Source organism: Pristis pectinata, chromosome 9 (genome assembly GCF_009764475.1).
Source record: "Pristis pectinata isolate sPriPec2 chromosome 9, sPriPec2.1.pri, whole genome shotgun sequence".
Lineage (NCBI taxonomy): Eukaryota > Metazoa > Chordata > Chondrichthyes > Rhinopristiformes > Pristidae > Pristis > Pristis pectinata.
The window spans coordinates 42,715,205-42,859,383 of NC_067413.1; the positions used below are offsets into that span (position 1 = coordinate 42,715,205).

Sequence of the window (144,179 nt, forward strand, 5' to 3'; positions counted from 1 at the left end):
GGAACTGTGCTTAGCCACATAGTCATGTGTGTATCAGGAGTAGAGCAGGGGGCTAAGCACGTAGCCTTGAGGTGCACCTGTGTTGTTGATCAGCGAGGAGGAGATGTTGTTACCAACCTTCACTGTTTGAGGTCTGCCGATGAGGAAGTCGAGTATCCAGTTGCAGAGGGAGGTACAGAGGCCCAGGTCTTGAAGCTTGATGATGAGTTTTGATGGGATGATTGTGTTGAATGCCGAGCTGTAGTCAATGAACAGCAGCCCGACGTATTGTCCAGATAGTCTAGAGCAGAGTAAAGAGCCAGAGAACTCGCATCTGCTGTTGACCTGTTGTGGCAGTAGGCAAATTGAAGCGGATCCAGGTCATTTCTGAGGCAGGAGTTGATTTGCGCCATAACCATCCTCTCAAAGCACTCAGTTACAGTTGTTGTAAGCGCTACTGGACTGCAGTCATTGAGGCAGGTCACCGTACTCTTCTTGGGCACCAGTATAATAGCTGTCTTTTTGCAGCAGATGGAGCATTTTAACATACTTTAACATGAACCGGAGCACCCAGAGGCAACCCACATGGTCACAGGGAGAACATGCAAGCTCCACACAGACAGCACCCAAGATCAGGATTGAACCTGGACCTCTGGTGTTGTGAGGCAGCAGCACTGCTAATTGTGCCACTGTGCTGCCCTAAGAACATTCCAAAAGAACTTTCTATGTCACACATTTACGGTACAATTGTGGATGAGTAAGGCCTATTTCATTCATTCATTTGGGGACATTCTACCACATCCAATTGTTTTGTTAATTATTCTGGTCTTTTAATCTCAACATGTTTGTCGGGGAAAAAACCTTGAGATTTGCCTTCAATTTGTATCTGTGTCCCCAAGTTCTAGTTCTGACCTATAATTTAAAATGATACCCCAATTTAAATCTCTCTCTCTGTTACCCTCACCATTCTTAAGTGCTTCAATAAGGCAGCCTTTCTGATTCCTTTTTTTCCAGAATGGAAAGTTTCTTCAGTCTTTTGTCAGCATTCACACCTGTGACATTGGAGTTCAGATTTCTCTGCTCCACTGCCTGAATGCTTCATTTATTTCTTGGTTGTTTTTCACAATCACATGCCTTGTTCATGGTGCTGTCTAACAAGAACCTCTGAGGTTTGATCATTGCCCCTACAACAATTTTGCCCAATTTCAGTTTAGTAATTCAACAAGCAGATGACTTTATCAATTGCATTGGATGGATATACCAAACGTCAAACCAATTAAGACTGCTTTCCCAGCAATTTCAATACCATTCATGCTTTATATCCATTGTCTATTTTTTCTTCCTGTGTGCACCTGCCCAGATTAAATTTCTTCTGCCATTGTTCTGCACACTTACAAATCTTGCTTACCTCTGGAGCTGTCTGTATTGCATTGCTTGTTTGCCTGGATACAGAATAAAATTTTATTTTGTGTCTGTATTTAGGTTTAGTCCAGCAACTCCTGGGGTCTTGCTTATTTTGAATCTGGTGCCAGTAGTTTGCAAAGCAGGCACCAGGATGGCTGTATTAGTACTTTGTATGAGCTAATTTTTTCTGTATTGGCAATATTGGAGATACAGAATAAAATTTGCTCTTACAGAATTTATGCAAAGAAATAGATAAATAAACACAAAATGTATACAAAGAACTGAACTAATTCACCAAGGACAATGATCGCAGGCTGCTGGTTCACAGCAGGAGGCCACTTAAAGGATGTGCAGAGTGCAAGTCTAGAGGTTCAGCATTTGTTTACATAGGGGATTCTCAGGGCAATATCTGTGGTCTGACATTTTCTGTGGTTTGGCACTGTTCATGTCCCAAGGGTGTCAGACTGGAGTGTTAACCTGTCTAATGTGGAAAAGTGGGAGGTCATCCAGACTGGTAAATAGGAAGTAAGAAGACGGAGTGGTTTTTAAATGGCGAGGTGTTGGTTTTCAAAGTGACCTGGTGTCCTTGTATACAAATCACTGTAAGTTAATAAGCAGGTTTAGCATGTAATTAAGAAGGCAACCAGTATATTGGCCTATACTTCAAGAGGATTTGAGTGTGAGTAAAGACTTGCTTCAACTATATGGGGTTCTCATGGGACTATATTTGCATTATTGTATACATGTCTGGTCTCCTAACCTAAGGATTTACCTGGGACAGCAGGAGTGCAGCCATGGTTCACCAGATTGATTCCTGGTGGGGGAATTTGTTCTGTGAGGAGAGGTTCAGCACACTGTTCCTGTACTTCCTTGAGTTTAGAAGAATAGGAAGTGATGTCAATTTTTACAGAGCTTCAAGGGGTGACGTGGAATTGACATTTCCATTGGCTGGCGTATCTAGAGTCAGGGCTCACAGTTTCAAAACCAAGAGTTGACCATTTAGGATTGAGATGGGAAAAAATTTCTTCATCCAGAGGGTGGCGAATCTTTGAACTTTATCCAAGAGAACAGTGGGGGCTCAGTTATTCAGGAGAGAGAGCGATAGATTTTTGGATATGAGGTTAGGGCAAGAAAGAGACACTGAGGTAAAAGAGCAATTATGAACTTATTGAAGGGTGAAGCAGGAATAAGAGGGTGAATGGTGTACTCCTGCTTCTATTTCTAATATTCTTGTGTAGTCTAGAGGTTCTGAAGCACCCAAAAAGGTGTGCTGAGAACAAATGACCAATCTAGTCCTGGAGTACCCACTGAAGCATAAAGTGCTTTGCTTATTTTCAGGAACAAAAGTATGCCCCCCATCAGCTGAACTCAAGTCTGGGTTTGTCCTGGGGTGTTGGTGTAATCCAAGTGGAGGATGCGGGTGGGGAAAAAAGGATCGGGTCTATTGGTGTGTTTAGAGGGTGAGGTGAAATGGGATCAGGCCTTGTGCTGTGTTCAGGGAGGGAGGGCATTGAAGAGAACTTGGGCCTTGGGTTATGTCCGAAGGGTGGGTGAACAATTTTGGGCCTTGTGCTATGTTTGAGGGATGGGGCGTGGGCGAAGAGGGACCGGCGGGAACAGGATGTGAAAGGCTGCAGCCCCAATGCTGCAAAAGTGTAGGAATTCTACAATGGGTGGTGATCCTGGTCAAACTGGTCCAACATGCCACTGACGCCAGCCACCAAATGTGCACTGGAGTCCCCACGTTACACATGACGCACACAGGCTTGTGTCATATCCAAAAGCCTTGTAGTTATGGGGGAGTGGCGATGGACAAGTGTTGAAGGCTCCAGTGAAATATCTGCTCACAGATGATGGACATGGGCTCCGCTGTCATGGTAGGCATGACCTCCAGAAGCTGAACCCATGACTGAGCAGCTCTAGAGTCATATAGAGAGAGAATTTGGCCTACCCAAGTCCACACCGACCATCAAGCACCCATTTTTCCACTCATCCTACCCACAGAACATAGAACACAGAATATTTCAGCACAGTACAAGCCCTTCGGCCCACAATGTTGTGCTGACACTTTATCCTGCTCTAAGATTTATCTAACCCTTCCCTCCCACATAGCCCTCCATTTCTCTATCATTCATGTGTCTATCTAAGAGTCTCTTAAATGTCCCTAATGCATCTGCCTCCACAACCTCTGCTGACAGTGCGTTCCATGCACCCACCACTCTCTGTGTAAAAAGCTTAGCCCTGACATCCTCCTTATATCTTCCTCCAATCACCTTAAAATTATGTCCCCTCGTGTTAGCCATCGTTGCCCTGGGAAAAAGTCTCTGACTGTCCACTCGATTTATGCCTCTTATCATCTTGTACACCTCTATCAAGTCACCTCTCATCCTCCTTCTCTCCAAAGAAAAAAGCCTAACCCATGCTCCCTGCAAATGGGGAGAGGTCTTGCAAAGGTGGCTCAAACATAGGCTGTCCTACCTCTCTTGGCTGGGAAGTCACACCCCATGGGAACACCATTTCTGTAGTCAAAATGTGAAAAACACTCAATGAAAACATAAAGCAACACCATTTGGAAAGCCCATAAGAAAGGGGATAATACTGACTTTTGGAATCACAAGGGGATTTTCCCATCACAGATAAGATCCTGGCTCTCATCTTCCTGAACCAGCTTCATCCCATCACTGAAAAGATCCTCCTGAAAACCCAGTGCAAATTCTGTCCATCCCAGCGCACTCTACACATAGTCTTTGTTGCTGGGTAGATCCAAGAAAAACATCTTGGATACCCTGCTCGGGGGTGAAGGGAGTTTGAAAGAGGTGCGACCAGAAGTGTCCTGCTCAGGATGAAGAGACCAGCCCTGCAACATGGCCTGACTCCTCCTCATTAAAACCTTGCATGTGAGGAAGAAGCTCTGATAGATAGGCCACCATTTGCAGATGGGCAAGAACTGACAGCCTTCACTTGGTTCTCATTTCCTATATCTCCATTGGCCAACACTCAAAATGTGGCCAAAAGAAACATTACAAAGATAGGTTAAAGGTCACCCTCAAGCAGAGAGGCATCAACACCAAAAATTGGGAGGTGTAAGCAGCTAACTGCTCAGCAAGAAACATCACCTGGTCCATCAAGTCATACACTATTTTGAGGTCTACTGACTCAATGCTGAGGTGAAATGGCTTCAGTAGAGGAAGGAGAAGGGACCAATCTGGGGCTGCATTTCCCCCTCGCCAACCAATCTGGAGCTAAATATCCCACTACCCAACTTACCAAAGCTGCAAATCGGACTGCTTGCCAGAATTGGGCTTCTCAATGACTTGAGAGCCACCAAGCTCAATGGACGTCATTGTCAATTATGAGACACTACTGCTATAGCCAATGAAAGATCCAAGCCTCCACTGAGATCTTGACAGATTGTAGGGTTGGGATATTGGATGATTGGGGTTATGGACTGGGCCTTAGGGAATTACAGGGGTAAGTACCCAGGGCATTGGGTGTTTAGGAGGATTGGGAGCATCTGTGTGTTGGAGGGTTCAATCTTGAACCTTAGAGTTTTGGCAGTGGCATCAGTGGTATTGGTATTGGTATTGGTTTATTATTGTCACTTGTACCGAGGTACAGTGAAAAGCTTGTCTTACAAACCGATCGTACAGGTCAGTTCATTACACAGTGCAGTTACATTGAGTTAGTACAGAGTGCATTGATGTAGTACAGGTAAAAAACAATAACAGTATAGAATAAAGTGTCACAGCTACAGAGAAAGTGCAGTGCAATAAGGTGCAAGGTCACAACAAGGTAGATCGTGAGGTCATAGTCCATCTCATTGTATAAGGGAACTGTCTTGGTGAGTGTCTTGGAAGTGTCTTGGTGAGATCAATGGAGCTCAATGGTAGGAGAGGTGAGGGGTGGATGCAAGATGAAAAGTAACAAAGGGGCTTACCTAATAGGGGTCCTATAATTACCCCAAGAATGCCAAAAGTTCAGCGCTCCCAGGACAATGCAGTTCGAGTCTTTCCATGTGTCACCCATATTGTCCCTGATCTGGTCAAATTTCCAGAGTGTATTGACACAACCCAGCAATGGCCATTGTCATGTTCCATTCTAGGGCAATCAAGTTTTAATTATATAACAATGAAAAAAGCAGGAGGCACAATTGCAAGTGCACATAGAACACAAAAATAGTTCTGTTTTCACTCAACCAACATCACAACCAGTAGATAAAATCCATTCAGACCTTCTCAACTCGTCATTTCCTGGTTACCATCCCATTCCCCACACTACAAAATCATGAAACACTCACAATCAAAATTCTTCTGCCAATGTCCTAAATCACTCCATGTCCTGCACACCCTTTATCTCAATCTCCACCATCCCACATTGTCTCCAAGTCATTATGAAAATGAACATATCAAATTCTCTTTTTCATTATCAAAATTTAAACTAATTGGTGAAAGAACTAAAGGGAAGATGTGGAGAGATTTTTTTTTCATCTGTTAAGATCTTTAATGGATTGGTTGAAAGGACAGCAGAATGAAATTTCAAAGCAACTTTTAAAAACTAACTAGCCATAGAACGAATAGAATGGATTTGCAGAATCATGTGGAAAAGGCTGACGAGTGGGACCAAATTGGACAAACTCAAACAGCTGGACAGGAACAATGGGCCAAAGATTCCATCGCAAGGAAATTATCACAGTAATGTGGGTGGGAGTGAATGGGGTAACACTGACTCAATCCTTTCAAGTTGGTGGATTTGATGGACATTGAGTAGGGGCTGGGCAGGAGGTGGGCTGGCTATTTAGATATGCAAGATCAGTCTGTGATATAACTTTCTCAGCTGGATTTACAACAGACGGATGGGTTTCTCTGGTAGTTGAGACAAGGCAAAGACAACTTTTGGGAGGATGTGAGTGCCTTGGCAGCAGTGACTGTGAAATCAAAGGTGATAAAGTTCTTCTTCTTGGCTCTCCAACCTCCCATAACTCATCACACCACATCCCTGGTGGGTCACCGAATGGATCTTTCCCAGGGTCAGGGATCAAGGACTGCCCCACCTCCCCCCACCCCAACCCTCATGGGTCAGGGACTGGGTTAGACCCCTTTCCCTAGGAATAGACCAACCCCCAGAGCTGAGGATCACGCCACCCTGCTGGGGTTGTGAGTCAGTCTGACCAGAACTATGGCTCTCTCTGGTGTGCAACCTGCCCAGCCTATCAGGATGACTGCAGAGACCTTAAATCATATGCTCTGGGATTAAGATCCAATAGTGTATAGGGAAACCAGAATATGCAAAAATGCTTTACAACAAATAAAGCACATTTTACCTGTATTCATATCTCAACCAGAAAATGTCAGGAACACCTGTCCCTCAATGTCAACAAAACAAAAGAGCTGGTCATTGACTTCAGGAAAGGAGGCGGTGTACATGCACCTGTCTACATCAATGGTGCTGAGGTCGAGAGGGTTGAGAGCTTCAAGTTCCTGGGAGTAAACATCACCAACAGCCTGTCCTGGTCAAGTCATGTAGATGCCACGGCCAAGACAACTCACCAGCACCTCTACTTCCTCAGGAGGCTAAAGAAACTTGGTTTGTCCCCTTTGACTCTCACCAACTTTTACCGGTGCACCATAGAAAGCATCCTATCTGGATGTATCATGGCTTGGTACGGCAACTGCTCTGCCCAGGACCACAAGGAACTGCAGAGAGTTGCGGACACAGCCCAGTGCATCACGGACACCAGCCTCCCCTCCTTGGACTCTGACTTTACTGCTCGTTGTCTTGGTGAAGCAGCCAGCATAATCAAAGACCCCACCCACCCAGGACATTCTCTCTTCTCTCCTCTTCCATCGGGTAGAAGATACAGGAGCCTGAGGGCACGTACCACCAGACTTAAGGACAGCTTCTACCCCACTGTGATAAGACTATTGAACAGTTCTCTTATACAATGAGATGGACTATGACCTCACGATCTACCTTGTTGTGACCTTGCACCTTATTACACTGCACTTTCTCTGTAGCTGTGACACTTTACTCTGTACTGTTATTGTTTTTACCTGTACTACATCAATGCACCCTGTACTAACTCAATGTAACTGCACTGTGTAATGAACTGATCTGTACGATCGGTTTGCAAGACAAGTTTTTCACTGTACCCCTGTACAAGTGACAATAATAAACCAATACCAATACCAATGATTGATTTATTCCCATAAATTCTTCAGGGACTCATTAATTGTGTTCCCAAGGGGAGGGCATCAGAACATTTGAATACTACCGGAGATCACCATACACTACTGGGAAACCTGGCAAACATTTCTTCTTCTCTCTGGGCATAGCTCAAGGCTATTTGGTGCTTTGTAGCTTCAAAATACCTCACTGCTATCAACCAACTCAATGCAGACTGGACCTAGAACCTAGAGTTCTCTCATCTTTATGGACACCAGCATTCACTGCATAAAATATACAGATCATGGCGGTGCGTGGGGCAGTGCTGTGGACAGGTATTGAAGGATTTTTAAATAAATGATGTTTTTAAATTGTTTTCACATTTACAAGTTTGCTTCAGACTGTCAATTTTGCTTTTCATTTATTTTAGTTCTTTCTTTACAATGCATCTAGTCTGAATTTGGGAATGCTATGTCTCAGTGGCAATTATTTTGAAAATCAACTAAAACTTTTATTCTGAATTCCATCGTTGTAATTGGAACAGGTTTTACTAGAACTCAACATCTTAAATATTTCAGTGAGACTTCCAGAGTTTGGCAGCTCTGTAACTTTTAATGAGCAAATCGTACAATCTAGTGCACAATGTCAGATATGTTGCAATGAGTGACTCTGGGCTATATAAAGCCATAGTAATAACACTTTTGCTGACTACTGTAGAATTATTTAAAAATGAGGAACAACTGACTTTACTGCAAATGTTGCAGAATTCACAAGTAATCCTCTCTGTCACTTTACTGAATTGAGCACTCGTTATTTTATTTGGCAAGTATGCAAACAAGTTAAATTATGAAGCACAACCAAATAAAGCGAAATGAGAAGACCTTTACAGTGTTACCTTTGGATGTGGTCTTGCATGGAACAAAATATATAGGTTCAGGTTCAATTTATCAGCGTATTCCATGTTGCCCAAGATCCAATAGACATCCTATGTTGAGTCAAGTCCTCTACTATGAGAAAGGTTACATTAATATTCTTATATTATTTTCTCCTGTCCTCATTTATATTTCTCTGTTTCTTTTCAGTTTCTAATCTTGGTGCTCTTAATATACCTTCATTTATTCACCTGCTATCTTTTATTTAATTTCAGATATGTATCAACAGATTACAAAAGTATAGAATGATACAGCAACAAAGGAGGACCTTCAGCCCATTCTTCCTCTCCTGAATTCCTCTCCTCTATTGAATTCGTCCCAATCCTCTGTCCTTTACACTTAGCTCTGCAAATATTTCCCATTCAGTATTTATCCAGTTCCTTTTAAAAGTTATTGTTGAATCTGCCTCCGCCTTCTGCATAGGCAGGGTATTCGAGATCATCCCAATTTGCTGCATAAGTAAAATTCTCATCTCAACTTTATTCTTTTGCCGATCATCTTAAATTTGGTTAATGGCGCCACCATTGGAAGTTGTTTTTCCTCATTAACTTTACCAAAAGTCTTCATGATTTTGTAAGCTCCATTAACTCTCCTTTTAACTTTACCTGCTCCATAGACGTTAGCTTCTCCAGTCCCTCCACATTACAGGGTGCTCTATTTGTGAGGATAAAATCTGCGTGGATAAGCATCTGTGAGTGTGTCCATGAATGTGTACACGTTAAGTCCATGCCTCAGTCATCTTGGGCTCTCTGACCATTGGACCTCCATCAACTTCATCCGTGTGAAGTTAGAGACATAATCGGATGCATGACAGCTGTGGCAGGGTTTGCATGCAATTACTTCCTATAAGGCAAAACCTAACAGCATAAATGGCAGTGATGCTTCACTCCCTGATGAGCTCAATGCCTTTTATGCATGCTTTGAAAGGGAGAATAACACAATACCTGTGTGAATCCCCACAGCATCTGGTGACCCTGTGATCTCTGTCTTGGAGGTGAATGTCAGAACATCCTTCAAGAGGGTGAAGGATGCAAGGCGTCAGGCCCCCACGGTGTACCTGGCCGGGTACTGAAACTCTGTGGCGACCAACTGGCTGGAGTGTTCAAGGACATCTTCAACCTCTCACTGCTGCAGTCTGAGGTTCCCACCTGCTTCAAAAGGGCAGCAAAAGGGTTGCCCAAGAAGAGTAGAGTGAGCTGCCTCAACGACTATCACCCGGTAGGACTCACATCTACCATAATGAAGTACTTCGAGAGGTTGGATATGGTTTGAATTAACTCCTGCCTGAGCAAGGACCTAGATCCGCTGCAATTCGCCTACTGCCACAACAGGTCTACAGCAGACACAATCTCACTGGCTCTCCACTCAGCTTTGGAGAAACTACACAACAGCAAAACATACGTCAGGCTGCTGTTTATCAATTACAGCTCAACGTTCAATACCATCAGCCCCTCAGTATTAATCACCAAGCTTCAAAACCTTAACCTCTGTACCTCCCTCTGCAACTGGATCCTCGATTTCCTCATCAGGAGACCGCAGTCAATACGGATCAGTAAAAACATCTCCTCCCCGCTGACAATCAACACAGGATGCATGCTTAGTCCACTGCTCTAGCCTCCCTACGCTCATGACAGTGTGGCTAAGCACGGCTCAAACACCATCTATAAATTAGCCAATGACACCACTGTTGTTGGTAGAATCTCAGATGGTGACGAGGAAGCATACAGGAGTGAAATAGATCAGCTGGTTGAGTGGTGTTGCAACAATAACCTCACACTCAACATCAGCAAGACCAAGGAATTGATTGTGGACTTCAGGAAGAGGATGTCGAGAGAACACACACCAGTCTTCATTGAGGGGTCAGTGGTGAAAAGGGTGAGCAGTTCCAAGTTCCTGGTGTCAACATCTTGGAGGAACAATCCTGGGCCCAACACATTGATGTAATTATGAAGAAGGCACGCCAGTGGCTCTACTTCTTTAGGAGTTTGATGAGATTTGGTATGTCACCAAAGACTATTACAAATTTCTATACATGTACGGTAGAGAGCATTCTGACTGATTACATCACAGCCTGGTATGGAGGCTCCAATGCACAGGATCGCAAGAGGCTGCAGAGGATTGTGGACTCAGCCAGCTCCATCAAGGGCACAACCCTCCCCACCATTGAGGACATCTTCAAGAGGCGGTGCCTCAAGAAGACAGCATCCATCACTAAGGATCCTCACCACCCGGGACATGCCCTCTTTTCATTACTACCATCAGGTAGGAGGTACAGAAGCCCGAAGACCCACACTCAATCATTCAGGAACAACTTCTTCCCCTCCGCCATCAGATTTCTGAACAGTCCATGAACACTATCTCGTTAGTTCTTTCTTTGCACAATTTATTTATTTTTTAATTTATAGTAATTTTATGTCTTTGCACTGTACTGCTACTGTGAAACAACAAATTCAACATCACATAAGACAGTGATAATAAACCTGATTCTGATTCTGAAGTCCTTGTGGCAGCTGGTGTTGAATGCAACCCTATATTAAACAAATTCCCACACAGGCATCTTCCAGTCTGTGTAAGCAAGCCATCCTCGACCCCAAGGAGCTCCCTAAGGAGAAAAACAGTGACAGCGGCATTTATTTCATCAAACCCAACAAGGTTATGGAGAGGGTGCTGTATGAGCCGTTAATGTTAGGAAACCTGCAGAAACAGAAGCCGAGCACAGAACTTGCTGCACTATCAGAACCTGCTGAATTATTTAATATGAGAACATATCTCTGAGAAATATAAGAGCCTTAAGCAAATGACAGTGGTTGAACTTTACACCTTGTCTTTTCAAGGGGGCAGTGCAGATGCTCAAAGTCAAAGTACTACTGTCACTCCTGACTTACATACTCATCAATCTGTGTCCTCTGGTTCCACCTCCAAACTTTGCATTACATTATACCTCAACTTCCCCTCAACCTTCAACAGTTATAGCATCTCCACGTGATTATAGGGGTAAATTAAGACTACCTGAGCACTGAACTGCCGAGGAGCTTCTGCAATATGTTACCTTCTGGAGGAGCCTGTCTACTAACCTGTGTAGAGTTCTCTTGTGTTTTATTGATACGGTGTGGAGCAGCTTATAGCAGTAATCGCATCTCTCAGAGAAGGTGTATAGTTTTGCATCAGGGCTTTACTCAACTTGGATGGAATGGAAAGTGGCCCTGTGAATTTACAAATAAACTGAACAAGCATTTACCAAAAATAGTTTCGAGGAGGCAGTTTCATTTAAGTAAAGGCAGGCTTGGAAGACCAAAGCTGGTAAATGGGAGAAATATTCATGGTAACTTCCATATGTATGCAGTACAGATGTGATCAATCTACAGCGACTTCCGTGGCTCTTGGACTTTTCTCCTTGCTCCTCTGCAGACCTTTTCCAGTATTTCTGATCCTCTGACTGATTCTGATCTTTTGCCCATCTCCCTCGCTGTCCTTCTCTCCAGCCCCGCTGCTCAGCTCATAACATGTCCTTCAATCCATCTTTTCCCCAGCCATCTTAATCAGCCCACACTGATTTTCTTTCAACACTCCCATCAAACACTTTCTCCCTGATCAACTTCTACCATCTCAGCAAACCTTTCTCCAGCCCTCCCATCCAATCTCACCCATCCATCCCATTCATCAACCATCTCCTTACCACCAGTTACCTCCCTTCCCATTGCAACCTACCCATCAGCACAATCCTCTGGGATCTCCACTCTCCTCCAGGGTGGGAGATCACAAAGGAACTTTGCATTTGATTGCATCAGACATTGTGCGCAGTAAGCTGGGATCTCATACCCAATTGGTACAGACCTATTGTGCAGAGCCTTAGTACATGTTGAAGAATTTCTAGCATGGAGTTGTCATTATTAATTCAAACAATCTCTTGGATCAGATATTAAAACATATCCATGTTTCTTCTCAGTTTTATGCAAAAAATCCCATTGCATTACTGAAATAAGAGCATGGGTGTTATCCCAGTGTCTTGATCAAAATATATCTCTCAATCTGCAGGAGGTGGAACCTTGCCACACACAAAATGGTTGCTGGGTTTCCAACATTACAATCATGGCTACACTTCAACACAAAGTACATCATTGGCGATGAGCTGCTCTGGGACAGCTGGAGCTGCTTTACAAATGTCAACAGAGATCCTGTTCTGTTGAGAGTGTGAAGGCTGGAAGTGACCATTAGGTGGTGGTATACATACATGACATGAGTACAAGATATGGTGGCCATGATATGCACCCAGCATATCAAAACATTAATCTCTTGTGGTGAGTATCGACAGAAACTAGTTTAGGATTGTGGTCTGCCAAGTCTGCTCCCACACAACTGAACGGAGAATGCCCATGAACTTTGCCAGCTCCAGAGAGGAAGGATGTGAGTGATGTCGTGATCTCCCGTCTTCCTGGCTTTTCACATGTCACTGGCCCACAGCCTTTGAAGATTTGAGCCCAGTTCTCAAACGATCCAATGTGTTCTTGTTTGGACAATGTTTATTACTGAGAATTATCTTCTTCTCCTTCTTCTCCTTTTTCTTAGATACTCTCCTGAGATTGAGGACGACTTGCTTCCACTCTGGTCCTGTGGGTTCTGAGGTGGCTGAAGAAGCCAGTGTGGGAACTGTAGACTCTTCTACAGATGAGTGGGAGGTGACTGACAGGGCGGGCAGGTGAGTAGTTTGTGAGATGTTGCTCTGCTTCTGCCATTTATATTGGGATTCTGTAGCTCCCAGAATACATGCATGAAATACGTTTACATATTTTCTTGTGACATAGGAGGCCATTTGACTTATTAAGCCTCTGCCATCTTTTAGAGCAATCCCATCAGTTAGACACTCCCACTTGTTGCCCATTCTTTCTCATATACCTAGCAACTCCATCCTGACTCTCCTATTACCCACCGATACTTGGGGCAATTTTCAGCAGCCAATTAACATGGATGGGAACTGGAGCACTTGGGTGAAGCCCATGCAGTCACAGGGAGAATATGCAAATTCCACACAGATAGCACCTATGGTCAGGATTGATTCCAACTCACTGGAGCTGTGAGGCAGAAGCACTACCTGCTGCGCCACTGTGCCACCCTCGAGGTTTTCAATAGCCTCCCCAATGTTACCTCTACACTTTGGGTGCTCATGGGATTCCCAGGAATCTGTTGGGATATTGCATTCTTTCTTCAAGGAGGCTTCATGTCCTTGAATCTTTTTCTCTATCCTGTTAATCTTTTCTCATGGCGGGGAGTCTGTTTCAGGTGTGCAAATGTTGTGGTTTGTCCAGTGGGATTGACTAAGTATAATTAGGACCTCATTGTTGGGGATATTGGCCCAGCAGAGGAGGCATGGTGATGACTGGTGAATATATTCAGTTTCTGTGCTCTTGGCTTTACAGCTTAAGAGTACATTTTCCTCAAACCTACTTGTTTGAATAGGGACTTGCGCCAATGTAGAGGGTCCCAATGTCCTTAGACAGGGAATTCCCTTTGGAAACCCAATGATGTTACGTCTGGACATTCCCTTTGTCTTACTTGCTGATGGTGATGAGGAGCAAAGGAACCAAGAGGATCTGAATGTGTTGGAGGAAGATGAAGAGGGTGACGAGTTTCCCCACCAACCCATTACTCAGAGTAACCAAATTTAACTTCCAGTTTTTTAATAGTTATTCCTAACAAAACCTTGAATTCCCATAAATTATGCATGATTCAGAAACTAGAGCTAAAACCACCAATGTGGAATGCAACAATGCGAAAGTGAAGATATTCAAGTTGACATTCAATGCATTGGGATGCAGTTAGTCACTGTGCTGTGTGGCCATCAGAGAGCCAGCTAATGCACCATTCACCAGATAGGCCTGGATCATTCCTTTCTATGGCTACCACTGGGTAAGTGTCAGGATGGCAAAATGATTTTAGGTTCAAGGGGTGTGAGATGCACTTCCTGAACACATTTCCATCCACAAATCACCATGCCTTCATTTGCAATGGTATCTGTTTCATGTCAGGTTGAAGTCACCTCCTCTCTGCTGCACCATCACTGCAAGGTGGGTGTAATTGTAAAATAACAAGATTATATAGGCTCAAAAATATGTAACAGAACTATTTAAAAGGGGCACAATCTACGATTTTATTATTGGGCTTTAATGACATTTGCAGGGCCTGGTCCAGATAACCTTGTTGTTTGACCCCTTTTCTGCTGAAAAGTACCCTTGACCTTGACTCCTCATTGCATCATGGGAGCTTAACTAGCAGCAAGTATATTCTTAAGATATTTCAAGCTCTGTCAAGGGTAGAAATTAATAGGTCGACTGAGGATTTGCTCAAAGCCTCCTTGAAGAAATGCAACCATTGAGTCCCGGGAATCTCTGACACATGACTGGTCAGTGTAGAAGGAGCCCCTGGGATGGTACTGAGAATCTTGAGTCAATGCAATGGATACACACAGAAACCTTGTGTAAGTGGTGGAAGGAGTGCACACCTCACAAACTAACCATCCATTTACCCTGACAGGCACCACCTGCCTCATCTGCGGAAGTGTTTTGGTTCCAACACTGGTTTCTGCAGTTTCCACTGAAACCAGTGCGGAAACAAGTCATCCTTGATCCTGAGGGACTGCCTAAGAAGAAGATATATTATCAATTAAAAGTGTATAAAGAACGGCTATATTGTTGATTTTCAGTGAAGCCAAGTGGATATGTTCATTTGACTTCACTTGTGGAAATTGAGCATTAAGTGGTTTATATTGAATGACAGCTTTTCTCATTTGCATGCTATAAATGAGAAGTGTTTTACATTGTGAAGGGTGTTGTCAAGCACCATTTCCATGATTTAATCGAGTGGCTTGGTATGATTACTGCTTTCTTTTAATGAAAAAGCACGTTTAATTGAAATTTGTTCTCACTGAGTGGACAGTGCTAACTGAACTATGTTTACTTACCATCCCTCACTGCTCTGAGAAGGCAGTGGGTAGCTGCAGCATTGGAGTCCGCATGGAGAGTGTACTTACACAACACTGATAGTTTGGGATTGTCAGTGTGGTGAAGAATGAAAGGTATAAGTTGAAGCCTGAAAAGTGTCTGGGCCAAAGAAAACATTGTCTGATGGAGTTCATGGTCTCAATAGTAGAGATTGCAACAAGGGAAGATGTTAGCAAAGTGCTTTGAATGATTTGCTGCTGTATATCCAGGTAATAGTACATAACACAGACAGAGCAGGTTCACTGTAGTAAAACTGTAAATGTTGATATATACATTGCTATGGTGTACTTTGTGTGTGAAGATGGTTGAATTGATGGGTTCCAGCTTCCAGAATGTCACAGACTAAAATGAGCTACTATATCAGATAACTGGCAGAATATTGGTTTCAGCCAATATTTTTGTTAAATGAAAGTATTGACAATATTGGCTCCATGAAGAGCCCATATTTAAGACATTGCTTGTTTCTTGGGTAGCTATGGTCTTGATGATTTGAGAATCAGGATGGCAAAGCTACTGAATGGAGATGATGAGGAATTACCCCCAATAAAGAGTCAGCATTTGGCTTGACCTACAGAGCCTTAAATGACTGAGGTAGGTGGGTTTCGGTATCTGCAACTTTGTAGGGCCTCTATGCAACTAACCATTGTTTATGTCAAGAGAACCAAACTATGGATTCCCCGCAATGCTGTGCAGGATCACAATGCACTTCACAAGATTTAGCAACACCTACACCAGAAGCATTGGCCTATTCAGTATATTGGGTGCAGATGACATGGAAAGGTTGGACTGAAGGCGGGGCACAGAAGTGCAATGAAATGAATTTGCTTTTCTAGGTTTTGCTTCAGTGCATGCCTCCTGGAGAGGCGGCTTCAGCTGTATAGAGGCTGTAGTCAGTGCTTATCTTAACATCACCTCACAGAATGATGAGAGAGGAAAACTAAATTACTTTCAAAAGATGTCCTGAGGTTTTTAGCTGGAAGATTAATGTGTTATCACTGCTATATTGGAAGTCTTTGCTGCGATTTTATGTTATATAAAAGCAGGCCAATTTATACCCTAGATTTAGCCTGCACTGCACAGTGCTAACCTGTATCTCTTACAATGGGAGGTGCATTGTGAATGGAGCAGTATGAAAATCTTTGTGGAATTTATTCTAACATGGAAAGGGTATAATAATAGTGCATCATGGGAGAGAGGAAATTCCAAGATTTTCCAAAGCTGCACCAGCCTTGATGGAGGAAGTAGAGGGGAGGAGTGTTGGACTCCATCCGCATTTCCTTCCATGTGCTTTCACCTGTGTTAGGACCAGAGAGAGGTAGGAAGACAGACACCAAGGGTATGTGCAAAAGCATTTCTTTCAGTATATGATTCTTTGATCTCCAGATGAACCATTGAAGACAGTTGGAGCAGATAATCAATGCAGTCAATGCCAGGAGGATGTGGAAGCAATGCAGAAAAAAATACTTAATAACATCACACTGGTAGTCAGGGTCAACGAATACAATTTCATTGACAAAATCCCAAATGTTGGACAAATGTTGTCATCATGGGAGAGGATTTGTCCTCATACCACAGCCTTTCCTGTTGCTTGTTAACCAGCCAACAATATAAATCAGCTGCCCATGTTAAATGGTTCAATCCAAATTTAGGCCATACAGGTTCAAAACTGCTCAAGGTCATCCTCCAGGGTACCTTGAAACTTCTTCACTGAACGTCCACCTGCTAAGTTGCCACACCTTGCAGACATTAACTATGTAACCTCTGGAAAGCAAGAACCATTTGTATAATAGCAGCAATAATCAGTAGAAATCAATGAGCTATTAACCTGAAAGTAGGCAATGATTCCTTTAAATAAAGTATTGGGGAGAGCTGAGGCTTATGGGGTGGAAATGAGTTATTCAAAGCATGTTCGGCTATGGTTAAAGAAGAATATTAGCTTGAGCACTGGTTTAAAATGACAGCTCTGGAATCAAATCAGCATTGAAATCATGATCGTCCGTTCTATCTACATCTGATGGATGTAATTGTTAATCATAGAATCACAGAACAGTACAGCACAATACAGGCCCTTCAGCCCAAATTGTTGTACTGACTTTTAAACCTCGCCTAAGACTACCTAACCCTTTCCTCCCACATATCCCTCTATTTTAAATTCCTCTGTATGTTTATTTAGCAATCTCTTGAAGTTGACCAACGTACCTGCCTCCACCACCGCAGCACAAGCATCGCAGCGCATGCATCGCAGTGCAGTGCTCCAGGCAGCGCATTCCATGCCCTAACCACTACCTGGGTAAAAAACCTCCCTCTGATATCTCCCTTGAACTTCCCACCCATTACTTTAAAGCTATGCCCTCTTGTATTGAGCATTGGTGCCTTGGGAAAGAGGTGCTGGCTGTCCACTCTATCTCTTCCTCTTAATATTTTGTATACCTCTATCATGTCTCCTCTGATCCTCCTTCTCTCCAAAGAGTAAAGCCCCAGCTCCCTTAGTCTCTCCTCATAATCCATACTCTCTAAACCAGGCAGCATCCTGGTAAATCTCCTCTGCACCCTTTCCATCGCTTCCACATCTTTCCTATAATGACACAACCAGAACTGGACACAGTACTTTAAGTGTAGTCTAACCAGAGTTTTGTAGAGCTGCATCATTACCTTGCTGCTCTTAAACTCGATCCCACGACTTATGAATGCTAACATCCCATAAGCATTATTAACTACCCTATCCACCTGTGAGGCAACTTTTAGGGATCTGCTGATATGAACCCCCAGATCCCTCTGCTCGTCCACACGACCCAGAATCCTGCCATTAACTTTGTACTCCGCCTTGGAGTTTGTCGTTCCAAAGTGTACCATCTCACACTTCTCCGGATTGAACTCCATCTGCCACTTCTCAGCCCAGCTCTGCATCCTATCAATTTCCCTCTGCAATCTTCGAGAGTCCTCCACACTATTCAGAACACCACCAACCTTTGTGTCATCTGCAAACTTGCCAACCCACCCTTCTACCCCCTCATCCAAGTCATTAAGAAAAATCACGAAAAGCAGAGGTCCCAGAACCAATCCTTGTGGGACACCACTAGTCACAGCCCTTCAATCTGAATGCAGTCCCTCCACCACAACCCTCTGCTTTCTACAGGCAAGCCAATTCTGGATCCACACAGATAGGCCTCCCTGGATCCCATGCCCCTGACCTTCTGAAGAAGCCTACCATGTGGAGCCTTGTCAAATGCCTTAATAAAATCCATGTAGACCATATCTACTGCACTACCCTCATCAATCTTCCTGGTCACCTCCTCAAAGAACCCTATCAAGCTTGTGAGACATGATCTGCCCTTCACAAAGCTATGCTGGCTGTCCCTGATCAGACCATGATTCCCTAAGTGCCCATAGATCCTATCTCTAAGAATCCTTTCCAACAGCTTGCCCACCACAGATGTAAGGCTCACCAAAATGGCATCAAGTGCAACACGACCCACAAATATCCATGTACACAGTGGATGACATCTCCTAACCAAAACCCCACCCTTAATATCAACAAACGTAAGCTGCAGAATGTTGGCATTTATTATCCATCCCCATTTATGAAGAGAGAAAACGCTGGAAATACTCAGCAGGTCAGACAGAATTAACATTTTTGGACAATAACTTTTCATCCGAACAGGGTTCTGGTCATATCAGAGTTCATTAGGTAAGAGTATCAAGGGACAAGGGCTAAAAGAACCTGACAGTGTTGAGCTTCAGAGCAGTCACTGTCTATTTTGATGAAATAATTGTCTTGACTGGTGGACTTGTTGCTATGGTTCCATCTCATGATCCAGTTGAGGAACATGGGAATCTAAGCTGAGAGAAAATCATGTTTGTTCTCACCTGTGAAAAAACAGGCTTATCTACTGTAACTAGAGAAACAAAGGACTGCAGATGCTGGAATCTGAATGAAGAACACGATGATGCTGCAGGAACTCAGCAGGCCAGGCAAAAAGCAGGTAGAAATAAAGAGGCTAGGAAAGGGAAGAAGAGAAGAAGCATGGTGGGGGGTTTGTAGGAAAGGGGGGTGGGGATTACCTAAAGTGGGAGAATTCAATGTTCATGCTGTTAGGCTGCAAGGTTCCAAGATGGAAAATGAGGTGCTGTTCCTTCAGTTTGTGCTTGGAATTCTCCTGGCTGTGGAGGAGGCCGAGGACTGACATATCAGTGATAGTGCGGGAGGGGGAGTTGAAGTGACTGGCAACGGGGAGATGCAGATTGCAGTTACGGACAGAGCGCAGGTGTTCTACAAAAGGGTCACCTAGTCTGCGTTTGGTCTCACCAACGTAGAGGAGGCCACTCTTGGAGCACCGAATGCAGTAGATAAAATCATTCCTAGCCTCTTTATTTCTACCTTTTTTTTCCTCTCTCTCCTCACCTTTGACCCATCCCCTGGTGGATCTGCTGTCCCCTCCTCCCCCACACCAGCCTATCACTATCACTTACCTGCATCTACCTATCACCACCTTGTGCCCACCCCGCCTCCCCTCTTTTGTCCACCTATCACTGCTCTGCTTTTCACTCCTCTATATTGGGCTTCCCCTTTTCCTATCTTCAGTCCTGAAGAAGGGTCCTGACCCGAAACGTTAACAGCCTGCTTTTCTCCACAGATGCTGCCTGGCCTGCTGAGTTCCTCCAGCATCATCGTGTTTTACAAGCTTAAGTAAATGACTAAGCAAAGAATTGAGAAAGCCCAGAACATTTGGATGGGTTGACTTGGAGTGCAGCAGATCTCCTATGTACCTCCTGGAAGGACTTCTGGCCCTGTCCAAGCATAAATTAACCAGCCCATTTATAGCAGAATGTCTAAACCCACACAGAGAGGGGCAGAGATCCAGTGTGTCTTAGTCAACCTTCGTTTCTGTCCTAATCAACCAAATAATGCTGTTAATCTATCCCCAAGGATTGTTTGATTTCAATCTTAAGTTTTCTCAAGTAATGAAGGCAATTGACAAATTCCATCCATAAACATTGCCCACATTGTGGAAGAGTTTAAGAAACCAGGTCAAAGTCATTACCCAAATTATTGTTCAGATATGCACATTTTTTGGATAAGTACACATTTTAATTATATTCCTTATCTTGTTTGACTAAGCGAATTTTCCTTGTTAGAATATGCATTGCATAAATTTGCATTTTATTTTGTGTCTTCAGTTAGCATTGTACACTTTCTTCTGACCCAATTGACTGATGGCCCTTTGACAGTAGTAATATGGCTTCAGCTGCAGTCTATGACAGTTGATGGAAACTATAGGAAATGAGAATGTTTATTTCCTCACCAAATAGACGATATAAATGAACTGCTGAACTTTGCATGATTCATTGTGGTGTGAGGTGAATGACAAGGAAGTGGTTTGGGAAATTGATGCAAAGAGTTTCTCACTCATTATTCCCTGTGGACTGAAAAGTGAGATGGCAGAAAAAATATCCAGCTACTAAGCATTTCATACAAAGAGTGCCCTGGGTGGTAAGAATGAGGATCAGTTGGTTTTTCAAATGCTGACAAATAGAAGCAAAAATGTAAGTTTCTAAAGAATATAATTTATAATTACTTTGAAATAGGGAGTCAAATTATTAAAATTAGTCTTTTGTTTAATGGAGATAAACCAAATGACATGGAGAACAAATGTTGAGCTCAATCTTGCAACATCCCCACCAGACCTCCAGGGAATCTGATTCTAAATATGTTCAAACCAGGCATAGGATCAGAGAACCCATTCATTGGAAAGGGGATTCTTCATCCCCAGAATCAGGAAGGTAAATCAATTTTTTAAAAAATTATTTTGGCTTAATGTATCAATGTTTTAACTGATTTTGTGTTCTTTAAGTAATTTTTATTTTCTTTATTATTTTTAAATTATTCCTTATTTTTGTAATAATTTGCATTAATTTTAATAGGTTTTTTAAGCATCCCAAAGGCATTTTAAACTGTTGCATTCCCTGAGAGCTTTGATACAAGGCAGAGCTCTGACCTCATGTTCATGGGCATTCTGGAGTTAGCAGTCTGCCACCTGAAGGCTACCTGCTGATGAATTCTTATTAGGCCTCTCCGGATGCCTCCAGGACACGGTGAGATTTCACCTGTACATTGGCACTTGGTTATTATGGTTGTGGGAGAGCTGGCAACAAGTCGGGGATGTATTGCTGGATCTATTGTCACTTTCTAACCATTTTGAAGTGTGTTATGTATTCTGCTAGCTGGCTGTACCAAAAGCACCAAACTTTGCAACAACTTATATTTACCGTTATGATTACATATATCGTTCAACTCCTTGACACTATACAAGACCAGGTGCATTCATCATGTAAAGTGGAGCTAGTGGGTAGGAGTTCATCTAATACTTTTATATATTAATTGATCATTACTCAAAGTATTGCACACTGCAGTCAGGGAACTCAGCCCAGGTCTGCTTTCTTCATGTTAGTGTTTATATTTCTGCCTCCCATCTTCCATTTTTTTTTTGCTTTTACTTCTTTACTCTTAACTTTTCCTTTTGCTTTTCTCTCTCTCTGTCACCTGCTTCATTTTATCTTCCTTCCATCTTTTATCATAGAACTAATGGGTGGTGTGTTGAAAGAATCAGCAATGGCTGCACATTGCATTTGGAATGGCTGACATGGGTAATCCCCAAATAGATCCCTTACCTCTCCTCCAATTATCATGCTTCTCTCAATCCTACTCCCAAGGGAGATAGTGAGGGCTCACGGGGCTCTTCACACTCACAAGTTGCTCTCACTGTCAATTCGATTAATTCCACATGATGTCAAGAAATAGCTGGGTGCACTGGATATAGGAAAGGCTGTGGGACCAGACAACATCCCAGCTTTAATACTGAAGACCTGTGCTTCAGAACAAGTCAAGCTGTTCCAGTACAACTACAACAATGACATCAACCCAGCACTGTAGAAAATTGCCCAGGTATGTCATGTTCACAAAAAGTGGGACAAATTCAATTCAGCTAATTATTCTCAATGGCACTTACACACCAATAACCTATTCACGGATGACCAACTTGGGTCTTACCAGGACCACTCTGCTCCAGGCCTCATCACAGCCTTGCTCCAAACATGGAACAATGAGTTGATACTAGAGGTGAGGTGAGAGTGACTGCCCTTGACATCACGACAGCAGTTATACTGAACATGGCATCAAAGTGCCTTGAAAAAACTGAAGTCAACAGGCATCAAAAGGAAACCGCTCTAGTTTTTGGAATCATACCTCGCACAAAGGAAGATGATTGTTGGAGGACATTGTAGCTAGAGTTACTTAGGGAATGTCTGAGGCCCAACCTCCTTCCATCACAAGTGGGGTTTACCATTGATGATACACACCACTATATTTCCAGGCAATGACCATCTCCAACGAGAGAGAATTTACCTTTGACTTTCAATGATATTACCATCACCTTTATCCCCATCATCAATATCCTGGGGGTCAACGTTGACTAGAAGCTTAGTTGGACCAGCCACATAAATACCTTGTCTACAAGATCTGGCCCGGTGTGTGGCGAGTGACACATCTCCTGACAACCCAGGGCTTTCCACCATCAACAAACAATAAGGAAGAAGAGTGATGGAATACTCTACACTTGCCTGGATGCATACAGCACCAACACCTCTCATTCAGGATAAAGCAATCTGCTTGATTGGCACCCCATTAACCAATCGAAACATTCTTTCCCTCCATCACCTGCACACTGTTTCAGTTACTCACTCAGACTACTCCAACAGCACCACTCAAACACTGAACCTCCACCATCAAGAAAGACAAGGGCAGCAGGTTCATAGGAACACAATCACCTGCAGGTTTCCCTCCAAGTTGCACATCATCCTGACTTAGAAATGTATCGCTGGTCTATCATTGACACTGGTTCTAAATACTATAACTTCATCTCTTACAGCATGGTGTGAATATCCTCACCAGAAGGACTGCAGCAGTTCAAGAAGGCAACTCACTACCCCCTCCTCAAGGACAATTAACAGTAGACAATAAATTTCTCCTATTCCAGGACACAGAAGCAGGACATTTGGCCCATCAATGCCCATCCCCCAATTTATTACCCTGTTATCTGTTCCCTCTCACATGCCCATTAACTCCCCTTGTTTTCTTACACTCAAGTCCATAGTGAGGGCAATTTACAGTAACCAATTAACATACCAACTGGCAAGTCTTTTAAATGTGGGAGGAAACTGGAGCACTTAGGGAAAACCCACTCAGGCACAGGGGAAAACGTGCAAACACCACATAGATAGCAACAGAGGTCAAAATTAAATCTGAATTACTGGAGCTGTGAATCAGCAGCACTATCTGCTGTGACACTGTGGCTTTGCCAGTGATGTCTGGATTACGAAAATGAATTAAAAAAGCATCACTGAGATAAGTGCCATCAAAATGTAATGAATCATCATTAATTATATGTACTCCACTTCCTGAATTGTGTATGTGTGGCCGTGGAAGTTACCACTTGGCCTTCTGCATAATAATACTGACACTGATAGCCTCACAATTATTTCTTTTGTAAAAGCAGCCTAGCATTGAGAGGTTAAAGTATTCTGTCAGGATAGCAGACTAAATAATATTGATGCATCTTGGAAACTTTGGCATCCTCTGCATGCATCAACTGCACAGTCCAAATTCACCTCACAGTATTGGCCAAAGATATAGACTCTCTGGTAGAAGCTTCCATTATAAACTTCATGTAAACATTATACATTCATTACAGATGGACCATTTTAAGTAAGTGATATTGATATACGTTTGTTTTAACATAGACACATGTATGAGAGCCATAGGAGAGTAATTTGTGTACCTTTCAAAGGTATTACTGAAGCCTTCTGGTATACTCTGATCCTGCTGTTAATAATGTGATTATATAACATTTAAGAGCACCATTCTGTTTTCTAATAATAGGATCTGCTGCAACAGACAGTATACAAAGCTGGGAGGCTGTGCAGGATTATTTACACAAAAAACACTATGATGCTGGAGGAACTCAGCAGGCCAGGCAGTCAACGTTTCGGGTCAGGACCCGTTTCGGGTCAGAAGGGTCCTGACCCAAAATGTTGACTGTTTGCTTTTCTCCATGGATGCTGCCTGGCCTGCTGAGTTCCTCAAGCATCATAGTGTTTTTCATCTAGATTCCAGCATCTGCAGTCCTTTGTTTCTCTAGGATTATTTACACTCCTCTTCCAGTTACCTTGGTTGAAAGCAGAGCTGGGGGAGGAAGGTGGAGTTGTTAGTGAATCACATGACTTGTCCTCAGACTGATTTCTTCGGGTGCTCTGGTTTTCTCCCACATTCCAAAGACGTACGGGTTAGGAAGTTGTGGGCATGCTATGTTGGCGCCGGAAGCGTGGCGACACTTGCAGCCTGCCCCCAGAACACTCTACGCAAAAGATGCATTTCACTGTGTTTTGATGTACATATGACTAATAAAGATATCTTGTCTTATCTTAAGGCCTCTGCACTTCAGCTGTGTCAAATCCGCAAATGTATGAACAAGAAAAAATCTTGTCAGTAAAAGGCAATGTAAAATCATTTGACAAAATGAACAGGGATCAGCTGTTCTGACTGCATAGCTGTCCCATCATTGGATCTGCTCAGGACACCGTGTAATCCCAGGTCTTGGGTCCCTTGCCCACCCCCCGATGCATCGTGATATCACTAAAAAAATCCGATGTTTGCACTTGGAAAGACAGGCTGCAGTTCCAAATTTTTGTTAAAGGTCTATGGGATCTGTTTAAAAGAAATATAATATTATTGTTCCCAGCTGTGCCAAATCATGCCAAGAAAACTAATGGCTGAAAATCAATTTAGAAGCAGTTTTTGACTCAGGAAAGAGTTCTGAATCCAAGAGAAACATTTCAAATCACCAAGGAGGTATCTCTGAAGCCAATGATTTGCAGTTCCCATCTAGCATTTGGAGACAAGTTGTTATTTTGAAGTATAATAATACCTCTGGTCTCACCTCTCCTTGTGGTAATGGGCTAGGTTATATTGCACCTTTGTGCAGTAGAACTCAAGTCTGTGATTATGAAAATAATCTTTACTTGCCTCTTTTAACTGGAAAGTCACATGCAGAAGTTTAATGCATAAAGCTTGTAGTTTTGTGCATCTGGAATGGTTTAAGTTGACTATTATAATTTTTTTTCATGTGCATATTGACATTGGAGCCCTAAATCCTGCTTGTGCTGTAATTGGGTTGAATTGAGAGCCACAGCAGCAGTCCACTTAGATTGTGGAACTGTTTCCAGTGTCTTGTACATAGCAGTCACCAATAACATAGGATAGGTAGCCAAATCTGGCCCATGACTCATTAGTGAATTTTGGAAGGTCTTGTTGATTTAGGACATTTTATGCAGAAAATTGCACTAAACTTACTCAAGAAAATTATGACCTTTCTAACATGAGCTAAACTTATTTTCCAATTTTTACAAATGTTGAAATGGCTTACAAAACCTAATTTTGCCTTTACTACAGCCACCACTCTGTCTACCAATCCAACTAATTTGGTTGGAATGTTGTTATTCATAGCCCAAAGGCTGAAATGCCTTGAAATAAAAAGTAATCTCTGACTGTTGTACATAAGCAGATGTACTGTGCATACAAATAGACACCATTAAACAGTTTCAGAAGCTAATGTTCTGGTCAATGTAGAAGTAACAATACTGCAGTTGAGGCACACTGGGTTATGACACATCTTTCCCCTTTGAAGTTGCTTTTCTTGCTTGATTCAAGTTTTAATAGACCCGACTGCATGAAATAAAACCTGCATGTATATAGACTTTCAAAACAAAGCACTTGAAAACCAATGAAAAGCTTTTGGCAATTTCCTGCTTTCTGTTGTGATGTGGAAAAGTTGGCAGCACATTTGTTCCCCAACAACAATGTGATAATGACCAGATAAGCTATTTAACTGAATACAGCAAATCGTAAGAATTTATCTTAAAATCAAGCAGAAACTAAACAAGACATTTTGGCCAACATGTGAAATGGAGGTGCCATGTTATGATGGCAAAGAAGCTATTAACGCCCCCGTCTGTGCACAGTTTTCACCCTGCTACATAATTACATCAAAATGTTTAAATATGCTGCTGTTGAAACAGCATGTTGGTCATGGAAAGACAAAAAACATTTCTTTTTTACGCTCGACCAACTGCTCCAGTAATTTCATCTGTGGAAAACCTTTGTCAAGGTGGTCACGTTCATAAAATCATTAAGTCATACAGCACGGAAACAGGCTATTCAGCCCACCAAGTCCGTGACCATCATCAAGCACCCATTTACCCAAACATTCCCATCAATATTCCCTGATCCCCTACCTCCCCCCCCCCCCCCCCCAAGATCTACCACACTCCTACACACCAGGAGAAATTTACAGTGGTCAACTAATCTACCAACTTGCACATTGTTGTGTTCTGGGAAGAAACCAGTGCACCTGAAGGAAACCCTGCACGATCTCAGGGAGGATGGGCAAATGCCAGACAGACAGCAGCCAAAGTCAGGATTGAACCTGGGTCACTGGAGCTGTGATGTAGCAACTTTTTGAGTTCTGACAGCGTGCCACCCTTTCTTTGTGACAAGGCAGTTTTTGACGAATTTTTGCAGAAAGATGTGGTGACAACATATTTGGCCCTTATTGCAATAGGATTTGAATATAAGACTAGGGATGCCTTTCTCTCACTATATGGGTTCTTGGTAAACCCCACCTGGAGTATTGTGTACAGATTCAGTCTCCTCATCTGAAGGAGTCCTTTCTATACAGGGAGTGGAGCCAAGGTTCACCAGACAGCTTCCTTGAAAGTCATATGAGGATACTTTGAGAAGGCTACACCTCTATTCCCCAAAATTTAGAAGAATGAGAGATGACCTTATTGAGCCATACAAAATACCTTGACCAGGTAGATGCAGGGAGCATCAGGGCTCCAGAACCAGGGATTTCAGTCTCAGAATAATGTGTAGGCCATTTAGGACAGAAATGTGGAGAAATTTCTTCACGCAAGGGATGGTGACTCTTTGAAGTTTTTTTATGCTAGAGGCTGTGGAGGCTCAGTTAAAACTGAAATCAAAAGACTTCCAAATATTTCGAGATATCAAAGGATATGGGGTAAGGGCAGGAAAGTTATGCTAAGTTTGAAGATCAGACATGATCTTGTTGCATGGCCGAGAAGACTCAAAGGCCCAAATGGCCTATTCCTTCTTCTTAAGTTTCTCATATTCATTTATATTCTTATGCAGGTATATCATTTTCCTGAAAACAAAAGTAAAACACGCACTTAATTTTAAACCAAGCCAATTGTTGTAATCTGAGTTCACATTTAAACAGGAACTCTGTCCACAGCTCTTCCCAAACCCATTACTAGAAAGTACAAGGGTGGCATGTGCATGAGAGCAGTCCCATTTAAATTCCCTTCCAGGACACAAATCATGCTGACTTGGGAGTATATCCCTGCTTTCCCATCCTCCGTATTCTCGTCCCGTAAACAAACAAAGGTTAATATTCCAAGTAGATTATTTTGTCAGTAATTCTTTGTTTTCCTTTGTCAGCTATTCCTGTGAGTTTATGGCGTACTTTCAGCATGGTACCCTATTTTTATTTACTTTTGAGCATTTTATAATAGCAATCAATGACCAAAGGGTAAGGTAAAAAAAAACTGAGAATGCTGGGAACCTGTAATAAAAAGTCAGTTCTGATGAAAGATCGCCGACCTGAAATGTTAACGATGTTCTTTATCGATAGATGCTGCCTGACTTGTTGAGTAGTTTCAGTATTTTATGTTTTTAGTTGAGTACTAAAAACTGAATTGTTCCATTCTTGCAACTCAGCAAACCCAGATTGCAATGTGCACAAACCACTGTGAAAGAACCAAAGTTAAATGAGAGTTCCGCATTTTTATACAGAAATAATTAGAGATTACACTCTTTTTGAATGTGTGTCAGGGAACTGGGCGTTTTTCTAAGGGATGGGCGTTATAGCGTCATAATCTGGACCATACGCCCTGCAAAATAACAGCTATGAAACTGAAAGGTTGATGTCTGACACACAATTTCCAGACCGCTCCGCCAGCTATGTTTGACAGCAGCGCGCAGTACTTGGGGCGGAGGCGCATAGGGTGCCGGGAGTTGTTGTTCTAGCGTCCCTCTGACTAGTTTGAAATCCGCCAGGCGAAGACTACAACGCCCACAATGCTGCGCGCCCGGGAGTGCCTGGGGCGGGGCTGAATGTAAGCATGCGCACTGCTCCTCCCTTGGCAGCTGTCATCAGCAGCCTCTGGGAGTTTCCCTTCTTGTCCCGGGGGTGTATATCAGCTGACTTGGAATGTTGAGACATTGGATTCGAATTCAGAATTAGAACGTGGTGCTGGCCGGCCCCGACAATGTTACATTTGGGCGGAGCTGGCTCTTGAATGAGTGCAAGGATTCCGACTGCTGCCTCTTTCCCTTGTTTCCATCACCCTACAATAAGCAAGACTTTTTCGCTTTTGTTTTTGCAATCGCTTTCTTTCTCCCTTCGCCATGCTGCTGAGGAGAGTTCTGCGCCCGTCCCGGACTCTGTTGTCCAGCCTGAGCTCTGCGAATAGAACTAAAAGCTGCGGGTTCCTCCCTCCTGTTCCATTGCTCGCTCGCCCGAGTACCGCCGAGCCGGCTCCTTATCGGCAGGGATATGGCACTCATTCGTCCAAGGAGCCGGTGGAGCCACTCTACACTGCGCAAGGAGCCCGCGACTTTGTGTATAGCCTGCACTCCAAGGAAAGGAAAACTCTGCTTCAAGAGCTCCAGAGATTCGAGTCTATGGCTGCGGCACAAGGTAAGAAAGTAGCATGTGACGGGGAGGACGTTGCTGGAGATAGGAGGGTTGAACGGAAGTACACGAGAAGGGCTTGTAACTGGATTATTGCTAAACTCTTGGAAAGATCGGCAAGGGACGGGTAACGAGTGGAGAAAGGCTGAGCCCTATACAGGCCGGAGAGGGAGTTTGGGTTGACAGTGCGCAGTCGCTTCCATTCTCCCTTCGCCGTGCTGCTGAGGAGAGTTCTGTGCCCGTCCCGGACTCTGGGAACGTGCACATGTGGCTTGGTTGAAGGAGCTGTTAGGATACGGTGTAGACACATACACCGAGAAGGGGATCCAGATGTAAGCTTAAGCACGAAAAAGTGAAGACTTAGTCATTCTGGTGGGGACAATATATACCGAGTATTGGAGCGTTCTGTTCCTCATGATAGGGGTATCGGAAACAAATGGGCACATTTTAAGGTGACACACAGAAATTTTGAAGGAGATTTGAGGGGAATTTTTAAGTGTGGTTGATATCTGGAACTCGCTGCCGGAGGTGGTGATGGAATCGGATACAATCACTGCATTTAAGAGACATTTAGGCAGATATTTGAACAGGCAAGGCATAGAAAGATGAAGATCTAATGCGGGCAAATGGAATTAATGTAGATGGGCAAAAGGGTTAGTATGGTCGTGATGGGCCGAAGGGCCCGTTTCTTTGTTGTATATCTCCATGACTACGTGTAGACATTGCCGTGGAAGTAAGGGGTGACTACCCTACAACTGGTCACTGTGCCAAAAGACTGTAAAACGGCCAATGATCAGCGCAGGTTGAAGGTTAAATCAGTGCTTTATCCCCGAAAGTGTGAAGAACAGTTGATCTCTCCGTCTTCCCGCGTTCGCGAGGGTGAACCATATCTAGCAACAGGGTGAAGGTCGGCATTTGATGTAAGGTTGTTAAATGGCAACGAAATATGTGGACTGCAAAAAATTGAACCAAAATGTAAATTGGGTATAATGGGACAACTTACTGGCTTCGTTATAGATGGTGCTTAAGAATCACCCGCACAGAGCTTATTTATATCTGCCTTCGACACTTTAGACGAACTGATATGTGGATGGAGGAATATTCTTTAGCTCTCCACATGGAATCTAATTTTTTGGCAGTGGCAGCACGGGAGCTTATCAAGACTGCTGGCGGTGTTAAGAATTGCTCTTCTAAAGTTGCTGGATCAGGCAGCTGTTTGTTTCCACTGATTAACTTTTACCCTCTTCTTTTGTTCCCTGAAGGAAGTGTTTTCTTCTCAGTTTAGGTCCCAAAGTGGAAACTTTGTATTTCTGTCTCACAGACCTCGTATGTGCATCGATATTTAAATCTGGAGCTGGTGTTAATGCACTTTCAGCAGATAAAGAATTGTTTGAAAAGATTATAGAAGCTCAGGGTTTACGTGTAGTCTAACAGAGAAGTGGGTGAAAGACACCATTGGGAAGAATTTAACTTTTCCTGTTAAGACCATCGTCATTTAAGTAACGTTAGCGATAGAATTCAGGACATGGGGAACACAGACGTTGGCTTAATGTCCCTCTAAGTTGTACATTAGAACACGAATAGTGTTTGTAAATGGATCATTACTATCAACAACAATATTGACTACAGAATGATGTCAGTCCGCATTCTATTGCCCAATCCTAAAGCTAAACTGGTTTATGAAATACAGACAAAGAATTAAAATAGGAAGGTGAAATTAGGTATGAATACGGGGAATGAGCCGCCGCCCTGGGTTCATTCACAGTGCAGTCATGTTGCACAAAAGCCAGGGCTACTCACACCGCCCGCACGTTACTGGTAGACCGGAGTTGTTCGAGGGGTTACCAACTTCGAGTTGTTCCTCGTTTTACCGTGTCTATGGAGGAAGAACACTCCCAGCACCTCGAGCGCCGGGTAAAGTCCCTCATCAAAACCACAGCGAGTAGGTTTAGTCGCATTTTCAGGGATGATCTGCACCCCCAGAATTGCTGCTTGTTCCTCGCTCTGCAGCCACCGAAAGGGGCAGAAAACATTTGCAGCAAATTCTGGAGACAGTCAGCAACTGTGGAGATGAACAAAACACGGTTAGCAGAGAATCAACTTCAAACACCGACGGTTTCCCCTCCCCAGATGCTGCCTGATCGCTGGGTATCTCCATTAGTCTGTGTTTTAGCTTCAGATTTCCACCTTCTGGATCCTGCTGTTGGGACATTTGTTACTTGGTCGGTCGGTTTTAATTTTTTTCAGCAATGGAGTTGCTTTTACATTGTGACACAAAATGCTGGAGGAACTCAGCAGGTCAGGCAGCATCCATGGAGGAAAATGAACAGTCGACGTTTCAGGTTGAGACCCTTCATCAGGACTGGAGAGGAAGAGGGCAGAAGCCAGAATAAAATGGTGAGGGGAGGAGCACAGGCTGGGAGGTGATAAGTGAGCCCAGGTGGGGGGGGGGGGGGGGGGGGGGGAAGGGGCTTGTGGGTGGGGGAGGGGGGATGAAAGGGAGTGATGTGAGCAACTGGAGGTGGAAGAGGCAAAGGGTGAGAGAAGAAGGAATCTGGTAGGAGAGGACAGTGGTTATGGAATAAAGGGAAGGAGGTGGGCAGGTCGTGAGGGCAGAGGAGGGGAAAGAAGGGGTGAGGGGGCCACAGGAATGAGAGAAAACAGGGGAGTGGCTACTAGAAGTTGTAGAAATGGCAGGTGATAGGTGAGTGTAGGTGGGGAGAGAAGGGAGCATCTGCAGAATATCTTGTCTGCTTTTGCATTGTATTGTTCTGGGACAGCTGAAACTGCAGGGAGCCAGTGGAGTTTAAATAAAGGGAAATATTGACACTGAGTGTTGGTGGGACAGACTATCAATTTGTTTCAATTTCAGATAGGGTATTGCAGTGGTACAGTCATTGCCCATTTTAATTAATGGGATATGGGTTCCACAATGGTGCTATCAAACAGAATGGGGATACAATCCTATGAAGCACACCTGTTCATGAATCAACTGCTCGCCCATGCCCAATTTGAGTTTTGACAGACCTCATTAAAGGCTAAATCTGAACATGGACCAAAGAGCTTAATTCTACAGGTCAGAAAAGAGTAACTGCCTTTAACATCAGGGCAACATTTGATTGAGTTGAGCGTCCTAGGGAGAAGGATGGCTCTTGTGGTGAATTGAGCTAGTCCTGGGACATCTGCGAGTGTTTTTAAGGGCCATCTCCTTGGCCCTGATATCTTCAGCTGCTTTATTAATAATCTTTCTTCCAACATGATGTCAAGGGTGGCGATATTTGCTGCTGGTTGTTCAGGTTCACTCACAACTCCTCTGCAAGCAGGACATAAAGGGATGTGGAATTAATACAGGCAAGTGGGATTAGTACAGATGGGCATGATGGTCAGCAGAGATGACGTGAGCCAACGGGCCTGTCTCTATGCTATACAACTCTAACCCTAAATGAACCAGCCCATGCTCGCATACAGCAAGAATCCTGATAGCACTTAGGCATCGGTTTGTGAGTGGCAAGTAACATTACCTTGTGCTGCAGCCATGGACTTGAATCTCTGGCAAATTGGCTCACTTAACAATGAAAGCAATGTCTCCAATGGTTGAGGGTCAGATGAGATCTTCAATTGATGTTCAATGAACTCTGTAATAAAAGCAGATATACTGGAATCTTTCAGCAGGTTAGGAAGCATGTGTGGAAGGAGAAACAGTTAACACCTTGGGTTAAAAATCCTTGAACTCTCATTAGTCACTAAAATGCTCAGCAAGGCAAAGAATTGTTTCAAAGAACAAATTCCATCACAATAGGATATGGATACGGATTGATCCTGATAAATGGAGACACAAGCGATTCTGCAGATGCTGGAAATCTGGAGCAACACACACAACATGCTGGGGGGATCTCTGCAAATCAGGCAGCATCTATGGAGGGAAATAAACAGTTGACATTTTGGATCAAGACCCTTTGTCAGGACTTAATCGTGATAAAACTGCTTTATTGTCTCTCTCCAAAGAAAGTTTTGCAATGCAGCTTGTGAGCTGGACAATGTCAAAACATTTCTTTTCCTTGTAAAATGTAAATGTGCCACTGATCCTTAACCAGAATCTCAAATGTGCACATTACGCATTGCATACACTGAGTAATGAAGTATCCCCTTTTGAACTTTTACACTCCAGTGTGGCTTTGTCTGCCACTGTCCCAGATACCTTGTCAAATTCTACTTCAAGTATTTGATGATAGCTTGTGGCACCTTTGAATAATTCTTAATGTTAAGAATAGTACTGTCAAAAATTAATGACTGCACCTCTTCTGAGCCTCATGTTTGGGGTATAGTAATAAAATTTGGTTATGTTCGTCAGTTGACTTATTGATCACAACCCGTAAAGATCACTTTTCCCACTTGTTCTTTTCTGTATACTTCAAATATATTGGTTTGTGATTCTGACCAAATTTGTAAGAGCAAGAAAGAGCACTTGAATCATGAATCTCTTGCTCAGTTGTCCAGTTTCTCTAATGGTATTTTTGCAATTGAGTTCTTCGGCAAGTTTACTTTGTGCCACCTATTGAAACTCTGGATTCTGTGCTGCGATGATACAAGGATACAATAATTTTCTATGTTTTGCTTTTGATTAAGATTGGATTCTGTTTTCAGTTTGAAGTTTTGATGGTGATATCATTTACATCACACAACTCTCAAAGTGAATACAAAACTCTTGGCCATGCAATTAAATCATTCACATCATACCAATGGAGTGTTTTAACACTCAGCTGCCAGTTTCTTTTCTCAAAGTACTCCTTTTTTGCTCAACAGTATGTTGCCTCAATATCTAGGGATGTGACTGGCTTGAAGTTAGTGAGATCTACTGCAGGAACGGGTGAATGAGGTCTGGGTTGGTTAGATAGATTGCAAGCCCCAGTGGTAAATGGGAGGGAGTCAGAACCCTGGGAAGGAGGGCCTGATCCCTGAGAAGGCAACTGCAACTCCTACAATGGCTAAGATGGGTTGTGGACCCTGGAAGTAGGAATGCTAGTGACCTCTCCAAATGTGGTTGACAGGTTGGATAACTCTACCTATTGTAGTAGAGAGTGCAATCCACAATTTGTGCATTATGGCATTTCGCACAGGGCTTTAGTGACACTATAATTGAGCATCAACTAAGGACATATTTGCTATATGCTCGGTATTGGTCTTCACAGTAGAGATTCTAAAGGTACTGGTGATATGAACAAACCTAACAATACATCAAAGGAGAACCCTAGTTGATTACCTAATAATCATAAAAATAATGATGATGAAGATTGAGCCTTTGGGTCAACACATCTCCAGAAATTGGTTTCCACCAGGAGAAAAATTATTGGAGGTGCAGGTAAAGGCAGATATGGCACAGTGGTGCAATATTTGGCAGAAGATGAAAAGGTGCCTTGCTTAAACTGGCAGAAAGTTTAAAATACATTCACAACTATTATAATCTGCCAGCACAAGCCTATCAGTAGAGTTAATAGTGATGGAGAACGAGGTTTGTTTTTGGGCATTCCTGAGAATACTGTTCCTGCGTAGCTCCAGAATAGAATATGGCCAAGGACAGAACCTTGGTGAATTCGAGGCGAGTATGAAGAAGAGCATGAATCCACAATTGTGGTGTTGGTTTTTTTGGAATGGGTCGACATTGAACAGGATGCCAGGTATGCAAGTACAAATATTCAGTAATGGATGAATACAGGAGTTCCCCAGGTTACTAGTGAATTGATTTATGAAAATCTGACTTTATGCAAATTCTCCCAAGCATTTTTCAAGCTCGTGTTAATAATGTTTCATGATATTCATTAATGACTGGATACCATACATATTCCATTAGTTTAATTAAGGGTAGTGTTAGGATGATTATTCCATGAATTGAAAGAATTATAGTAAGTGTGCGTAGGGTGATACAATAAGGGTTACTACAGAAAATGGGTATTTCTGACTTATGGAGAATTTGGCTCTCAGACGGTTCTCAGGAACAGAACCCTTGTGTAACCTGGGGGCTGCCTGTACAAACCTTGTGTGATGCAGGTCCAACTGTTATTTTAGATTAGGACTTTCATTTGCACACAGGGAGAAGTGTTTATGGGTGAGGAGACTTTGCATTTAAAATTCTGGATTGCTTTATAATTTAAATGTTCATATCAGCAAAATAAAACAAGTCTTTAAGCAATGATTCAATATGAAGGCCTGTAATGTTCATGCATTTAAAGCATGTTGGCACAATAAATCACTGCCTTGGCGGTGAAGAATAACAATGAAATACATTTTATTGATTCTGTGGGTTTCAGTGCAGGCTTTGGTATAAGCTCTTGATATTCATATGTGGGTGGTCTCTTTGTACGTAATAGGCCTGAAAGATGTATATACCCTTGCTGTATTCAAAAACTCACCTCTTGCATTTACTTCAATGTTCTGAGTGAATCTTCCTATGTGCACATTGCCACAAACCGTAATAACCACAGAAATACTCCTGGGAGGCAGTGTTGCCCTCGGTTACTGATTAGTTTCATGATGTAAGTAAATGTTTTTATTCTTATCCATGACAACCATTTGCTCAAATGTTTCTCCTATGGATGAACTCTACCAAATTCTTAAAAACACAATGCTGGAAACATTCAGCACGTTAGGTAATGTCCGTGGAATGGGAGTTAGCGTTTCAAGTTGGTGACCTTTGACTAGAACTGAAAGGTCATTGGCCTGTGTTGTTAACTCCCTGCTTCTTTCTCCACTGATGCTCTATGCTGCTGAATATATTGGTTACTTTTACCTGCCCATTTTCTCGTGGGTATTGATTTTTGTTTGCTCTTAAGGGTTCAGAATCACAAGAAGGTTATTGCCCTATCTTTGGAAAAAGTTGTTCAACATATTCCCATGCCTCCAGCCTTCTCTGTGTAACACTAAGTCATTTCCTTCAGTTCTGAATTGCCTTTTGAAATTAGTAGTGCATGTTTGAACCTAGTTGTGTTCTGCAAGTATTTTTGAATTTGCCTGTTGTCAGTGGCTATATTGCAAGGTTGAGACTGGATAAGATCAAGCATAAAAGATATGATTTGCATACAATGTAGTGAACTGTGATTTCCATAATAGGTAACATAATGTAGCAATAAACTGAACTAGTTTATTCGTAGCCAGTGTATTTCAAGTATCTTTGCTTTGCAAGTGTATTGAATTATTGTAACATGCTGCTCTGGAGCACTTCATCTGAATAAGTGCAATATTAAAGGCTATAGAGATGATGTTGAAAAACAAACAATTAAGATGGTATAGAAATGTGCTATGATAAATAGTGGTTTATATGGTGTTTTTATGCAATCGGGATGGAAATGTGAGACTAAATGGATATGAGAGGCAGTGTTGTAAACTGCATAACAATAAAACCACCTTAGCATTTGTGGCATTCTTGACTTGGCATTGGCAGCAGTGCTCAAACTGAGCACCACAGTCTGATGCAACACAAAAAGTTGGAGGAACTCAGCAGATCAGGCAGCATCTGTGGGGAGAAATGGACAGTCGACATTTTGGATTGAGACCCTTCATCAGGACTGGAAAGCAAGAGGGGAGACTCTTGTGTCACTGTGTCACCAAAGTCTGACGTTAGATTGTTCGTGGTCCCATCCCAATACATATTCTGCCAAAGTCAAGTTGTCTTTTGATTTCCTACAAATTTTAATGGAATATAGCTGAACCTGAATTGACATGAACAGTCAGGGTTCAAGGAAAACAAATCACAATTTCCTTGTGTGAAAAATTTTAGCTTTCCACCATTACTCATGCACACAAGGCATATCATGTTCTTAAAAAGTCACAGTCAGAGACTTCAACTTTTAACATGTCTTCTGTGACAATGGATTAAATAAAGCAAACAATAACCTAAGACCTAGAGTGGAAAATGGAAAATAAATGGTCAGAAAATTACAATAACACAAACGGGGGGAAAAAAATGACTTATTTCCTTCTGCCTCTGAGAATCATCTGATTGTAATTTTTGAGAGAGACTCCAAACAAGTGCAATAGCAGAAAAGCTGTGCAGTAAACCTTGCAATTTAATGGGCATCTTTAATTATTGAATTGAATGTTCAGTCAGCTAGTGGAATAGGCAACAGGAGTACGTGAGCTAATGCACTTGTATGTGCTTATGGTAATTGCATTTATAGATAACGGAGTTCAATGGAGATGTATTTCCAGGAAAGGGTATACACTGATCAGAACTAGTCTCTCTAATTCCCTGTTGTTTGCTGAAGTCATGAATTTTGGGAGAGTTAATCTCTTTTGAACTTTGTGCTTCTTAATCACTCAGACTTTGACCACTTCAAATCCTGCTTGCATTGCATTGGGTAGCCCAGTTAACTATTAAACAGCTGCTGGGGAGGGAGGGACTATTCTCAAGCATTGCTGAACCTTGTATCAGACAACAAACACTTCAGATCTTTGCACTTTTTCTTGTCAATATTCTTTGAAGAAGTTGCTTTAATCACAACACTTGATTTTCAGACAGTATTGCAAAATAGCAATGAGTATGCTTTTGTGGTTTGGGATGGGTGCCCAAATCATAACTGATGGAGAATGTAGTGGAGAGAAAATGCTCTTTACCAAGAGGATTGTCACTTATGCAGCCTTTATACACGTTTGTTAAGCACATGTAACTTGGGCAAAACTGACTTGAAAATGTAATGTGTACGTGGCTGACTTGAAAATGTAATGTGTACGTGGCACTGTTATTGCTGTTAGTGTAATGTAGTGGACCATTTAACATCTTTGCAATTTTAAATGGAAGTTGAGAAAAATCCATTTTCCAGGGAAAATAAAGCAGCAGTCACTGCAATTTATAATTTTTCCAAAAAAAAACAAATGCCACACTCCCTTTAGCCAGAATGAGGACACCTTTATCTTGGACCCAATCCTTTTGAAAGTAAGGCTTCAGTTCAGTCATCTCCCTGTCTGAATACAAGCACAAAAAACATTAGTTTGTAGTTCAACTCTATTCTTGTTGTTTTAGACAACCTCTGCTACATTTCTGCTCGTGATTATCTGCTGACATTTATAAATGAAGACTCAATCTGAGGTACTCTGGCTGTTCACTGCATAAAACTAGTGATGGGTCTTCACGTTAGAAAGTTGTTTTTTTAAAACACTGATTTTTGTAAATGAGAAATGTTAATTTAAAATTGTTTTGTTCACAATGAGTCAGAACCCAATTTTTGACCTTGCACCTAATTGTCTACCTGCAATGCACTTCCTCTGTAGCTGTGACACTTTACTCTGTATTCTGTTATTGTTTTTACCCTGTCCTACCTCAATGCACTGTGTAATGAATTGATCTGTACGAACGGTGTACAAGTTTTTCACTGTACCTCGGTACAAGCGACAATAATAAATCAATACTAATTAAAATTTTTTAATGTGTATAGCTGAAATTGTATGAATGATCTTGAATAAAATTTAATTAGATTTCCTCTTATTATCCTATCATTCCCTTATTCAGCTCTCCAGTCTAATTGGCCTCAACCACTGGTCTGGAAGTGAATTTCACAACTCATTATGCTCTGTGGAAAGTACTACTTGTGCTTCTGTTCTAAATCTCTTCTGTTTGATCTTCTATCTGTAGCACTTCATGCTAGACACCTTTAAGACTTTATACCTATCCTTTGGCTTTTTATCACTTTAGCTGCTTGTATATTTTATAGCTGCCTTGAGCTGTCTATTTAACAAGTGCAATCAATGACAGATGAATATGTAAAATGCCACTGAATATGATATAATTGCATATCCATTCAGTTTACTGAAGTACTTGTCATGCGCCAGTGCACACTGATAGAAAGTCAACTTAACATAATGTGTCTTTGGTCTAGATTCTAGTGATATGGCATTGGCTTGAGTCCTTTGGTGAGAGCGACAACAGTGGGAGCTTGAGTGAGAGCGACAACAGTGGGACATCATCTCTGTTGCTGAATTCCAAGCAGTGATGAGACCACATTCAAAAGTGCAAAAATTATCCATGTAGTTCAACCTTTTAGGGGATAAGTTAAATTTTCCATTTAGCCTTTCTGATTAGAATAGGAACAGGCCATAGTCATCACATTGTTGTACTTCAGCTACTGCAGTATCACACAGCAAGAACTAATTTGCAAAAGGCTATTTAGGGAGACCATATGGTTCAATGGGACTTTGCTTCAAAAGCTTCATTGCTTTGATTACACATTCTTCACTTTTAATATTTTTATGTAATATTTTGAGTCACAGCCAGGCTTTAAACATTTGGTGGTCAGTATGCCATCAGTATCCCCCTGTGAAACATTTTAGAATGCTCTGTGGAAAGTACTACTTGTGCTTTCTGTTCTAAATCTGTATGGGCGGAAAACTCCAATAACCTGGCGGCTTCAGGACTTGGGTGTTAGACTAGCAGATTTTCTGGACTGTTGGATGTTAATGCACAACAAGCTTGCATTTCACATTTTTGTGTTACACAATAGTATATTGAATTTTCCCACTGTACCTGGTGAGTTTAAAGGGAGCAGGGAATATACAAACAGTCCAGACACCTGTCTCTGTCCACAAACCTACCTGTGTTCTAAATGACAACCCCAGCCCTTCCTGCACTCCAGATCCCAGGGTCTGGCCACACCCTGGCTCGCATTCTGTACACAAGCTTGCATTCCAAATTAATGAGGCAGATGTTGAACCATAGGGATTTCTGAACAATTGAATGCCAGATTATTGGAGTTTCACTAAAAATGCAGGTTATTGGGTAACCTGATGCATTCTATCTTTGTGGCATTTGTTTGTTTCAAATGATTGCAGGTATATGAATTTATTAATAAAATTAGAATATAACATAAGCCTATACCTATGAGCTATTAACTTATTATTCTAGTTGGTGGTAGAGAAAACAGTTTAATTGGCTAGTTAGTGTTCATGGGTTATTCTAATTCAAAGTAATTTTTTTTATTATTACAAAATAAACTTTATTCATTTAAAAAAAACAAAATATACAACAAATAACAGTGCAAACCTTTACATTTGTGTATGGAGCAATCATTAGTGTTATCTTTAAACTCACAGCACTGATGCTACTCGTGTGGCTCGCTGGGGTGATACCCCAGTCCCATATTTACAGTATTTAAGGGGCTTCCTTGCCTGACCCTGCCCCTCCCTCTCCAGTGGCAGAAGAACATTAAACTGTGGTCCATCTCCACCAAGCCCTTGCGTTGGCTGCACCCAGCTTCAGTGCATCCCTCAGCGTGTACTTTTTTTTATCAATCCAAAATAAACTTTTCATCACAAAAAAAACCAAACTATATACAACAATAAAACAGTGCAAACCTTTACATTTGTGTACAGATCAATTATTAGTGTTACCTTTTTATATAAAAAAAACACAGCACTGATGCCATTCGTGTGGATCCCTGGGGTGCTAGCCCAATCCTGTATTTGAGGGGCTTCCTTGCCTGACCCCACCCCTCTCTCTCCTGTGGCAGAAGAACCTTAAGCTGTAGTCCTTCCCCACTGAGCCCTTGCGTTGGCTGCACCCAGCTTCAGTGCATCCCTCAGCACATACTCCTGTAGCCTGGAATGTGCCAGTCGCAGTGCTGGGAGACCAACAAGTTTTGGGCAGACCAAAGGGCGTCTTTCACTGAGTTGATGACCTTCCAGCAGCAGTTGATGTCCATCTCCATGTGCGTCCCCAGGAACGGTCTGTAGATCAGAGATTCCTCTGTTACACAGCTGCTGGGGATGAACTGTGACAAGGACCCTTGCATCTTTCACCACACCCTCCTCGCAAACCCACAGCCCGCAAAGAGGCGGGTGACCATCTCGTCCCTAGCGCAGTCCTCCCAGGGGCAGCACGCGCTGGGACTGATGTTTCGACCATGCAGGAAGGATCTGACTGTGAGGGCCCCTCTTATCGCCAGCCAAGCGAGGACTTGGTGCTTGTTGGTGAGCTCTAGCGAAGAAGCATTCTGCCAGATGGTCTGGACAGTCTGCTCTGGGAACCACCCCACAGTATCCATCAAGTCCTTCTCCTGCAGTGTCTGTAGGATGTTCTGTGCTGACCACTACCTGATGGACTTGTGGTCAAAGGTGTTGGTCTGGAAGAACTTTATCATGAAGGACAGGTAGTGCGGCAACGTCCAGCTGACTGGGACTTGGGATGACTAAATAAAGTGGTCAGACTTGTAGGAAGCACCAAGCAGCTGCCAAGATTCAGGCACAGGTATATTCACACACCTTTAGTTTGTCAGGTCTTCTCAGTTGTCAGTGGTCTCCCATTGGGTCCGGCATAGTGCTGGTTTGTGTTTTCTAATCTCCAGTGACATTTCCACACCAAATGAGTTGCTGTCTTTCACATGTATCATCAGTCCAGGTGCACATTAAAATTTCCAAATGATGATATGAAGAAAATATGGAGAATTCCCAGTGTATGGTTTCCTTCAGTATCAAAAACAAAAGTAGATTTGCATGTCTTTAGTCACTGGTGTGAAGGTCCACACAACACAACTCAGTTTTGTTTACAAAACAGCCCCTATTCTTCATTGTGTGAAATGTTCCAAAATGATTGACATCTAACAAAGCATAATACAAATCAAAATCTTTCTGCTGCAAGGGAAATAATTACTCCCTTGGCCCTTTTGTCATTTTAAAAATCAAAAATTTCAGATGAATGCAAGTTGATGATATAAAGGAATTACTAGTGCCAATTGCTAGAATTTCCTTCCTATTGGCCTTGTCTCAAGATTTAAAGTTGGAACTTGCTTTCCCATCCTCTTCAATAAAGAACATCTTCATTCCTTATTCCTGTAGCTTGGTGCAGTACCTTGGCTGATAATGGTCATGTGAAAGATCATGGGATGATTTCCAATATTAAAAGGACTATATTAATGCAGGGTATTATTGATAGTTTTAATGTTTTCATCTCTAAGAGTACCAATAATGCATGCTTGATCCAGTTAACTCTGTTTCAAGTTTTATTCAGCTATGAGCATTGCATCAAAACTGGTTGAGTGAACTGTCAGTGATACACTTCTGTATTATATAGGGACATTTGTACTTTGCCTTGATGAAAATTTAGAGTACTTGTTGCTAACCAATTAATAATTCAACATAATTTGACTCTGCCATTATCTGTGATGTGAGTAACAGTAGTCTTTGTCATCTTGCTGTGTTTCCTCATGGTCTGGATTAAAGTTGATGGAAAAACAAGCGGTGCTGCTATAGCCACCATTTGATTAGATTACTCGGTATAAGTTATTGCTGGTCAATTGTGACATCTACCCAAGTTTATTTCTAGTATGATTTCACTTTCACATTACTCAGTCAAATTTAACAGAAGATAGAAAGTATGGATTAAATGATGATACCATGCCAATGTGGGGCTATGATCTGATGAATTCTTAAAGCAATTACACAAAGCTCCTGTCCTTCCATTACACTTGAGTTTAACTATTAATAAATCATTGAAGTTCTTGATCTATTACTCTGAAGAGAAATTATGGATTCCAGCACTGGAACAATAAATTGACTTGTTTTGTAGATGCCTTTTGATTGATTGTAATAATCACCTTCTGTTGTATTTGTTAGCTCGAAGCCAATAGAACAGTGAGAGATGTTGGATAACAAAGGTGTGCTTTTTCTCCAAAGGAGACCTTGAACATATTGTATTATGTTCATGCCTCTGGTTGGAGGCATGAAAGACATGAGTGCTGTGGCGAGTTGTTTTTAACCTGTGAGAAATGCATTAGCTGTACTACTTTCAGAACAAATGGTTAATAAATGTGGTGCTTGTATTTAAATTTATAGCAACCCCTGGACACCGCTACCCCAGAGCCCAGATTGCCATAAGCAGGAAGTGGAGGGAGCAGGCTGCTGCAGGTGATGCTGGTTGCTTTGTTGTGTGTCGGTGCACCTGTTCAAACCCCAACGATCGGCAGATTGCTGTAGTGCTTTGGCATGCTGTCACTGGCTAACTTGTGGTCCTGCTGTTCAGTTTCCTTAAAAACAAAATATGCCGGTGGTGTCTGTGCAGTTATAGTTTTTTATATGCTTTATGTCATTTTGTGCTTCTCTGGATGCCAGCTGTTATCCAGAACAACTGTTCAGAAATATAGTTTTGCATATTTTTCTTTCCAATTTGCTGCATTCTGTACGTTAACTGTTGTCTTGGAACTGCAGTAATTGTGGCTTTAACTGTGTTAATATTGCATGTTGTGAACTGTCATATTTCTTGTGCCTTGTATCATTTATTTTGAACCAAATGTATTGGGTTTGGAAGTATTGTTGAAAGTTAAAGTGTGATAACTCCCCAAACACATTACACAATACAATTAAATCACCTTCTGGTTGTAGTTCAGAGAAGTGTAATTTTGATACACCAGTTCTACAGAGGCTTAGCTTTAACATCTATGTCACACAAAAACTGAGACTGACTTTTTATTTGGAGAATCTTCCAGTCACACAATTGAGGATAAAAATTGGAGAAGCTGTGTTTTTAATCTCAACATGGTATGTTATGGGGAGGAGTGGCTATTTCTAGATATCCACTACCCTTGGAATGCAGTGTGTCTCTGAGATGCTATAAAGTTGCCAAATTGTCACGATTGCAAATACAATGATGTTCAAGTGCTTTTAGTATGCCTCCACTTCTATATTTGCACCACTTGTTGCCCATAGAGCTCTGCTTCCCCAAGGCAGCTAACAATGATCATTCTAAAAGTACGGATGCTTCATAGTTGCTAATAAGTGCTTCAAGCTACAGTGTACCATCTCAATGAATGAATTGTAGAGCACAATGGAAACTTTTATAGCACACATTTTTCCTTTGACGATTGGGCTACTTTAGTGACTGGTATGTTCTATTTAATTTTTCACTATTTGCAGTTATAACAATATCTAACTTTTTATGTAATGCAGCAAATCACAAATTAAATTCAGTGCAAAATCTGGGCAAAGAAAATGCATTTAAACAAGGCCACAGTAGTTAAATTGTGTTACACATTTGCAAAAATTTTACAGAATGAGGATATTTGGTTCACTGTGCCTGTGTAGGCTTTGTTAATCAAATCATTTGATTCCTTCATCCCCATTGCCTTCCCGAAACTACCTTCCATCAAATGGCCAATTGTTTTGGCCAATGGATATAACATTTTACTGCATATCCTTAGTCTTTTTATAATTCCACCACAATTCCAAGATCTTTTTAACCTTCTTTCCTCCAGTAAATGGAAGACTTGTATGCATTTATTTTTAGATTCTTAATGTAGTGTGAGCTTCTGCAGAAGGCAGCTCCCTTTGTGAAGCTGCCTGATATATTAGATGCATTGACCCATGTGATCTTTCCATTGGAATAAATATTTACCACTGTTTAGACTCAGACTTTAAGTTGTGGCATAATTGAAAGGTTTATGCAGTTGTTAAATGGCATTGCATGTGGAGTGTGCAACCTGGAACTTTTTGACTAAACCCCAGTTGTAACAACAGTAGCCCTATGTAAAAACTAACGTTACCCCTCTGTTTTAGAACAATCCTTGTGGTAAAGGAGGAAGACTTTCATATTGTGAGATTACAGTAGGAGATGAACTTGCCACTGTCTGTTCTCTCCCTACTGTTTCCACGACACTCTGGAAGCAGTCAGCTAGTTCAGCTTTTTTTTCTTCATTCTTTTATGGGATCTGGGCACTTTCAGCATTTACTGCCCTTCCCTAATCGCCTGTGAGAAGGTGGTGAGTACTTCCTGGTGCTCTGCAGTGACTCTCAGGCTTTCATCTTAACTATGACAGAATGGGGATAAACGTTTCAGTCCAGGATGGTCTGTATCTTGGTGAAGACCTTGCACTGGTTGTGTTTTGATATGCATGCTGCCTGTGTTATCCTTGTTGGTAAAGGTTGTAGCTTTGGGAGGTGCTGCTGGAGTAACTGAGGCAGATTTTATTGTTTATTTTTGTACGTAGACTAAGCAGCCATGGTGGCTTGTGATGGAGGGAGTGAATGATTCCAGTGTTGGATGGGATACCAGGCAAGCAGACAACTTTAGGCTGCATAGTGTTGGGTTTTTTCAGTTTTGAAATTTGACTTATTCAGAGAAGTGGAGGATATTACTTCACATTCACGTTTTCTGCCTTGTTGGAAGGCTTTGGGGAGCTGGGATACACAGCCAATTATCTGCTCTCATAGCCACATTACTTCTGTAGCTGGTTCATTTTGTATTACTGGTCAGCATTTGTAATGCATTTTGATAATGAGATGCTGCTAAATGTTATGGGCAAGTGGTTCGGCTCTCCAGGAGATGATTATTGCCTGGAAAATGTTGAAGAGGATATTACTTTCAGATTGTCATTCTAAGGATGAATGTTGTCTGGCTCTTGGTGTATGTGAGCAAGCCTGCTTCATTATGGAAGGAGTTACAAAAGGAATTGAACACACCTTGCACAGAAGAATATGGTATAGTTGTTGGTCAATCATTCTAGCCCCAGGACATGACTGCAAGAGTTCCCCAGGCCAGTGTCCTAGGCCCAAGCATCTTTGGCTGCTTCATTAATAACCTCTTTTGATCATAAGATCAGATATTAGATGTTTGCAGATGATGACAAGATGTTCAATTCTAGTTGCTTCATTTTCTGAGGAGATGCAGTACATGCCTCTTTCTCTGCTTTTTCTCCACCGCCCCCCCCCCACCTCCAATTTTGTGGGACACCAATGTGGTGGATGTAAAAGATGTCATATCACTCCTTGGAAGAAGAATTGGAATGATGCCCCTGGAGTCCTGAGCAATAACAATGGAGGAATCCATTGGAACTGACCACTGGAATGGGTTTGATTGGATCCATCCTCCATTAACAATCCTAAAACTGCCTGGTCAAGTTCAAATTTAATGTGGTCATGGGCATCCATACAGTATGCAGTGTATAAATGCAGTGAAAATTATCTTCTTGTAGTAGCAGCACAGTACTTTACAAGTCAAAGACAAACAAAGATTGACATAAACAAATTAACATAAATTATACCTAACTTACACATGTGCAAAATAAATATTAGTGCAAGATTGAGAGAGGAAAAAAATAGTCCAAGGTAGTGTTAGGGTTTATTTTTAGGTCAGTTCCATCAGTACCTGATGGTAGTGTGGAAGAAGCTGTTGTTGAACCTTGAGGTGTGGTCTTCAGGCTCCTGTACTTCCTGCCTGATGGCAGCATCAAGAAGAAGGCATGGCCCAGATAGCAGGGGTCCCTGGTGTTGGATGTCACCTTCCTAAGACATTGCCTCTTGTAGATGTCCTTGATGGTGGGGAAAGCTATACCCTCTGGATCCTATCTGGATGTTGTTAAGTTTGAGGGAGTGTTTATGTACAAATTAGCTGCTGCGATTCCTACATTGCAATATTACACTCCAAAAATGTAATGATTTGAAATATTCTGAAAGTGATGCAAAAAGTAGCTATATAAATGTAAGACCATCTTTCAGTTGTCCTTCTTGTTGGGTATATTCTCTGAGCTTGATTTGGTGTGTCCAACTGTACAGCAATGTAATCCAAGGGTCTAAAGTTGTTTCTTTTACACTTGTGCTGCTTCATTCTTCTTGATGGTGCCCAATAAAGTCCCTGTAAAGTTGGACTGGATAAGAATTGCTGACTTGCTTTCTCTCATTGCCAGATAACACACTGAGCTGCAATTATAACTGAACTTGCTTAATTCAGTCAGTGTCACTTGTCTTTGTGTAAAATTAGAAAAATAACATTCTACACTTCCTGTAAAAACAATGGGCTCTCAGTTTATTTAAACAGAATAGCTTCAAATAAACTTAGATGACCAATTACATTTTAAGTATTGGGCTGTTTCCCTAAAAAAAAAAGTTCCTCTAAATACTTGCATCAACCTTCAGTCCATTCTGACAACCGCAAAATTGATTGGTAATTGTGAAGTCAAACGCATAACCCACATAGAACAGAATCATTTGAATAAAATTAATAACAATTATTCCTTTCCATTCTTGTCAATTTCCTTGTTGAATTCATTGATTAAATGGATACCATCCTGATTTGTTTTAATAATTTGACAACAGAAACTTGAAATGTAACTTTGGCTTAGAATATACAAATTTAATTATCCTCAAATCCATTCCAGTGGTCAGTATGTTGCCAAGGATACAGAATTAATCTTGAATATTTTTAGCAAATTTCCAGTGATCACTGTGCTTAGTTAACCCTCTTCATGTAAGGTGAAGTTAAGTGTTGCTATCTTGTATGATGGAAAATAAATGATCAACTAGCATTTCTGCTCCTGGTTGTTACCTCAAGCCCTTTGTTGCAAGGAACGTATGAGGAGAAGACACAAGGGTAGCTGTGGTCAGCTTGATGAATAATCAGTTGAGACTTGGAAGGTGGGCTCATATCTGGCCACTTTGCAGATGGAAGAGATACACTGGCATTTGTGGAATTGCAGCAGAAATTGGCTTCAGGCAGAGAAAAGAAATGACAAAGGAACCTCCAAGATATTTGGCAGTGGTGCATTTTTATCAAGTGTACATTGTTGACTGAGCTCGTGGTTCTAAATTTTCTCTGGCGACACATTTGCTATGATGTGTACTCTGCGGACCATCAGCATTTTGCGAATGCTATTCCTAATTGGAAAATGAATACAATGGAACACCACAACTGACATTTCATTTTAAGATGTTTGTCTAATGAAGAGAGAATAAGAATCGCATCCATTTATGTGTGTGACAAGACTGGGTAATATTTAATTTGTTAAAGAATAAAATTTGGTTGTTGTTTATTGAACCAAGTTTAATTATATAACACTTCTGCAAATTTATGGAATACTTCAGAAGTGCAGCATACAATGAATTTAGTTTTGGAATGTAATGAATAATGTAGATTATTTAGCCAATTGCAGCAACAATGTTCCAGCTGCTTGATCAGGTGAATGCTAAAGCTGTTCTGTGTTAACCAGTGCAGCAGTCACTCATTGCTGAATTAGAGGATGTCCAGTTTCTGTCCCTTTTAGGTCTCTATTCTTCACTTGCAAAAGTAATGGTGAATCAGTGTTTTTTCTGTACTTGACATAGTGTTTTGTTCTGATTTTTTTTTTTGCATGCATTTCCCTTTCAGTAGTGAAGTAGAACAATGATATTTCTGCTTTTATCTTTTTCATATAACTGGCAAAGGATATTCTTGAATTGCCTTTTTGATCAATTTCATATTTTATCTGCAACACTGAGTTTGAGTTTTAGCCCATCTCAAATTCTGACTTGTAGCTCTATATTGAATATTGTTTTGGATTATTGATCTAAACTGAGGTTGCTTTAAATTCTGTAGTAATTTCAAAAAATGTTTGTCCTGTCAGCCATCATGGCTCACAGCAGGGATGGAGTTGTGTGCATGTTCTAAGTTCACAGTGTGCTGTGACTGAACAGAGGTTGATTTCACAAGCCTATTGCTTGTTGTAAAGATCATGAGTATAAAACCTGAAGGGTCACTTAAAGTTGGGAGAAGAATAGATTTCTATCGGTAATAACCATGCTTGGATTGCATGCTTGTTGAATATTGCACAAGAAATTTACTTGTACCTAAGACAAATCAGCAGTAGTTTTAATTTGAAAAGTGTTAATTTGTTAAACATGGTGGATTTTGAGATTTGAACAAGCAGCATTATTTGTGACTTCCTTTCTGTTAAGTTCACAAAGCATGATAAACACCCTATCTAAATTGTGGGATGACCTTGTGAACAAGGCAGGCACGTTTGGGGAAGCATAATATTGCTTTCCTATTAATTGCAATAATTTGCAAAGGCAGCAGAGATAGAGAATAGGTGGACCCCAGGAATGGGAAGGAAGGCAGGGAAGACTTCATGAGCATAAATAAGGCCGGAGAGTCTAACACTGTGGGCCAGGTGGACCCCATAAGTGTGAGGGATGCCAGATACCCCAGCAGGGAACCAAGGAACCTGAAGAGTGGGTGAACTTCTGAAGTGTAGAGTCATTGGGTTGGACAATCTGACTGACACCCAACATTGAGGGATCAGCAATTTCCACTCTAACTAGGACACTGAGTTTGAAGTATTTTGGCAGGGTATCCACCAAATCATTTCAATACTGGGAGGCTTGTGTGTTGGGCAAAGAACCAAGTGATGTGAGGGAAGGTTTCTTTCAAGGTGGAAGTAGATTCAGTCACTGCTGCTTTCAGCATGGAACTGGATTGATGCCTGGCAAAGGAAAAATTTGCAGGGTTATGGGGAAAGAGCTGGGGGTTGGGTTGCTCTTGCACAGATGGTGTGGCCTTGATGGGCTAAAAGGCCTCCTACCCTATTGTGACTATTATTTGAATGTATAGCTGTACAATGGTAAATGGATTACAGAGGATATTTTTTGAAATTGTTTTAATTATTTTAGTACAGCTTTGGTAACCAGTTAAGGGAAGCTTGCCACTTTGGTGACCTAGTTTGCATACATTTTAAGTTTATACTAACATCAAGTATTTTGAGGAGAGTCTTGTAATATTGAACTTGGCAAATGAATTAGTTAAATAGACTACCGGGGTTTTGTTACGACCTTCGTTACATGTTCCTGCAAATGCAGAACAGAGGCATTTTCTGACACAGATGGCATTTTCTCTAAATCAAAATTAAAGAAACTTTAGAAACTGAAACCATAAAAATCCCTAAATAATGAGTATAAGCAAATTCACTGGCTTGCATAACTGAGGAATCCGTGGGAATCTACTAAGTGATATCAGTTTTTTGATTCCAATGCTTAATGCTTTTTGAGAAGGTATTGAACTAACCACGTGTATAGCAATTACATAATATTACTTATTTTTAACTTCAAAGGTGTGGAACAAGCAGAACCATTTACCCTTTAAACACTTAAATGTTTTTGTTACCAAAGCTGTACTAAAATCAACTACAAAACTATCCTCCCTGCATCCATTTATTTAACCATTGTACAGCTATGCATTCAAAAACTGAAATGTTGGTTTAAGTCTCAAACATGTTCTTCAAATCCTCTAGTTTTTAAAAGAAAATCATTTCATTTTCTTCAAGCGTGCTGTTCAAGCTGAGAAATCTAGAATAAGTTGTACTCTGGCTACCTTCAGATTACTTTTATTTTTTTTGAAAGAACTTGAAATTGTGCTCAATGTTGTTTTAACGAATATCATTGTTTGGGGCTATTATATTTAATTGTTTCAATTTATTTTGAAACCACAGTTCCCTCTCATTCTCGGTACTCCCCTCCACCCAATTGTAAACTGGTGTTCCCATACTCTTCTTTACAATGTAGAATATCCTATATGTGTTGCCTGGCAACACAGCAGCCCATTTATTTTTGACATAGCTGCAACATTTGCTTCAGATCCATCCTTCTCTGTGCTCTCCAGCACCGACATGCTGCAGCTTCTGGCTTGGCCAACCATTCCATCTGCTCACTTGGATTCTTTAAGGCAGTGTGTTGATAGATGTGTTCTGCTTGATCCTGAAATGAACATCTCTTTCCACCACTCTCTCCAAGACTGAGCTTTTCCATATCCAGTGGCCTTCCCTTTTTCCCATTGCTGATGTGGTGTTTCACCAGATTGATTCCGGAGATGAGGGGTTAGCCCGTGAGGAGAGATTGAGTTGCCTGGGACCATACTCGCAGAAAATTAGGAAAGGGAGAGATAAGGTAGAGGCAAGAAGGTTGTTTCCACTGGTAGGTGAGACTAGAACTAGGGGACATAGCCTCAAGATTCGGGGGAATATATTTAGGACAGAGATGAGGAGGAACTGCTTTTCCCAGAGAGTAGTGAATCTGTGGAATTCTCTGCCCAGGGAAGCGGTGGAGGCTACCTAATTAAATATATTTAAGACAAAGTTAGATAGATTTTTGCATAGTGGGGGAATTGAGGGTTATGGGGAAAAGGCAGGTAGGTGGATCTGAGTCCACGGCCAGATCAGCCATGATCTTATTGAATGGCGGAGCAGGCTCAATGGGCCAGATGGCTTACTCCTGCTCCTGTTATGTTCTTAATTCATATTTTTGTTCTCTGAAGTTTCATTTATGGAATCTTTTTCATTATGTTGATCAGAATTCTGCAATCCTGCACAGACCTCCTCTCCCATCCCTGAATTCCCACTGCACTATAGTGAATCTTTCTGTAAGGATAGCAGAAGCCTGGCCCTAACTTGGACAAGAATTAGTTTGGCTTCAAGCTTTTGAGCTCGTATGTGTGAATGAGCTGGAATTGTATGCACAATGGCTCTAAGCTGTTAATTGAAGTCTCTGGCACACACAGTCAGGAAGCATTCTTGTGTTCTTGCCAGCATTTAATATACAATTGAAAATAATAAGCCTGAAGTGAGAATTGAGAAGCTGAGACTTAACATAATTTGGGCACCAATTATAAGAGGTTGTTTTTAATTGAAGGGCTAAAATGGATTGTAATGACGGTACCAGAAGATGATGCAGTGGGTTTGTTCAATTATTTAGCAAAGCAATCTCGAATCTTTGAGTAGGTTAAATTGATTGTCCAAATTTTATTCTTGCACTGCTGGCCTTGTCCCCTTGTTTGTCTTGGGCATGTTCAAGCAGCTTAAGTATCCATAATATCTTAAATTATGCTATAACATTATGTAAGCAGCCTTGGGTAATAAATGTGTGGCTTCACTTGGTAAATATTTATTAATATTACACCACTATTTTCTTGAAATGGTATGTTAGTTTAAGTGTAATCGAGCAAACAAGGACAATTAATTCTCTCTGGATGTAATATATCGGTCTGATTGCAATGTGAATCAGTCTGAACTTGGACTTATTCCTAGTTGTGGTGGGATCGCATAATTTGTGTTGAAATATACTTTGGCCACATATTTTTCTTATTATTATAGTTATGATTTAAATGACACCACCATAACAGAGACAAATGGGCCATTTCAAAGTAGGAAGGCACCACTTCCTCTAATAACCGCTTTGCAAGTAAATGTGTGTTAGAAGAGGGACCATTAGACTTGAAGGCAATGTTTTAAGGGAGAGAAATGTTGAAAGGTTGAAATGAACAACATGCAAAATGGTGATGGATGATATTACCAATCTCTGAAATTTGGACATTATAAGACATTGGTTATGGAACTGACTATTTGTTATTCTCAGTAAGGTTGCAGAGATCTTGCTACATTTTTATCTTCCGTTCTAATGATGCTTTTAGTGCTGCACACTATATAATCGTAAGGCCTTGTGTATGGAGGAACTGCAAAAACATCATTTTAATGGCAATACTTTTCTTCAGACTACTTATACAGATGTTTGCATTTCCTCTTCCTCTTTGCAGGAGAAATGCAAGTTAGCCCTCCATCATCAGCACAACAAAGATATGGTAATGTACTTTTTGTTTTATAAGCTTGTGCATTTCAGGGTCCAACAGAATGGTCACCATATCCATGCAAGTTATTAATTTTGAACGAATTGTGCTCAACAAAGCAATTGCTGCAAATTTTGGGTCAGGAGTTCATATTTCCTGAGTTCTCTGACAAACTTACCTCAGACCCCACATGAAGAGCAGGTTCATCAGTACCCAAGATCCAGTCATAAGTTAGCACATCATTGGTGGGTGTGAGAGATGATGGAAGGAGGTGGGTTAAGTTGTCATTGCAATTAAATTCTTTCCTGTACAAACTAGGCAAATGAACGTTGCAGAGGCACAAGAGATTCTACAGATGCTGGAATCTGGAGCAACACCCACAAAATGCTGGAGGAACTCAGCAGGTCAGGCAGCATCTATGGAGAGAAATAAACAGTTGACGTTTCAGGTCGAGACCCTTCATCAGGACTGGAAAGGAAGAGGGCAGAAGCTGGAATAAAAATGTCCTCCGGGGAGGAGCACAGGCTGGCAGGTGATAGGCGAGTCCAGGTGAGAGGGGGTGGGTGGGAGAGATGTAAGAAGCTGAGAGGTGATGGGTAGAAGAGGCAAAGGGCTGAAGAAGGAATCCGGTAGGAGAGGACAGTAGACCATGGAATAAAGGGAAGGAGGTGGGGAATAGATGGGCAGGTCATGAGGGCAGGGGAGGGGAAAGAGAAAGGGTGAGGGGGCCACAGGAATGAGGGAAAATAAAGGGAAGGGGAAAATCTTGCACATTAAGCCCATGTCAGGTCATATCGATTACTACAGCACAGAAACAGGCCCATCTATTCCCTGCCAACCTGATCTTCTGCCTAGTCCCATCTACCTGCAGCTGGACCATATCCCTCCATACTTCTCTTGAACGTTACAATTGAAACCGCATCTACCACTTCCACTGGTAGCTTGTTCCACACTCGCACCACTCTCTGAGTGAAGAAGGTTCCCCTTAAATAATTCACCTTTCATCTTAAACTTATGTTCTCTAGTTTTAGTCTCACCCAACCTTAGGGTGAATGCATGCAGGCTTTTTCCCCTATCTATACCCCTCATAATTTTGTATACCTCTATAAGATCTCCCCTCATTCTCTTGTGCTCCAGAGAATAAAGTCCTAACCTATTCAACCTTTCCCTATAACTCAGGTCCTCAAGTCCCAGCAACATCCTTGTAAATTTTCTCTGCACTCTTTCCAGCTTATTGATATCTTTCCAGTAGATAGGTGACCAGAATCGCACACAATACTCTAAATTCGGACTCAACAACATCTTGTACAATTTCAATATAACATTCCAACTCCTGTACTCAATGCCCTGATCTATGAAGGTCAAAGTACCAAAAGTTCTCTTTATGACCCTATCTACCTGTGATGCTACTTTCGAGGAACCATGGATCTGTAATCCCAGGTCCCTCTGTTCTACCACACACCTTAGAGGCCTACCATTCATAGTGTAAGTCTTGCCCTGGTTTGTCCTCCCAAAGTGCAACACCTCACACTTGTCTGCATTAAATTCCATCTTCCATTTTTCAGCCTATTTTCCCAGCTGGTTAAGATCACGCTGCAAGCTCAGATAGCCTTCCTTGCTGTCCACTACACCCCCAATCTTGGTGTTATCTGCAAATTTGCCTATCCAGTTTACCACATTATCATCTAAATCATTAATATAGATGATAAACAACAACAGACCCAGCCCCGATCCCTGAAGCACAGCACTAGTCGCAAGCCTCCAATCAGAGGGACAACAATCTACTACCGCTCTCTGGCTTCTCCCGCTAAGCCATTGTTGAATCCAATTGGCTCCTTCATCCTGAATGCCAAGCGATTTAACCTTCTGGACCAGCATCCCATGCAGGACTTTGTCAAAGGCCTTGCTAAAGTCCACGTAGACTACGTCAACTACCTTTCCCTCATCGACCTTCCTGGTAACCTCCTCAAAAAAAAAACTATACGATTGGTTAGACATGATCTACCCCACACAAAACCACGTTGACTGTCCAAAATCAGGCCCTGTCTATCCAAATACTTGTATATCCTGTGCCTTAAAATACCTTCCAATAATACACACACGACTGACATCAGGCTCACTGGTGTATAACTTCCCGGCTTATTCTTAGAGCCTTTGAACAACGAAACAACATTAGCTATCCTTCAGTCCTCCAGTACCTTACCCGTCGCTAAGGACACTTTAAATATCTCTGCCAGGGCCCTTGCAATTTCTGCGCTAGCCTCCCACAAGGTCCGAAGGGACACCTTGTCAGGTCCTGGGGATTTATCCACCTTCATTCATCTCAAGACAGCCAGCACCTCCTCTTCCGTAATCTGGATATGGTCCATGGCCTCACTACTCATTTGATTCAGTTCTATAGTCTCCGTGTCCATCTCCAGAGTAAATACAGATGCAAAAAATTCATTTAAGACCTCCCCCATCTCTTTCGGTTCCGTGCATAGATGACCATGCTGATCTTCAAGAGGACCAATTTTGTCCCTTGCTACCCTTTTGCTTTTGATATAACTACAGAAACCCTTGGGATTCTCTTTCACCTTGTCTGGCAAAGCAACCTTGTGACCTCTTTTTGCCCTCCTGATTTCTCTCAAGTTCTTTCTTGTATTTCTTGTACTCAAGCACCTCATTTGATCTTAACTGCTTATACCTGATATGCACCTCCTTTTCCTTTACCAGGACCTCAATATCCCTCGATTCCCTAAACCCATTAGCCTTGCCTTTTATTCTAACAGTAACATACAGATTCTGTACTCTCAATATTTCTCTTTTGAAATCCTCCCACTTACCAAACATCTCTTTACCGGAAAACAGCCTATCCCAATCCATGCCTGCCAGATCTTTTCTGATGCCATCAAAATTGGCCTTACTGCAATTTAGAACCTCAACCTGAGGACCAGTCCTATCCTTCTCCATAATTGTCTTGAAACTAATGGAATTATGATCACTAAATCCAAAGTGTTCCCCTACACACACTTCTGTCACCTGCCCTCATTCCCAAAAGAGGAGATCCAGTATCACACTTTCTCCAGTTGGGACCTCTGCATATTGATTGAGGAAACTTTCTTGAACACGTTTGACAAACTCTATCCCATCCAATTCCTTTACAGTATGGGTGTCCCAGACAATATGTGGAAAGTTAAAATCACCTACTATCACAACCTTATTTTTCTTGCAACTGTCTACCTCTCTACAAATTTGTTCCTCTAAATCCCACTGACTATTGGGAGGTCTATCATATAGTCCCATTAACGTGGTCATCCCTTTCTTATTCCTCAGTTCCACCCATATTGCCTCAGTAGATGAGCCCTCCAGTATGTCCTCTCTGAGCACTGCCGTGACATTTTCCCTTATGAGTAATGCCACTTCTCCCCCTTTAATACCTTCCTCTGTATCGTGTCTAAAACGTCAGAACCCTGGAACACTGAGCTGTTAGTCCTGCCCCTCCTGCAACCAAGTCTCACTAATGGCTACAACATCATAATTCCACATGCCAATCCATGCTCTAAGTTCATCTGCCTTACCTACAATACTCCTCGCATTGAAATAGACGCATCGCAGAACATCAGTCCCACCATGCTCATCAACCTGTCGATTTCTGTCTCTGCTTGTAGGCTTAACATCTACTTTCCCCACAGCCACTCCACTTGCTGCCCTGCTACTCTGGTTCCCGCCCCGCTCCAACTTGAGTTTAAACCCCCACCCCCGAGCAGCGCTGGTGAATCTTCCCGCAAGCATATTGGTCCCCCTCCAGTTCAGGTACAAACCGACCTGGTTGTACAGATCCCACTTGCCCTGGAAGAGAGCCCAATGATCCAAAAATCTGAAGCCCTCCCTCTTGCACCATCTCATTAGCCTCATATTAAACTGCACTATCTTCCTATTTCTTGCCTCACTAGCACGTGGTACTTGTAGCAACCCTGAGATCACCACCTTGGAGGTCCTGCCTTTTTAATTTAGCACCTAACTCCCTGAACTCTTTGCAGGACCTTGTCACCCTACCTATCTATTGTCATTGGTACCAATGTGGACCACGACTTTGGCTGCTCACCCTCCTCCCCTTAAGAATGCTGTGAACTCTGATCTGAGATTTCTCTGACCCTGGCACCTGGGAGGCAACATACCATCCAGGAGTCTCATTCTCGTCCACGGAGTCTCCTATCTGTTCCCCTAACCAATGAATCCCCTATCACTACTGCATTCCCCTTTTCTGCACCTTGCCCCCCCCACTTTTCCCTCTGAGCCACAGAGCCAGACAGTGCCAGAGGCGTGGACACTGGCTTTCCTCTGGTAGGTTGTTAGGTTGTTTTCTTTCTCTCTTTCCCCCAACCCCCCCACCCGCCCCTCACCCCCAACAGTATCCAAAATTATATACTTGTTATTTGAGGGGAGCAGCCACAGGGGTACCCTGCACTGACTGCCTATCCCCTTTCCCACTCCTGACGGTCACCCAGCTACCTGCATCCTGCAGGCTTGGTGTGACTGCCTCCCTGTAACTCCTGTCTATCATCTCAGTTTCTCCTATCAATTGGAATATCAACATGCAAATGAGATTTAACCAGTTACAAATTGCCTTAGTGGGGATTTAAATCCCTCTGGAATATTCCTTGCGGTATTGGGAGTGGACCAAATAGACCTAACTAGTAAATCCTTGACTCTTCTCCTTGACAAAGAGCCTACTCCTATACTGACATCTTTACCAAAGCTTGAAAATATTGCTTCTGACTTCCAACCAGGATTGAAGCTAAAGATGTGATATTTTGCTCTTTTCAAATACCTGGTTGGGGATAGGTCAGGTGAGGTTCCAATCAAGTCAGCAGCTGTCATTCCCTTATTTTTATTGCAATAACAGCTAAATGTTTTGAAATAGAAACTGTACATGCTGGAGATGGTCAGCAGGACAAGCAGTATCTGCAGAGAGAGAAATAGGGTGAATGATTTTGCATCAGAACTGGGAAAAGTTAGATAAAACTAACTTTAAGTTGCAGGGAAAGTGAGGATGGATGAAGAGAACAAAAGGGAAGGTCTATGACTGTGGAAAGACCCGGGGGAATTGTATGACACAAGGTACGGCAGTGCTGACTGAAAGATGATGGGAACAGTGTGGAGTGGGGGGAACATCTAAGTAGAAGGCAGTGAATGAAATCTGAAATTACCTGAAGGGAGATACAAGTCTGGAAAGATCTGATTATCTGAAATTGTTGATTTCAATGTTGGATCCAATGGTGTCCTGAGTCAGAAGATGAAATGCTGTCCCTTACCTTTCATTGAACTGTGTTTAAAGACTGTAGGAGGTAAAGGTCATAGATGAAATGCGGTGGAGAATGAATGTGACAGGCAACCGGAAGCTGAAAGACCCATGCAGAGTGAACGGGTGTTTTGCCAAGTGGTTCCCTAATCTAGATTCTGTCTACCCTTTGTAGAGAAGACCACGTACCACATCAATTGCAGTGTAGTAAAATTTTCTGAGCTCAATTTGAAGATCCCTTTCTAACAAAATAACTGCTGAAAAGACTATAATGAAACAATCATTGTCTCGAGTTGATGCATTTTGCACGAAACACTATTGATCCTGCCATCTTATTGGAATCTAATTCTTCTTGCTGACTTTCCTCAAAAAGTTTGCATTTAATCTTTTGTGTGATGAATTTAATAGCTTCATGCCAATATAAATTTTATCAGAAATGTACCCCCATCCTAGATGCAATTGCCAAAACATGTCAGAGTTTTATAATTAATAAGCTAGATTTTGAGATGCAAGTTATGTGGAGCCAAGGCAAATTCCCTAGATGACAATGAGGCAAATACTACTGGTGTATTTCAGTGTTATGATCAATTAGATTGTGACCTGTCACAGATTTCCATGACAGAATTACCAAAGTAGAAATGAAAGCAGGGAAAGATGAAAAGAATACAAAATTATAAAATAATGAAAATTATACAAAAGCAAATGTACTTAAATTTATATACGATATTGGAATGCTTATTTTTCATATTGGATAATTCAGATGCTAGATTAAATGTGTTAAATCAATTCTGAGAAGATTAAGATCTTTTAAGTTAGTTGATTTGCATGCTGATATTTTTTGTGTATGGGGGTGTGGATGTAATGAGTAGTCTAGATTAGCTATAATATAATTATGCTGTAATTGACATTATTTAGGAAAAAACCTTTTATACAATTTTGTTTTAATCTTGCAGTGTTTCTTCACAGTGCAATTCCTTTCATTGGATTTGGCTTCCTGGATAATGCTATAATGATTGTTGCTGTAAGTATTTTTCCTTTGCTTTAGTATCTGCTGCATCCTTGAATTTGTTTTTAAAAAGTATCTCACTGGTAAGAAATAGAGGAGCAAAGTGCTGTTGGTTTTAAAACAAGTGGGATGCAAATAAGCATGCCTGTAACATGATAACACCGGTACAGACAAGTTAGCCCAAATAGCCTGTACCACCTTGCAAATTCTATGTAATTAAGGGGTTTTGTGGAGGAGCAATATAATGTACAATGCTGCATCACAGAGCAGTTGACCACGTATTTCAACTGAATGTGCCATTTAAGATGTTTCCAGTCATGTGCAGAGCAAAGATTGCAGCTTTTGGGGAATGGAATGGAGGATTATTTCTCATTTGTGCATCTCCCAGGGGTCAGTCTTTGGATGCACACCACATGCCTGCAATTAAGATTTAATCCTCCATTAAAATTTACCTCTTTCACCAAGCTTTTAGTTATCTGCTCTTATAATTCCTTGTTATCTGGTGGTGTATTTGAAGTTCCTCTAATTCCTTGTGATGTTTTACTACCTTAAATGTGCTGTACAGCAAGAAATTAATCATATATTAAAAAGGTAAATACCTTGAATGAGAACATTTGTAGCTGGAGGAATTTTTTTTAAAAAATGCAACCTCCTGAGCACAGCTGTGCCTTGCTTAAATAAAATGTACAGTGAGCAGTTTTGCAGTCTCTCACTGCATTGGTTTAAAGCACATTCAGCGATGGCTGGGATGAGGAAAGCAAAACATGGTGATGAGATAGAACTAAATTTCTAACAGATCAAGGTAAACTAGACAAAAACAGAAAACACTCTGCAAGTCTAAGCTGTATCTATGGGAAGAGAAACAGTTAACATTTGAGATCAAAGATCCTTCCTGAGAATCGGGAAAGGAGGAGAACTAGGAAACTGGGGAAAGAGTGAAGGCAAACTAAATCCTGGATCAACATAAGTGTTTCACTTGGATTGGCTCCCCTTTTCTGCTTCCATGGAAATGTATCTTGAGGAACATCTTGAATAGAATAGCAGCTCTTTGAAGGGCTTGGATTCAATGGTTGATGATGAAGGATTGGTCTCATTGCACACTAAATCCAGCAATCTCTGGAGTATGGGCAGCTTCTGTGACAGTATTTGTGTTCAACAACGTCCCTGATGCTCTGCAGTGGTGAAATTATGGTACTATTTAAGCTACCAATCAAACTCAAATTCTCACATTCACCACCAAAAGAAAAACTATGAAATAAAGGTGGGAACTTAGAAGTAGAATTAATGTAAAAATATATAATGCCTTTGAAAATGAGGTTTTAGTTCAAAATACCTTGAACTTTGAAATTCCCTTGGAGAAATATTTTAAACTTAGGGCACAGATTTAGTTTTACTTTTTAGGCCAAGAGTTTGTTAACCAGTAATTATGGCCATTAAGAATTCTCTCTACTTCATGCAACATTTTTCAAATTATTGTGCATGAAGAGTTTGTACAACTTGAAGTTTTTGTCAATTCACTGATTTTGGAGGTAGGATTGGAAACCACCACTCCCTTGTCTGAAACCCTCCTGTTTGAGCAACTTGGATTTCCAAGTTTAATTGTGCTTACACACACCCAGAGGTGCCTGTCAGTTTCACAATGTAATTATGGCAAATTTCACATTGTTACAATGGTAAAATTAGCCCATTGTGCTAAAGAAAGTTGATTTCCTTTTTAAGTTCAGTGATGGCTGAATTGGAGAAGCTCATTACGGTTTGCCAGAAGTGTAAGTGTAGTTTCAGGGTGAAATTTGTGCAAAGAAAATGATATTTTTGAATTGATAATTGAATGCTGGTTATATTTCTCCCAAAAATTTCAAAGCCTGCAACAAAGTAAAGGATACAATGCCATATCTTGTTCTGAGATGCAACATATTTTAGCAATCTTAAAATGTTAATCTAAAGAAAAGAGCTGTGGGAGTTCACAATTGTGTTTTTTTTCATGCAATGTTAATTGTAGTTTTGTTTTTCAGGGGACACAGATAGAGTTGTCCATTGGAGTTATTTTAGGAATTTCTACTATGGGAGGTAAGCATTCCTGAATTGGCTTTGATCCAATCAAATTGTTTGTACAAGATTGGGATTTATTTTTCCTTGTGGCATAGAAAGAGGCCAAATAGTTACACTGGCTCAGAGTAATCACATTATCCCACTAATTTTCCCTGTAATCTGTTCTCCTTGTGTTCCCATCAATTCCACCAACCATCTAGAGACAATTTACAATGGCCAGTTAACCTACAAACCTGGATGTTTTTGGCATGTGGGAGGAAACCCAAGTGGTCACAGGGAGAATGTTCAAACTCCACCTGGACAGCACCAGAGGTCAGAATTGAACCCAGCGTGCTGGAGATGTGAAGATGCAGCTCTACTATCTGTACCTTCCAGAACTGTGTATTTCAAAGGTTTATTTTCACTTTAAAATTTATCAATCCCTAAAGAATGCACAAATTCATTTTGACAAAAAATGGATTCCTGGAACAGCTATAGAAAGGGGATCTAATTTATTATTGAGGTTACAGGCCTCTTTATGACTGGAGAAGAAACTATTTATGAAGCCTTTGGCTGCACTAATTGTGTTACAAACAATTTCAGATCTCCTCCTTTATTTGTTTTGGATACGATTGTACCTGTGTTTTGTCATCACACTGCTATGTAGACACCTGTGCTTGGGGATTGGCGATTACTCTCCTGTGGTCAGCTAAGCATGTGCCGTGCATAGTGCAAACACCCATGACCTGAAAAATTCACAACATTGGCCAAATGTGAAAAGCACAGTAGTTGGCACATAAATTTATGCACTAGGACGTAACCCTCGTAGTTCATGTCAGGACTCCAATACAAAGCCTGCAGCTGTTGTATCATTGCCAGAAATCTTACTGGGAAGTGCGCCTGTGCTTAAACAAGGCTCTCAAGGCAGCCTCAATACAAGGATAGAAATGAGAGCCATAGGCATAGAGGAAAACACAGGAGAAGGGGGACACAGTGCTCTACAATGTGTCTGAGTCACTTCCTTCTCAACCAGCCAACGACACGATGAAGTGACCTAAACAACTCCCAAGCCAAGAGTGGCTCCAAGCTCCTGCTAGCTTATGAACAGATCAATGGGTCAGTGACCACTGCATGCAGCTCGCAGGTGATTGTAAAGTAAAAGGCTTCAGCCAGTGAATTATTCAATGTCCTGCTGGCCACTGAAAGGTGGGGGGGGGGGGGGATGTTTCCAGGGTGTCACATTGCAGATGTCTTATTCCCAAATGCTGCAGGACCTGCTCATGACTTGTCTGAGAGTTAATGCCAAATATTGTAGATATTTCTCCCAAAACCCCAATTTCTGCCATGGAGGAAACGTGTGTTGGGTGACCAGTGATGTCATTATCTGCGCGACGGAGGCTGGGCACATGTCAGCAGCCTGAAGGTGAACTGAACCTGGGCTAATTTCCTAATGATGGTTCATTGCACTGGAAGTGATTGCTGGTGAAATGAGCAAGGGTAAAACTACTTTTATGTACAATTTGCTGTGGCAGCTTTTTCCCATGAATTATATATTCACATAGAGGCTTAGCCTTTTCAACCATGACTTTGTTGTGTAATCCTTTCCCTGACCGTATCCATTATTTCCAAGGTGCCCACGGCCAGGATCTTCCTTTTGTATGACAGTTTCCGCTGTGATCAGTTGCCCCAGATTTGTTCGGGGAGCTCTTTGAGACTTCTGTTCTCGGTACATTTCAAAAGTTTAGTTACATTTATATAAAAAACATTTTGTAGTTTATACTTCAATGATTCTGTGAATGTTTTTCCACTTGTTTCAGTTTCAAAAATTGCTGATACAGTAGTTTCAAGTCGAGCTGCATTCCACTAACAGAAACCTGAAATTCTACTTTTTCAAGAACTCTGCCTCAAACTACCCTTCAGAAAAGAACACTTTTTTTGCATTGTACCTAAACTATATACAAGTGAATTGAGGGGTGAAGCTATCCAGGAGTTGTTCACCAGTCAATTCCACTCTTAAGTGGGCACTTTATGGTTGTTTCAGTGTCAACTATAATTTGCTGTATTTCCCCCAGCCACCATTCACTGGTCAATAAAACAGATGAATTATTTATTCCAGTTACTTTTATGGGGCTTGTTGGCTGTTGAGTACCAATCAATGCTGAAAAGTCATCCTGTCGGCTTTGGGATTCCGAGAATCAAGTGTTTCTGGGCATGATTTTTCTTCGCTCTCTCTCGCGTTCTTGCTTTCCCTGTGTCTAATTTGTCATTTTCTCTTCTGTTCGCGCCTTTTTGATTCTTCTTCCCTGTCATCCCCAATTTCTTGCTCTTTCCCAATTTCATTGAGTAACTTGCTATACAGGTTGTCCCCAGGTTACGATGGGGTGGGGGTTCCATTCCTGCGAACTGTTCGTGCCCTGAACAGTTGGCAAGTCAGAAATGCCGCGAACTGAGTTCCCACATGGCAGAAGATGTCTGCAGCGCCACAGCATCTGGCAGATCCATCCCCTGGTCTCTCAAATTCTCAGTCGTATGAACAAGCTGTACATACGTCAGGCGCTCATAAGCTGGGGAGGACCAGTAATTAGTCGTACATCATCTTTCCATTAATCTACCTTTTCTAAAAGATGCCACCTCTGGTCTGCAACATGAGGTGTAGGACTGCCTGGAAAAGTGACGTTTGGGAAGGGAAAAAACATTTTTTTATCCCTGTGGTGACTTTAACAACATAACACATCACAAGACACTTCACAGGAGTGTCATAGAATGAAATTTAATGTCAAACTTCAGAAGGGGATTACCTAAAATTTAGTCAGACGTGGAATGTCAAGGATTGTCTTAATGGTGAAAGGAGAAGCCATGGGAGTTCTGGGAGGTGTTGGATCTTAAAGTTGAGTCAGGGAGGGACAATTAAAATCATGAATGCTGTAAAGGATAAAATTAAAGGAGTGGGAGTCAGAGGATTATAGAACTGGCATAAGTTGTTTGGTGGGGAGGGATGAGACCATGATGGGATATAAAACAAAAAAAATTATTGCTTAACCATCAGTCAATGGAGGTTGGGGAAAATTTGTTGATGCAATGTAGTGCAACATTGGACATAGTTAGTCGAGTTATGGATAATGTCAAGTTTTCCCAAGGGTCTGTGGACCAAACTGTTTCCTGTACTCATGGACATTGAAATGTTAAAAATGTGAGAAACTATAATAAAGTATTTGCTAGTTGCCTGTTCCTGAGATCTGCTGGACCTGTCACACCTGCACTGTATACCTGGGTCTAGAACTGGATCAGAACATGGGCACAGATTAGACCTGACGTGGCCCTTGGGTGTTCTGTCCCTTGGTTCCTGACACTAAGCCCAGACTGGACCCTGGTCTGTGCTGGCATTGAGAGGTCCCCAAGGACCCAAGCCCAGCATCATCTGGCTCAAAAGAACTGAGCCCTTCATCGGGTAGGCTTTGAGGATTAGGCATTCGGTGGGGTGGGGGGGGGGGGGGGGGGGGGGGGGGGGGGGGGGGGGGGGGGGGGGGGGGGGGGGGGGGGGGGGAGTCGAGAACTATCTGCTCCTGATGTTTGCAAAGCTGTCATTTATAAATACATCTTCCGTCATGCATGTGCTTTGTGTGATTAAACTACAGCAGATGCAGGCAATGTCTGTTCAGCTCAGTGCAGGAATATTCCATCAGGCACCACCTGATACTATTCTTCTCTCTTTAGTGGAGCCAGAGAATGGCCTTTCCATTCTATGCTCCCACACTGTTACCACTGCCACAATAGGAGGCCTCAGTATGGTTCTCATTTACATGATCACAAGTAACATCTGTGGTTCCCACAGTTTGCTCCAGCACCTGGATTACTGAGGTTAGGAATTGGCAGATTGTAACGGCAAACCCTGGACTCCTGCTGCAAAGAGTGTATGTGTGTGAATGTTTAGGAGAGGACAGAGCTTGCTTCTGCTGTACTGGTCCGTTTCTCTGTGGGTGATGTCTCAATGACTCTTCCCTCTGATTCAGAAGGATGGTGATTCATGTCCACTCCAGAGACTTGAGCACAGAAATCCAGTTTGATATTCCAATGGAAAATTTGAACGTCAGAAATGTTGGAAGAGATATTACACTGAAGCCACCTCTGTTCTTGGGTGCAGAGCACTCTTTTATAGAAGAGCAGGGGAGTTGTTCTCTGGTGTTATGGCCAATATCTATCCCTCAATCAATATTACTGAAACAGATAATCTGGCCAACTTTCTGTGAACTAGCTGTGTGTGAGTTGACTCCTCTTCACAATCGTGACTACACTGCAGAAGTATTTATTTTGGTTCTAAAGTGGTTTGGGATGCACTCGGTACAAATGCATATCCAGAATGCCACAGGAAACTGAGTACTGATAAACCTGTACCCCAGGGTGATGCCTTCAGTGGACAAGTCAAGATAAAAATAAAACTGGGCAGTCTAATTATTTTATGGAGCAGAGCACATTTGTTAAGTTTTCCATTAAACTTGTGCTGTTATTTCAACTGATTATTTTTGTTTTTCTTAACAATACAGCTGCAGCACTGGGTAATCTTGTGTCTGATGTAGCTGGCCTAGGGTGAGTATACCTTGCATCATCTTAAATATGAGAACTGTTAATTAGAAAAATATCAAGAATTCAGTTAATACTAAGTTTCCTATCAGTGTGATGTGGTTCATCTATAGCATTGTACTCAACTTGAGGAAAGAAGTGCAACTTGGAGTACTGCGCTTTCTATGTTTAAAGCAATGAATAAATGCTGCTGCTTGCTGTAGTAATCTTTGTTGTTGGATGTTTATCTTTGAGAACATCAAGGCTTTAGGCAATAAATGGTGTATTTGCAAGCATGAAAATAGCTTTTTCCAATTAAACTCGTGTTTCTTCCTGGTGAAGACTGTTAAACCAACTTACTAATTATTTTGAAACCGATAACAGTCTGATTTTGAAAAGGTCTTGTTGTCTAGATCTTTTCAATTATTATTTATGAACTGTTAACCATTAGGTATCTTTATTAGTCACATGTACATCAAAACACAGTGAAATGGATCTTTTGTGTAGAGTGTTCTGGGGGCAGCCCGTAAGTGTCGCCACACTTCCGGCGCCAACATAGCATGCCCACAACGTCCTAACCCGTACGTCTTTGGAATGTGGGAGGAAACCGGAGCACCTGGAGGAAACCCACGCAGACACGGGGAGAACGTACAAACTCCTTACAGACAGCGGCGGAAATTAAATGTACAATTCCATGCATGTAGCCGCTGGATTTAATTTAACAATTTCTTGTAAACTTAAGGATAAACAAGCAACTATTTATCAACATCTTATGCTTCACTGCAATTTATGCTTGCATGTCCATGGGAGATTTTACACTTAGCCAATGAAAGTATTAATGTAGTTTCCATTTTCTTCAAACCATATGGAAAATAGGCCTATAAACATAAGTTTAATTGAGTGCTGAGTGATCCAAAGGGCCACTAGATAAGCAGTGCTAATACTGGCACCTGTAAAGCACCTATTGCTAGGTATGAGAGAGGTGGATTGGCCAGCTTTAAGTATGTCTGCTCTAGGGCTCTGAATTTAGTCAATCTGGATTTGCAGAGTCACTTTTAGCTCTGCTTAGTGGTGACTCTTGTGCCACCGGACAAAATTCAAGTGCAGGCTAAGATTGTGGAGGAGGGAGCTGACAAAGATAAAGGAATGGTGATGTAGTTCCAAGTCAGGATGGTATGAGACTTGGAGGGGAACTCTGTTTATGTTTGAAAGGAATGCTCAGTTGCATACTGCACTAAAGTACAAATGGTTTGTGCTGTCAATAGACTAAAGATGAAAGCATTATGGGGTTGAGTTTGTTTTGCTGCAGAAATATCTGATGACTGTCTTAGTACAGCATTTAATACTGTGTTTCTGAGCCTCTTTTTAATCAGTTTACTTTGAATTACCTGGAAAATTAAATCTATCTGTGGATGTCATACTGTACCATAGTCTTACCCATTCAAAAACTTGCTTTAAATAAGGCTGCTCATTGTTAAACAAACAAATTAGGAACAGAAGCAGGTCACTCAGCCCCTCCAGCCTCCTATCCTATCTGCAACGATCTTGGCTGATTTGATTGTAATCTCAACTCTGCATTCCATTGTAACTTTTCTCCTCGCTTATCAAGAATCTTTCTACCCCAGCTGTAAAATAAAGCCTTGGTTCCACTTCTCTTTGGGGGGGGGGGGGGGGGTGGAGGAGGAGAGAGAAAAAAGAATTGCAAAGACAGTCATATCTTGAGAAAAGGGGGGAAAAAAAACTCTTAAATGGGTGACCTCTTATATTTTAACCAGTAACCAATAGTTCTACATTTTCCCACAAGAGGAAACATCCTCTCCACATCCACTCTGCCAAGACCCCTCAGGATCTTGTATTTTTCAGGCATGTTACCTCTTTTCTAAACTCCAGTAGATAAAAACCTTACCTGTCCAACCTTTCGTCATAAAACAACCCACTCATTCCAGAAGCATAATTGTACCTGTGTACATCTGTGAGACTCATTTACAAATCAGCAGCAAAGTCTGGGGTGCTGGTTCCCTGGTGCATTCTTTTCCCAACAGTATATTGGATTATTATGAAGAAATGTTCGTAAAGTGTAAGTAAAACTGATTGATTTAACTTTTCGTCTTCCAGACTTGCAGGGTATGTCGAGGCTCTTGCATCAAGGCTGGGACTACCAAGTCCTGATCTAAACCCTAAACAGGCTGATATGTGGCAAACTCGACTGAGCTCGCAGCTGGTGAGTATTTATGGTTTCAGGTGCTCCTGCCATTATCCCACATGGGTTCAGCCCCTTTTCCTCAATGTTGGTGATCAGCTTATAAGCTTGCATCACTCCCCAATACATGAACTTCAGTTCAAAACGTGTCAAGTGCAAATTGCACATCAGAATTTAGGTAAATGGGTGTCCTTGGATGACAATGTTTTGGGGTATACTGAAGTAAATTGAATATTAATAAAGAATGCTGCTTGTTGCTGGTGTTCATTTAAGAGGGAGAACTATTGTTTATTTATACCCTGAGACCCACATTACCTTGTACAGTGAGATGCCCCTTTTTGGGGGAAGGAAATAATTATATACTTTAATTATTATATGTTAGAGTTATAGACCACAGAAAAAGCCCCCTGGATCCACCATTAAAATCATTTGTACTAAACATATTTACAGGTAATCCTCAGGTTGCAAACACCCAAATTATGGACAGCCTGTACATATGGACAAGTGTTTAGCAGACCGTATGAATGAATTTGCTGGCTGCTGCAGACATCTTCTGAGTGGGAATGGAATGGGGCATTTCCATGTGCCTTCTCTCCTAACCACCCCCACCACCACCACTTGAAGTGCAACAATCGGGCTGAATTGAGTTGCGCAGACTCACTCACTCACTCACTCCCTGGGTCAGGGAGGCCACCTGGAGGCTGCTCTTCCTGTGCCTGCTCACTCTCCTGTCATAGTTATTTCTGTGACCCTCTCCCCCACACTGTTTTTGTTCATTTCCGACTTGCGCACCATTCTTGAGAATGGAACCCTGTCACAACTTGAGGGCTGCCTGTACCAACGCTTGGTCTGTAGACTTGAACCTTGGCACTTAAAGTGCTTGTCTAGATTCCTCTTAAATGATGTCAGTCTGTGCCTCCACCAACCCCTCATACAGTGTATTCCTAATTCCAGCCATTCTTGGGGTGGGAAAAAATTCCATCTCGATTCCCCTCAAAACCTTGTACCCTTTACTTTAAGTTTGTACCCTCCAGTTTTAGACCTGTCTGCTATGGGGAAAACTAATTTACCATCTAGTCTACCAATACCCTCATAATTTTCTATACTTCCAGCAGGTACCCCTCAGCTTCCTCTGCTCCAAGGAAAATAAATGCAGCCTATCCCCTCTCCTTCTCTTCACTGAAACACTCCATCCCAGGCAACGTTCTAGTGAATCTCCTCTGAACCCTTCTCCTGTATTCTGATTTGTGCCATCTGGTCCACAGATTATTGTTTTACCCCTCAGGATTTAAACTGTCAAGACTTCACACATCTGAATGGATTTGACATTCACAATGTTTAAAAACTGTTAAGCATGAATTATTTTTTGAAATTGAATTATTCAATATTAAAGGTTACTTTTTGTAATTTAAACATACACTAAAGTGGTTAAAAGCGTGAAAAAGACATTAGCTATCCTTGTGGTTAGGAATTCTGTGTTCAGGAATTATCATGGTGGTTGTGACACGCATGGCTCTGAAATCCAATTTGCTCGAAGGACTGCAGTCATAGATTGTTTTTTTTCTATTGTTGTGATGTAGTATTGAATACCAGGGCTGTCATTGGCTGGTCTTGTGGTATTGATTGGTGTAATAAAGCCAGAACCACTTTTCCTCTTGCCCCAGATCTTCCTTGGATTTATTTTGAAGAGTGTTTCTTATGAGGTACAAAAATCAGTATCGTCACTTCTGTGTATTCTCACAGATGAATGTTACTGACTCTTTAAATCTCTGTTCCAGATCTTGTCAAGAGGGTAAAAGTCAATGAGAAGAGGAAGGGGAAAGGATATAGATGAATGACTTGTTGGAAATTTATAAATGGAATAGTCAGAAATAGTGAGATTATTGAGTACAAGTGCTGACACCCATTTTAAAATAATAGAAATTGAAACATGCACCCTTTGAGGTGATCAAGCTTCTCTCCTATTCCCCGGTTGGCTTTTTTCAAGATTCTGAGAGAGAGAGATGTGGGATTTTTTTTTTTGACAGCTATCCTCTTGGAAAATGAGATCTGCTGAGATCACAGTCAGCTTGAGTTAGGCAGCAGTGCACAAAATGGTCTGTTCAGTTTCGCCTTCCAGGTTCAGTCTGCTGCTGTCAGATTCAGGAGCTTTGTGTTAATACCAAGAAAGTCTTTTGTTCCAATTGTTTGAATTTGTATCATACAAATACTTATACTTTGCCTTGTATTATGCAGCCTCCCTCTCTCCGGCACCTGAAATAGCACAGCTTCCACAGAACAGTGAGATTGTTAGTGACTGCAACACAGTGCATTACACTGCTGAACTTGACTTAAGGTTAGATCGTGGCTGGAATGCTCTTTATTAAATTGAAGCCAGAATCTCTCACTGGGCTTCCTTCAAATCAATGGGTGACTTGCATAGGCCCTAATTTTGTTCTTGAAACTTCTCCTGGATGTGATAGTCATCAAAGATGTTGATGTTTAATCACCCTGGTAAATCAGATTTGTTTTAACTGTTTCTTAAATATTGATCAAGTGGAAGTGTTGTCCAGTCTTGAAAATAATATTGTAGCTTGTCAACATGATGAATGAGCATTAAAAGAGATGAAAAATGACAGGTGTAAATCTATTGTAATTGCCTGTATATTTGTTTGCTTAAAAATTGAATAATGTAGCACTCCCTTTGCACACTGCATGGTTCAGTTTTGACATTCATTGCAAGTAGTCTGGCTTCTCTCGAAGTCTGTGTCTGTTGTGCTGACGTGTGGAATTCATGACTGATGCCAGGATCTCCATTGCTTGCATGACCCATGAACAGGTGAGAGACCCTTCATATCAAAGCAGACCTTCACTGTATGTAAGCAAGTGTCCACCTATGGAATCTGATAAAGCAGGCTGCTCTGAGTAATGTTTTAACCCAATTCTTTATTGGGTGGGAGTGGGGTCCTACCCCATCCCAGCTTCTGATGTACCCCTAACCACCTATCTGACCCCAACCCATCTTTTCCACACTGAATGCTGGCAGCCAATTTTTGCCCTATATCTGGCTGCCTCTTCCCTGGAATCTGCACCTGTGCTTGCCTAGGTCATGTGCACCTAGGGAAGGCCTTTGATCATGTAAGGCCTCTTCAGGAGCACAGGTCACCTTGGACCTCATGCTTCTGAATTTCACTGCAGTGGATTCCTGAACAAAATGTTAATTAGTCCCATTTATCTGCATACATAGCAGCTATTCAGCTTCTTGGCAGTGACGTCTGAATAAATACACTCTGCAACTGGAGTCTTATCTCCTGGAGAAGGTAAAAAATAACAGATGACAACAGATGTCATTTAAAGGGACCAAAAAATCAGGAAAATTACCCATTTGATACCCTTGGTCCAGGAGGCCATCTTTCTGCTGATGAGCATCAGAAAGCACCTAGCTAACAATTGTGGGGGCAGTTTCTGCCCAAGCCATTTTGCAGCTCTTGTTTGAATAGTCGCATAAAACAGAAACAGGCCCTTCAGCCCAGTGAGTCTGTTGGCCATCAAGCACCCATTTACACTAATCCTACATGTATCCATTTTATTCTCACCAACTTCCCCCACACCCCAGATTCTGCCATTCACTTACATACCAGGAGCAATTTATAGTGAGCAATTAACCCACCAATCTGCAGGTCTTTGGGATGTGGGAGAAAACTGAAGTCTCTGGAGGAAACCCACGGTCATGGAGAACGTGCAAACTCCAGACAAACAGTACTGGAGCTAGAGATGTGTTCCACCACTATAGCATCCAACAGAGCAGCACAGTGGCAGAATTCCACATGCCTGTCCTCTCCTCCACATATTCTCTGTGCACTGAAGAAGAACCATGTATGATCCAACTCATTCTGCCTTTGCACAACTTATAAGGGTGTTCTTGCTGATGACTTTAAAATAGTTAGAAGGGCATGTTGTGATGTGGACACTAATTCAGCAACAGGATATGGATTGAGTTACTGGGCTATGTTTGGCTACACAATTGTTGATTCTGATGCATGTGTTGTGAAGTAATCCTGGAAAATCAGGAACACAACCAAGACCTGAATGTGGAATAGTAAGCATAACTGTTTCAGAAGCAATTCATCAGTTTAGTTGTGCTTTGGACATCCTGAAGGTTATAAGGGGCTCTTTAAATTATTATTCTATTATTTATCAGTTTGAAAAGTTCTTCAGTTACAGAACTTAATTTATTATTCCCTTTTTAAAAAGGGGAAAATGCCTCCTCCTAAACCAGTTAATAAGTGTGCAATTGAAGATAAAAGGTTAAGTTCTAATCTTGAATTCATTCTATTTGACATTTGACTAATGAAGCTAACAAGGTATGTGTGGACAGAGATAGAGAAAATATTTCCAGCAACGGTTCTATGTCAGGATGAAGGGGCTGTGAGCTTTTACGTGGGAGATTGACCCCACTTATGTGATGAAGTTTCTTTGGAAATGTGAATTAAATCACTTTCTGATCAAGCTATACGTTACTTTAAATATCTTAAATTTCACTTTTTAGGGAAAAGTTATAGGTGTGACCATTGGTTGCATCCTAGGAATGTTTCCACTACTCTTCTTCAAAACCGAGGAAGAGGAAAAGCAGCAAGAAGCCAAGAACTGAACTAGTTTACTGACCATTGAATCCACTGCTTGCATCCTGAAGTAATGCTGGGAAAAGAAGGGCAGTCTTTCATTGGACAGAAGGTCAATCCAGACCAGGAACCTGGTGGAATATTAACATTTCACTGCTACAATCATGAAAAATATCTATTTATTCTTTATTCAAAAAGCAAGCACAGTCACTTAAAAGTACAGTCATGTGGTCTTTTAAAATCCAGTTTCACTGCATGTCAGACTGCCATATTGTCCTCCTCCATTACCTGTGATACTTTGAAAATAATTTTGTCAAGTAGTTAATGTTAAACATTTTTATCAAAGAATGTAAGTAATTGTAAAAAAAAATCAATCCTGGAAGTGTGGAAATGTCACAACTGATTTATTCCTATTTTAGAAGATTATTTACATTTTGTATGCTGCAATATTTAAGTCTTATGATTTGATAAAAGACTAGTGTGCATTTTTTTTTATTGTGAAGGTTAAAGTTGTATTTCTATGTTCACACTATGGTTATTGCAATTTTATTTTGTGCATTTGAACTTGATATTTTGAACTACATTTGAGCTGCAGATCACCACTAAGTAGTAATAGTTGCAGGTGATGCTTGCTTTGAGTGCAGTGCTGTTAGGTTTAAACACAAGAAAATTGCTAAAAAGCACTTAGAAATATCACTCCAATCTCAATAGAATCTACTTGGTGCTAATTGTAAGACTTAATTTGCCTTGTTTATTCCAATGCAATGCTTAAAAGGACTGAAAATATTTTGTTATAATAAAATATCATTTGTTTCAATTTTTAAACTTTAACTTTTTTAGATCTTCCAAGCTAGCAGTTCTGCTGTGTGCAAAAGTGATAACTATTTAACTGAAGTTGATGTTTTGAGGGGCAGTTCAGCAATAAAATCATGTGTGGGCATTTTTTGGGAGGGGGGGCAAGAAATGTGTGTGATGTGTTTTAGTTTTTTTTCATATTGAACCTTTCGATTTAGTTTTCTGTGGCTGTGAGAGAGGGTAAGGTGAGCCTACCCCCCACCCCAACCCCCCCCCCCCCCCGAGTCTTATGATTTTTCCCTCTGAAGCTTCAGTAAGTAAAGATGCCTTGATTCAAGCTGCACACTGAGCTGTCTTGCTGAAAAGTAGATGATGTGGACTAGACTGGAATGCATGCATTGATTTGTATTGTATGTGACACCTAAAATAATAACAAAAGCAAAATACCAACAACGTTGAGAAAATTGTTGGAACACTCTCAGCAGGCCAAAGAACAGTGGAGAGCAAAACTGGGTTATTGTTTTGGGTCAGTGACCTTGCATCAGAACAAAATGATAAAATGGATGAAATGTAGATCCAAATTATTAAAATCAGGATGATTAATTCATTGTTTTAATAATTGAATCTGTATTGCACCTTCTGTAGTCCTTAGCTGCTACTGAATATCAAAAATGCTGTTTCCTAAACTCTAACTCAATTTACAGGAGAATTTTTTTTCATGCAAGATACCAAAATTGATAGCAAAGCTAATGAACTTGAACAATGGGATTTTTAGTCCTATTGCATAAAATTACCAAGGGTGATTTGTCCGGTACTTGATCTTGCATTCATCATCTCCAGATGTTGGGTAAAATCTTGCACTATACAGCAGTTTAAAATTTAGTTCTGAAAGGCTCTCTAAAGATGAAATGGGTTGATGTTCTGGGATGTTGCTGATGGCTAGCTGTACAACTTACTCCAGAGCTTGAAACGTGTCAAGACTAAATCTGCAAGAAATTGGAAACACAAAATTGGACTAATTAGTTCAAGAACTCCAAAGATGATCTGCAGAAATGAAGCTTTGATTGGTTTGTAGAGAAAGTACCAGGATTTGTAGCTTGTAACATGTGCATTGGATTTCTGAGAATTCCGCATTTTTATTTTCACTTTTTTTTGATTCATTATTGCAAAGGTTTAAACCAAGAAGTAATAAATGTACGTGAATGAAGGTAATTTAGAATATTCATATTTAGTAGATATTGAAGACAAGTTTGCCTACATATGGAAGGCATTAGTAATGTGTCGACAGTGTGGACACTAGTGGCTGCTTTGTAGTTCATAGGCAAATAAAATGTAGATATTAAAAGAATATTACATACTAAAATATTTAATTACTCAGAACTTTGTTATTTACTGCAGATGTTGTTCGCCACCATCACAACTTTTAGAAGTGCAAGACTCCAAATTAATGTATAACTACCAAATAGTGAAAATAATGCAGAGGAACCATTAAGAATGAAATGTTTGAACTAAAGTCCAACTGATGGTGCAAATTAAATTAAATCTTGAGGTCTTCTGAGATTTTGTTTTGTTTGTTGGAAGGTAGGTTAGCATTTTGTTAATTACAGAATTATGGTTGGAAAGTATTAAATGTAGAAGAATGAAGAATCAATTGTTGCTGCTTTCTGATTGCCCTTTTTTAAAAAAAAATTGAATTTACAGTCCAAGCTGTGTTTTTTCTTTTTGTTTATCTTGACATTAACACAAAGGAATGGAAGAGCATGGTCTGTTTTTTATAATTCATGATTAAACTTGTTGCACCTGATGTTGCAGATCTCACAATTTAAAGGGTAACTGGGTTGAAAGCCAAGATCGTGAACAATAGAGTTTTTCTTTTGTTGATGGGGACCGGGAAGGAGAAAAATAAAGATGGAAATAAAAATATGATCAGAGCACTTGTAGGAGGGAAAAAAAAGTCATGTTTTGAGCAGATTAGGAAAACTCAAATGTTGATTGAGGTTATCAGTGAAAAAAAACACTTTAGAGCTTCTAGATTGAGATATACAGGCTTTTAGTTACCACCTTCAATGTTGTAGTGATCTACTTGACCTTGTTTATAATGCAGCTACTTTGCATTTTTTTTGCACGAGCGTATTTATTTTTTGTGAACAATAACATAGTGCATTGACTTATAGTTTGCAGCTTAATGTTTGTATGACAAATTTGTAGTCTATTAAAATATTACTTGTATATAATTTGTGATGTTTGAATAAATGTGAGGAAACTCATTTTCATTTGATGGTCAGGTGTTACTATGAACCTTTATTGAAAACTTCATTTGTGATCTAGGGTGCTAACGTAGTTTGACATTTATTCTTTCTGTCATCCACCCACAAAATCCCTTCACGTATACAACTATCAAGCTCTTAAACTGCACTAATGTTTTTATATAATACATTTAATGTCATGACTACACTAATTCCAAGAAGGGGTCCATATCGCAGAAGAGAAAGATGCCATAATAACTGGGACAGGCTGCATTTGACCTCGAGTCTATGCTGAAAGAATAAATTGAGCTGTAGATAGTATTTCAGACCCAGGGTGGCTGATAATTCAGGCCAAATTAACAGAGATTAGCTCAAATTCATAATAGTTTAGGTTCAGAATAAAACTCAGGTTGAAAATATGACAAAACTGATAGAAAAATAAGTATAAAGTTCAAACTGAGTGAGGAAAAACAGCCTTGAGGCAAATGGGCATGATGGATTCTGTTTCATTGTGTGTGACAGAAGGATTAAAACAAATTTTACATAGAACATTACAGCACAGTACAGGCCCTTCGTCCCACAATGTTCTGACATTTTATCCTACTCTAAGATCTATCTAACCCTTCCCTCCCACATAGCCCCCATTTCTCTATCATTCATGTGTCTATCTAAGAGTCTTTTAAATGTCCCTAATGTATCTGCCCCCACAACCTCTGCAGGTAGTGTGTTCCATGCACCCACCACTCTTTTTAAAAAAAAAACTTGCCCCCGACATCCCCCTTATAACTTCCTCCAACCACCTTAAAATTATGTCCCCTCGTGTTAGCCATTGTCACCCTGGGAAAAAGTCTGAATATTCACTCGATCTATTCCTCTATGATCTATCATCTTGTATACCTCTATCAAGTCACCCCTCATCCTCCTCCTCCTTCAAAGAGAAAAGCCCTAGCTCACTCAACCTATCCTCATAAGACATGCTCTCCAATCCAGGCAACATCTTGGTAAGTCTCCTCTGCACACTCTCTAAAGATTCCACATTTTTCCTATAATGAGGCGGCCAGAACTGAACACAATACTCCAAGTGTGGTCTAACCAGAGTTCTGTAGAGCTGCAACATTACCTCACGGCTCTTGAACTCAATACCTTGACTAATGAAGGCCAACACTCCATACGTCTTCCTAACAACCCAATTTTAGAATTGCAATTTCAGATTGCAAGGTGTGGTGACCAGTGAAATCTGGTGAACATTGAGCATGTGTGGGAGATAAATATTTTAAAAGAGTTTTAGGAAAGAATAGGGGAACCAGAGAAGGATTGCCAGGCCTATGTACTGTCCCTGTATTTTGTAAGAAGGAAAGTTCTTCCTAACACCAATTCTGGACATATTAGCTCTAATCGTAAGGATATGCTCCTTGAATCATGCAGTACAGAAACAGACTCTCTGGGTCTCTGAATCCCTGCAAACTATCAAATGCTTATTTTGCACTAATTCTGTTTTATTCCTGTCAACTTCCCCCCAATTTCCACTACCTAGATAATTTTAGTGGTCAATTAACCTACCAACCCACAAGTCTTTGGAAGGAAACTAGAGCACTTGGAGGAAACACTCAGTCACAGGGAGGACATGCAAACTCCACACAGCCAGCATAAGAGGTTAAGAATGAACCCGGGTCACTGAAACTGAGAGGCAGCAGCTCTACTTGCTGTGCCACCATGCCTTGTAATTCAATTCCTATGAAAATGAAACATTAGTGAAAACTTAGTACTTTCCACTTTAATCATGCAGGTTACAATTTTTATTTTGGTTTCTGTTTTGGAGGTCCCTGGATGGCACATTACAAATTTCCAGTGGTGCATGAATGGTCTGTAAGTCACTCTATTACTGCAGTGTTCCAGGTATGGCAGTGTGACCCATTTCCTAAGGTCTGAATTGAAATCAAGGTGATCTGAAAAATTAGAGAAACAAAAACAAAGGACTGCAGATGCTGCAATCTAGATGAAGAACACTGATGCTTCAGGATTGCAGCACCCTTCTTCAGGACTGATGCTGAAGGGTCCTGACCTGAAACATTGACCACCTGCTTTTCTCCATGGACGCTGCCTGGCCTGCCGAGTTCCTCCAGCATCATAGTGTTTTTGATCTGAAAAATTGTCTGGTCCAGCAGTGTCTGGTTGGCTGGCTGGAGGTGGGAGGGGAGATTGTTCTGGCTCTGTTGCTTAGGTACAAGTCCCATAAAGTAATGCAGTCCCAGTGATCTTCACCCACTTAATCCTTTCTGTCTGTCTGTCTCTTTCCCTTTATCTCTTAGTCTCTGTGTATTTCTGTCTCTGTTTCTCTTTCTATGTTGATGTCACAGTGTTAGAGAGGCCATCTGTAACCATAAGCATCAACAGGTCAATTCTCTTATCCTCTACAGAGGATGTGGATATCATTGGCAATACTGTTCCTTCCCTAAATTGTTCCTGAACTATGGAGGTAGTTAAGAGTTAAATAAATTAGTGGGTCTGGAGTCACTTATGAGCCTGTCAGGATAAGGGTGGGCAGATCTCTTTCCCTGAGGGACACTGATAAACCAGATGGGTTTTTACAACAATCTGGTAATTTCATGGCTACTCTTACTGAGGTTGACTTTCTATTTTAATTTCCAGATTAATTTAATTACCTGAATTTAAATTCTAATGCTGCCGTGCGGGGATTCCAACTTGTGTCTCTGGATGAATAGTCCGGAACTCTGGCTGGTATTATTACCACACCCCCTTATAACTTGTCTTATCAGGGTGGGGCTACTAACTCTGCTATAAATATTAGAAAAAAGTCTGGTTTAAACTGTTAAAGGGGATGTTTATGCTAGCCTTGTGCTTTTTTTTCCAAAAAAGCACAATTTCTAAATCATTGGTCATTTAGCAACATTTTGTATATATTTTTGTTTTTGGTGTAGTAGAGCTTTGCAGCAACCTCTTAAAACTGGTATTGCTTGGGTTGTTTCCTGTGCTTGATCAGGTTCAGAGATGCTTTGAAATGGTTGTAATTATTGGAACTAATATGCTTCTTGTCTCTGGCTATGAACATAAGTGAAGTAAGAACTATTTCTGTGTAAATGTGGATGCCGAAAAACACTATTATTATATTAATGAGTACAGACTGATGCTAGGTCACTCCTCCTGTACTGATTTGCCTCGCTAATCTTTACTGTTGTTTCTGCACAAATAAATGCAGTATTCCTTTGGAACAAGCTGAAATATGATGTCTTTAATTTTCAGTTGTCTGCCTCTCCCAATCAACCATCTTGTCTCGTGTGGTAACGTCATCACAATAACGCAGATTTTCATTATGATCCACACTTAGCATTAGCAGAGATTATAGACCTTGCAAAGAGTCTGACAAGTTCTAATTAACTGAAATCTTGCTCCAAGAAGCATTTAATCAACACATTTATTTTTATGCAAATAAAATCATTGATTTAGAGTGTAAGAAAATAAAAATTAACAAATATGTCTTATCAGTAAAATATGTGGATTAGTAAATTCCTCTAGTTATGGAAAATGGTCTGCCTTTTACTTTGTATGTGTTGTGTTTTTGTATGTAGCGTTACATCAATCATCGATGGTTTTTCCAATGTATTTTCCTAACTGGAGCAGGAAACTGGCAGCTTTTCCCTTTTGGAATCTTTCCAGAGTTCTGCCATTTATGCATGCAATGAAATTGTCCCCATTGTTACACTGAATAAGGTTTGAATGGATAAGTGTCATTGGAAAATATTATTTCTCCTGCTGGTTTAATGGAAGTGCCAGATTATATCATCGAACCAACACTGGAGTTGTGCTTGATGGAAAATGAATACTAATTGCAGGATGTTTGACAGCTTCTGGTTTTAAGCAGAGATGGCATTTACAGTGGCAAGGATTATGAATGTGGTATCAGGAAAAAGCCCAAATCTCTATATTCATAGTGAAGATTTTGTAACAAGGCACATTAGGGGGAAAAAGACAGAGCTCACACAAGTGGTTGTGCGATTTCAATCAAGTAATGGATTCCACTTGGCTGATTTGTTTGTGAGGTTGCAAATGTGCCTCAGCTAAACATGTGGAGCAGCACAACATTTTTCTTATGTTTTTGCACTGACCCCAGCAAATGTTGGATTAAAGCAAGATTGACACTGCATGTACCACATCAAAATGATGACTGCAGTACGTGAGGCTTTTATTACTCTTCTGAAAGTTGTTTTCCCTTGATCGGATTTGTATCTTGACTCTCCAGTTGTACCAAGAGTACCCTAGTGTTTTTCAGAGAGTTGGAATGAATATGAATGAAAGGATTCAGAGGTGATTGGTGGATTGAGGAGGGGTGTGAGATGACAGGCAGGTAGTGCCAGGTAGGGGAGGGGAGCGGGGGTGGAGTTGGAAGACTGTAGCAGGTGAATGATAGAGGGAGGGAGGGAGGGAGAGAGGGAGAGAGAGAGAGAGAGAGAGAGAGAGAGAGAGAGAGAGAGAGAGAATGAATTAAAAACAGCAGATAGAGCAAGGTGGGGAGGGGAGTATGAAGATGGGAGACAGCTGCTGGAGGGAGATAAGCAGGAACACCAGAGCTGGATTCAGATAAGTAAAGGAGCTGAGAATGGGAACCATTAGAGGAGAAGAGAGAGGCGAACGACAGTTGGAACCAGATTGGGGGGAGGAGGGAGGGGGAAGGGGACAAAGATGGGTGAAGGGAGGCTGAGGGGACAGTGGGAAGGGGGTCAAAAATGGGAAGACCAGAGGTTCAAAGAGAGGGGGGTTGGGGGAAGAGGGGGAAGAAAAAGAAAATGGAGGGGGGGAGGGGTGTTTACCTAAAATTGGAAAACTCAATATTCATTCCAATGGGTTGCAGACTACCTAGGCAGAATATAAGGTGTTGCTCCTCCAGAGAAGGCCAATGATGGACAGGTCTTTGTGGGAATGGGAAGGGGAGTTGAAATGGTCTGCAACTGGGAGCTCGGGATGACTTGGGATTGTAACTAGTTCCACTACCACCTCTGAAAATGAGCTCCAGATATCAACCACTCTGTGTGTAAACTAAAAATGTAACTTCCCCCTCAGACCCCCTTTAAAAACTCCTTTCTTTTACCTTAAACTTTAAACTTCTTCCAGCACATGTAATGTGATTAATGTGCTAACAGTACCTCTAACTACCAATGCAGTTTATGGCCATTTTGTTCTTGCCATGGATAGGCTAAACTTCAGTCTACCTGCCCACTGGGTCAGTTCCCTAGTAATGATGCAGGGCTCCATTCAATGCAGAGAAGTTTGACAGAATGATAAAAATGTGCTGGCAAATTCTGACATATGCACAAATCAGCTCATTAAGGTTATTTTATTCCAGAGCAGCAAACACAAAATGTTGGAGGAACTCAGCAGGTCAGGCAGCATCTATGAAGGGAAATGAACAGTTGATATTTCAGGCTGAGACCCTTCATCATGGCCAAAGTCCAAATACATTCAACAGGGTAAACAGACTAAAACTTGAAACCCACAAAATTGAGTTAACAATTGTTGAATCGCTTCTGTTTCAAAGTAGTTCTGCACTGTAAATTCTCTGCCAAGAATCAAACAAGGAGAAATGCAACAACTTATCTTTAAGGGTCTTGAACAAATAAAATGTGACTTTCATTTCTGACGTCGTTTTGAAAGGAACTAATGAAATACAGCTGCATTCATTAAACTTTCACATAGTAAAAGTTTGAAAATTCCATCCTGGACAGATTCATAAATGTTTCCCTATTCTACAGTGTTAATGTTAGATTTGTGTATGTTGTCATCCACTGCTCTCTAGAGGCTAGAGAGTGAGTGGGCTACTGCAATCCATTAATTTTGTATTGTTTTGTTTCTAATAGCTGACCATGAATACTACGGTGGTGATGCAGCATCATAGTTAAATCCGTTTTCTTCCAGGAAACACTGTCAAAAAGAAGATAAAACTGCAGATGCTGGAAATCTGAAATAAAAGAAAAACGTTGGAAATATTCACCAAGTTTTTCAGCATCTGCGGAGAGAGAAACTGAGCTAATGTTTCAGGTCAATGACCTTTCGTCAAAGCATTGTGCTTTTTTCTTTAATAAACTGAATTACTAAAATGTATTTTGCACCAAATTCTCTACCTCCTCTGTCTATAAATTACCAGAAGGTTTGTCCATCACACATCAGTGGATAAGCAGAATTATTTTTGACAAAAGTGAACTGGAGTCGCACTCTTTCAAAGTTTGCTATTGAAATGTTCATTCTTGTCTTTGTTACCATTAGCCTTACCTATTCCAGGGTAGCCATCTGCAACAATACTTGCCCATGCCCTAATTTGGATTATTGATTCAACTCTGCATTTGCCGACCTACATTGACTCCCGACTGCAAAATGTAATACTCTCCATTGTTTTCAAGAAACATGCTGCCTGACCTGGTGAGTATTTCCAATCTTTTTGTTTTTATTACAGATTTGAAGCAGCTGCAGTATTTTGCTTTTAAATGATTTTCAATGAGGTCCCATTAAAAAATAACTTGTGAACAATGATCTAAAGGGCATGCACTTAAGGTGAGAAGAGGCAAGTTCAAAGGAGATGTATGGGGCACGTTTTTTTTACTCAGGGATGAGTGCCTGGAATGCACTGCCAGCTGTGGTAATGGAGGCAAATACGATAGAGGTGTTTAAGAGGCTCTTAGGCACATGAATGTGCAGAGAATGGAATGATATGGACATTGTGCAGGGAGAAGGGGTTAGTTTAGTTGGGTGAGTTACTAGTTTAATTAGTTCAGCACAACATCGTGGGCTGAAGGGTCTGTTCCTGTGGTGTACTGTTCCATGTTCTATAACAATTTTTTAGCTGTCTGCCACAGACTAGAGAATATTTCTTGTCTTGAACCAGATGGGTTGTACCTTATTTCTTCTAATGTCAACAGTTCAAACTCTGCTTTGATCTTATCCTACAAAATGGTTCAGCATTGTTTATTTGAGGCCAGAACACAGCCTGTGGTCAATTGATGTGCGACAAATGTTTCCACCTACCATCACTTCCTTTTGGTACAGGGCATGACACCAGTTTCAGTTCTGTGATTCCTCCACTCACAACCTTCAGATCCATTGATTATTTGTTATTCAAGGTATGAAACTTCTTTTTACCTCCCGTTGATATACTGGGCATATGGACAAAGAAAGAAAAGAGGTTGAGCAGACAGCATCAGCAACGTGACACACAAAGGCTGTTTTGTTTTTGAACAAAAGCCTATTATAGCACCACAGAATAGAAGGATTTTCTATTTTTAGATCCCCCTAATGTAAAATGTCAAACATGTGACCTGAAGCCCAGCAGTTTGAAGCCAAAGCAAGATGCAAGATTCTCTGAAAAATGATCTTTCCTTCATCAAACTAACTTAATGAGATGGACTACTCATTCTTGCTAACTTTATTTTACCTCATTGCCACTGTTGTAATAATAAAATAGATAAGATATCTTTATTAGTCACATGTACGTCGAAACACACAGTGAAATGCATCTTTTGCGCAGAGTGTTCTGGGGGCAGCCTGCAAGTGTCGCCACACTTCCAGCGCCAACGTAGCATGCCCACAACTTCCTAACCCATACGTCTTTGGAAGGTGGGAGGAAACTGGAGCACCCGGAGGAAACCCATGCAGACACAGGGAGAACGTACAAACTCCTTACAGACTGTGGCTGGAATTGAACCCAGGTTGCTGGCAGATTGTAACCTTATTGTCTACTTGCAATACTCTTCCCTGTAGCTGTGACACTTTACTCTGTATTCTGTTATTGTTTTTACCCTGTACTACCTCAATGCACTGTGTAATGAATTGATCTGTACGAATAGTATGCAAGACAAGTTTTTCACTGTACGTCGGTACAAGTGACAATAATAAACCAATACCAATTTGAAAGAAAGAAGAATACATTACTTTCAGTATAATTCACATTTCCCTATTTTGTAGCACCAATTGGTTGAATAAGGGCTACTAAGAGATAGTCCTAAATAGGATGTGGTAGGTTAAATGAAATATCCTGTGGTTTAGGACACAATGATTCAAACACAACTTTACTTGGGGAGGAAAAAGAAACAGTAGGGAGATTGATCCAAAAATTCTCCTGCATAGCACACTGTGGGATCAGTATAGATGGGTATTTGGTGGTTAGCATAGACATGGTGGGCTGAATGGCCTGTTTCTCTGCTGTATAATTCTGATTCTGTGAATGAATTTTATCTAAATTTGATCTAGCAGATATTTTGTGCACGTATGGCATAGCTGAAGCAGAGCCCAGGAAGACACACAAGACACGAGGGTGTGAATATAATGGAAATTAGGAAGGTAAAGAAAGAGCAGGTAAAATAAGGTGAAATCCTAATTTATTTCGTTAAAGGCAAAAAGGACAAAGTCATTAAATTTAGGACCACGTGTGGAAGCAGAAGACATGTTTAACACTTCCCACTGTTATAAGGTTATTGAACATTTCCCTGGTACTATAAAATGGACTCTTGCAATCTACCTCGTTATGACCTTGCACCTTATTGTCTGCCTGCGCTGCACTTTCTCTGTAACTGTAACACATTATTCTGCATTCTGTTACTGTTTCACCTGTACTACCTCAATGCACTGTTGTAGTGAAATGATCTGTATGGATGGCACGCAAAGCAAAATTTTTCACTGTACCTCAGTACATGTGGCAATAAGGAGACACAAGATTCTGCAGATGCTGGAATCTGGGGCAACACACACAAAATTCTGGAGGAAATCAGAAGGTCAGGAAGCATCTATTGAGGGAAATAAACAGTCGACGTTTTGGGTCAAGAACCTTCATCAGGACCTGGACCATGCGGTAACACCAATCAGAACATTTTTAAAATTCATGTATTCATTGGAAGTGATCGGAAAAACCAACATTTATTGTTCACCCCAAATTACCTTCTAATCTCAATATTTTGTCAGATCATTACAGAGGAGAGTTACAAACAAGTACATTAATGAATTTGGAATCACATGTAAGGCAAACCAACCAACAATAACACAGTTCATTCTCTGAATTACATTGGTGAAGCAGGTGGGGTTTAACAATAGTCACCATTGTCTGATACAAGCTTTTTAATCCCAGATTTGTTAATTCAGTTGAAATTATGTTCCCCAGTGGTCATGGTGGGATTTGAGCTCGTGTTGCCAGATTGATATTTCACTCTACTAGTCCAGTAACTTAACCACAATGTTACTATGCCCCTTGGTTCCATATATGTGAAGTTCATACAAGGTTTATGAACAGTGCATGTACCAGCATTAGTGAGAGGACTTGCCCCATCTGAACTGTTGCCAGGGTATACGAGGCAGCAATATTCTTTGAGGTTTCTTTTCCATATTCTCTCCTGTAGGAGTTGTAGCCACCTGCTTCGCCCAAACCACACCCCCGCATCAGTCCACTAACCTTCCACTGCCTGATTTCCACATGGCTCCACAGCTCTTTCCCTGTCCCTTTACTCCTGGGCACCCCTGGTCTTCCTAAACCCCTTCTTCCTTGCCCCTCTCCAACCATCTCCCCAGCCTTCCAATCTCACGACATTCTCTGCTTCCCCATGCCCTTAATCTTCTGCCAACACTTTTCCTGTAACCTTCACTCAAAGTGGGAGATCATGGAAGTAATTCCATTGTGGGTAACTGTGCATGTAAAACTAATTCTGCAGTGCAAACGCTTAGGCTGTAGGTCATTAGAGATTCATTCCAAATTACCCTGCGTCTCTGTTGTAGTACCACTTCATTACATTAAAATACATGTGAAGAATTTTCAGCTATTTTCTCAAGAACATATGTTGCATCAATGGATAACTTTTAAAATAAAGCAGAACTATCTGGTTTTACCCCATTACTTGTCAGAGGAAGATTTCCTCTGTGTGCAACACAACTATTGAATTCTGAAGTACAGAATTATGTTTGCCATATATAATAAGCAAAGAGAATGTGTCCCTATTGTGATTATGTGCAATTTTTCTTTAAAGAGCCAAGGGACTATGTTGGATGATTGCAGTTTACTTGCAATAAATACTTTGGAAGGTGGTCAATATTAATCATTGGCAACTTCACGAACTTTGCTTCTTGGTTCTTGGTTCACCTCCCTGCTTTTTTTTTCAAAGTACTTTTATGTCAGCCACTTTCCAACAAGAACAATGTCTACTTCTAACAATTCTTTAAAGATAGCAACAAGCATCTGATGGATTTTGTTCTTTTCTTGTTTAATTACCATAACTGAAATTCAACCGGGCATGATACCTTTTCCCTTATTGGCCTTTAACGATAATGACGTTACTTGCACAACTTCCACACTCTTCAAACCCCATTACTAAACTTGCATTACAATAACTTGAGAAACCACACAGGACTATTTAATGCAATCTTTAATTGTATGTGCATTAGGGTCATCTGTTAAAATAACCATGATACTAGATTAGAATTATTGTAAAACAATGGATCATTTCCATTTCCTAATTTAGAATTGCACAGTTCAATTATCTGTGAAACCAAAGTTGTTTCGCATTAAATGCTCACTTTGTATTGTTATTTACAGATGGTTGAATAATTCTAATGGAAATGGGTGGATTGTCAATCTTGAGGAGACTGTTTACTGGGACTAGATAGTTCATTCAGATATAAGAGACCATTGTTGTCACAAACATCATATCGACACCATACGAAGCCACAGTGCATTGTTATAGCTTCTGACTAAATAGTGATCCCCTGAAGAGGGTGTGGTACAGCAGTCAATGAAAGGCCTCTCTTAGAGCTGGAAACTGGTGAGCAGTGTGGAGGGGGTGTGAGAGAATCAAGAGGGGAAGGAAGAGGGAATAGGACGATCAAGAAAGAGGTGAGCAAGGGGACAGAGTCCAAGGGAAAGGGGAGACTTTGAGGGAGGCAGTCAGAAGAAGAGAGACTGAGGGAAGTGCTAAGGATGGGAGGAGAGTGGGAGGGATCTGAGTCATAAGGTGTGTGCAGATGTGTACTTGAGTAGGCAGTGAGTGCAGATCAGTGTGTACTTATGTATGCATGTGCTAAATTGATGCAGCAGAGCCTGGTCTTCAATTACCCTGGACCTCCTTGCCATTGGACCAAGGCCTCACTCTATCCCTGTTAAAAGAAATCACACGCAGTGTAAGTGAGTTATTGTTGATAATGATGATGAGAGGAAGAAAAAATATTTGTGTTGTGTGGGGTTGTAATAGATAGCTGGGAACGCAAGGGTTAACGACTGACAGTGTAAGAGTTAATAGTATGCTTCTTAGTATGCTTCTCATTGTAAACGGGTTCTCAATGTAAAGAATGATCTCATGTATAGTGTGATTTAGTTTTGTCTAGTTTCAATGCCAGATGCAAGTGGAGAAGAAGTAGCTTTTTTAGACATGTCTTGTTATGCTAGAAACTTTATGTAAACAATTGCCTGTGTAAGAGTAACCTCTTACCTAGTTTTCCCTCGAAAATGGGTATAAAGGTATGCTGTAGCCGAGTCCTCATTGAGTGGGTTTCGGTATAGAGTTAGGGTTACATGGCTTACTCTCTCTCTGTATTCCCCCACTCCTGCTAGCGAAAGCTAATAAAGCATTTATCCTAAGTTCTTTGGTTCTGCTGTTGTCTGATTTTTTACAGAAGCGCAGGTCGACTTTGAGATTTGGCGTAAGTCAGCAGGATTTCACAGGGGCCTGGACGCCTCTGGACTGAGTAAGTGGCCGACAGCGTTCGGATGGTCAACAGGAGAAAAAGGTGCCTTCAGACCCCTTGTGTCTGACTCCTACATTGACCTCCGGGAACATTGTGGTCTTTCATCCGAGGTTGATCTGGTTCCCCTGTCGAAATCCCAAAGAACCAGCAGAGAATAAAGAGATTCACAGGTAGGAGTATGTTATTTTTTAAGAGATAGTTGTATGGTGAAAGAAAAAGAGTTCGTTTTGTGTAACACTGGGGCACAGTGATATGGGGCAGAGATCTAAGTACTTAGAGTTTGTATGGTATAAGTTCGTTCGGAATTAAAGTTCATTTGGTATTGGAGTTCGTATGGAGTAAATAAGTTTGTTTGGAAGAATAAAGTAGTATTACAGAGTTCGTTTGGGAAACAGAGTTCATTTTGAAATACTGTTTGTTTGGGAAACATAGTCTGGGATAAATTGTAATTCGATCCAAGGCTGTGAGGCCAGGGTAAATTGTGATTCAGACATCAGACATAAATCAGAATGGGATAATCTCTTGATAAAAGTGAAGGAGATACCCCGGTGCGGCAGATGTGTTACCTGCACCCAGAACATCAAAAAAAGTTTCAACAATTTTCTGCAGCTTTAAATGAGGAATTAGGTAATGAAGAGTGGCCGATCGGTGGTAATGGTGCGCATTAAGTCATCTGTTTAAAGGACGTCAAGGGAGATATTTAATTTAATTTTTTTTAAGGCTCTAATTTCCGTCTTATCTTATTTCATGCTATCTTACAATTTCATGTTAAGTCTGCTCTTTAATTTCAAGAGTGCTTTTCAGTTTGTGGTGGAAATTCATGCTTTTTAAAGTGATACTTTAATGTGTAACTGTTGTTTTTGGGTCATTTTTGTCTTTCATATTATGTAAGATTTTTTGGGAATTGAGTTCTAATAAGTTAACTTTTGAATAGTTAATGAACAACATTATGTACTGAGGAGGGATAACGCATGTCAAAGAGGGATTGAGTTGTGTACGAGAAAGGGTGCACCAAAAAAAAATTGGGAGGTTTTAAAGGCTGAGTATGAATGGTATGACAAACAAGAAAAGAAGCGTAAAGATAACAAAGTACAGCGTCAATTGATTAATAAAATGGCCAAAAGCAGTAAAATTGATAATGACCCCGGGGACCCACTGTCAGGCATGGCGACCCTATTCTTGCAGAATGATGAGGATGAGGAATTGGAAGATTCCTTATGGGCGAGACCACCCCCGTATGCCCCTCAGGGACCCCTAGCTTACCAAGCTCCAGCACTGCCGGCACAGGCAGAGCCATGGCCTCAAGCTGAGGCTCCCGACAGGGATGAGCAAGCAATACAAACAATAGCTGACGGTGTGAAAATAGCCCCCAGACAAACGAGAAGGAAAGTCCCTGAGGTAACAATGCACCCTGTTCGAGTACTCCCAATCCTGAGTGGGTGCTCATGGCCAGGAAGACACTATGGAGATTTATATACCATGGAAACCTCAAGACATGTTATTAATTGCTTATCATGCCCCAGATAGAAACAAAGATCCCGTTGGATTCGTAAATTATATACGATCTACCCAGACCATGTATGGGGCACAACCACGAGATCTCTTTTCCCTCTGTCATGCTATACTGAATCCTGAAGAGAATATTAAGTGGAAAGCAGCAATGCTGCTTCCTGCAGGAGGGGGGAAATCCTATTGATACATTTGAAGATTTAAATCAAAAAAATGGTACTCTGAATCAACAAGTTACTATCACGTTAACAGCTCTCTCGGAGAGTTTAAAACAACCAATTGATATAAGGATCTGGAATGTAAACCTACTCTTAAAGAGACAGCCCAGGAATTTTGGGAACGTTTTACTACAGCATATCAGACATATGCTGGAGATCAGGCATATAATAATGGACAGACATCCGCCCAGTTTAATGCGATTTTAATGCAGTGCCTCCCAGAGAAAACAGCATCACTAGTAAAGACTAACCTGGACTGGTGTGATAATACAAGGGAACAATCCTGCAGGGCAGTGCTGGCTTTTTGGCCCAACAATAAAGAGGAAACTGGGTCCTCAACCAAATCCTGTGTGGAGTATGAGTCCCCCCTACGTGCACCAGTGGCAGATAACTGGGACGATTATTCATATTCCAGTACTGGTGGTCCTCTGGAAGGACCAGCACAGATTCTCCTCCAAAGGTCCTATCAGCAAGGAGGGAGAAGGCCATGGGGGCGGGGTCAGTGACTTCAGAGTTGCCCTAATGTTTTTAATGGACCACCACTACCACACAGGGATGTCTGCTTTAATTGTGGTAGAGAGGGACACTGGTGATGGGAATTTCCCTTTAATTACCAGGAGAATATGGACAGCAGGTATGAGAGAAGGAGAGCACCCTTCACCACTAACAATCCTTTCAGACAATGACTCAAGGTCGAAGGAAGGGCTCTGCCACTCATAGCAAAAGGGAGGAGTGAAGAGCCCATTGTGATGATGAATGTGCAGGGAGTCTCTCTTCCATTTTTGATTGATACAGGGGCAACCTTGTCCACCCTGGATCAGGAACTCATGGAAGAATATGGATTCCCTGTAACTACTTGTATTGTTCGAATGTCTGGACTGGAAGGTAATCTCAGAGACTATCCAACTACAGCACCTTTACAAGTGACTTATGATTATGCTACCCATACGCTGCCTTTCACTATTACAGCAAATTTGGGTTTCAATGTGGCTGGAAGGGACTTGCTCAAGGGACTTGGAGTGGAAATATTGTGCACCGATAGGAGGATCTATGTGAGTTCACCCTCTGTACAGCCATGAGTCGTCATGGCAGTCAGCCCTCCCCAATGGTGGTCAGTAGACCTTCCCCCGGAGCCACTCTTTTCTGGCCTGCCTAACCCTCATGTCACCCTGTGCTATGATCCCACTGGTCATGATTGGGAGAAAGAGCATTTCTACGAGGCGTATGAAGGACACACGGTTAATGTACGCTTGACAGGGAAAGTGAGGGACGGCAGGGGAACAGCCCTGATTGCAGAAGTGCCAGAGATGATATGGAAGCAAATGGGATTAATCCATCCACATGTTACACTTACTGTTAATAAGGGACATTCGGCTAAGGAACTCAGTGTTTAACACAGATGCTTGGTGAATCTTGCTGATCCTAATTTGACTACTAAGCAGGAGTTCCCTCAAGGTGTGTTGACATATTGAACCATGGCTCAGGAAGTTTTCGGTATATTGAAACACCATTGGTCACAGGATAAGACAGGAATTCCTGACGAGGTCTGGTCTGCGTCTCCATATGAGGTAGGAAAAACTACCTGTGCACCAGTACGCATATATAGTAAAACCCGACGCCCAGCTACCGTCAATACCACAGCACCCTTTAAAGCTGAGAAGCATGTGAAGGCATAAGGGAGCTGGTGAACTTGTTGGTATGTCACAAGGCATCCTCTATCCTGTCGCTCCCCTGCAATACACGGAGACTGAATCTCATTCCTGCGGCATCTACGGTGTTTACGGTAAATGATCTACAGCATGGCTTCTTTGTAGTTCCTCTGCACCCAGATTTTGCCGGTTTTAAAAGACGTTGTTTCTGCAGCTGCTATTACTACCCTACACCAGCCGGTCAGGTTTACACGCAGCATTCAGTTGCTGCCCTGATGACGTCAGAACAATCTCACCACTTGACTCAAGCACGACTAGGGAGATACGAGGTCTCCCTGTTGGCCAATCCATACCTGACCTTCCACAATTGTACATCTGTTAATCCAGCTTCTTTTCTGACACAGCCACCTTCAGAGATCTCGGGGCGTGATCATGATTGTCTACAGAGAAATCATCTTCTAACTTCAGCTCGTGAGGATTTAAAGGACTGTCGGATTGATGGAGCCGTAACCTGGTTTGTGGATGGCTCATCCTTTATAGATGACCGAGGCCGACGACGATCTGGTTATTCAATTGTACAGGGAACTGATACAGTTATAGAAGACGCAGCCTTTCAGCATCCTCTCTTCGCACAACAAGTTGAGCTGTTTGCTTTAACACGTGCCTACATCAAAGGAAATGGTATTTCCCTTAACATTTACACAGACTGACGATATGCCTTTGGGGTTGCCCATGCCTTTGGGGTTGCCCATGACTTTGGTGCACAATGGCAGCATTGTGGATTTTTGACTTCATCAGGCACTCCTATTAAGAATGCTTTGTTTATTTCAAACCTCCTGACGTCCCTGTCCCAACCGTCCCACCTAGCAATAATTAAGTGCAATGCACACACTAAAGACCAAGATCCCATTTCCCTGGGAAATGCCTATGCAGATACAATCGTGAAAGCCACTGCTATCCAGGGACCCCTTACCGTTTATTCAGATGAAAACAAAAAAATCTTGAATAGAACGGCCCTGCAAATCAAATTGAACTATGGAAACAGCAAGGGTGCACTAGAGATCCTGACACACAGTTATGGACCACTCCTGCTGGACAAGTTTGTGTACCAGATGCATTTTTACCTACTTTACTGAATTATATACATGCAATGACTCATTTGGGCAAGGAGGGAATGGTGGGAGTGGCACTACAAACTTGGTGGCACCCCAATCTGAGGAAGGAGGCACAAACAAAGGCACAAGAATGTAATATTTGCCAGAAAAATAATCCTGGTAAAGCAGTTAAGTGTCCTCCGGGTAGGACAAAAATGCCTACGGGTCCTTTTGAATGCTTACAGATTGATTTTATAGAATTGCCAAGAGTGCAGGGTTACGTCTTATTATTGATCTTTTTAGCAGATGGATAGAAGCAATACCAACAGCAAACGCCACAGCAGAAGCAACGGTAGGAATTATACTACGGGAAATAATACCTTGATTTGGGCTTCCTACCATTATTAGTTCAGACAATGGACCACATTTTACTGCTAAGATAAATGAGGAGTTATGCCAGCATTTCAAAATAAAGCAACAATTTCACTGCACCCATCATCCACAGGCAGCTGGGATTGTGGAGAGAGTAAATGGTACACTAAAGAATAAATTGGCTAAATTAACTGAGGAGACAGGATTGAATTGGCAGAAGGTACTGCCATTGGCCCCCTTTGAAATAAGAATTATACCACATACTAGTACAGGACTAACTCCAGCAGAAGTATTATTTGGAAAACCGTTGCGCACACCATGGGCTGCAGATAAAAACATAGATGCGTGTCTTGACCTTCATGCCCTTAGTGAGAGAATGATTACTTATGTACAGAAATTAACTGATGTTCTTAAGATTCTACATTCACAGGTTCATAACGTTCAGAGAAAGGAAGAGGACAACACAGGGGAATCGAGGATCCAGCCTGGAGATTACGTCTTGATAAGAAATTGGGAGCGTAAAAAATTGGCACAAAGGTGGAAAGGCCCCTTTCAAGTGATACTCACTACGCCTACGGCGGTAAAGGTTGAAGGACAACCTCGGTGGATACATCATTCAGACTGCAAAAAGATTGATCAAGGGAAAGGACAACATGTTGGGGGGGAAATGGACAATTAGTTCATCCATAAGTATTCTGGGACTAGTTTTTGGCAGTCTCATAATAGTTAGGGCCATCTCTGATAACTCCTTTTTAGTAGCATATTGTATGCCTGGAGCATATGGGATACGATATTGCATTGTGGCTTAATAGTAGTACTTATTATTGTTGTAATTATTATAGCACGCTATCTCTTTCCATTAATAGCACAGTATTATACTCGGTCTCTCGCTTTATAGAATTGTTTATTATCATGAAATGATAAAGAGGAGGGAATGTAATAGATAGCTGGGGACGCAAGGGTTAATGACTGGCAGTGTAAGAGTTAATAGTATGCTTCTTAGTATGCTCCTCACTGTAAACGGGTTCTCAAGGTAAAGAATGATCTCATGTATAGTGTGATTTAGTTTTGTCTAGTTTCAATGCCAGATGCAAGTGGAGAAGAAGTAGCTTTTTTAGACATGTCTTGTTATGCTAGAAACTTTATGTAAACAATTGCCTGTGTAAGAGTAACTTCTTACCTAGTTTTCCCTCGAAAATGGGTATAAAGGTATGCTGTAGCCAAGTCCTCTTTGAGTGGGTTTCGGTATAGAGTTAGGGTTACATGGTTTACTCTCTCTCTGTATTCCCCCACTCCTGCTAGCGAAAGCTAATAAAGCATTTATCCTAAGTTCTTTGGTTCTGCTGTTGTCTGATTTTTTACAGAAGCGCAGGTCGACTTTGACAGGGTGGCTGGCATAGATTATTAAACTACTGTTGTATATAATGCACGAGCACTGATTCATTTTGTTAAATTTCTTTAAATGTACAATGAGGTTTAATTATTCAAAAATATACACAGTTGTTGCTGAAGGAAACGTTTACAGGGTTATGGAGAAATGGCAGGAGAGTGGAGCCAAATGATAGTTAGCACTGGCAGAGAGGACCAATTAGCCTCCTGTGTTGCTAGTTTTTTACTTATAGCTGTTTGATAGTTCTCTCTACTTAATAGTAATTGAGACTAAGAACATCATTCAATCAAGAGGTGAGTGTCACTGTGAAAGCCAACATTTACCATCCATTCCTAACTGCCATTGAGAAATGCCTATTCCCATTTATTATGTTTGATTTTCAAATGCAGCAGTCCCATAGCTCTGGATATCCTGGAACTTGAACAATCAGCATTGTAAGAATGGATGATGTGTGACTTAGTGGAACTGACAGCTGGCTCTATGCCAAGGTATCTGCTGTCCTAATTCTTTTGGGTGATAGAAGTCAGGGCAACAACTCTGATGCAGTATGCCTAGCGTTTGCCACACACTGCAGCCAGTGTTCTGCCAGAGGTGGTGGGAGTGAATGTTTAAGGTGAAGAATGATGAATGAATTGCCAGTCAAACAGGCACATTGACCTGGATGGTGTTGAACATCCTGAATGCTATTACTTTGTTATTCCAAGCTGCTGGAGGGTACCCTATTACTCTGGACTTCTGCATTGTATATAAAAACAATGATGGAAGGAGAACAAGGAGGGTCAATGAGGGTGGTGTAGTTGATTTCATCTACATGGATCTTCGCAATGCTTTTGATAGGCTGGTTAAATTATTAAGAACCTATAGCATCCAAGGGATTGGATCCAAACTCACTCAGTGGCAGAAGCAAAGGGCATTGTTAACTTGTGGTTTTTTGCAACTGAAGGACTGTTATTTGGTGGGATTTTAAAAAAAAATTTTTGGGGGCACTCAGCAAGTCAGGCAACATCTCTGGAAAGCGACAGTTAAAGTTTCAGATCAGTGACCCTTCATCAGAACTGTAAAAGTGAGAAAACAAATGCGCTTTTTTGCAGAGACAGGGAGAGGTGATATAAACAAAGGAAGTGTCTCTGAGAAGGTTGTCCAGGTGATGCAATGGCTTTTGCTGCTATCTAAGAGAGGGAAAGGAATGCAAATCAATCTTAGCGGATCTGTCTGGAATGGACGAATGAGAAGGTGAATGAAGGAAGTTAGACAGAAGAAAACAATAATATGCTGGAACTGTGGGGTTCTAGATAGAACAGAGCAGTTCCTGAAAATAAACAAGAATAGTGGAAATATTCAGCAGGTCAGGTAGTGTCTGAGGAGAGAGAAAGCGGAGTTATTGTTAAAAGTGAATGAACTTCCAGCTGAAGATGCAATTCACTCTCATTTCTTCTTGTTGAGTGTATTATGTTCTTATATCTACACAGAGGCCTATTGGACCCATGCCAACTCCCAGGCCAGCAATCCCATTAATCCTATTCCTCTTTCTCCTTAATTCCCTGTACCCCTCCAACCTATTCCCTCTCACAAATGCTCATCAACTCCACTTTAATTCTTTTTGCCATAAATTTACACCAAAGGGTACTTTACAATAGCCAATTAACCCACCAGCATTCCTCTGGGATATGACAGGTAACCCATTCAGTCACGGAAAAAATGTGCAAACTCTCAACAGATAGCACCTGAAGTCAGGATTGAACCTGTGTCTCTGGAGCTGCAAGGTAGCAGTACTAAGGACTTACCCACTACCCATCTCAACATGGTCAAGATGTTCTCTCCTGTACATTGAAGAAACCCAACACAGATTGAGAGAATACTTTGCAGGACTCTTCCATTCAGTCTGCTGAGCTTCCGGTTTACTGTCATTTCATTTCTCCATCCCATTCCCTCTCTGATTTTTCTGTCTTTGGCCTCTTGTCTTTTTCCAGCAAAACCCAACATAAGTTTGCAAACAACATCTCATCTGAGCATGTTGCAGCCCTTGGGACTCTATATTCAACAATTTCAGATACCCAGCCTTTCCTGTATGTGTCAGACGGCCAATTATGATGGAAAGTCATCTGTCTGTAACATTAACTCAATTTTTCTCTCTCCACAAATGCTACCTGGCTGGCTGGAAGATGAGAATAGGGCTAAATCTCTCTTTTAGAACAGCATAGATGGAATGGGCCAAATAGCCTCCTTCAGCAATATGTTTTCTCTTATTCTACTTGTAATTGCTACTTTTGCTCCTTAGCACTGAGTTAGAGATTGAATCAAGGAAGAGTTTCCATAAGGGTTTTGAAGGAAAGGAAGCCAAAGGCTTTTAGGAACAAGGCTGTTGCATGATATTAGGACTCCTATTAGGTTATTATGTTATATTAGGTTGGTGCTGAGGAGTTACTTCTGTGTCTTTACTCATATGCAATCTAAAGCAATACCATTACAGGCATGTTCCCTTGAAAATATATTTTTGTATGAAACAAAGATGCAGAATTTCTGAAATGACTAATCTACTCCATTTTGAAATGTTAATTTATAAGTTTTGGAGCTTCAATCTCTCCATCCCTTCTTTTATTAGCTTCTCTCTCACCTCTCTGGGTGAGGGAGCTGAACATTAGCACTCTCACTTTTACTATGAACATTATCTGTGGAGGTAGTATTAAAATCTAAAATACTTGCAGGTTTGTTTCAAAAGCAAAGTACTACTGATGCAAGTAATGAAAAAATATAAACCAAAAAATGTTGGAACATTCAGCAAGTCAGTCAACATCTGTGGAGAGAGAAGCACAATACAGGTCAAATCTGGTAGTTTTGGTTATTAGAATGGAAGCAAGTTGCTCAAAATGCCTCTTATGCTGTGCAATTCTGAATAGTTGACAACTAGTTCTGTTCTCATAGCTTCTGTTCAGTTCTAATGGTCTGTAACTCTTTCCAAATGCTACTCACTTAACTCTCTCCTGGTATTTGCCTCTATCCAGGTGGATCAGTTCACTCCCTGTCAGTCTTCGGTCAGCACCTTCCCCAAAAGCCCACATAAGGAAAGAGTAGCATTATTAACCAGAATACTCAGTATTGCTCATCATGCCTAAAAGTCCAAACTTCCGTCTTGTTTGATCAGTTCCAAAGGCACCGTGGGAGGCATAGTGGCTCAGATAGCAGAGCCACTACTTCACAGCACCAGAGACTTGGGTTCAATCCTGACCTCAGGTGCTGTCTCTGGGGAGTTTGCACATTCTCCTTGTGACCTCTGGGTGCTTGGGTTTTCTTCCACATCCCGAAGTGCTGGCTGGCAGGTTGATTGGCCGCTGTAAATTGCTGCTAGTGTGTAGATGAGTGGTGGGATCTGGAGGCAGTTGCTGGGAATATGGGGGAAAAAATGGAATTAATGTAAGATTGGTGTAAATGGATGGCTGATGGTCAGTGTGAACCCAGTGGGCTGAAGGGCCTGTTTCCGTGCAGTGTCTCTCTATGACTCTATCTAGCTATCAATCATAAATGATAAGGCCCAGTTAACTAGTTATCGATCACTGAAACAAAATATTTGCACCTATATTGTACCTCATCTAAGCTAACTTGAAGCAATAAACACTTGAAGAGCTGTTATGTGTGGTAGGGTATTGACTTAATCATAGTCTTACACTTATTTTACTGTGGGATTGTCCCAATACAAAGGAACAGCTGTTACATCTTTTAAAACTGTAACAGAACATAAAGAGTGCAGAAATTATATTTAATGTTCTTGTTCTCTGACTTGATTGTATCTTGCAGCCTTTGTCTAAGACTGGCATCCAATTAGGCACAACCTCAGACTCCTAAACCTGCTAAAAACAGTCTAATTCTGATCCATTCAAATTAACGTTGGGGATGAATTATTTCCTGACATACACTCCCAGTATGCAACGGAGGCACCAGAGCAGAGAATGATCAAGGTCAACCCAATTTGGTTTGGTTAAAAATTCTGGGCTCTGTTGGATGTTAGTCAACAATCACAATATTATCACATGCAGTTTAGCTGCCTTGTTACAACGTGTTGCATTCACAGCTGACAATGCCACTTCAAGTTGTATTTCTTTCAAAGACTGAAAAGGAAGAATTCACATTACTTGTATTGTGGCCCAAATACATACAAAACAGTAGAGAATTTGATTACTGCTTGGGATAACTAAACTTGACTTGTTTTTAAGTGGAGAGAGTTATTTTTAATAGTGTATTTAATGCAAGACAACTAGAAAGTGAGAAGTTATTAGTTACAGTGTTACCACAATGTATATATTAAGGCATAATCCTGAGTCTGAAATGCAAAGAGCAATGAGAATGAGAAATATCTTATTGATAATTATGTTTGCGCCACCTCTAGGAATGGAGTCTGCCAGGCTGCTTCCACAGGAAGCTTGCAGCATCCCACTGATAATTAGCCTGACTAAAAATACAAGCAGGCAAACAGAAACCAAGGGTATATGAAATCCTTCAGATAAAATTCTGTTTAACTCTTTGCTTATCAACTTGTTTATCATTGAAAAGATGGTCTCTCCTCATCAGGGTTCCCAACTCTTTCACTTTGTGTGGGGCTCTACAGGAATGGTGATTGGTCTTTTGAGCTCCTGCTGGTGAGAGGGCAGAGTCTGCATAATTCATCCTTGCACAGGAACCCAGCTACCGAAGCGCATTAGTCATGGATAACAAATTCCTCAGAGATTAATGTACATACACATTGCCAAGTTCTTCAACTTTCTCATTATAGACACGGAAGGTGAAAGGTGGGATCACATGCTCAAACCCTGGAATGAGAATTAAATTTACCACCTTCAGAAACAGTTTCTTGGTTCAAGTGGGAAATTAGGGATTTAATGGAGTGTTGCAATAGGGAGAAACTAGCAAACTTCATTTAACATGTGCATGCGCGCGTGTGCGCGCGTGCACACACACACGCACACACACACACACACACACACACACCTTAATGCTCTACATTCTAATGTGTATAAGTTTAAATGTGAACATTTATTTTAAATAAATATAAATGTGTGTTGCAGCCAACAGTTTTAGCTGTGTCGATTTTCATCCACTCAGGTGAAGTTTAGTGAGTAAACTGTGTGTAAGACAAGATAAACAGGACTTGAGAGTGAAAGACAGATCCAAATGTGTGCATAAGGAGCTTCTAGGAATAGTACTCTGGTCATGAGCATGCAAGAGGATTAGGGAAAAGCCCAGTATTAAAATTCTGGAATATTATTATGTAAAAAATTGATTTATAGGAATGTGTTTCATTTATTACTGGATTCGAAAAGGCAATGAAAATACCACAAATTATTCTTTATGTGATACATTCAGAATTCAATGCAAAACGCCACCTTGGAATTTGTATTCAGGAGATCCAGAATTTTGTGATAGGCCAAAAGGAAGAATTATTTAACAGAAATTGAAAGCTGTAATATTACAAATTTCTGCATGAAAGGGTAGTGGAACAGATTCAATGATGGACTATGGTTTACAGTCATAGCTTTAAAACTCAATCAGATAGCAGTTTTCAGCATTTCCATCTGTCTCTTTTGCCTTATTCACCCACTGTGGTTTTCGTTTCCCTCGTTTCTGATAAGCTTTTGACCAGAGCTCACTTCCACAGCCACATCTAATTCCTTAGCAAATGTCTCTGGTTCCAATTCATCCCAATGGTTCTCAACTCACACTCACCCTTCACAATTCTGACTCACCCGGGATCACAGGTGTGATCAAACTATCTACATTCTCGAGGCAGTGTTCACTTCCATACTTAATGCCATGCATTGGCACATGGCTACTCTTGACCTCTGCAACAACACTGACTCACCCTGTCTCAAAGCTGTCATTGTCTGCAGTTCCACTTCATTCTTCATCGCATTTGGGGCTGCAGTAGGCAAGATTTTTTTCTTCCTCTTTGCCAGCAAAGATTGCAACTTCCAGCAGCTCTTGGATTCTAATACCCACCCCCCCAACCACCTTCCTCCCCTTTCCTCTGATCCCATCTCTTCGTCTCCCCCCATTCCACCAACTGCCACTTTATCACCACCTCTCCTGATCTTCCCCTCTCTGATCCTGAACGATGAGTCCTCAGCAGAGGCCTCAGCTTCATCCCCCTACATCTCCATCTTAATGATTTCCAAGCTCAACATGATGTTGAATTCTTCTTCCTCTGCTTCCACCTCCATACCCACTTCTTTGGTAAGAAATCTTCACCCCCAGACAATGGCCCTTTCTCTCATTTCCAGAATTCCGAATCATCAGAACCCCTCCCTCTAGCCTCTTACCCTCTTCACATCCTTTCTTTACCAACTGCCACTGGGATATTGACCACTCCAATTTTTCCATTCCCCTCGCTCACACTAACATTCCCACTTTTGATCTTGTAGCACTCCACTCACTAAGAAATAATCCTAATATCGCCATTAATCTTGCAAACAAAGGTGGTACTGTTGTGGTCTGGCCAAATGACCACTATCTCACAGAGGCCAAATACCAGCTCTCAGACACATCCTCATACCTCCCTTTGGACCATAATCCCACCACCAAACATCAGACCACTGTCTCACAGTCACAGGCTCCAGTTCTAATGAAGGATCTTTAACCCAAAACATTAACTCTGTTTCTCTTTCCACAGATGCTACCTGACCTGCTGAGTATTTCCAACATTTTCTATTTTTATTTCAGCAACTTTCAGCTTCCATACACAAACAGTTAAGTATATAATTTATGAGTTTGCTGTTTAATTTACCCTGTTCCTTCACAGGTTACTATACTGTTACCTTGCTGATAAATTTGGCATTCCAGTATGTGAAAGGCATAAAGTTGTGGCACTTAATCGTTGGATACTGACTGAACATGACACAAAAGAACTTGAGGCTTATCCATTGTTACGAGCCAGGTTGCTATTTGGTGAATGTCCCTTGAGTAGTATACTGTCCAGGTGCCCTAGTGTGTGTGTGGCGTCATCAAGACAGCAAGATGGGGGGGGGGGGGGGGGGGGGGAAGGGGGGGGAGGGGGAGGGAGGGGGGGAAGGGAGAGGGAGGGGGAGGGAGGGGAGGGAGGGGGAGAGGGGGGGGGGGAGTGGAGGAGGAGGGGATGAGGGGAGGAGGGAGGGGAGGAGGGGGAGAGGGGAGGAGGGGGGAGGAGGGGGAGGGGGGGGAGTGGGGGAGGAGGGGGAGGGGGAGGGACTGGGGGGGAGGGGGGAGGGAGGGGGGAGGAGGGGGATGGGGAGGAGGGGGGAGGGGTGGAGGGGGAGGAGGGGGAGGGGGGAGGGAAGGGGGAGGGGGAGGGGGGGAGGGAGGGGGGAGGGAAGGAGGGAAGGGGAGGAGGGAGGGAGGGAAGGAGGGGAGGAGAATGGGGGAGGGGGAGGGAGGAGGAGGGGGGAGGGGGGAGGGAGTGGGGGAGGAGGGGGAGGGAGGGGGGAGGAGGGGGGATGGGGGGGAGGGGGGGAGGGGGGGGGGGAGGGGGGGGGGGGGGGGGGGGGGGGGGGGGGGGGGGGAGGAGGGGGAGGGAAAGGGGGAGGAGGGAGGGAGGGGGGGTGGGGGGGGGGGGGGAGGAGGGGGAGGGAGGGGAGGAGAATGGGAGAGGGGGAGGGAGGAGGAGGAGGGGGGAGGGAGGGGAGGGAGGGGAGGAGGAGGGAGGGAGGGAGGGGAGGAGAATGGGGGAGGGAGAGGGAGGAGGAGGGGGAAGGGAGGGGAGGGAGGGGAGGGGGAGGGGAGGGGGGAGGGAGTGGGGAGGGGTGGAGGGAGGGGGAGGGGGGAGGGAGGGGAGAGAGAGAGAGAGAGAGAGAGACACTGACTGCTGGTCTCTGTATTGATGGATGAAGAACAATAACTGTGTCTGTCACATACAATACACATAAGGATTGTTGGAGCAAACAAGTTGAGTCCACTTTGTCGTTAACCTGGAGTGGGAAACAGGTATTTGTGTGGACGGCCATGTATCGAATGCCTTCGGGGTGGCAGGTACTTTGGAACAAAGCAATGGAGATCATCAGTGATTGAGGTGTCATATGGGTTCCATCATGGAACATGTGGATTTCGTAATTTCTCTCTACATTCTCTCTACATTTTCTCTTCAGTCAACGGTGGTTTCGCAAAAGCCTTTGCTCATGTTTCACCTTATGACTTGCTGAACTGAACTTTGAGAACTATTCCTAGACTTGGGGTTTGGGAATTTTCCACACACACACTTTGAGTTTAGTTTTGGGGTTAATGTTTAATATCTAACATTTTTACTTTTCTTATTATCATAAGTAGTTATTAATAAAATAGCTTCTAACACTTATACATGACTCGGTGTGTTTCTATTGTTGCTGGTACAGTGTGTTGTCTTAATTGCTAATGGCATTAACATTTGCTTTTACAAGTACAGAGTCTTTTTTTCAAATTTTAATTATTGTTGGAAAGTAAACAGAGTTAAATATAGATTTTCTTTCTTCATCTTTTACCTCTTGATCCCATAATTCTTTCTGTATCTTCATTTTCCCTTTGCATTGAATTAGAAATGCTACCATATATCTCTTGGTTTAGACCTCACCCACTTCAGTCAGGACTATAGAGTCAAAGAATTGTGGAGTCATATAGCACGGAAGCAGGTCCTTCCGATTATGGAGGGCTCTCTGACCATCAATCTTCACTAATGATACTTTATTCTTCCCACATTTCCATCAATTCCCACAGATTTTACCACTCATCTAGACATGAGGGGCAATTTGCAGTGGCCAATTCACCTACCAACCTGCAAACCTTTGGGTGGGATAAGGGAGGAAGCAGGAGTACATAGAAGAAACACAGTCACAGGGACAATATGCAAACTCCACACAAAGAGCACAGGAAGTCGGGAGTGCCCAGGTTACTGGAAATGTGAGCCAGTGGCTCTACTAGCTATGCAACTGTCAGAGGGTAACTGGTAAATAAAAGTCACCATGTAAATATTTGTGAGCACTTTCAGGAAGCTGGAAGTGGAGTGAATGGTGAGTACTATTCTTTGTATCTGACCACAAAATACAGGCCAAATATCTTTATGTGTATTGGGTAAATAGATAGTTTTGGGCAAATTCCAGGGCAAGGAGAATGGGCAAAAGGATTGCTAATAATTGGACAGCACTTTCAAAATGCCAGGCTAACCATAATTCACTGAATGGGCTTGTTCTGTGCTACGTCATACCACATGAAGGAGAAACATAAATGAACTGTGGTGTTAAATAATGTACTGTAAAGTATAGAACAGAAATATATATTTCATGAGGATCAACTAGCATTTTTGTTAGTGTATAATGACAATAATGTTGGTTATTTTGCTTTAACATATATATAATTGGATTTTTGTCCTGCGATTGGGGTCACATTGTCCTAGATGACATGTATGGCATTCCAGATGATTACTCTGAGTTTATACCCAAGGATAAGGAAATTTATGTTAGTGTGAATTACATAAGCAAAAAGTGCAGAGTGCAGATAAAATGCAAGCAACTTCTTTTAAAATATGTACTTCTAGAAAAGCAAGAAGCAACTAATGGTGAGAGATATTTTGTTGTTTGACCCACGATGACCTCGGTTTGAATCCATTCTCTGTTTGATGAAATATCAAGGATAAAAAAAACTTAAGATTCCTTCCAGCAACTAATTGAAAGGATTAATTCCCTCAATGTGATAATTTTAGTGAGCCTGTTATTGTCATGAATATTTATATTCTTGCATGAAGATGGTCAATGACGTACTAGGCTGGTGGTCACATCCCTCAAAGGACAGTGTAGCAAGAAAAATTAACCATTTCACTGAACGTGCAGGGGCGTCAAATTCTATTGTTATAGCATATTAGAGAAATGCTTGTTTAAGTAATGTGACAGAAATGTTCATTTAGCAGGAGCTCACTTACTTGAAGGATTCAATACTGAGAAAGCCATTTAATTTTAAATGCCAGTTACTATTCACCTACGTTATGGTTCTCTCAGAATCTTTTAGGCAGCAAACAATCCACTTAATTGATATTAATGCGAAATGTTCCTTTCTCTTGATGTCTGCCAGCATCCAGAAATTTTAGTTGAAATTGACAATATGAATTTGGAAGCAGGGAACTGTGGCTTAGAACTTGGGCAGTGCCTGCAAAGTTGTGTCAAACGATTATCACTGTGGAAAATTTGATAGCTCAATGAAATTCGAGTTGTTCTGGCCAGTGTGGAGTGTCCAAAGGAAATGAGGCAAGGGCAGAGCTATGTCCAGGAGGTCACGAGGGAGAGAGGTCCAATCTTGGGGTGGGGTGAGGTGGGATGGGCTGGTCGAGGGTAAGGCCAGTAAGTAGAGGGATTGGAGGAAGGTTTATTAAGGCATTGGGATAAATGTCTACTGCTAGATATGTGGGTTGAATGGTTGGAGGTTGTGATTGGGGATTGGAAGCTAATGGTCACTGGGTACGATCAGTGGGTGGGGATGAGGGTTGACTTTTGGTGGTGTGGGTAAGATTCGTTGTCAGATATTGGGGAGGGTCAGGTTACTTCAGACTCATATTGTTTGACAGAGTGGATTGAGGCAAGGGACCTCAGTTTGGGGAGCATTGACACTGGCTGCTGTGAAGGGGAATGGTGAGTGTCTCAAAGAGATCCCAGTAAATAACTTAAAGGGGACCTTCCCGAGTTTGGATCTCATAACTGAATAGGAACATGCCCTTTAAGTCATTCAGAAACACAGATACCTTGAATGCCTGCTTCTGCCTGTGAGGGGCCTCAGAGGGCTACAGACCTCTCACATGCAGATTAAAGTGACAAAGTAGTGTCCAAATATGTGTTCTGTGTCAGTGGACATCAGTGAGCATGTACAGTGACATCTATCACTCAGTCAGACTCAGAAGATCCCAGAGAAGAAAAAATTACAGATTTTGCAATCCCTGTAATAAATCTCCAATATTACTTAATATTTTATTCAAGACAGTAACTAGATTGCATAGCGTACATAAACATGGTGCTATACTAATCCAATTTCCAGGCATAAATTAAATAATTTAACTGTACCTAGTTCAGGAATGGGCAAAACAAATAATATGTGAAAACTTTATTTTCTCAATAATCTTTTCTCCTCATTTACCTCGTGAGAAAAACAAAATGTAAAAGTACATTAACTACAAAAATACCTGGAGATCATTAGTGATTCATAGTTTGTCATAACTGGCCTTTCAGACAGCACTTAGCCTGTGCATTAGTCAAACCTTATTAATTAAGCTCAGTGGTCCATTGCAGGCTCCTTGGAATCTGGATGCAGACATGATGCAGCTAAATTAGATTTTAGTCCTGTGAAATATATGATGCCTAAAAAATCAAGGAACACCAACTGTTGCAAATGAAAGTAAAATGAGAATGGAGAGGGTACCTTGACAAAAAGCCTTTCTTGTTAGCACAATCAAGTCACTACTGAGGTCACATCCAAGGTCGTTCCTTTCCATTGTCCTGAACTTTATAGGCAACAAATTTATTCACCTTACTCAGCCTTTTAATGGAGAACTAATTCCAGCAGGAATTCATGTGATTCAGTGCTTTCTCCTTCATACCAGCAGGGACAGAACTTACTAGAAAAGACTTGCAGAGTACAAACCTTCTGCAATTATACCAGGTCAGGATAGCAAGCCCATTCATCTGATGGAGAGGAATGACTTTTTTTTAATTAGTAGAGTTTGCCTCAATGCTTTTATGTCCTTATAAACATTCTAAGTGATTTGACTTGAATTGTTTTTGTTTCCTTGATGATTTTTTCAACATTAAAAAAAACTGATTACAGGTCATCACCCAGTTAACGAACAGGTTCCATTTTTACAAACGTCCACAAGTCAGAAAATACACAAAAATCACACAATGTGGTAACCATCCTTCCACAGTATTGTAATGAATAGTATCAAAAGCACAAGACTGTTGAGAAAGAACAAATAGTAAAAGTGGAGAGAGAGAGAGAAAGAGAGAGGGAGAGAGAGATAGAACTAGTTCTATCTGTAGGAATGTATGTATGTCAGACTTTTGAAGTGAGTATTATGGGAGCTCGTATGTATGTAGGGATGTTCATAAAGTTGGGCATTTGTAACCCAGGGGACATCTTATAACTTGATTTTTTAATAGTTTTTTGAATGTTTTTGATTGACAAGGTGGGCTTGAAAAGCTTTTGAAGTTCTTGACAGCTTCGACAACCAGCAAAGCCTTGGGGATGTGTACAAAGTCATTTCATTTATTTGTGAGCAGGACTTACTTGTTCTGGTTCACCCATGTACAGCTTGTTCTTGCCATCACAGGGTCTCACCTTACCAGGAATTATCAAAAACTATAAAAAATCTTGCCTTACCAGGAAGTCAACCATCAGGGCATCTGTAAAAAATAATCTGTAACTAACTTGTATGTGTGCAATGCGCATGGGCAGGGATCACAGACAGCAAATGCTTGACTTGCTGCTGTAACAGGTCCAGCTAAGGATCTTGCATATAGAGAAATTTTAATGTTTAATTGCTTTGCCTTATGACACATTTGCAGAAGGTAAGAAAAAAAATTAATTTGGAGCTACATCCACCCACAGATGCACTTTACCCTAATGAAGCAAAAAGATAAATTATTCCTTTCAATATAAGTTAAGAGCATGGATTTTTATCCCCTATTACAATTCCTGTAATACAATCATTTCACTTTACTTGCAGAAAATGCAAGATAAAATGATAAAGGTTAATGTTAAAATATTTTGAGCAGTAGATGACTTCGTAAAAATTTAAGATGTCTCATGAACAAAATATTGGATGACGCACGACTAAAATTAATGAATTGAGAACAGGAAATGCTGGAAATATTCAGTAGGTCAAACAGCAACTGTGGAGAAAGGAAGGAGAGTTAACGTTTAAGACCAATGATATTTCATCGAAACTAAAATTCATGACTGTGTATGTGCTTAACAATATAATTCTGCATAATCCATAACTATTATCATAAAATTGTCAAGGATCCTGACACTCATGAGCTACCAATAGAGGCTTATCGTAATGAGATCACATTTAGCAGATTGGGTTACATAGGCCTGGCTTGTTTGTTCAACTGTTTGTAACTCATAGTAATATATACCATAAAATCAAGGGCAATACACACAAACAACTTTGTAATCTTACAAATAACAGTGCAAACCACTACAAGAATATCCCTATGATGTGAAGTGTTTGTAGTTCACCTGCTATAAGATGGGTTTTCTAGGATGATAAAAGGTCTGGATTGCAGTAAGCTCTGGGATAAAGTCAATGCTGATGTGGTGCTAATTCAAATACAATAATACTTTCAGTATCAATACAAAAATCTCCATCACATCCTGGGTGCCCTGATGTTACGATGTCACCATAATGCATATTCTTCCAAAATGGATTTAAAATACATTGTTGGTAAAAACCAGGTATGGAGAGGAATCTGTTAGCAGATAAGTTAACTTTGAGCTTGGTTAATCACTGGGTACAGTAAATGCAAACTTTCCCTATTCCTGGTGTTCCTCATAATGTTCAAGACAAAAATGAAACATTTGAGAGAGAGGAAAGGTTACCCTTTGCATTCTTCAGTCCTCCCAATGTTAAATACCCATAATTTACTTGCATTTTATTTCTCCTCTATGGTGTCAGCTACATTCCCCTCATTTTATTCCTCTGCCTTATACCAACCTCTATCCCAGAAATGAGGCAATCCCAAGTCATCTGCTTCAGGTTGATCTTAACCTACTCACTAAGTGAGATGATTTTACCTTCACCTCTGCTTTGATTGGGAATTTTGCCCTTTGCATAGCGACATAGGGATTAAGTATGGGTAGCAATCTGTTAAATTGGATTAAAACTTAGACCTTGGTATGCATAGAATTTATCCAGCAGTAGTTAACAACAGGAAAGGTTAAATATATATGTTACCATTTCCATGCAGGAAGGAAAAACTTGCCAGTTATCTGAACTTGTGGATGTCTTTAGCTACCATCTCTTTTATTTCTGACTGATCTTTCTCAGTTCTTCCTTCTATGTTTGTGGATTATGATTATACCTTATGTTAGAAGCTCCTGAGACTTGTTACAGTAATTCACCATGTAGACCTTTTAAATTGTCTAATTATGTGCAAAAATGTTCACAAGTGAGGCTGTTTCTCTTCAGCTAATACCTCTTTGAGAGGTGACTCCCATAATAATCTTTAATCTTCCCTAATATGGGAAGCAGTCCACACTTTCCAGTGTCTTGTAGTGGGCCCTCATTTTCCAAGGGTGGTGTTTTACAAGGGGCTGGTTGGTAAAGTGTCTTGTTCTGTGAGTTTTAAATGGAAGGCTCATTTTGTTTGCTTTAGTGAACCAAGCATTGTACCTCAGTCTTCCAACATGCATATATGCAAGTGTCATAACAATTACAATGGTTTTATGACTGAAGCTGGGGTGGTCCTCAGTTCTGAAGTGGCAGCAATGTTAATGGAACAGTTTCCTATTTGTCCTGTGGACTGGCTCCACTCAAGGCCCTTTCTAGCTCTAGTTCTGCATGTGAACTTAATCCTTCCCTTATCTACTGGATGCACATTACAACATATTCTATTTCACAACCCCTGTCTTAGGTTTACCATTGATTTATTGTTTTATTGAGATTTAGCCCTTTAAGTTTCCTGTAAGTGAAGTGGGACTTCTTAGGTTTATAGTTCCAGGCATACAATAGAGCATGAGGCGACACATCTGATAAGGTTAGCCAAACCACTTTTACACTGTGGTTCAGTGGTTTACCTTTACTTTATGTACATGTAGCAGCCATATTAATTCTACAATTTAACCTTTCCCTTGCCCAATGAAAGTGCAAAGAAGAATAATGATCCAAGCTTTTATTCTCATTAGGCTGTTCCGCAATGGAGAAATGTGACTTCTAACACTTAAAATTGCTGTCCCTGGGATGTGAGATGAGGATTAATGACAACCAAAGTGAAGGAATGGTCTTACCTCAATGCAGTCTGAACCTTCAGAGCAGGATGTGGAGAATTTCCAGGCTAATTCCGCAACATCTTTTTGTGTATTCCTTTCAGTGTGTGTGTATTTTCAGAATTAACAATTCATTGTGTATATTCCAGTGCAGATAATGTAAGTTCTACTGTCAACATTAATAATAACAGCCCTTGTTCACATTATATTCCATCTGCCAACTTCTTGCCCACCCTTTGCAAGCTATTTGTGTCCTCCTCATGATTTGTTAACCTACCCATCTTTATATCAGGAAATCTGACCGTTATGCTTGGTTCCCTCATCTATGTAAATAAAATACATTATAAATAATTGAGTAATGGCACTGATTCCTTTGGCACTCAACTAGTTATTTTGTTACCAATTCTAAAAATTGCTTATCCAACTGTTTTCTGATAACCTGTTAGCCAATTCCCTATCCATGTCAATAATTACTGCCAGTTCTTTGCACTCTTACCTTATGCAGTAAGCTTTTATGTTTCAACTTAACTTATCAAATGCCAAAATCTAAATACCTACATTGACTGTTTCCCTTTTATCCACCCTGTTCATTACATCATCAAAGAACTTCAGCAATTTTTCAAATATAAAACCACATTGACTCCATTTGATTGTCATATTTTCTTAAAATCCTGCCATTAACACCCTAATCATTTTCCCAAATGGCAGATATTGAACTAACTGGCTTGTGGTTTCCTATCTTCTGTCTCTCTCCTTTCTTGAATAGTGACATTATCTTTGTATATCTCCAATCCTCTGGTACCTCTCCAGAACCTAGGAAGTTCTGGTAGAATACAGCCAATGCATCCATTATCCACCCCCTCACCCCCCCAACTTCTTCTCTTCAGATTATAAATGCAGGCTTTCAGATCCAGGGGAAATGTTGGTCTTTAGCTGGTCTCACAGGTCACATGTAACATGGGGCAGATCTGGAGCTCCAAACTGTAAGCATATTATCATGAAGACTTTTATACTTGCATCATTAGTCATCCACATCAGCTGTCTGCACATTTACAAGAATCTAGTGACAAATGCAAAACAGGCTGATGTGTACACAGGGAATAGTGAATGAAGAAATTCATCATCAGTGGCGTCAAACATCCAATATGGTAGCACTTCTAGAATTTGGTTGTATTGTGGGCCTGAACATCAGAAAGAAGAACACAATGCACAGACACAACTGATGTTTTGCTCCATCGATTCAAAGATAAATCTGGAATTTGTGCTTGTTATTTTCCAAGAAAGTATAGAGGCATTTATGAAATGTTCGTGTGCTTTATACTGGTACTCAATTTTATGTAAAGTTTAAAAGAGGCTGGAATTTCACCTTGCCCAAATAATTTAGAGAAAATCACAGTATGAGCATGAAATGATTTTCAGAATGAGTTCTATCACCTTTTATTCACTGAAGGAAAAACAGAAGATGAGAATGATTTTTGATAAATGCATCATGAGAACATCTAGGTAGTTCAAGATAATTCAGCAATGGATCTAATTGTTGTGCTTGTTCAAAAACTTTTGCCTCATTTATTCTTTGGTACAACAGGAGTTTGAAGGTCTGGAATGTGTTGAATGCCTCGATGGATAGGTTAATCATGAGATAAAGATTGATCCATTTCTCAGTCATCATGATCCTTTTATTGATTAAAATACTTGGGCCAGATGTTGAAGTAAGAGCCAGAGTTGAGGATATCAATGCTCACAGTTATTATGGAGTATAGTGGGGCAACAATTCCTTCAATTGCAGACACAGTCAAAGGAGAAAACCTGGAGATACTGTCTAGTTTGTCCTGCTCCTCAGACTGAGCCATTAGTGCCTTACCATTAGATGCAGCAGTTAGATACACAAAGTACCATGAAGTTGTAGTATTCATCCATCAAGTAACATGGTTTAGAGCTTGTCCATTCAACTATAAGTGAATTTTTTAATGGAGTATCAAGTCTTGACTGCAGCCAATTATTTTATATCCAGAAAAGTCTAAATTTTCAATCCAAACTAGATTTACTTATTGTTGGAGGGTGGGTAATTTACTTTAATTTTAGAAACATAAAAACATAGAAAAACTACAGCACAATTCAGGCCCTTCAGCCCACAAAGCTGTGCCGAACATGTCCCTACCCTAGAAATTACTAGCTTACCCATAGCCCTCTATTATTCTCAGCTCCATGTACCTATCCAACAGTCTCTTAAAAGACCCTATTGTATCCGCCTCCACCACAGCTGCTGGCAGCCCATTCCACGCACTCACCACTCTCTGAGTAAAAAACTTACCCCTGACATCTCCTCTATACCTACTCCCCAGCACCTTAAACCTATGTCCTCTTGTGGCCACCATTTCAGCCCTGGGGAAAAGCCTCTGACTATCTACCCGATCATCTTATATACCTCTATCAGGTCCCCCCTCATCCTCCGTCGCTCCAAGGAGAAAAGGCCGAATTCCTTCAACCTGCTTTCATAAGGCATGCTCCGCATTCCCAGGCAGCATCCTGGTAAATCTCCTCTGCACCCTTTCTATGGCTTCCACATCCTTCCTGTAGTGAGGCGACCAGAGTGTACTGCACTTTCTCTGTAGCTGTGACACTTTACTCTGTACTGTTATTGTTTTTACCTGTACTACATCGAAGCACTCTGTACTAACCCAATGAAAACTGCACTGAGTACTGAATTGACCTGTACGATTGGTATGAAAGACAAGTTTTTCACTGTAACCTCGGTACAAGTGACAATAGTAAACCAATACCAATACCAATAGTTCCCACATATGCAGCCTGACCTGCTTAGTGTTTTCAGCATTTGTTGTTTTTCTTTGAAATAGTAGTGTATTGGCACATTTTTAGGAGGAGCAGCTAATAGTCTGTAAAAACTGCTGGGCCAGCACCACCAAAAGTCTGGGGGCTGCTGGATTATCAGAGGTTTGCCTCCTGACATGGGTCTAGTGTTTGTTTTTTGAAGTCTGCAGCATGGAGGAGCTTTAAAGCATCCCTTCTGGCAACTGATATTCAACTTGCAGCTGCAATTGTTTGTCTGCAGTGCAGGCTTCCCACAACTGCCAGAGGTTAGGCTTGCCAACTCTGCATTTAGCTGTGCATTTAGACCAGAACTGAGCACAGTACTCCAAGTGGGGTCTGACCAGGGGACCTATACAGCTGCAACAATACCTCTCAGCTCCTAAATTCAATTCCCCGATTGATGAAGGACAATACCCCATATGCCTTCTTAACCACAGAGTCAACCTGCGCAGCCGCTTTGAGCGTCCTATGGACTCGGACCCCAAGATCCCTCTGATCCTCCACACTACCAAGAGTCCTAACCGTTAATACTATATTCTGCCATCATATTTGACCTACCAAATGAACCATTTCACACTTATCTGGGTTGAACCACATCTGCCACTTCTCAGCCCAACTTTGCATCCTATCTATGTCCCTCTGTAACCTCTGACAGCCCTCCAAACTATCCACAACACCCCCAACCTTTGTGTCATCCGCAAACTTACTAACCCACCCCTCCACTTACTCACCCAGGTTGTTTATAAAAATCACAAAGAGCAAGGGGTCCCAGTACAGATCCCTGAGATACACCACTGGTCACCAACCTCCACGCAGAAAATGACCCTTCAACAACCACTCTTTGCCTTCTGTGGGCCAGCCAGTTCTGGATCCACACTGCAATGTCCCCTTGGATCCCATGCCTCCTTACTTTCTCAATAAGCCTTGCATGGGGTACCTTATCAAATGCCTTGCTGAAATCTACTGCTCTCCCTTCATCGATGTGTTTAGTCACATCCTCAAAAAAATTCAATCAGGCTCGTAAGGCAGGACCTGCCCTTGACAAAGCCATGCTGACTATTCCTAATCATATTATACCTCTCCAAATGTTCATAAATCCCGCCTCTCAGGATCTTCTCCATTTTCTTTTGATCTTTTTATCTTTTTCTTAATTCTATCTTTCTTCCCCTTTTAATTTTTTTTGAAAATCCAACATGAATAAAACATCTTTGTACTTTCTGGTTTAACGTCTATGACAACGTAATAATTTTTGAATCTCATTGGTTGAAGAGATGCTGTTGCTTGTCTGCATGCAGTTATTGAATATTTGGCTTTGTGTGTGTGTGTTGTGTGTGTGTGTGTGTGTGTGTGTGTGTGTGTGTGTGTGTGTGTGTGTGTGTGTGTGTGTGTGTGTGTGTGTGTGTGTGTGTCTATATTGGCAGATATGAGAAGTGAATAAAACCAAGGGTTAAGTTTTCTTTCTGAAGTGTCAGTGACTGGGCTAAAAATAAAAATGATTCAAATTTTACTGTCTTCTATTCTTATATTAGAAAGACAACAGTAGGGAAATGTAATTATGCTGCAGTTTTTTGTTACTCAATAATTGGTTTATTCCTGAGATTTTGTTATGGGTCTAATGGATTTACTTGTTCTATGTCAACCTGCCCTTGTTCTTACATCAAGGCAATGGTAGTCATTAATCAGCCTCTGCTACATAAATTGAAAATAATTCCAGAACAATTCTCTTCATTGATAAAGACTCAATTTTTCCTGATATGATGCTGGGGACAACATTTGAAGGACAATGCTGATGACAATTAACTATGTGTTTTGTCATTTATTCTGCTACGGTCTTTTTGGATGAGCTCAGTAAGTCAGCCTGGGGAGAAAGTCTGGAGTAAAGATATAAACATATATAACACTTGAGAAATGCAGGTATTTTCCTTTCTTATCCCATCAAGAAATGCTCTCCCTCTTCCAGAGCTATTGTTACTGCTAGTGATTCCAAATGCAATTCCCATCTTGTTGGATGCTGGCAATGAACTAGCTGTTGGAAGCAAAACTATTGTAAGAGACTATAAATGAAGATTTAAGTCATCCAATACCAAAAATCAGGCTACATAGCAACAAAAAATCATGTACTCAAAATGCAGAAAATGCAAAATAAGCAATAGCATAATACAATATAAAGCCAACAAATAAATGTACTGTGAGAGTAATTTGAATCATTTTAATACTTGCATGATTCTCCAAAAAAACTTTCTCTTTGCCATTCTCTAGATATGATAGTTCACTTTGGAAAATCTAATGCATCATTGCTCTTTGTTCAGCATCTCATGTCCTTCTCAGAGGAGCACACAAACAATGTAATATCTTGGAATGCAAAAAAAACATAGAAAGCATTGGATTAGATCTCAAGTTTGTGCAATAGCATAATACTGGGTGATTGTTGGCTATATTTCCTTGGAATTAAATAGGAATAAAAATCAGGATACTGCCAAACTATAACCCATTTTACACAACCACATCTATCCACCGTTCTCACCAAGAATAAATAGGAACGTTTAAAAGAAAGAGATTGCCTTTATATCGTGCTCTTCACTTCCCCAGCATGTCCCAAGCTGTTTCTCATCCAGCAAATCATTTTTCAGCAGCCAATTTTTGCATGGTAAGATTCCACAGATCAAAAATTAGATGAACAATTGTTATTGTCAGTAGAATGAAGATTGGAACACGTCTTCAAATTTTCTTAGCTCCCATATGTAATAACTTTAAATGCATTAAATCTAACTCAATTCATGAATAAGTCCATTCAAATCCTTTACCTGCAGGCTAAATTATTCACAATAAGTGAGAATGATTTTAATTAAGCATACAGTCATGCAGTCCACAAATCAACCAAGGCCACTGTTAGTGTGAACAATACCATGCAGCAAACTATTGTAAATATCTTCCATCAGACAATTCAATTAATTCTGAGATCAGATTTTGTCAACTAGTAGCACCTAATCAACTGAAAGGTTGCCATTCGCATCCCAAACACCGAGGAAATAACCTAGGGTACATCATTTCAGCACTGAGGGAGTGCTGTATTGTTGGTTTTGGCTGAGCCATTAACGCAATGCACTGTTTGCTTGCTCAAATTTATGAAAGATTGCAAGACACAATTTGAAGAAGAGACCACAGTTCTTTGCTGCTCTGGTGACCATTCCACTGCTGATGGTGCTGATATTTTTCTTCATTTTCAATCTCTCTAAAGCACTGTCTTGGACATCAGAAACATCAAAAGATTGATCAAATCAAGTGAGAAATGAAGAGGGATTGGGCCCCTCAGATTAGGTAGCCTTGGAAGGAGACAAAGGGACATTAAACAGATGCTGATAATTGAAAATGGCAATGGGCTTTGTACCTAGCTGCTAACAAAGGTCAAAATGAGAATGTTTTCCATAACATTTTTAATGGTTGGTGAGCTATTGAAAATATTTTGTAAGATTTGGAACGTGCGTATTTCCTATCACAGAACAATGATGGTTTTAAACCCTGAATTTGTAGTCTTTCAATCATCACTGCCATCATTCATACAGTTTGTTTCCCTTCAAATAATGGAAAAATGCAAAGCAGTCTTCAAATTCAAAACTACTGCAGTCTTTAAAGTCTTTAAAGAAAAGACTACTACTCAAACTACTCAAAGTCTTTAAAGAGATTTTGTTTAAATCAGGTTATTCAAATAACTTCACAAATGGTGGAAGGTTCACAAAAAAATACTAGCAATTTCAAGAATTTTTCCTGCAATTGTATTACTGGTGGTACCAGTTATATTAGCTAAAAAACAAATCCCTTTATGATTCAAATTTCACTCAATTTGAAGAAAGATTTAACAAAGAGCACACAGAAGGATTTAGTCAGTTATAGCATCTCCCCGGGATATTAAGGACAATGGAAAGGACACCATGAGTCATTTATTGCTAAAGTGATCTTTTAGCTGTATGTTGTAAAATGAATCAAATCTTACTCACAAAATATGTACTTAGCAATAGATTTTCCACAGCGCTTTGCATCCCACTATGTTTACACTTGAGTTGTTCTGAAATTGCATTTTCAATTTAACCCTTTCTCCTTCAGTTCTGGCAGTGTATTTTTGCAGAATGAAAAAGTGTTCTTTAATACTGGATGATACTCTGAATTGTTTCTCTTCATACAGATTAAGATAAGAAATTATTAGTTGCATCACCTTTGTTTGGGTTACATCTGGGACAGCTGTCTGGGGATTGGTGATTATCCTTCTGTATTTGAACTATGTGAGCTCTTGTTCCAGGAACAGATGGTGAGTTCTGATTACTGGCAGCTAAACAAGTGCTCCCAGGGACAGTCAGCAATCAAAGGTTGACCGAAGTTTGACTCTGGTGTCTGGAAGCTTTGAACAGTTAACCCTTCGGATGGCACCCACTTCATTGAACACATAATGCTTTTCGGGAAATTACAAATGAAATTATGGTGCAGTCCAGTATAAATATAACTTAAATTTGCTCTTCCGTGAAATGTTAACAGATTGAACGTGAAAGGCCCGTTATATAATTCCTGTTTTCCTTTCTTTCCTTTACATCCATTGTGTTCATTAATTGGGGCTCATATATTTACTTATATCTGGGGCACATATGGGGCAATTTTGAGATTTGGATTAATGGGGAAAGAGAACAAGATCTACAAAAAACGAATCCAAGGTACACAAACACTCTGACCTGCTTCCCCAATGAGCCAGGGGCAGAAGATGATCCAACCAGCATTTTTATTCCCCACTTTGACTGACTGAGCTGTAGGCTGCATTAATAGTTTCATCAAGTCGCAGAGCGCAGAAACAGGCCCTTCGGCCCACCACATCCATGCTGACCATTTTGCCTTTCTAAACTAATCCTATCTGCCTGCATGAGGCCCATACCCTTCTATGCATTGCCTATTCAAGTGCTTGTCTAAATGTCTCTTAAACATACTAATTGCACCAACTCATCTGGCAACACATTCCAGATAGCAACCATTCTCTGTGTGAAAAACTTTCACCTCAGATCCCCTTTAAAATTCCTTCCTCTCACCTTAAACCTATGGCCTCTTGTTTTTGATACCCCTATCTTGGGAGAAAACATTCTGACTCTATCCTAACTATGCCTCTCATAGTTTTATATACCTCTATCAGGTCACCCCTTCACTCCAGCAAAACAAACCCAGCCCACCCAATCTCATAACTAATATTCTCCGAATTGACTTTGGGAATTGGCACCTTCTTATCTTTTCCCTGCTGATATCCCAGTGGCCCTGAGGGAACTCTCAGTATAAACATCTGTCAAGATAGGAGAACACAGAATCCTTTGATGGAGCTGGGTGAGTAAGTCTAGACGTTCCAAATTAGCAGAAGTTGTCAGCTGCTCTCCCCACCCCTTCGGTGTGTGTGAAATATTCCTAAACTCCTCAGACTCATAGAAAACAGGGCTTTCATCCCAATTTGTCCATGCCAACTAAGGTGTCTATCCGAGCTCGTCCCATTTGCCTGCATTTGGCCCATAACCCACTAAACCTTTCCTATCCGTGTACCTGTCCAGATGTCTTTTAAATGTTGCAATTGTATCCATTTCTACAGCTTTCTCTGGCAGTTTGTTCCATATGCCCACCACCCTCTGTGTGGAAAAAGTTGTCCCTCAGGTTCCTTTTAAATTTTTCCTTTCTCATCTTAAGTCTATGTCCTTCAGTTTTAGACTTCCCTACCCTGGCAAAAAGACTGTGACCATCCACCTGATCTATGCCCCTTTTGATTTTATGTACCTCGCAGGGAAATAATGTCTGAACTGAAGCATAAGAAGGCAGCCAAAATTTACCTTGTCCCCAGCTCACATTAAACTTGCCCACTTGAAATGGACAGTAAAAGTCAGCGTGTTATCCCAGTTGGTCCCGTTATACCAGTTCCTTTGGCAACCAGCAATGAATGACTTCAAATGGAGAGTAAAAGTTCAACCACTTCAGCAGAGCAACTCTCAAGCAGTTCAAGAAGGAATCACCCTGGAGCAAGTTTGCAGAAGACTTGGAAGCAATGTCTCACTGAATCATTCTGCTGCAAGTAGTTTGAGAGGGAAAAAAAACAGTTTAAGGACACTTTGTATTCCATTGGATGGGTAAATCTAAAATCATTCTATATCTTATAAACCTTTGCATCTCTAGGATGCAAGTGTTACTTCTCTCTGGGATAGCTCCGAGACCTGGTGAGAGGATCAGTCTGCTTTTATGAGCCTGAGCACTGTGTGGCAGGATGATAGCACCTGGCAGACCCACCCAACAGTGGAAGTCAGGAGCAACATAGATGACAACCCCCTACTCAACTCCAGCACCACCTGGGCCAACACCTGGTTTCTGAGGGAGTGGGGAATGTGGGAATGAGTGCAGGCAATGGGCCCTACTCAGGGAAACACAGGCCAATCTACCCACTAGCAGATCGATAGCATGACTATACTTTGCAACATTCTGTTGGTTTGTACTCATCGCTGCACTTATTGTTATATTTATTATTGCCATGTATTCTGTAAGCTTGACGTGAGCAAGAAACCCTGGTGAATATGACAATAAACTAATCTGATCTGAATCTAAGGAGACTGATAACTTTTATACAAAGGGAATGATTGTTAGTCAGAGGTTAGTGAGGAATGAATTCAGGAGTTATCATTAATTAAATGTTTAGAGCAATCAAAAAATCATTACATACTAAATTTGAATTTGGTTGACAAATGGTCATAATTTAGAATAAATCATTGTGCAGATAAAGTGGTGAGTCTGCATTATTTTTTTGCTCCTGGGATAGTTTGGTGACATTGTCTTGAGAGGATGTTGGTCCTTCCCCTGTGGTGATTGTGGTTCCACCTTGGAATTCCAGTTTATTCACCCTTCAATGAAACCAATACACATCCAGTCCAAGTGTGGTAGATCTTGATAGTGTTCCCACGGCAAAATGCCTCATCACCAGAACTCAGCAACAAGTGCTAAGACCTTGCTTGGCTGGAAGTGATAGGGGTCCTCTTTATCAGCACAGCCAGAGTCTCACTTCTAATGCATGCTTCCCTTGAGACAACGCACTGCAGATGAGATGATTGCCTACCTCGTTGTGGACTGTGCTTTTGCCAAGAGAGTCTGGAAAAGGTCCTTGTCGAGGTTCACCCCAAACAGCTGTGTAACACAGGACTCGCTGATCTATGGGCTGTTCCCAGGGACACATACTGAGACAGACATCAAGTGCTACTGGAAGATCATCAACTTGGTGAAAGGTGCACTTTGGTCTGCCTGAACCTTATTGATCTTCCAGTATAACAAGATGCCCGTAAAGGAATGCTGCCAAATGGTGAGGGATGCACTGAAGCTCAGTGCAACTATTGCAAAAGCTCAGTGGAGCAGGACCACAGTGTAGGGACACCAAGGGACTGGATCCTGTGTAACAGTCCCTCAAACACTACATGGGTGTATTGTTTAAAGAGGATATATGAGTCACACTGATGCATTGTAAGAAGATGTGTTAGTTTGATAACACAGTGAATGCGCTGATTTGATGACAAAATGAATGTAAAGAAAGACCTACTGATTATATTTCCTGTATGTAATTTTATGAATAAAGTTTATTTCTGAAATAAAAATGTGGCATTGCTGATCTTGCCCATCTTGAATGTAGAATGACATTTGGCTGACAGGAACCAGGAAAGTAAGACAATAGCAGCTACTGAACGCCAGTCATAGAGATGGACATTGAATTCTCTGGCACAGGAGAATCAAGTGTACAGCTTCATTCTGTATGGTGTCAGTACTGAGTGCTTCTCTAAGGTCAGTCAGGGTGAGCGGAGTGTATTACTTCATATTCTTCACTGCAGCTTGAGAGATGGCAAGGCTTTCATGTGTCTCGACATAAGAGTGGCCAAATCTATATTACATTGACATGCTGCCTTTCTTGTCCTTAGGACAGCCCAGTGTCACATGCAACATAGTGGTACAGCTGGTAGACCTGCTGCCCCACCACTCCAGCAACACAGACTTGATCCTAACCTCCGGTGCTGTCTATAAGGAGTATGCACATATTCTCCCTATGACTGTGTGGGTTTCCTTCACTCTGGATAGCTCCAATAAATTTTAGAGGTAACAGTGTCAGATTCCAGGCCAATTTTGTCAGAAACTGTGGTAAAGGTTGCAGAAGTGAATTGGCCCTTCATTGCATACGGCCATAACCTTATGAAGCCCAAATGCGAAGTTGCTTCCTAGGTTAACCCACTTGTTTGGTAAATCAGCAATGGAGGCCTGAGGTATCACAAAAACCCAAAATATTCTGCACATCCCAATGAAAGCCATGAGAGCAAGGGAGTCTGGGGCCTACACACAAGAGGTGTGTCCAGCTAACTACATGCCCAGATTTTGTTTTAAGTGAGGCAGTCACCTTGTGAAGCAGCATTTGAACACCAGGGAATACCAGCATCATTTAGTTGACTTGCGCTTACTCACCCTGGCACCATGACCGTTGTTTCCCCCACCTGTCACAATGGAAAACTGGCAAGACGTGTGAATGCGCACAGTCTTTTCCCCAGGTTTGGGGAATCAAGAACTAGAGGATATAGGTTTAAGGTGAGAGGGGAGAGATTTAATAGGAACCTGATGGACAACTTTTTCACCAAGAGAGTGGTCAGTATATGAAATGAGCTGGCAGAGGAAGTGGGTGAGGCAATGTTTAAAATGCTCTTGGACAGGTACATGGATAGGAAAGCTTTAGAGGAACACAGGCCAAACATGGGCAAATGGGACTAGCTTGGATGGGAATCTTGGTCAGCATGGACCAGTTGGGCCAAAGGTCCTACTTCCATGAGGGACATGGTGATCAGCTGACAGTCCTTTACCAACTGCAGGTGCCCCATAGTGAAGTTCCAGTGCTTCAGAGTATGTGTTGCACTTAGCATACAATTCATTTTGCAATTAGACAGACCTTGCATTAATTGATTGAATTGGTCAAGTTATGTGAAGGCTGCTAGTGTCCAGTCCAATTACATTGGAAGGTAAGACTCATATAAGGTTGGCTTTCTGCAAGCATATTCCCTTCAGTCCCTGGAAGTATATATTGGAAATTAGGTTAGTACCTGACTTAGAAACATGAGAAAATTGTCTCTGTATTTGTAATGTATGGAACCATTCAGCACAGAAACAGGCCCTTTGGATAACAACTGTCAAGTACCCATTTACACTCATCAGTTTATTCTCCCCACATTCCCTTCAATTTTCCCCAGTTTTTACCACCAGCAATAACTGGCATGTCTTTTGGGATGTGAGAATGAAATCGGTGCACCAGAAGGAAACCCACATGGTCACAGGGAGAATGTGTAAACTTCATCGACAGCACCAGAGGTTAGGATTGAACGCGGGTCACTGAAGCTGTGAGGCCAGTGGCTCTGCTAACTGTGTCACTGTAGTGCTTTTTGTTCTTGGCAAGGGATATTCCCTGGTAGAAGTCCAGTTTCATAAAATATTTTGCACTTTTGGGCTAATTAAAAAAAATAAGAACTAGGGTTGAATCATAAAACCCTCACAAAAGTGCAGAAATTAATCTGTAATACATGTAAACAAATGTGACATCACTATATGATATATTTGATCTCGTGTATACTGTTGTGTACATGTGCACAATCTAAGAGAAACCCTAAACAAACCTCTGTGTCTTTTTGCCTATTATTCTGCATAGTCTGTATGTCACAGGACTACATATTCCACACTGGCAACAAGGAAAAGTGGAAAAAGAACTGAATCTGTTTGAAGTAGTGGAGTCATCAAAGGCATCAAGTAGCTGAATGTGCATGGTGCTAGGGAGAGTCATAGTAACTTCAACGTGCAGACAGGAAGTGATGGGACTCATTTAGACTTGAGCGCAGAACAAGGACAGTGTACAATATCATTGATATAAAGCCTTGCACCTCTTAGAATGGAAACAGTGCATTTCCGACCCTATTGGACTACAGTTGGAGCCTTGGAATCCATCTTAAAGCACAGACCTAATGTAGAATTAATGGAAACGCTTTTCAGGGTAAACAATGTCATGGATATTGAGCTCAAGGATGAAATGGTGCCTGCTCAAAATGAAGCCATTTAGGAATTTGGAAAGCAATCTTTATAAAGGTCACTTGGGGCTCTAGAGTTGGGAGAACTCTAGCAAAGTTTTTCATTGGTAGAAAACTCACATTTTGTTGTCAGTAAAGCAGGCAGAATAATCCTGCATGAGGCTTCATGCCTGTCCTGTTTTTGCTCTCTGTGCGGAGACCTGAATCGTTTAAGGCTGCCACAAGGAACCCCTGAAGTAAACTGGACTGACTTAATTTGGGGCCAAAATTAGGCCATTTTCCCATTTTATACCCATAACATGGGTGCAACATAGTCCAATTTTTATATCTACATCCAACATGCAAAAGCAAGAGAGAACTGGTGAGCTTCATTCCAATTATCACCTACCTTGCTATTAGGGGAGTGCCTCCAGATTTGGAAGGTAGAAGCCGTTGTATGGAGTATTTGCTGGGGAGAACCCCCCCCCCCGCCTTCCCAAAACACAAACACAGCCTAGGACCACTCTTTATTTTTAATCCTTCTCCTCTATATCGTTTACTAATTCATTGAATGGTGCAATGATATACACTGTCATACAAAAGCATTACTACTTGACTGGTTGGCTACCTGCCAGAATTTAACATATGGTCTCCTTTCCTTTATGTGAGTGCCCATGAGATAGAATTTTAATTCTTCACAGTCTCTTGCAGGGACTTATTCCAGCAAGTATCAGTGCAGTCATATTTATTCCAAATGTTTTACAATTAGCTAGCTGCTTCCACTTGCCTCAATAATTCAGAAGCAGTTGATCTGCTCGGTTGCAGCCTCACTTCCTCCTTTGATGTCTTTTTGCCTCATCCCGGAATCTGTGATTTCCCTGGCTTTGTTCAGTAATCCTTCTGCTTACTTGGAACTCATCCATGAATAAAAATGGAAAATGATGGAAACACTAGGCAGGTTATAGAATCAGAGAGTCATAGAACATGGAAACAGGCCATTCGGCCCACCAGCCGCATCCACCAGTGGGCACCCATTCTTTATTAATCCCAGCTTCCAGCAGTTAGTCCATAGCTTTCTACACCCTGGCAATTCAAGTGCTTGTCTAAACATTTCCTAAATGCTGTGGGTGACTCTGCTTCTGGTCATCAACCTGAACCATTAACTCTGTCTATCTCCCCGTAGATGTCGCCTGACCTGCTGAGTATTTCCAATATTTTGTGTTTTTATTTCAGATTTCCAGCATCTGCAGTTTTTTGCTTTCAAGAAAACAATGAGCAAAATAATTAAGTGAGACATATCACATAAGAAAAAAATGAGGCAAGACTCAGCCACCTTTTGTGGGCAGGGTTTGTTTACAGCCCTGACCATATGGGGTTCAATGGCTCACAAGGCCCATTGTCATTCAGTGCTCCATCCAGTTCTGACAAAGGATCTTCAAGCTGAGACTCTTTCCACAGATGCTGCCTGACTTGCTAGATTTTTTGTTTTTTATTTCAGATTTCCAGCATAAGTAGTTTGTTTGATTTTTCACTCACCCTGAGGGACCAAGCCATCTCCAGGTTTAAGCAAGAGCTGATTTATTTATTTTAGTTTTATTTCTCAGTCTTTACTGTCAAGAGCTGGTGCATATGTTGTCTGATGATCCTGTCGCATGGCTGATGTAAGTGGGTCCTGTTGACTCCCCAGTAGCCCTGTGACACCCTGATGATGTGTTCCCACTCCAGAGCACAGCCACCACTGTAGGTACACCATCACAAGCCAGTGACCCAGACCTGTGTGAGCCATGGCGACAACTGGAATTTTCTGGGAAATCTTGGTGGGACTATCATCATCGTTCCATGTAACTGAGTATGACTTCTGCATTATGATGCAGGTGCTTGCAAATACAGAGGTACTGAAGCTCAGGTAAGGCAATATAGGAATGATAATGACCTCGGATATTTTAGAGTACTCAAATGCAGCCAGACTGGTTAACAAAGGGAAAAAGATTGGATAGGGGAACCAAAAAAGAGGCCAAGTTAGGCAATATAGTCTTGGATATGGCATAGCTGTAAAAATACACACACGAAAGGAAATGGAGTGCTTCAGGATAAGGAGGCATGGCATAAATTAGGACAGATTTGATACATTATAAATACTGGGCAAGGGGAGACAATATATGAAAAACACCAATTTCTCAAAGGTCCTTCACTGGGAGTAGCTGTACTTGAGGTGAAGTCAACGTGGATGCTCGGCAGACTAATGTGGTGATTCAAGGACAGTTGAGGAGAGGGAATAAATCCTGGAACGTTTTAAAAACAAAGGGTTGAGCCATGCTACCAATCATAGAACTAGGCCTATGGTTTTGTAGGTGACCACTAAAATCTTGTTCAACTGAGCTGAACGATGTCATTCTTTCAGCATCTGTTTTCCCCAAAGTAATATGGAAATAAACAATGAAAATTCATCTTCATGATTTATTGCAAGAGTCCACATCAACATGTAAACTACTTCTCCTTCTATTCATGAATATCTGTTGAAGTAAATGAGAACTCTCACATATTTAAAGCTTTATTGCATTGTGACCATCAAAGTGCATGAGGGATTACAGTCAGCAAATGTCAGCAATAAGTCTAGCCCTGTTCTCATCCATGCACTGTGTTTGGTCAGAGTCACCAACCAGCAACCAGCAAACGGACAGTGGGCTGACCTTTTCCCTCCTGCCAAGCTCACTGTGATCAATGATTGAATCCAACCTGGAATATTGGTATCGGTATTGGTATTGGTTTATTATTGTCACTTGTATCAAGGTACAGTGAAAAACTTGTCTTGCATACCATTCGTACAGATCAATTCATTACACAATGCAGATACATTGAGTTAGTACAGAGTGCATTGAGGTACTACAGGTAAAAAAAACAATAACAGAGTACAGAGTAAAGTGTCACAGTTACAGGGAAGTGCATTACAGGTAGACAATAAGGTGCAAGGTCACAACAAGGTAGATTATAAGGTCATGAGTCCATCTGAACATATGAGGGAACCGTTCAATAGTCTTATCACGGTGGGATAGAAGCTGTCCTTGAGCCTGGTGGTATGTGCCCTCAGGTTTCTGTATCTTCTGTCTGATGGGAGAGGAGAGAGAATGACCCGGTGGGTGGGGTCTTTGATTATACTGGCTGCTTCACCAAGGCAGCGAGAGGTATAAACAGATTCCATGGAGAGGAGGCTGGTTTCCGAGACTCACTGGGCTGTGTCCACAACCGTCTGCAGTTTCTTGCAGTCTTGGGCAGAGCTGTTGCCATACCAAGCTGTGATGTATCCAGATAGCATGGTCTCTATGGTGCATCGATAAAAGTTGGTGAGTGTCAAAGGGCATATGCCAAATTTCTTTAGCCTCCTGAGGAAGTAGAGGTGCTGGTGAGCTTTCTCGGCTGTGGCGTCTACCTGGTTGGACCAGGACTGGCTATTGGTGATGTTCACTCCAAGGAACTTGAAGCTCTCAAGCCTCTTGACCTCAGCACCGTTGATGTAGACAGGTCCATATACACCGCTCCATTTCCTGAAGTCAATGACCAGCTCTTTTGGTTTGCTGACATTGAGGGAAAGGTTGTTGTCATGACACTATGTCAGTAAGCTCTCTATCTCCTTCCTGTACTCCGACGCATCGTTATTTGAGGTACGGCCTACTACGGTGGTATCATCTACAAATTTGTAGATGGAGTTAAAGCAGAATCTGCTCACACAGTTACAAGTGTATAGGGAGTAAAGTAGAGGGCTGAGGATGCAGCCTTGTGGGGCACCAGTGTTGAGAGTAATCGTGCTAGAGGTATTGCTGCCTATCCTCACTGATTGTGGTCTGTTGGTCAGGAAGTCAAGGAGCCAGTTACAGAGGGAGGTGTTGAGTCCTAGATCTCAGAATTTGGTGATGAGTTTGCTTGGAACTATAGTACTGAAGGCAGAGCTGTAGTCAATATTGTCTACAGTGTGCTATCTATGAGACAAAAAAAACAGTGAAATGTGTGTGTGCAGTTCTAAATCAGTTCCTGTATGTAGTGCATGTAAATGTGTTGCAGTACACTTCAGATTTGTGTATTATGCCATAAATCTTGTTGGTACTGCTTACTCCTCATTTTGGAGGTTGACAGCAGCTGTGAACTTGCAAAGTTGATTACCTACATTACATCTGCAGTGCTACTTTCTTTATGATTAGGCAAGCTGATTTAAAAAGAATCAATATTTCCAAAAAAAACGCAGTGTGAGGTTAACAAAAAGAAGCTTGAAATTTATGCAATTGTCACCAAAACAGCACAGATATATCAGTTGATTAAGTGTGGTCCATGTCTTTCACACACAAACCAATAACTGAACAGACTGGCAATCGCAATCAATTAGACAGGTTTATGGCCACAGTAACATAAAGCTATATATAGGTGAGAATTCAATAGGTTTTTAAGATGGCCTAGTGATGCAGCTGGTAGAGCTACTGCCTCAGAGCAACATTGACTCAGGTTCAGTCCTGACCTCCAGTGTTGTCTGTGTGAAGTTAGTACGCTCTTCCTGGGACAGCATGGATTTCCCTCGGATGCTCCAGTTTCCTCCTACATCCTGAAGATGTCCTGTAAGAGGGATATATTACAGAGAGATACTGGGGGAATGGGAATAATAGGGATGTGCTGAGAGCGAGAATGGACATGATGGGCAGAATTGCCTCCTTCTGTGTTGTAAGCAAACATATACTATACAAGAAAGACTGGAAGGAAACATTGTCCACTGGCTGCTATTTTCTCTTTGATACATAATTAGGAAGATAATTTGCTGAATATTTTGTCGCTCTTTGTTGAAATAATTGGGGAAAACTCATACTCAGAGTTAAAGTTGAGTTTATTGTCATATGCACAAGTACATGTATGCACAGGTGCAATGAAAAACTTACCTGCAGCAGCATCACAGGCACAGAGCATCATATAAGCAGCATTCACAAGGAAAACACAAATTAAACATAAATTATACACAACTTTTACAAGAAAGAACACAATTAAAACAAAAAGAACACGAAGTCCCTTTTAGTGCAAAGTGATCAAAGTGATCATAATGTTGCTAAACTGTAGTTGGGTTGTCCACATTGGTTCAAGAACCGAGTGGTTGAAGGGAAGTAGCTGTTCTTGAACCTGGTGATGCAGGAGTCACAGAGAAATCAATCTATAATGAATCTTCAGTATGACATAAGGTATAAAAATGTGTTCACATAGATTTGACAAAATGATAGCTGGCTCAAAATGAATATTCATTGTCCATTTGTTTCTGGTGACATCTACTGGCATAGCATTAGTGAAAGGATCTATAAAGGAAACATCAATGCTGCTATCTGATTAGCAAATGGAACATAAAAGTAGCTTAATTAAAATATTTGCTATTTTTAATTGAGAACAGATTTGGATAATCAGTAACATTTTACCATGACAATTAAAAAAAACTGCAGATGCTGGGAGTCTGAGAAAATGCTAGAAACATTCGGCAGGTCAGGCAGCATCGGTGGTAAGAGTTTCAGGTCAAAGATCCTTTGTTGCAATTGGGTGGAGAGAGAACTGCTGAGTGTATCCAAAGGCCCGTGAAGAGTGATTTTTCTGCCTCAGCAAGATAGATAGATAGATAGATAGATAGATAGATAGATAGATAGATAGATAGATAGATAGATAGATAGATAGATAGATAGATAGATAGATAGATAGATAGATAGATAGATAGATAGATAGATAGATAGATAGATAGATAGATAGATAGATAGATAGATAGATAGATAGATAGATAGATAGATAGATAGATAGATAGATAGATAGATAGATAGATAGATAGATAGATAGATAGATAGATATGTACCAATTGTGTTATTTACCAGTGATTTTCTGTGGAGTATGAGCAGGATTTTGCAGAATTGATATTTCTGTAGCTTGAGGTCCTGGGGATAGTATTTCATGTATAGGCCAGCACCTACACAGAACAGATTGGTCTTCAATATGTTGAAGCACTGATCAGGATTGCATGGTTGAGGACATGGACTGCACCAGATTGGTGGAAGTTATAAGGTCTGATACTCTAGTGCCCAGAATATTGTGCATGTTAGAACTGGGTTTTGCTTGCACCTTCATAGATAAACCACATGGAAGGCCTTTCCTCTCTCTGCGTGGAGCAATAGTTGGCGAGAGGGTGTGGAGGCAGGCAGAGACAACAGGTGAGAAGATTGCAGAGGGCAGTGAGAGGTTTGAGGGGTGGCAGAAGACAATGGGAAACTGAGGGGTAGATCTGAGCAGACTGGGAAGAAGACCAAGGAAGCTGGAGAGGAGATCAGAGTGGGCTGTGAATGAGCTGCTTAGTGAGGAGATTGAGGTGGGGGGGGGGGGGAGCAGGGGGTTCATGGAGGAGGGTAAGTGGAGGATAGAGGTTAGAGAAAAAATCAGGGACACCGGGGAGAAGATTGTTTGGAGGACGTGGAGAGCTAATTGGGATGAGATGTGGGGGGAAGAAGCCCATGGATCTAGGAGGATGTCAGCTATAAGTGAAACTTAATTATGGGAAGAAGGCAAGCCAATCACTGAGGACATTCAGACAAAACAGGGAAATGAAGAACCAACCACCCTGGACAATTCTTTGCTGCCAGGTTCCCCATTAAGAGACACGGAAACCAGTCTTAACCATCCTGATTGTGACTGGGTTTCTGATAAAATCCTGGCACACAATGCATCAGAATAACATGCCTCTCAGCAGAATTTCAGACCTTAGTCCATCATCTGGACAGAACAGATTGGTGATCAACATGTGACATGAGATTGGCTGTGGACAAAAATAAAACTCAAAACAGAATAAAACCATCCCGAGTGAAAATACAATAGGGGAGGATGTGCTGGATCCATCCCACCACTCAGAGTCTGAAGTTGGATCGAGGAGGTTTGGATGAATATGAAATCAAAGCTTCCACTCCGGCAGGAACAGGAGCTCAAGACAACAAAGTGCTGTCCATGTGTAAACCCTCTTTACACTGAATGGGATAACACCTGCCTAGAGAAAACATTTATTACCATGTTCTCCTTGTTTATTACTTAACATTACAAATTACCATGGTCACCAGTCTGGTTTTATATCTGCTGGTTCATGTTGGATCATAAATGTGGCACTTAACAGTAGAATTGTTTAATTACAATCTAACCGAGGAGGTGGCCACTGAGCCTGTTGAGTCTGTACTGCCCTTTTGAAGAGCAAACTAGTTTGTCTTAGGCCATCACTTGTTGCCAACATGTGTTCATCCAATTCCCTTTAGAAGATCACCTGCACCCTATCAGGAAGTGCACTTCAAACACTGATCATATGACGATTGAAGGGCTCATGTTTGTGCAGACATGATCTGACAATCAGTGATCAAATAACAGTCTGCACAAACTGTTATTTGATCACTGATTGTCAGATCATGTCTACCTATGCCCCTTGTGCTGACTCTGCAGGATAAGCATAAGACTGACTGATACCCCAGACACTAGGGCTGTAACCCTTGCCTGCTCAAGCTGGCCAGAAATATAGCACGTCTAACCCAATGGAATCCACCTCAGTCTAGGTTAGGCTGCCCTACTTCAGAAACACAAAGAGTCGACATTCAGATTCACCAGGAGGTTGCCTGGATTGGAGGACTTTAGTTATGGGGAGAGATTGGATGGGCTGGGCTTCTCTTCCCTGGAATGGGGTAACCTGATAGAGGTACATAAGACATGAGAGGCACAGACAGAATAGATAGTCAATTTCTTCCCATGGTAGGGGTATCAAAAACAAAGGGCATAGGTTTAAGGAGGAGCTGAGGGATTAGTTCTTTTATATACACAGAGTGGTTGATTACTGGAAGGTACTGGTGATGGAATTAGATACAATTACTACATTTGGATAGACACTCAAATAGGCAAGGCATCAAAAAGCGTGGTCCTAATGTAGGCAAATGGGATTAGAGTAATGGGTAAAAATCACAGCATGAATGTGATGGGCCGAAGGGCCCACTTCTGTGCTGTACGACTCTTTGTCTCTGTGGAGGGAGCTCACAGTTGCTCCATTCCCAGTTTGATCATTTCCATCCTTCATGAAATCAGCATCTATCTAATAGCTTGACGTACAGGCTTTCAATTTTACACCAGGTTCTTGCAGAGTCAAGGATAAGTAACATCACATAGATAAAATTTGCCCTCAGTCCTGGCTCTTTTCAGGCTTCTGCCTGTGGAAGGTACAGACTGAGATTCCACCCCTTAGAAGCCTATTGAAACAACCAGATAAAATCAAGATGCAGCATATCCAGGTTCTGGTGAAACTGCAACCACCAGAACTGAGGAGCAACTCTATAGGAACAGGCAAGGGAATTGCCCCAGTTCTAACATTCCCCTGGGCAAACATACAAAACACTGTGGAGGGAAGTAGAGCAAAGATTGCTGTGTGCTAGTGCTTTGCAGAGAAGGTTGAGAGTAGATTTAAAATCAGAAAGCATCTAAGCTATGTTGACAAAGAGAAATTGTTCCTGATGGCTGGAAGGTTGACGACCCAAATTTATGACGATTGGCAAAAAGCCAAAGGCAACATGACGAAAATCTTTTTTGTGCAGTGATTTGTTATCATCTTGACTGCACTGTCTGAAAGGGAAGTGAAAGCAGATTCTATCTCACCCTTCCAAAAGGGCTTTGTTAAGTACTTAAAGGGAAAACATTTGCCAGGCCAGAGAATGGGACCACACTCAGTCCTCGATATCCATTGATTAGCTATCTGTGGATCCACAAACTCATGAGGTCAGCCCCAGATTGCATCGTGAATTTTCTCATTAAAAAAATCTATACATGTTGTACACATTGGGGAAAGCAATCCTCCAGTGTTAGGGTTGGTTAGAGACCAGCTGAATTCCTTTGTGTTTATGTGCATCATTGTCTTGCCACATTCCACAATCCCCTACTTACATGCATTCATCTCTTTTTTTCATTTGCAGGATGTGGGTGTCACTGGCCAATGGTTATTGCATATCCCTGGAGAGAAAACAAACTGCTGGAGGAACTCAGCAGGTCAGGGAGTACCTGTGGAGGTAAAAGGGGTGAATGACGTTTCCAGTCGAGACCTTGCATCAGGACTGTGAGGGTAGAGGGAAAGATGGCCAACGTAAAGAGATAAGGAGGAGGGGTGGGGCAGGAGCTGGCAAATGATAGGTGGAGCCAGGTGAGGAGGGGTTGATAGGCAGATGGAGTGAGGTATTGGGGAGGGAGGGGTGGAGATAGCGACGGAGGCTGGGAGGAGCTTATTGGAGACAACAAAGGCCTGCAGAGTATGGAATCTGATCAGAAAGGAAGGTGGTGAGTGAAACCAGGTAAGGAAGGGGTACTGAGCAAATGGGAACAATGGGGGGAGGGGAGAGGATAGGGGATGGATCCTATCCTCCCTGAGTTCCTCCAGCAGTTTTTTTTTGGTTCCAGCTCCCAGCACCTGCAGTCTCCTGTGTCTCCATTGTATATTCCTGATTGCTTCTTGAACTAGGTGACTTGCTGGGCCACTTCAGAGACAATGAAGAGTAGGTAGAAGCAGAAGGATTGAATAGTGGGTAAGAATGGAAGTAAAGTTAATGAAAGGAAGAATTTTCTGCACTGATACTTGTCTCACAGGCTAGCTTGAAAGAACATGTTTTGTTATGAGTTGAGTTTTAAAATGTACATCATGTTCTTTCAGTAAATATTATCCAATATTTTCAACTATGCATCATTGCTGAAAAATGCCACACTTCAAAGGCAATCATGTGTATTTTTTAAAGGACATGTCCAGAATTTAATAATCTCTAAAGCTAAGGATTATGCATTTATCATTACATCTCCATTATCATTGATCTATCGGCACTATTCTCCAACAGACAGATTTGTCTTTCGGAGTGTTTACTTTGGTGTCATGGTAACTCAGATGTTGTAATCCAATTTACAGCAAAAAACAAATTAAAGTTGTGCCGAATCCTCAGCAAGAGTGTAAGGGACACCACCTTGGTTCAAACCTATTTAGCAGACCATTCTCAGTCAATGCAAATACAATTGCATTGAAGGGGGACAATGTCCTACATACTTGGGAGTAACCCAGCTACAAATTTAGCTGGTGGCAGATTCTAGATCTTGCAGCAGATCTACCCTACGGTTAGGCAGACAGAGAACTCAGACAAAACATAGCAGAATTTAAGAAATATAATTGACCTAATGCTCCTTGTAAAAATGCAATTTGTCATTGATTGCTCTGAATTATGGCAACTTCAGGATATCTTACACTAGTTGATTTCTTCCTGTTTTTAATTTTAATTCATTACATTTCAATTTAATTTTGGAGATGTATATAACTATACTCACATGAATCCCAAATCTAATTTTCACTCACGTGCTCTCAGACTATAATGTGACAAGCCTCAAACAAATTGGAGAGTTTTTTTCAATTTCATCTCCTTGGCGATAACCTAAAGCATTGTCAACCAGATATGTCTTCTTACGATTTACTGGTTTTACTGACAGGATTTTGTTTGGTGAGGGTATTTGTGTAATGGGGCCAAGCTGGATAAATTAATGTCTTGATCATGTTCCTACGCTTGTAACAATCTTTGCTGCAATAGTAGAGGGAGGCTTCACCATGTGCTCTTCCTCCCAGATGCTGCCACATTTATCATTCTTTTCCTGCTCTTGACTCCCCCTGCTGGTTAACTGCTGGTTAGTCAGAACAACCTCTACCCAAGGCAGACAAACACAATGAATTGCAGTTCAATATTGACTAAATGTTGAGCTTCTTTATTCCCCCAAAACTTTCTGTCCAACGTTTAGAAATGATGAGCTAAACCTTCAGTCATTTAACTAATAATCTGCAGAATCCTACTTGTGAGCTGTCAAACACACTTACTTACAGACTCAGGAGGTGGGATCTGTTTGATTGCTGCACCATTGGACTCCACATGGTGTCCTGTGGAAAATTCCGGTCTTACTGGGTTCATCCCTCAGATCCTGTGCCAGAGCAAGGTTCATGGGTTCCCTGACATCAATCAGGGTTGAGGAAATAGGAGGCAAAAGGGAAAATGAGCTACTTTTTAAAAATGATTTAGAATCATAGTATCAGAGAATGTGTATAAAAAAATATACATTGTTGTTTTTCAAGTGTTGCATTTTTCAGCAATGATGCGTGGTTAAAAATATTGGATGATATTTACTGAAAGAATATGATGTACATTTTAAAACTCAATTCATACAGCTGTGTAGCCCAATTATTTTTTGGTTAATCATTCATGCGTTGTGGATGTCACTGGCGATGCCACCATTTGTTGTCCATTCCCAATTGTTCTTGAACTGAGGATGAAGTTAAAAGTCAGTCACATTGGTAGGTCTGGGGTCATACTTCATCCAAACCAGGCAAGGATGGCAGATTTCTTTTCATAACCAGGTAGGGTTTTAACACAATTCCATAGTTCCACAATTACTGTCATTGAGAGTTATTTTAAAATTCCAGATTGTACTATTATTTGCATTTTTAAAATCCCCCTGCATTCATGGTGGGACTCATTTCTTGGTCAATGGCTCAGTTCACTGGCTACTGGACCAGTACCTTAATTATTATACTCCAATGGCCCAATTCTAAGTGGGACCCTTTATCTTGAGACAATGTCACTGGGTTCTAGATACTCCAGCCAAAGGAAACAAACTCCAAGTATCCATCCCATCAATCCCTCTCAAAGGTTTTTCCTAGCAGACCAACTTGCATTCCTCTGAGTGGAAGAATCTTTCACTAAAGTTTTGTAAATCTATTGCTTCAGGACAATTGAAAATACAGTTTTATTTCTATGAAAAACAAAAACTCATTTTGTGAATCTTCATGTTATAATACGACACCACAGAGGAGGTTTCTAGATAACACACTGGAATGTGGACAAAGTGTACAGGTATTAATCCTATTTCATGTTTACTACTTCTGTTTTTCCCTGAATATCTTGGCCTTCCTAGTTTCTTCTCCGTGTGGTGTTGAAAGGAAAGCTAATACTCTCTCAGCCCAACCACACGAAGGTACAAAAGTTATGTTGCTACCTCTTCTCCAGCACCCACCCTGCTGTGGCCAGATCTGCCCTGTCCAGCCTCACCTTCACCTGTGCGCAAGGACCTGTCACAGCCCCCTAACCATAGGCTGCAAATGAGAGTGTCACGTCAATGATTGACAGATTCCCCAGCCAATCCTCTCGAGGTGTCTTTTTGAGCAGCCCACTGGAGAGGCTCATTGGACCCCACCGATGATTGTGGATTTGTGGGACCCTACTGATGATTGTGGATGTGTGGATAAAGGTTCTTCCTCCTTGTGGCAATGCAGTGTTTGTTTTAAAGTCCTGGCTCCTGCTAACTTTCATAACTGACAGAGACTACAGGTAAATCCACAAGTTTTCAGTTATGCTCATGTTTATGTTTTGGTAATGTCTCTATTTGACTTTATGGTTCCTCATTGGAAGTGTCCAGACTCAGCTTGCAAATTATCAGTGCAGCAATGTAAAACATTGAACCTGCCCTTCCCACTCCCCACTGCACCACACCAGTTTATCACAATAGCACAGGGTCCTTAACTAAAATCCATGGTTGCGTTTTAGCTGTTGAATACAAATCCATTATGCTTCAAAGGAAAGAAATAATACTTTAGAACTGAAATGACTGGAAGGCATTAATTTCCTTTTCCTGGGAAACTCAGTCTCCTACATTGGGTTGAATATTTGCTTTCTTTTACCAGAAAACAATGCTGCCTTAATGCTTCTCACATCATTCCCTTTCATTCCCTCTCCTCTACCTACCTACCTTCCCCCCTCACCTGGACTCACCTATTAGCCGCCAGCTCATGCTTCTCCCCCTCCCCTTACCTTATTATTCTGGCTTCTGCCCTCTTCCTTTCCAGTCCTGATGAAGGGTTTCAACCTGAACCACTGACTGTTTATTTCCCTCCATGGATGCTGCCTGACCTGCTGAGTTCCTCCAGAACCTTGTGTGTGTTGCTGCTGATTCCAGCACCTGAAGAATCTCCTGTGTCTCTCCTTACCTTTGACCCATCCCCCAGTGGATCTGCTCTCCCCTCCTCCCCTGTCTATCACTATCTCTTTCCTGTATCTACCTATCACCACCTTGTGCCTACCCCACCTCCCCTCTTTTGTCCACCCATCACTGCTCTGCTTTTCCCTCCCATATATTGGGCTTCCCCTCTTCCTATCTTCAATCCTGAAGAAAGGTCCTGACCCGAAACATTGACCACCTGCTTTTCTCCACAGATGCGGTCTGGCCTGCTGAGTTCTTCCAGCATCATTGTGTTTTTCATCTAGATTCCAGCATCTGCAGTCCTTTGTTTCTCTAATCTCTTGTGTCTGCCTTAATTTCTTCTCTATATTTTTCATTATCAAGTTGTACACTAAAAGTAAGTCAATATATTTGAAATAGATCCACAATGCAGAACATAAAATATAGAACACTACAACACAGTACAGGCCCTTTGGCCCACAATGTTGTGCCGACATTTTATTCTGCTCTAAGATCTATCTCACCCTTCCCTCCCACATAGCCCTCTATTTTTCTGTCATTCACGTGTCTACCAAAGAGTCTCTTAAATTTCCCTAATGTATCTTCCCCCAAACTTCTGCTGGCAGTGTGTTCCATGCACCCACCACTCTCTGTGTAAAAAAAACTTACCCCTGATATCCCCCTTATACCTTCCTCCAATCACCTTAAAATTATGCCCCCTTGTGTTAGCCCTTGTCACCCTGGGAAAAGTTTCTGACTGTCCACTCGATCTATGCCTCTTATTATCTTCTACATCTCTATCAAGTCATCTCTCATCCTCCTTCTCTCCAAAGAGAAAAACCCTAGCTCACTCAACCCATCCTCATAAAATATGCTGTCTAATCCAGGCAGCATTCCGGTAAATCTCCTCTGCACGCTCTCTAAAGCTTCCACATCCTTCCTATAACGAGGCAACCAGAAATGAACACAATACTCCAAGGGTGGTCTAACCAGAGTTCTACAGAGCTGCAACATTACTTCGCATCTCTTGAACTCAATACCCCGACTAATGTAAGCTAACACACCATATGCCTTCTTAACAACCCTATCGACCTGTGTGGCAACCTTGAGGATCTATGGACATGTACCCCAAGATCCCTCTGTTCCTCCACACTGCTAAGAGTAAAGAATGTACATTAAGTCAACAACATTGCACATAAGCAGCTTGAAATTAAGCACATTTGGGATCCTTTTTGTAACAGAATTCCCATCCCTCCATTTCCTTCCATAAAAATGTAATGTTTTATATTTATTTAAATAATATTCATGAAATAAATGTCCACTATTCATTAAGCACTATTCATTTTACAATGGGAGGGATAATGGTTGGGCTTTTGCTGGGTTGGAGCCAGCAGTTCTGAAGAACACACAGCCCCTTATGAGTGATGTTCCTGTGAGCTGCAGAAATACATCTAAAAGAGGTACCAGCTACAGCCTTATTCTCCACACTCACAGTGCATGGAATCATTTTTGACCAGTTCATAATTTTTGCTCACATTCCAAATGACAAGTAGTGGATATTGAGGGGAACAAAGGATATGGAGCTAGTGCTGGAAAGTGTGCTGAGGTAAAAGATCATTGAATGTCAGAGCAAATGGCCTGCCCCTGTTTCTATTTCATACATTAGTATGCTGCATGAACATCACACAACCTGCACCTGGAGAGCTTTGAGTGTTTGGCACCAACAATCTATCACATCTGCTATTGCCACTGAAATGCTGCCAAATTTCCACAGCCCTAATATAGTGAATCACTGTGTACCTTGCACCTTTCTGAACATGATGACAACAAAAAAAAAGAATCACAATCTACCTCGTCATGGCCCTTGCACCTTATTGTCTACTTACACTGCACTTTCTCTGTAACTGTAACTGTAACACTATATTCTGCATTCTGTTATTGCTTTTCCCTTGTATGACCTTGATGGCTTGCAAAACATAGTTTTTCGCTGTATCTCAGTACATGTGACAATAATAAATCAATTCCACTTCCAAATTGGAAACTGCTTGGTTGGACATCCTTATCATAGCCTAAGCAAATTTGAAGTTCGCTGTGGCTGGTGAACTCCTAATACACTCCAGTCACATTTTGGTGAGAAGCCCCCAATCTATTTGCCTACTTTACAGTCTTCATCAGTCTGGAGCTTCATGTGCCCAGGGATGAATATGTGGCACAGGCTTTTGGTCTTGTGTTGATTATGTCACTCACTTCTGCAGAAATCCATTTAAGGATGTTCTGCACAGGATATTGGTCTAGCAGATCCAAGGTAAGAGAAGTCTTCTAATGTGATGAATGATTAGTTTTAATATTTTAAAGGCTGAAATGGAAAGAAAGAAATACTTAAAAATTCATATTTTGCTTCCATATGTTGGAATTCCTTTGTTAAACTGCAACAATATTTGTATTCCAATTGCACTGGGAGGAGTTTTTACTTCCACTACTTAAAGTGCTGAACCGCCAGTGAAAACACGGCAGACTCTATAACTTGTGGCAATCCATTCCACCAGTTTATGACACAAATGATGAAAATCACTCCACTTCAACTCTGATTAAGCAATTTTTTTCAAAGAGTGGTTCGTTGCTTCAATAAGAATATAATGGTTGTTAGTTAATTAAATACAAACTACTTTTGACACAAATTCTTGAACCATCTATTACATTATTGAGTTTATATGTAGTCTCTTTATTTCTGGCGTACCTTGAAGAGAGGACAAATATTCGCAACATCTATACAGATAGCACTTGGCTGCTCCCATCCTCAGTGACAACATTCATGATTCCAGTCTGTTTGTGCTTTGCTTTCTTGCTGACTTTCTCAAAGATATTGTGGGATATATTAGGTTTGATTGTTGGAGATCAGTATTCCCACTTCCATTGTCAACAGAAGATAGTTTCTGTTATACATCTCTTCCCAAACCCTTTGCTGAAGTTTGGTTGCTCGACTCCCAACTGCAAAACCCTGAACAGAGAGTAAAGATTCACCCAGGAGGAGCTAAAGGTGGGAGTATCCTAGTTTTAACGTACAACAGTATTCCATAACTAGAGCTTGCAATTTTCAGTCTTTATTTTTGGTGCAGTTCAGTGTTTTTTTGGTTATTATAATTGTTTGACTAAATTGTGCAGTATCAGTTATTAAAAAAATTAGGAAATTGCATCCACTTCAGGCAACTATATTGGTAATGATAATAAATAGCTTTTGATTATTCAAAGTCAGCCAATGTCGCCCACATTTCTGAATCACCAATCTGGGTAATTACCTCCTTGTTATCCAACCACATTACTGACCAATACATTGTACTTTATCTCTATAGACAAACTTGATTGGTTAGTAGTCTATGCATAATATCTGGATTTTAAAAGCCGCATCCAGAAAGCAAAATTTGTGGTTGCCGTTATGAAATATATTACCAATATTGTGTTTTATTGGTGCAAAATATATTAAAAGGAGCACTTTTAAATATGTCTTTTGGGATTTTTTGATTAATATCAATAAATTAAAAATTAATAGCTGCATGTTAGGCAAACTTAATAATGCTGTGTCAGCAGGTTGTAACCTATTTGTTAAGTAGGGTTGGATATTTTTGTGGAGATTTGGAACTTTAGAGAGGATTTTCATAACTGCAGATTAGAACTTCAGCAAATTATAATTACTAGTGAAGCAGCAGACCAATGTAGCTGGCACAGAAGAGGAGCTGAGGCCTGGATCATGATCATATTGAATGGTGGGACAGATTTAGTGGGCTGAGTGGCCTCTTCCTGCTCCTATTTTCTTATGTCCTTATGTTCTAGAAACACAAGAAAGGTTGTTCATTTTGACATTCCTTCCCATGCAAAAGTGGAATAGTATGTTTGCAAAAGTCTCAAGGTATAAAGCAAAATTGTTAAGTGATGGCTCTAAGGAAAGGATTAGTTAAATTGATTTGAATTTTTAGCTTCTGCTTGTAGTTAGTTTGAAGGGTTAGTTTATTCAGGGGAACTAAAAGCTGTATCAAGCAGGAATAGGCTTTGGGTGATAAGACATTCAGCTGAAAATGGAGCTGTCTTGAAGAGACAATAAAACATATTTTTAAAAAACTGCAGATACTAGAAATCTGAAATAAAACCAGAAAATGTCTAAGACACTCAGCAGATCAGGCAGCATTGGTAAGAAAGTGAAACAGTTAACGTTAGGTCTGGAACCCTTCTTCAGAGAGGTGAAAAAAATAAGTTTGTTTTCAGTAGCAGAGAAGATAGGGGAGGAATGCATAAAACAAAGAATATCTTTGATAGAAGCACATTCTGCCTCATTGTGTAATAGTGAGGCTGTGGAACCTACCCAACAGGTCAGACTGTTCAAATGGAAAGAAGAAAAACAACCAAAGGATGACAGGCAGAAATGGCCAGTTGTTATAGACAAAAAGAAAGAATGCATTTTGAAGAGACATCTGCCCAAACAACACAGATAAAAAAAAGCTAAGGAAGGAATCTAGAACCTTTAGCGCCTGCCTAACCCTAAAGTAATGATGTGGATGAAATTTAGTGAATCACAGTTGAGTTCTGTTACAGGTGGGCGATCCTCTCCATCTCAGTCTTCTGAAGTGTTTCGTCCAATGATGCTTCCCTTCCAAACACCGAACTCTGTCCTCAGAGTTGCTCTGAGCAAGTTAACCAACTTGCTCTAATACAGATTGAAAAGCATAAGATGGTAGATGATGGAAATTTGAAATAAGATCAGTGAATGCTAGAAATATCCATTACTTCAGACAGCGTCTCTGGAGAGAGAAACAGAGTTAATATTTCTGATCAGTAAAAATCAAAAAAAAACTACAAAGGATGGAAATCTTAAATAAGACCATGAGGGGCATAGATAAGTTGAATGGTCACAGTGCTTTCCCCAGGACAGGGGAGTCTAAAACTAGAGGGCATAGGTTGAAGGTGAGAGAGGAAAGATTTAAAGGGGATCTGAGGGACAAGTTTTTCATACAGAGGGTGGTGGGTATGTGGAATGAGCTGCCAGAGGAAGCTGTAGAGGTGTGTAAAATTACAATGATTTAAAAGCATTTGGATAGGTACATGGATAGAAAAGGCCTAGAAGGATATGAACCAATTGCAGACAAAGAGGACTAGGTCAGAAAGACAGCTTGGTCAGCATGAACAAGTTAGGCTGAAGGGCCTGTTTCTGTGCTGTATGACACTATGACTCTATAAAACAGAAAATGCTGGAAATACTCAGCAGGTCAGGGTGCATCAGTGGGAAGGGAAACAGAGTTAACATTTCAGGTCAAAGACTAAAGACCCTTCATCAGAACTGGAAAGGAGACAAAGGAAGCTTGTTAAGCTGCAGGGAAGCTGGGGTGGGGTGATCCCAGGGTGACCATGGGGATGCAAACAAGGTTATCTGGTTTGTGAGTGAATGGGAGCATTTAGAGAGTGAGAACATAACAAAAGAATGAGCTGCCAGAGGAGGTAGTGGAAGTAGGTACTATTACAATGTTTAAAAAGCACTTGGACAGGTACTTGGATAGGAAAGGAGTAGAGGGATATGAGCCTAATGCAGGCAGATGGGATTAGTATAGATAGGCGTCATGGTTGGCATGGATGGAGTGGGATGTAAGGGCCCATTCCTATGCTGTATGTTTCTATGATTCAATGGATGAAAGACTTGCAAACTGCAGAACAGAAAGACATGCCTAACAGTTCAGGCTGGGCATGTCTCCATTCCATACAGACAGAGAAATCAAGTTATCTGAAGTTGTAGAATTCAATATTGAGTCCAGAAGGCTGCAACTTGCCCAGATGGAAGATGAGGTGCATTAAGCCTCATTGTAGCAGAGCAGGAGGCCACAGACTGACAGGTCAGTGGGCATTGGAGGAGGAATTAAAGTGGCAGTCAACAGGAAGTTCAGGGTCACCCCTACAGACCGAATGCAGGTGCTCCACAAAGTGGTCACCCAATCTGTGTTTGGTGTCTCCAGTGTAGAGGAGACCACAATGTGAACACTGATTTGTGAATACACATCTTTAGAATTAGTCAAAACATGATCTAATATTTGATTTTTGTAAAAATTAATGAAAAAAATGGATCTTAATTTTCTAATAAATTTATTGAATCGCTAATTTTAAAGTGATTTTAATGCACATTAAACTCAACCATTCAAAGGTTCACTGAAATTTGATCTAAAAACTATGAGTGAACTCTTTTGCCTAGGCTTTTAACGTATCTAGTTAGAAACTTTTAATTAATTGCATTGGAACCTCTACTTAATTCAGATGACATTTGAATACCAGATTAACTTCACTTTTGCTAATTTGCAACAAGTATAAAAATATGTATGGCTCAAGTTAACTTGACTGTTCTGAATCACTGGAGCTTTCTACTCTGTCTCCATTCCGTGACGAATCAGCATCATATCACTTTCAACTATTATCAGTGGGGATTGATCAAAATAACCCACAAGCAAATAAATGTGATCATCTCCTCTCCCATTCATTGGTCTGTTTGACATCTCCTACCACAAGTCAACCACACAATCATGATATATAGCAGCAGCAAACATGTTTATAAGTGGAACTGCTATGGACAGCTCACCACTGTCATAGGCTTAAGAGCTGTTTTACTTTCTCAGACTATCAGAATTCATAAGTCTATGACAGTGATGATCTGTTAAAGTACATCCTGGAGCTGGGACCCAACTGCCTGAAGCCTCCTCGTATCTTGGAGCCTGGACACCTCTTTGGTGTGGAGGTCAGATTGTTCAGCATCCAGAAAGGAACATCTGGGCAGGTGGGTGATGGATCCAGTACAATCAGGCCCAATATCATGTGTCACATAAATTGCAGTGCAGTCTTGCACCTATCCTGCACTTATAATTACTGTTCTTGGGAAAGAAAAGATGGAGAACAGTTTTAATCACCATTGGAAGTATCTACATGAGGCACAGCCACAGGAAGGCAACATCTATCAACAAAGATCCCCACCATCCAGGCCATGCCATATTCTCATAGATCCCATTGGGCAGGAGGTACAGAACCGTAAAGACCCACACTACCAGGTTCAAGAACAGCTACTTGCCTTCAGCCATTTGGTTCTTGAGCCAACCTGCACAACCTTAATCATTACCTCAGTATAGCAACTCTATGACCACTTTGACAACTTTGCACTACAATGGACTTTGTTTATTTTTCTAATTGTGTTCTTTCTTGTATAACTTTGTATAATTAGTGTTTAATTTATGTTTTTCTTGTGAATGTTGGGTCTCTGATGCTATGTGCCTGTGATGCTGCTGCAAGTAAGTTTTCATTGCACCTGTACATACATGTACTTGTGCAAAAGACAATAAGCTCAACTTTGACTTCAAACTCAACTTCGACTTTGACTTAATTAGTTTTAACCAATATCTGCTAAAGTGATATATCCCATATTCTAATTACTTATCATCATTGAGCATGATTGCTAAATGGGATCAGCGATACTGCTTGTTCTTGCATCGTAAACACACCTTCTGGTCCACTTCATGTCTCCCCAGGTTTCAGACTGACCCGTAACAGAACTCATGATCAGGATGGCTCATGAGCTACCACAGGCAGCTTTGTGGGAAACAAGGCTGGTGACAAATTGAACACCCTGAAACCACAGTTGATGAACCTTCTTTCTAATTCTCACCCAGGAGTCTACAAATATTTAAGAATGATTCACGCTCAGAGTCTGCACCACCAGGAAGCTGCACAGAATTATATGTGGCTTCCAGTATGTGGTCAAAGTGGCCATTCTGCTATTAGAAATAGTTGCATCTCCCAGAACCAGCTGAAATGAATTAAAATAGTTCACCTGTAAACAGCTCATAACATATTCAGTCTTCCTATGCAACAGCAGCAAGGCCATATCTTAAGTGATCATTTCCTCTTTTGTTCATCTTGCTACCTGACATCTCTACCCCATATCTCATGGGAGTGATGCTAATGAGTACTGCATGATAACACTCAACAGGAACTGCATATATCTATATATTTATAAATAGAACTACACAGATAGTCTGATATTCTCAGTTTGTTTGTAATCAAGTCTTGGAATTTTTTTTTTATCTACTTCACGCCCCAATCCTGAGCACAAGGAGTTAAGATCAAGTGTGGGTCCGAGACAGAACCATGGATAATTGGAGGAAGGGATGGAGAATGTGAATAAAGGAGGTGAGGGAAGGGTGTGGGAGGGAGGAGGAGTATGAGACAGTATGTTGCTGATGGTGGGGCCAAAGTGGCGGAGGATGTTGGAGAAGGGAAATGAAAGGGGAGGTTTAGGGGAAATCACAAAACTCTCTCAGGATGGACAGGGGCACATCTCGAGGAAACCTGGAAATAGTTTCAGTGGTGGTGGGTGATTGGAGGTAGAAAGAGGGTAGGAATTATCTCAGTGAGTGGAGGAAAGAAGAGAGGTGGAGTTGGTAAAAAAAAAAGAACCCAGCAAGTTGGAAGTGCGTGTGCGTGTGTGTGCGCGCGCGCGTGTGTGTGTCTGTCTATATGTGTTGATTGGGGCGGGGGGGCAGAGATGAAATAAAGATGCTCACCTTGTCAAAGGTAGAGGATTGGAATGGAACATGTGACCAGAACGGCAATGGGAGCAGCAGACAGAAGGACATAGGGAAGGTCAGAGATATTTTCTCTTCACCAAGAGATGCTTTACTCACTAACCTTTCCCTGCTTCCAGATTTGGAATATTCACAGGTCAGGCATCAATGCTTGAGCAATGTTTGGCTGATCAAGTATGCTTGGAACTCATGGAGTTTTGGAATTATGGCAGCACAGTAGTGTGACGGTCAGCTTAACGCTATTACAGCGCCAGCGACCTGGGTTCAATTCCGGCCACTGTCTGTAAGGAGTTTGTACTTTCTCCCTGTGTCTGCATGGGTTTCCCCCGAGTGCTCCGGTTTCCTCCCACATTCCAAAGACGTACAGGTTAGGAGCTGTGGGCATGCTATGTTGGCGCCAGAAGAGTGACGACACTTGCGGGCTGCCCCCAGCACATTCTCAGTAATGCAAAAAGACGCATTTCGCTGTGTGTTTCGATGTACATGTGACTAATAAATAAGTATCTTATAAATATCTTAATCATTGAAAGCAGAGAATCTGAGAGCAAGCTATCCTTGAGACACCATTCTCTAAAACAATTGCCCTATCATTGGTGCTTTTGGAGGTCGGTTGGAGAGATGGTTCTATAGATTGGCAGTGGTCATACACCATACTCACCTCACTCTGAAGCCACAAAATATTCAGGCAAGCCACAAAAAGGAGCTGGCAGAAGTGAGGTTCCCTGATACAGCAGCAATGCTTGCTTTTTAAAATGAACCCGTAACAGAGGAAAATCTCCCAAGGGACTTCACAAAAATGAAGCGTAAGTCAATGCAAAGGAGGAGATTTAGAATGGATGACTAAAATCCTGGTCAAAGGGGTGGGGTTTAAGGAAAGTCTTGAAGGAGGAGAGAGGGATGGGAATGCTCAGGACCAAGATAGGTGAAGACACTGCAGAGCTAATAGAGGCTGTGTGAATGAGATCAAGATCCTGGAGAAGGTTACAGAGGGATATGGTATTTGAAAACAAGGCAAGCCAACATAGATCGATGAGCATTCAAGTGCTAGGTGAACAGAGCTTTTTGAAACTTAGGTCATGTGCAGTACAGTTTGGCCTCAGCTTGAGTGTATAATGGAGAGCAATAGCTGGAGTTAACAAGGGTGTGGCTTGAATGAACTATCTGGTACAGAGGAGGAGTTGAGGTCAGGGTATATTAGCCACAATGACATTGAAAGGCTGGGCAGGCTTGAGGAGCCAGGTGTCCTACTCCTGCTCCTGTTTTCTTGTATTAACTACATGAGTGACCTGAGACCATTACAGTATGTCAGAAATGAACCTTTAGATGGGTGACGACTAACCTTCAAGAACATAGTGGCCCTATGCCTAAAATCAGCCAATCATAA

The 144,179-nt window shown here is 41.3% G+C and overlaps 1 protein-coding gene across 2 annotated transcripts; it reads left to right on the forward strand.

The window, feature by feature from the left end:
* Window positions 1–28,775: 28,775 nt before the first annotated feature.
* tmem65 (transmembrane protein 65) lies at window positions 28,776–75,379 on the forward strand. Of its 2 annotated transcripts, XM_052023041.1 has the most exons (8): window positions 28,776–29,304; window positions 43,111–43,182; window positions 52,601–52,645; window positions 58,868–58,935; window positions 60,933–60,987; window positions 65,490–65,532; window positions 67,621–67,726; window positions 72,234–75,379. In XM_052023041.1, the coding sequence occupies exons 1-8, from the start codon at window positions 29,013–29,015 to the stop codon at window positions 72,333–72,335; spliced, it is 783 nt and encodes a 260-aa protein (XP_051879001.1). In that variant the 5' UTR covers window positions 28,776–29,012; the 3' UTR covers window positions 72,336–75,379. The 2 variants fall into 2 exon arrangements, with proteins under 2 accessions (XP_051879001.1, XP_051879002.1); XM_052023042.1 differs by lacking the exon at window positions 43,111–43,182.
* The last annotated feature ends 68,800 nt before the right edge of the window (window positions 75,380–144,179 follow it).

What these genes read in the sequence shown, in the direction of transcription:
- tmem65 (XM_052023041.1), top strand. Translation starts at nt 29,013, where the DNA reads ATGCTGCTGAGGAGAGTTCTGCGCCCGTCCCGGACTCTGTTGTCCAGC. An exon ending in AGGAATTTCTACTATGGGAG is followed by an intron (nt 60,988 to 65,489) that starts GTAAGCATTCCT and finishes TTAACAATACAG; the next exon opens with CTGCAGCACTGGGTAATCTT. An exon ending in CTCGACTGAGCTCGCAGCTG is followed by an intron (nt 67,727 to 72,233) that starts GTGAGTATTTAT and finishes TTCACTTTTTAG; the next exon opens with GGAAAAGTTATAGGTGTGAC.